Below are 121,896 nucleotides of genomic sequence, written 5' to 3' on the forward strand. Positions count from 1 at the left end.
TTAGTCTCACTAGCATTTGTTCCATCATGCCCAAATTGTCCAGGACGTCTTGAAATGTTTGACCTTAACCTCCTTACAACCCTTAAAGGAACCACCTGGGGATCCAATCAAGAAACCTTACTAGCTTTATATAAATCGTTAATTAGATCTAAACTAGATTACGGATGCCAAATTTACAACTCGGCACCGCAAAATAACCTCAAAAAACTAGATAGCATACAAAGAAAGGCCCTAATTATTTGCACTGGTGCACTACCATCCACATCACTAGTGGAACTTCAAATCTTAACTGGAGAACTGCCGCTCCACCTTAGAAGACAAGAACTCACCCTCAGATATGCAGCCAGGCTAACAACACACCCCGACACACACCCCACCCGGCTAGCTATAAATAAATGCAACATACCTTTTAGAACTAAATTATCACAAAACATACCAGCAGGGAAATTAGTCCATCAATTAGTTGAACAACTTCCTATAGACAAACTCCAAGCAGAAATTGCAAATCACTATGACAAAGAACCATGGATAAATATCAACCCCACAGTTAACACCCTCATTACGAAATATGGCAATAAAAACGAACAGGAACTCAAACTAAACACAATCTGTACAGAACAAATCAACTCAAAATATTGCAACTACATTAAGATTTACACTGATGGATCCAAAATTACAGAACCACCCAGAACAGCAGCAGCTTACGTAATCCCCGAACTTAACATTAAAGTAGGACGAAGACTACCTAACCTCTGCTCTATATACACAGCTGAATTCTGGGCCATACTTGAAGCACTCAGATGGATCAAAGAGAACAAAATACCCCAAGCGGTAATAATAAGTGACTCGCTAAGCGTCATAAACTCAATACTTAATAACAACACCAAATCAAGAGAAAACTATCTTAGGCAAACCAATTTATTGTTAAAAATACTGAACAATAATAACTTACAAGTAGAATTTATGTGGATACCATCCCATATTAACATACCAGGTAACGATATGGCAGATATAACAGCTAAACAAAAACTAAACGAAACCACTCACATCAACCTAGATTATAGCATATGCGAACTCAATAGCATATCTAAAACCCTCATTGATAATAAATGGCAGGAATTATGGAACACAAGCACTCAAGGCAGGAAACTAAAAACCATCATTAAAGAAGTATGTAGAAATAGGAAACCACCCAAAACAAAAGGCAGTGAACAAAAATTCATAAATAGAATACTCACGGGCAAAACCAAGCTGGCTAACAGTTTCGGACAGTACATAGGACCACAACCACATAACCCTAACTGCTACCACTGCAGGGTCCCAGAAGACATAGAGCATATTTTTAACAACTGCCATACACTTGAAAAAGAAAGGGCTAAGTTTAAAGTTAAACAGCATAAAATTGGATCCCCTACAACATACCCAGAATTCTTGATGAACACAAACCCCAATATTAATCTAACATTCAAAAATATCATAAGTTTTATACACGAATCCAATCTACTAAAAAAAATCTAAGAAAGTAAATCAAAGACCAGTTAAAAATATAACAAATCACTGTTTGGGAATTATGACGGCCGGCTCGGTCTCGTGGGTTCACAGACTGACACAGCCGTTCATAGACCGAATAATAAAAACCAGTTAAGGACGAACATTACAAAATCACTGTTTGGGAATTATGACGGCCTGCTAGGTCTCGTAGGTTCACAAACTGACACAGCCGTTCATACCCCGAATAATAAAAACCAATTAAGGCCACAAAAAATTAAAATAGGAAAATAGGAATTAATTAAAACAGGACTCCATAATAACATACAAACAACCATAAAAACAAGCTTTCATTCCAAACCAATAAGATAGGGAATCAAAATAAATAAGGAATTCATGAATAAAAAAAAAAAGAAAACGAAAAAAAAAAAAAAATAAATAAAAAAAAAAAATACTCCTAACCGTCTCCTTGTCTCTTAAACAACATCTGGCTGAACTTTTAAATCAAGCTTCCACAGATATTTCTACTAACATACTCAGCCAAATCCAGGCAATGTTGGCAGACGACACTGAAGAATTTGAAACTTCCACGCTGGCAGCGGCCCTGGAAGTATCATCATCCAGCGGCGATGAAGCTGATGAACCTGCACCACCTAAACAGAGTGGAAAAAAGGAAGGCTCTGTCTACCGGAATATCGGACTGGGAAAGGCAATTGATGATATCAAAAAAGCGGGCCACTTCGTCAATGCCACAAGACCGGGTGTCCTAATGTGACGTCATCGCTGCCGACCAATCGTGGCGGGAGTCACATACTGCTTGGTTTGACACCTGGGGCATTTCAATCCAACTAAGAAACACGAGTGTGTGGTGTGACTATTCCCACTCATGTCTATTAGCCTTTCAGTCAGGTTGTTAAGGACTAGTTAGTCCTACACCTGAGTGGCTAAATTATAAAGTACTCTTTGAGTACATAAAAGCCTGGGGGATGAGGCTCCTTTTCCTTCCCCCAGGAGTAATTAAAAATCACGCAGTGCGTGAATAAAAAAGTGGTACATGTTCAAAAGAACGAAAACCACTATAATCCAACTAACTAACTAACTAACCAAACAACACGCGGACGTGAAGGAAAACATCCTCTACTTTTCTCATTTCATATGATCTACTATCCACATACGTGAACCAGCAATAAACAAACCCCAAATCTACTATTTACACACGCAAATCATTAAAACGAAATCCATAATCTACTATCTACACAATCGTACGTGAGCGTTTACAAAACCCAAACTATACTCTCCACATACGCTAAGAAACAATAAACAAACCCATAATCTACTATTCACACAAACGTAAGTGAGCGCTTACAAACACAAACACACAAACACAGACCCTCACACAAAAAAAAGAGTCAGTGTTTGTATTCACACTACTCTACCTACACACATTGGCAAATTGATTATTTCTTTTCTAGAGTATTGGGTAGCCCTGAAAAGGGCTGGTTTTTTTTTTTTTTTTTTTGAACTCCAGATGCACCTATCTAATGCTGGCACCTTCCTGGCCTGGCGCCACACACGCATCTTCTTCCCCAGTCTCCTTTCACCTTTCTTCTTGGGAGTGCAGAGGCGGGATATGTGGCTTCAGAATCCCAATTTTCTGTCTCTGGGATTCTGAAATTTCCTCTCTCCTCTTCTTTGTTTCTTCTCTCCTCCTCTTCTTTTTTTCTTCTTTCCTCCTCCTCCTCTTTCATCCTTGCCTCTTCGACAATGGCCTCCGCGGCCAGTTCATTTAGTATGCTCCTGGCATATTACAGGTGCATCTGGAGTTCTAGCAGTTTCACAATTCTGGTATTCATTGTTTTGTCAACGAATGAACAGGGTAGCTAGACTGCCCAGCGAGTTTCAATTTATAATTAAAGCGCGGACGTGATGGAAAACATCCCCCTAAAAACATAAAATTGATCTTACCTAGATCATGACCAAACAACGCGCGGACCTAAAAGAAACACTCACTTTTTTATACTACCCATTCCTATTCTAAAAATTTTTTTTCATTAATCACTTCAATATACTATTCACATACGCAAAGCAATCAAACCCCAAATCTACTCTCCCCACACCTCAAACACCAAAAAAACATAATCTTAATCTACTATCCACACCAACGTATGTGAGCACTTACAAACACACAATCTTATACACAAACACATACCCTCACACTATAAAAAAAGAGTTAGTGTTTATATTCACACTACTCTACCTACACACATTGGCAAATCGATTGTTATTTCTTTTCTAGATTATTGGGGTAGCCCTGAAAAGGGCTGTTTTTTTTTTTCTTTTTTTTTTTTTTTTTTTTTTTTTTTTTTTGTTTGCTATGGCAATCTTTTAGTTTCTAAGAATGCGACGTCCTCTGAGGATAGACTTTCTGACGATAGGTCTGCTTCTTCGGAAAGAGAAAAAGAACTCTTTGGTGTCGATACGACAATCGACAAAGCCTCTGTCAGTTTCTGGTTCCTGCTGCTGCTGCTGTTGTTGTTGTTGTTGTTGCTGCTGCTGCTGTCTCTGAAGTCTGTACTTCTCTGTCCATTCTTCTTTCTCCCTGTTCACTTCTTCTCTGAAGAGCTCTTCTATCAGGTCTTCAGTGACTTTTAACATTCTCACATTCTCTATCTCTTCAGCTTTTGGTATCAGACTGTGTCTGGCCCTATGCAAATTCACGTAGCCTTCGTTTAGCTTAGCTAGTTTGGAGCACATCTTCGTAGGAGGATGAGTCGACAATGGATGGTTAGACTGGAAACTCCCCCGGTTCTTAAAGTCAAAGCGCGGACGTGAAGGAAAACATCCCTCCACGGTTTTCGAGCCGCAACGATCAATGAGTGTCATGAGAGGGATAGTAAGAAGTCAAAGAGCATCAATCAACATTCTTATAGCCAAACAAAAGACAAAGGCATTTGTTTTCAAAACACAACATTTTTTATTCAAAAATGACTTAACACGAACCAACAACTCTAACATTTTTTAACAATAATCCAACAATATAACATCAAACATTTTTTTTTCAAATGACAAACATTTTTTTCAATTCACACTCTACTTTAAACAGGGCTGACAACGTTGTGAATGAAATTGTGATTTCCACTGTTGGAAATCATTAGGCCATTGATGGACACTACGTTTTCTAGCTTGAGACAAAAGATAAGCATACTGGTCACAAAACCATCGATCTACTTTCACATCGTTTCTAGAAGAAGAACGAGGATCAAAATGAGTCACTAATTGTTCTAAGGAATAACCCAGGCTGCGATGATGCAGAAAATACACACAATATTGTCCACACACCAAGGAATCTGTGCCTTGTAATTTCACATTATTGAATCGGGTGGTCTGAGCATTTCTTCTCATAAAGTCGATGATATCGTCTTCCAAAGGGGGCAATCCGTACGAATCGAAATATTCCACACATCCTTCTTGAGGAAAGTAAACGGCTACCCAGTGGGTTCCTGGGAGATGACTGTCGTCCGTGTTGATGACATAAGCTAGATGGTCTTGAGGTTTGCAATGAGGGAGTTCATCTTTAGCACAGACGACAGGATTCCAAGAAGCCGTATACGAACTGTGGTTCAAAAGGTAATAAAATTCCCAGGTATCCATGTTTTGTGTGTTGTTTTTTTTTTTCTTCTTCTTCACAGGTAATAATAAGTCATCAATTCGATCCTGACTTTTTGCTTGAAAATGTCTGACAAATAACCGTTTCTTCGCTTCGTCTCCTCACTTTGATTCAGGAGAGCTTCGATACGATGGATCTCTTGAGTGGTTAATGGTGGACAAGAATGTTCACGCAAGTCTTTATACCACTGGTGCAACACGACTTCGTCCGAGATGAGACTCCAAGCTTCGTCCAGATACTCGTCCAATTTTTCTTCTTGACTCAGCATCAGGCATTTATCGTGTTGAATTTGACTGGGATGATCGTTTTGACATCCATAGCAATCTTTCTTGATCAATTCCGTCATTTTTTCCACCAATTGTTTGGCAAAACAGGAGACTAAATGCGCTTCTTGTTCTGGCCATCTTGACTTCATCATAACAACTTCTTCGTCTTTGTCTTGGGATTCTTTTTCCACGGTCTCCTCACATTCCATCTCCAAAGTTTCTCCACTAGGTAAAGAGGGATAACAGTCTTCCATAGCTTCTAATAGTCTAGAATGACTTCTCTCAAACTGTTGATTTCTATCGTATTATCGAATTCTGCATACAGGATGACGTTCACTGTCTCTGGCAGAGGATCTTTAAACTGAATTTCCACACGAATCCGGCCAGATTTTATAGGGTGAAAATGTCCCTCGTCGCTGCCTTGGTCTGGAGTGAAATCAAATGCCCACAAAGCATAGCCTCCTTCATAATCGTCGTACGTAATGCCGTGACTGGTGTTGGTTCCTAACTGTCCCGTGGCTTCGTACAGGGACAAGTACGATCTCAAGTAATTCTTCTTGTCAAAGTCCGGTTCGAAAGGTCGGGTACACAAGGTCTTGCCATCGCGACTGACTTCGATTTTCTTCATGTTGAAGTGATGAAAGTTGAAAGGATTTTTATCGAAGGCTCCGTTGAAGGCTTCATTGTTGACCATACCAAGGATTAAACGCTTGGGTAACTGCCCTTGAAACAGATGATCTTCGATCATGGAATGATGTCCAGTGGGAATGGTGAAGGTTTTCACTTCCACGCGTCGTATGGGATATTTGGCGGTCGTTCTGCTCAATGTCTGACTGATGTCGTTTCCCACTTTAAGTAACACTTCCACGCGTCGTACGTAGAGTTTGGCCTCCTCGAGTTTGCTTTTAGGATTGCCAGTCTTAGTAGCATCATCATCAAATGGAAAGCGGCACTGCTACGATTCAGTCTCAAGCGAACATTTACCGCGTTCAGCAAATATTTCTCTTGCAACCACATGTCCAAATGCAAACGATCAAATCAGTTCTAAACTGTGTCCATCTTTGATTTTGCTTCGTCTTTCCACAAAGCCGTCATTGCTTTTATTTTTTGTGTCAAACTCCTTCGCTTCGTCAGGTTCCCATAGCACACAGGCATTGAGATGAGTAGTCTTGGCATCTATTCCGTACGTCAAGAGATTTTCCAGGTAGGCACGGTAAGGGTAAGTATCCATGCTGCTGCTGACCAGTTTGTTATTCAAGTACAAGTCCACTGAGCTGAACAAGGAATGCATGAAATTGTTGACGGGAGCTATATTCTCAGTGTCTTCTACTGCACCATTATCCTTATCTAGAACTTTGACTTTCAAGTACAAGTAACTACTATTCAGATCGATGTAATCTTCGGGCTGTCGCTTGATTTCAAACTCGATGGGAGCGGAATCTGTCAAAGAGGAGACGGGATGAAATTCCACCCATTGGGATTCTTGCATGGTCATCATGGTGGGGGGTATGGCAAACAGATCCAGTTCCGACTTGGAACAGACGCAAGACTCTCGGTGCATCATTTTTTCTCTGTGTCTCAATAATCGAAAACGTCTAAGTCTCGAACGGTTCTTCTTTTCTTGGCCTTTCTCGCTTTAGACGTGTGAAGTCTGGTGAAAGGGTGTTTTCTTCGTCGTCTCTTTCTGCCTTGTCCTTGTTGAATGCCTGACTCGGTAGCGTGCAGGGAATTTATAGGTGTGTCGCGTCGGCCCAAAAGGTATTTGCCCGTTTGCAGCAAGACATTTTTGCCTGCCCTCATGAAGGCTTCTTTAGGGTTTTGTTTGTCGATGATGACATTTTGGAGAACTTCTTTGCCTTGCGTCAGTGCCGCATCTTTCAAGGCGTGCAATCCGCGTGTCACCATCGATTTCAACACCGGAGCCACCGAACGAAAGGCCGATTTCAGCATATCACCTAAACCGTGTCCTCGCTGTCGAGCAACCCCTCGGTACACTGGATGCATGACTTACGAGTCGTGAGAGAACCGTTTTCGAAAATGGAGTTTCACCGTGACTTTTCCTTTGGTGAATGAAATATTTTGTCCTAGATCTCCTTTTATTACAATGTTGACCGTGTCCAAATAAGACTTACTGACAGGCAAATAGTGAGGATGGACAAATTCGCGGTGGACGTGATACGTGTTTCCACCTTCCTCGTCAGCGGCCGTGGCAGAATCCACTTTGAAAGGAATGACACGCAGTAACGGTACGGAGGTGTGTCCCACCACGTTGTACTCCACCACATCGGAGTACACAAACATCAAATTCAGTCCTTGGTTCAGTTCTACCGGGATACGAAAATACTTGGCAAAAGTATCGTTGTCAGAAATGACTAGTAATTCGCCTTTTTCTTTTTCTACTTTCTTCCTCATCTCCATGTCCCCACCCAACATGACAAACAATTCAGGACAAAATAGGAAAGACATGATTTTACCCCCTCAGGAAATTTCATCAAGAAGCGACGAGCTGTTTTGTGGTATTCCAGGGTGACACTTTTTTTGACACTTTCCAAAGCTTTCAGAAACACGACATTAAACCTGGAGGCTATGGTGCTGACCAAATGTTGACCACTAAAATAATAGCCTGCGGGAATGAACAAGTGATAGTCGGTCCACTTTGGATTTTGTGTGTTACGGGTTTTCTTGTCATATTTGACATTGGTATCCAAGTACTGTTGCACTTGCTCGTCATGAACTTCCACCGTAAAAAAATTTTGATTGGGAAGGACATTGAGGACATGGGTCGGGTGAATGATTTTCACTAAAGCCACTTCCCAATGGGCTTCGTGATCTAAGGGGATGGCCTGAGGTAATTTGGCCGTGTAACAGCACAACGTGTTGTGGGGAAACACCTCCATGGAACTGTCACTGGGTAAGGTTAAGTAAAATTGGTTTTGGTGACTCATAATTCCAGAGTTCTGTGACTGTCCGAGGGGTTACTGGATGTCAGAGGCGTGTCTCCGCCCAAAATGGGGTTCTGGTTGTAGTTGTTGTTGGAGTGGTGACTGGCACTGGCACTGGACACAAGGTTCCCGTTCGAGGAGAATTTCAGGGAGGGATTGGGAAGCAGGTAACCGATGCAACTGCTCAATAAAATGGTCCACAATTGTTTGTCTCCTTGTTGCAAACTCAAATTGGCAATGGCTACCCCGATGACACAATACACCACGAAGATTTGGCAGAAAAAGACGATTTGCGTTTTAGGCACACGTTCTCCACACCACACCCACAAGGGTTGTTTTTGTAAATCTTGCACAGAAGAACTAGGTGAAGGAGTGGTCGACGTAGCTGCGTCTGTGTGAAAGGGCATGATGGTCACTTCTTTTTATAGTCGATGACTTGCGAAGCGTCGATCCAAGAATCAAAACTGGGTGGATATCCTTTCCAACGTACTTTGACTTCTTTGACACGTCGTTTGCCCACTTTACGGGTTCTGCGTTCGAGAATGCTTTCGATGTCGTACACGTCGTCTTCTTTTTTGGTGACACGTTGTAACTCGGGCAAATAAAACGTTCCTTTGAGCACTCCTGCGTTCATGTCTTCCAATTTATAGACGGCAGGATGACGACCATGCACTCGTCCAGTGACACGAAACAATTCGGTCGTCCAGTTAGGTAAGTAACCTACGGTCAACTCTCCACTTTTCTTGGGGACAGCCCTCGTCGGGGACGTACCAAACAGGCGCTCAAACACCAACACTTCGTTGTCGGGAGTCACGTCTTGCGGGGCACGTCCAATGCTTCGATGGTAAGATTGGTTGTACGCTTGCACCAGGTGCGGTAAGATGTCGATGTACTTCAGAGTGTGGTGATGCGTAAAATATTTCCACATGCGTTCTTTCAAAGTGCGTTGAAAACGTTCCACGATGCTGGCTTTGGTTTCGGGATTCTCGGTGGTAAAGAAAAATGAATGTCACGTTTCTTTAATTCTTTTTGGAAAGCTTGGTTCAGAAATTCGGTGCCTTTGTCCGTTTGCCATCGAAGAGGGTGACGACCACTTTGTTTCAACACCCGTTGCAGGGCTCGCACTAACTCGCTGCTCGATTTGGAAGTCAAGGGCACGACCCAGGCAAATTTGGAAAAGACGTCGATGACACAAAACAAATATTTGTGGCCACGACTGTAGCTGGCCAAATGAGAGACATCGGCTAAATCGGCTTGCCATTGATGATCGATGCCTTCCACTCGGGTGCGACGTCTGGCAAACTTGCGTCGAATGGGTTTGTGTAAAGTGTAGGTAGCTTGTTCTTGTAACCATCGTTGCACTTGAGGTAAACGGAGACTTTTCAATCGAGTTTTGGCAGCACGATACAATTTTTGAACTCCTGTGTAATCTGCAGGATGCGAGGGATCGTAGTAAATGCTGGCTAAGACTTTTTCCATTTTTTTTTTGTGTTGGTTGGTGTGTTAATAAGACACCCACTCTTGGAGGATGCTACTCTTTTTCTCTTGGAGTATTTTCTTGGATTGCAATGCTTTGCGTGTGCGACCGGCAATAGGTGTTGAAGAGGAGGATGTCTGAGCGGGGGATATTGGTTCTTGTTTCACTTCTGTCTTCACTTTCTTTTTCTCTTGTGATGAAGAAGGGGTGGCCATCATCTTTTTAATCCATCCAATTCTGGAGGTAGGTGGTGTTGTTAACTTGCGTACTTTTTCTGGTGAAGTTTGAAACCCTTCTTCTTCTTCTTCTCCTTTTTCTGTCTTGGTCACTGGTAGTGATGGTACTGGTACTGGTACTGGTGCTGGTGATGGTGCTGGACTTTTCATCAAGGTCTTAAAATCTTTCAGAGTGGGTAGAGCTGTTTCGTCTAAAGCTTTCTGGTGAAAGAGTTGCAGTCGTTGCAAGAGTTGACCGTACTTTTGCGATTTTTCTGTTTCGGACAAATCTTGGCGATCCATCAAGGACTGCAATTCGTGTTGTAATTGGGACATCTCGCTCAAATGGGGATTGGGTGGTAAATGCGGGGTGCATTGTTCTTGCCAACGATGGTATTCCATCCATCGTTTGTAAGGCACTAAAGCTAGTTTTCGTCCTTCCATGGGGTTGTCAGGGGTCGATTCTGTGATCTTGGGACTTCCGAAGGCCTTTTTATCTTGCTCCCACCAGTCCTCCCAACATGGTTCCCAAGACTCTTTTCAGCAAGGGACCTAACAAGAGGGGTAAAATACCTCCACGTTGGACCAACATCTTCTTCTTTTGACGAATCGGAATTTTCTTTTGAACCATTTGGCGAAGAACGTGACGACGTTTGCTTAAGCATTGTTTCTGGTGTTTGGACAAAGGGATCGTGCCTTTCAAGACGTTCAAACAACATTCGCACACTGTATCGATGACCTCTTTGGAGGCCGATTGAATGAGTTTTTCTCGTAGAGGTGGAGAAGCTTTGGACAGGACAGATAACATGTCCCCATGTTTGACTAAACGTGGTGGTAGTCCTTTCCTTTTCTTTCCTTGGGGTTTTCTGGAGGGTGACATCTTTGAGTCTTCAGGAGCACTAAAAACACTGATACCCCCGACTTGGTCACAGGCCTTTTTTATACTGGAACGCGTCGCCACTGGTTGTCTTTACGTTGTATCAGTTTGAGGACAGGCATGACACGTCGTGAAGGGGTACGCAACGGACTAAATCGAGCCAGTGCTTGCTTGGACAAATCCAGTAAACTTTGTAACATGCCCGATCTTTCTTGAACTTTGATTTTGGGAGAAGGTACTTTGTGAGCAGCAGCCACTGCCACTAAATTGGAGGGTCCTGCCACTGGGGAAGTTCTTTTTGGGGTCATCAACGGAGAAGTTCTTGGTGTGATCAACGTCTCCAAGTACTCTTCAGTTCTTGGTGTCATCAACGGAGAAGTGGATGAACGTGAGGCTGCCGGAGACGCAGTCACCGCCGTGGCAGGTCGTGGTTTGCGAGTGTAAGGTTGCGTCCTGGCCGAAGTGCCTCTCTTGCGACTAGTTTTCTTCTGTGGACTTTTCTTTTTCTGGGGGCTTCTTTTCTTTTTTCGGGGTGGTGTCTGGTAAGAGGAGGGTCCCGCCACTGGAGAAGTTCTTCTTCTTGGGGACCTGGTCTTTTTCTTCTTCTTGGAGCCTCGTTTGACTTTTTTCATGGGGAGAAGATTTGGGGGCATTAGGATCCCATCTTAAGAGAGAGCGAATGATGACCCCTCCTAGAGTACCGCTCCCTCCAGGTTTCAAAATGATTTGTTTTTTTGTTTGAGTGTCGATGCGGGGATCGGCCAGTTGGGTCAAAGCGACTTTGTTTCGATCGAAAAAGCGTTTGGTTTGATGAGGAATCTGAATGATTCCTTGGAGCATTTGACGTGCCGTCACCGTGAACCATCGTAAGACTTCTTTGAGATTAGCTTCTAAGACACGAGCTCGTGTTTGTGGATTTTGTTCTCGACTGATGCCATACAAGGCACGAATCAATTTGACGGGAAGATAAGACTGAAGGGACGTCATGTTCACACTGTGTGAGACAGACGAAAAGGGTCTGAGGTTTTTATAGATTTTTTTTGTGGAATGAAATTAAGTCGAGGACGGAGACGTGTACAGGACAGGCCCTCCGTCTTGACCCCAGTGGTGAAACAAGTGGGTACGAAATCGTAAATCATCGGGGGTCGTAGGTTTCAAATCGACGAGTAAATAGGCGTGTGGAGTTTGAGTGGCATCGTCGTACGCCTGAGTCAGCCAAGGCGTTCCTGACTGTTTGGCTAAGACTTGCACTTGCGATTTATCTCGAGGGCTTTTAAACAAGACCACGTAATGCGCATTGAGACTGATGGTGCAATGGGCTTTACTTTGTTGAAACAAATTTTGGGTGATGTAAACGACACTGGCATTACGGTGATGCCCTTTGCGCGTGAACCACAGTTTAATTTCTTCTTCGTCTTCTCCTAACATGTCGTCAAAAATGACCAAATGGGTTTGACGGGAGTCAGAGACGATGCCGTCGTCTTCTTTAGGAATGCCTTCCACAAACACGATGGAATCGCCTTGACTTTCTCGCAAGAGGTTGTACGCCGATTGCCACTCTTTGTAACACCACACGATCCGTTGAGGTGGCCGATCGATCAAATGATGTTTATGTTCGATCAAACGTTTGACGAATTCGGTTTTGCCTGAACCTCTAGGTCCAGCAATGAGCATGTTAAAGGGATGGCGAAGATACAAAGCCTCCCAACTGGCACGATCTAAGTGTTCGTCGATGACTTTGACAGTAGAGGAAGAGGGAGCAGAGACAGCAGAGGTAGCCATAGTGTGAGAAATGTCACTTGTGACACGAAAACAAACAAGACAAGAGTTTATATACTTTTTTCTGAACACGTTTAATGAATGTTTCAAACATGAATACGAAAGACAAAAATACATAAAAGCCAAAGGCTTAAGTACAAGGATAAAATGCACATGATAACCATTAACATGGAATAAACACAAGTGTCTGTACAACATGTTTTGGGTAAAGTTCTGACCAGTTCTATAGTAGGGGGTAAGGTCACACAAGTGTCCTCCCGAAAGGGTCTTTCAGGCCTGTCCACGACAGTCCCGTCCTGGGTGACGGGTTCTTCTGGCACCGTCAATAACACGGGTTGAAAAGTAACTTTTTTCCTTGAACAACTCTCGTGCATACTGGGCCACTTCTTGGGTCCAAGCCTCAAAATCCCATTCTTTCCAGGCACGGACATCTGTCCAATGGGGATGTAAGTCACAAGCTACACACACATCGTCATACACGTCTTGGGTAGCTAAAAGTTGACGAATCTTTTTTTCCTGTTGAGGTCGAGAAGTATCCAGATGAAAACGCAAGGCTTTGAGCAAAAGGAGTTTTTCGTGACCATTTAAGGCCATGGGGGATGTGGTAAGTACTGATCGTAAAGAGTCCACAAAGAATCGGCTGGTAAACGAAATCCCAGAAAACAAGTCACTAAGACACACACCACTTGTCGACCCAAATTGAATGGATACAGTTCTTGTAATAATCGATGGTAATGATCCACGGTTTGAATATGGTCATTGAGTTCCTTCCACGGAATCTGTTCAATCACTTGTGACATAAGCCGTGGCATGGATTCCTGTTTTTATGCTCTCTTTTTTTCGGCAGTAATACACGTACATTCTACCCAGACATTTTCGTTCTCCTGTAGGAAATCTAGAATACTGTAACCTACAGTTCAAACTTCGATTAGAAGTTTTCTCTTCTACTAAGCAGATTTCACGCAACATATGTTGGTAATCCTTTAACTCGTCTTCCTCAATGCGTTGCTCTAGGTGAATCTCGAAGTAACCAAAATGATGAACATTTCGTTCATTCACTACCTCACTAACAAGATCTGACCACTGAAACAATTTCTGACGAATCAGTTCTCTTATACCATTCAGGTACCAGTGGTTAAAGATCTGGTGACATAACGGATGCAATTGTTCTTTACGTTTCACTTGTATTTTGACCAGCTCTCGGTAAATGCGTTCTCTCAACTCCACAGGCAAAGCACGAATGTTCTCGTGTAAAGTATCCATGAACAGATTATGGTAAGTTACTTCAATGTCTCGGTCCCACTAAGGGTAAGTAATGACAATTCGGTGACCATCGAGCATGTTCTACGTAGGCCGAATCTTGCGGTTCCCAGTGGTGAAGTGACACACCGCAACTGAAGCACTTGACTTTATCTCCTTCGCCCAAGTAGAAAAATCCGGCTCTGGCTAATTCTTCAGGGGTCGGTCCTCCCAGATACTTAGGCCATTTTCCTTTGAACGATTGAAGACGATTTTCAAAGTCGCAGTATTCCGACAAACGCACAGGAAACGAATATTCGTCTTTCACAGGTTCGTTTCGATGAGGGTTGGGTGACATGAACAGGAGTTTGCTCAGGGCTGGATGACATCCGTAGGGGGGTTGACGTGAAGGTGAACATTCCCCTTTAAAACGAAACCCAGTAAAATGTCCAAGAGGACGAGCGGCATCACTTTCGCATCCCTCAGGTTTGACACGCACAGCATCACTTTCCATGATAGGGGTCGTGAGAACAAAGTTCCCATGATGCTTTACGACATCGCTAAGGTCACAGCGTACAGCATCGTTCCCATCGCAAGGCTCACAATCGCACTCGTCTGCAAACTCCGTTACACAATTACAATGGTAACCACATGGACAATCGCAGTTTCCCTCCGGACATTTTCCGTCGCAATGCATGGGTCTTATCCATCCAATATTAGTCACACTAGAGGAAGATACAACTTTTTTACAATCCCCAAACTGGAACGATGTCTCTTTCAAAGTATTCATCTTGTTCGCTCGGTCTTAGTAGTCACAATGAACTATCGATCTTGCCTAGGGTTCCTTTTTATATACAGACCAATACCGACGTGTCCATACGGTAAGGTGAAATCATTGGGAAGTCGAACTCGCTTCTGGTACAAGATTTGATAGACTTTTTCCAAGGGCGAATGACGATGTGGTGAGTGGGTAAACGTACAATTTTGTTCGGTTGATAGGTGGTCACTTTAAAGTTTGCATCCTCTCCCGATTGCAAGGCTTCTTTCAATACCCCAAAGTTGACCACACGACTGGTACGATAATTCAGAGTCAGTCCTTTCACTTTGCACGTCGTGTGCACTTCTCCTTGTGGGTCCCGGTATTCGTAGCCGTAATTTTTGGGACCGCCACTGACAATACTTACAATCTTGTCGTCGGGATGCTCGTCTGTCCAGGCTCCTAAACGGTCTCCTTCGATGTCAGGGTGCTGTTGACTCGGGTGATGGATGTAAATGCAACTGTCCGTGTCAAAGTACAGGACGCGTTCCCCTAACAGTTCTAAAGCTTCGTGCAATTTTAAGCGAGCATGAGCTGTCACGGAAGCCGCAATGATGACATTTCCAAAAGGGTCGTCTTGTACAAAGTCCAGATCTTCTTCGTAATTGACCAAGATCAAATCCTCGCGAACGACGTCCACGTGTTTCATGTATTTGGTTTTGTCGTGAATCATCTGGAAGTAGCGGGAAGGTTCGGTCAAATATTCCGTCTTGGGTAAACACGGTCGTTGTGCCATTTTACCCCACAAGCAATTTAACATCACTTTGGCAAACGATCGCCTGCCTTCGTTTCTCTCGATGTGGTCTAAAGAGATGCCTTCTTGTTCATAGTATTTCTCTTTGAATTGTATTTGGTCTTCGGGAGTGTGACACCAGGACGGATAGCCGCTGGCTTCTTGCTTGAGTTTTAAAAAGGCTTCCACGTAGTCGGCGAAAATACCTTTCTGACTGGGGTCACCCTTGTGGTATTGTTGTGTCTTGGGAAAGTGGCAAATTTCGTACACTTCTAACAGTTGGTATCCCATGTCCAGAGCTTTGAACAATTCTACGCTGACCCAGGTTCCCGTCAAGGCACGTTCTTCCTGGGTGTGCTGACAAGGTTGGTCTTGGTTGCACGTTTCGGCACAAGTACGGCACAAGGGAAACATCAGTTTGCCTTGACAATGGTGAGGTAAGACGGGATGGTATAGGTTCGTGGGAGGCAAAACTTTACACTTGATCAAGCCTTCGTATTGTCGAATGTTTTTCAGGTCGATGTGTTCCGTTAACAATTGCGGGTGCCCTACAGGAAAGCGACAATATTTGCACACGTAGGGATACAGCGAACACACGTCCAAGTATTTGATTTCTTCTCCTTTCTCTTCGTCGGCTTGGTACAGCAAACAGGTGGCATTGGTCCTTCCTCCGTACAAACTATCCCTCGGGTTCAGGGGGTCCATGAACTGGTAACTTTCCACGAGGCGTTTAAACTCAGGATCGGTTTTCATACGGTGATCGTACTCGTGTTCCCACATTTCCACCACTTGGTATCCTTCCTGTTCCAACTTTAGGCGTCGCTGACAAGTGTCCTGGTACAAGTCTTCCATGGTTCGTTGTAAAAACTGATTTTTAGTGCTACGATCAGGGTAACAGACGGGACATCCGTGAAATAAGCAACCGTTAAACTCGTACACGATCTTGGGGTTTTCTAAGTCCCAGCCATCGACCGAATACGTTCCGATGGTCTTTTCGCCCCCTCCCTTGCGGGCATGCTGAATCCATTTGTCTTCCTTGTCGCACAAGTAATGTAACCAGCGTAGGGCTTTGACCGAGTAATGACGTTTGACATAGTGGGTCGTTTGAGGACTGATGACAGCTACGGTGTTTTCAGGCATGAATCGTTGTCTGTACACTAAGGAACACGCTTTGGCAATGGTGCAAGCTTCTTTCAAAGGATCGACCCCTCCGTGTTCCTTGAACAGTTCTCGAAATTTTCCACAGCAACGTCGTAAAATGTCCACGTCAGAACGACAATACTTTAGCATTTCTTCCTGAAAGTCGAAAGGGTCCGAGGCGTGAGCCTGGTACCAAGCGTAGAAAGCTTCTCGTTGTTCGGTACGCATGTTGTCGGGGTCGTAATAGTGAGCCTCAGGTAAATGGGGTAGAACGGCGTGTTGATTGGCTTCCGTATTGAAAAAGTGTGGAAAGTACCCTTTAGCCATTTCTGTCATTCCAAACGTTTTAGGCATTCGGCTCAAAGGCATGGCCAAGTAACTCATTGAATCTTTAAACTGCACTTCTCCCACTTGCATGAAAATGATTTTGGCTCCGTTCAAAGTCACTTTAGGACGCTCGGTGCCATGTTCCGTATAATATCTCAAAAGAAACTGTCCATCGTATCCGGAGAAATTGTGAGCCATCACCGTGGCATGACGATGACAATCTCCGTAACGTTTGATGTCCTCTTGGCTCCACGTCTTGTCGATGGGGTCTAAAACCCTTTGGGCAAAATCGGCTAACGTGTTCGGTCCCCGAAAGATTTTTTTCACGCCCTCTGGGAATCTTGCTGCAGTGAGGACAATGACTGAAGATAGGTTCCTGAATGCACTTCTCTCACGCTCGATGAGCCACGCAGAAATTAGGAATGTGAATACCGGTCTCTTGCATGCATTCGAAATCAAAAAAGATGAAGTTGCCTTTCTTCTTTTGACCGTCCTCTTTCTCTGGTGGGGGTTGGTATTTTTGCACGTAGCATTGGTGTTCCAAGTCCACGATGTGGTGACAAATGTGACATTTTTTCTTTCCTGAACATACGTGTGCCTTGGTACTATTGGTACGTAGGCCTTGTCGACACGTAGGGCACAATCTCAGCAGTTGACAAGCACATTTCTGCTGTGAACCTTGCGTCTTCAGATGTTGTTGGTAACAGGTAGGGCTGACAAACGTGCGCAGACAAGTTGAACAAGGCACTGGTCCTTCGCTCAGACAGGGTGGAGAAGCCAAACATCCTGAGCATTTCAATCCACAATGTTTGTGTTGCTCTCGATTATTATAACCATAGTCACATTTCTCACAGTAATAACCGTATCCCAGGAATGCAGTGATACTGGTAATGGTATCGAAATGGTCATCGTGATAATAGACATGAATGTATTTTCCGTCCTTAAAATCTTGGCCTCGAAACAACAGAGGCCCACGCATTTCTTGAGGGTACACTTTCAAGGTGTATCGTGGAGCTAGGACATCTTGCAATTTTTGCATCTCAGGAATGCCACAGGGTTTGTCTTTGGGCAAGTCGGCTTGTTGCAACAGGCGTTCTGCTTCGTTTCGTTGTTTGGCTCGGTCCGATTGTCGAATAGTTTTCCAGGCTCTTTTCCATTCTGTCGTGTCGTTCTTGTTGACATAGGTTCGTCCCACCACGATGGCTCGGGCTAGACACATCTGGTCTTGAGAACTGTGAATTTGGACGAGGCTACGCTTATTGCTGCGAAGCTCGTTCACCAATAACATCTTTTTGCGTCCAGTCCCTTGAGGAGGAGAGACGTGGGTCATGTCCAGTGTGGCTTTACCATCGGTGATGTCAAACTGATCATTAGATTGTTGTACGTGTTGAATTTTGTCCATGACTTTGGAAGTGGTCAATTCTGCAGGGGTGCTAAACTCGATCCAAACAGGGGATTTCAAACCGTCGTGTTGTATGGAAAGTCTCAAGCGATCGTCTTCTTTGGGTTGACATTGTCGCTTGAGTGTGGTGAGCAAAGAATCCCACACTCCGGTGATGAACCCTTCTGCTTTCTCTAACGGTACTTCAGCCTTGAAATCTTTAAACTTCACCGTGTATTTGTAAGCCGTGGTTCTAAATTTTCTAGAGGAGCGCTTTTCCGTCTCTCGAATGGAATAGTATTTTTCAGGGTTGACTAAGAGTGGCGAACTTGGTTTAGAGGGTTCGGATTCTGGTTCACTCATGTCCTCTTCAAAATCACTGGCATGAATTTGCGCCAAGACTTCAGCTCTGGTACGAGGCGATAGATCACGTTTCTGCCTCTTACTTTCTTCTTTTTTCTTCTCGAATGAATAGGATCGTTTCATCTTGAGTGCAAAACGTCAAATGACTCATGTTTAAACACCATAGACTAATTTATAGTCATGGCAGACCCGCGTATATAAAAGGGTGTGTGTCTTGTCCTTTCACTATTCATTTCACTCTCAAACCGAGCACAACGATGGAAGAGACTACCCAGATGGAACGTTTCATCAGAGATTTGCGAGGGGTCATTAGAAAATTCTCTTCAGACCAGCCGAGGGACTATTCTCCTTCCTTTCGAGATAAAAGTCAAGATACTTGCTATATCTGTCAGAAGAAAGGGCATTGGTCTTCAGAGTGTCCAGACCGTCAAAAAAGAAAAAAAGGGGCTAGAAAAGACAAAAGTCAAGATACCTGTTATTATTGTCAAGAAAAAGGACATTGGTCTCCAGATTGCAGAAAAAAGAAACAAGAGGAGTCAGAAGAAAAGAGAGATTCTTCAGAAGAAGATTCTTCAGGAGAAGAGAGGGATTCTTAAGAGGAAGAAAGCAGACAGGTGAAGAAAAAGAAACAGGAGAAGAAAAGAAGGGAAGAAAGTGAGGAGGAAGAAGAGGAAAAGCCTGTGACGGTGAAGAAATTCAAAAAACAGAGAGACTAAACAAGGAGACAGAAGAAGTGAATGTAATTTATAAAGTGTTCTGTTGTGAATTGTGAATTGGATTGTAACTATGGAGTAAAGAATAAATACGGTATTAAAAGGTAAGTGTCTTTGAGTTTTGATTTTAAATAAGAAGCTACACTCACGCACTCATACACAGACACGTACTATAAGGGGAAAATGGTTTTTTTTTTTTGAGTTATTGGCAAATTGAAAGGCTATCTCTTTTCGAGAGAAGTGGGTGGCCCTGAAAAGGGCCTTTTTAGGTGTAGGGGTGAGTTTAAGCAATCAACTTTAACTGCCTTAAGCCTTTGCCACGGCCGAGGCCTACTTCTGATGATGATGATTGGGTTGAAATCACTAAGGGTGGTACGGTAGGCTTAGTCACAGGGTTGGCGTGTTTAGTTCGGGAAGGTCGTATTCTCTTTGGTCGTGATAAAGAAGTCTGATACATTTCTTTCAGACTTCTTAACTCCGCTAAAATGTCCAACAGTACCGTGGCCGTTTGATTTTCACCCTCTTGTTTCTTTGCTGCTACTTCTTCTTGTTGTTGTTTTTTTCTTACGTCTTTTTGTTGCTGTTGCTGTTGCTGTAGGAGAAAAGCTTGTTCCGCTTCCATTTGTCGTTGCATAAATTTCTCCAATTCTTCTTTCTGTCTCTGTCTAAAATTCTCCACTTGCGGTAATGAAGAATGAGACGAAGGTTCCGGAACAAATTCTTGCGAGGTAAGAAAATCCACAAAATCCCAATGTACCTCTTCTGAAAGTAAGTCCGGGTTCCCTTGGGTGGTCTCCACTGCTGGTGCACCCCAGTGAATCGTTTTCTGAGTTTCCGTCATGTTGAATCACTGTCGCATAGATTGACTGCACACAGGCGCTAGCGAATCTATATAGACCACGTGACGTCACAGACTGCTCTCTTCGGATTGGATGCGGGCTGACTGAATTTTGTCACGCGTGTTTGGATTGGTCAATGAACTCAATCTGTTTCAATCCTTCCTCTCCCTATAAATAAGCGCAGTTCAGCGCAATCACTCACCTGTTCTCGGAGCCTCAAGATGTGGACCGACGTTCAATCTTCCACCCTTGTGTCAACAATGATGTTCAGGACGGACATACCCATGTATGTCCGATCCAAGTGGACTGTTGTCGATAGGACAGATACTAGTCTATGGATGAGAAGAGTTTACATAGAAAGACAAGGATGCCTCAAGAGGGTACTTGTGTATGGACCTGCAGTTAGAAGGAGTTTAAGAAGAAGAAGAAGATGTGACAGATGCCATCTATGTTAATATTAACATAAACCCAAAGGCCCTTTTCAGGGCCACTCATAGGTCTCGAAAAGAGAATGACTTTCGATTGCCTACCCCTTTTTTTATTTTTTATTTTTTTTTAAAATTTTTTTTTAAAAAAAAATCCCATGTTCAATTTCCCTTGACGCTATACAGTCCCACCCTGTTTAAATTCCTTTGACGCTATACAGTCCCCTATTCCCATGTTCAATTCCTCTTGAAGCTATATCGTCCCACGATTTTTCTCCATGTTAAATTCCCTTGAGGCTATATGTTCCCACGATTTTTCTCCATGTTAAATTTCCATTGAGGCTATATGTTCCCAGGGGGGTCTGTAATGTTAATTCCCATTGAGGCTACGGTATCCCCATTCACTACTGTCCACGCGTGTCAGAACCGGGAATTAAACCATGAACCTCATAGGTGCACAGCATGAGCATTATTAATGCTCTGTTTCATGTAACCATACAAATAAATGCATAGTATTTGAAAGAGACTGTCATATTACATATTGTATATGGTACCACAAATTGGGACCAATAACAATACTGGTATATGTAGTAAACATGGTACAGAAAGAACATTTAAATCAAACACCAATATACGGCAATTGTTTTCCATCTCTTTCGAGGCAAACATTTGTAATTGAGTTTTGAAGACAGCCCCCCCCCCCCCCCGATAATAAATCATATGTAAAAAATGACAGGCTCCTGTACAACACTGTTATAAAGAGCACTTTGTTCTCCTTGAGTGAAACATTTGTCAGATGCCAAGGCTATAGTAGTTACCCCATCCACCCACCCCCAAAAATTGTAATACAATCTACTTTTGTTTAAAAGACAAAATATTACACAAAAGTTGAAGAAGAAAAAATAAAACAAATGACACAAACACGCCAAGGGAACTAGACCAACTTGCACAGGTTTCAATTCTGTCACTATGAATCAATATCGACTGGTCATTCCATTATGTCGATAGCAAACCATGCAAACTTCTTTGACTGAGATAGGTATAGGATAATACGCCGGCCAGTCAGGGCCTACGAACTTCGCCTAAAAGCATTGTATACGAAAACTTATACTTAAATCCTGATCTAGGGACTCTATAAGCAATAATCTGGGTCAATGACGTCCTTATTTGGTCGTAATACACATGCACACACAGAACTTATAAATCACATTATTACTGTCATAAAATTATTCTGAAATCTAATTGGATGAACAGGTCACACGCACCCAACCATATATAAATATATATTGGCATCAAGTTCAAGTTTGCCGATATCACATTTCACAACTCCGTATAACATGGTTATGAACACAACAAAATCTCATTATCGTTTAACATGAGCCAGTTTGGGTTTTGATATTATTTCTGAGCAACTCCTACTTATGAATTGAAGATGTTTGTCCTTTTATCTGTATGTCCGTATGTCTGAAAACAATAAAATTAACATTTAACAAGAACGTAATAATATATATTTCGTCAATCATGCACTTTTCCAGACTTACAGAGAAATACGAATGGAATTTTCCTTACACGAAAAACGTTTGATGAGACCATTTGATGAGAATATTTCATCGTTCTTATATATTAAAATATCTCTCTCTCTCTCTCTCTCTCTCTCAATCCCTGTACCCATGAACGGCGTTTAGGGATGGCAAGTGGGGCGACCGATCCAGGCCCCGCTCATGAGGGGCCCCACCTTCAGGCCTAAGGTCGTCCTTATGAGTTTGTCAAGGTATATTCTCCGGAAAATTGGAAACGCTGGCACAGGCCGCACGTAATGCACGCAAAAATATAAATTCGTACGCCAAATCGCGAAAGTTGATCTAGTCTAGACATAATCAGAGTTTGTAGTAGCATACCAATCGAGATACCGATACTCTGGCCCCGCGCGGTCATGGTCGTCCCTAGGCCCCGCGTACTCCTAACCCCGCCTCTGCGTGTACCTGTAAATAAAAAAACAACTGATGCGATTGTTAGGCATAGCTGGATACTATCGGAAATTTTGTTCCGATTTTTCTATAATTGCTGAACCCCTGACACACTTATTGAGTAAGAAACACAAGTTCCTTTGGATGTAAAAATGTCAGGAGGCTTTGGACAAATTAAAAACCATACTTAAAAGCGCGCCAGTTCTTACAACTCCAAATTTCAGCCAATCATTGAAACTGTTGATGCAAGTAATGTTGAGGCCCTAGTAGTGTTGATTTAAGAAGACGAAAATGGTATTGATCATGCAGTGTGCTAGTTTTCTAAGAAATTAAATAAGGACCAAACAAAATTATTCAACAATAGAGAAGGAATGTTTGTCTTTGATCTTGCATTACAACATTTTGAAGTTTACTTTAGTTCAGCTCCTTCTTCGATTATTGTGTTTAGTCACCACATCGGCAAGATGAAAAATAAAGATCAAAGACTATTAAGGTTCAGTTTGTTGTTACAGGAATATGCTATTGACATCAGGGACATGAAGGGAAAAGATAATTTAATAGCAGACGCACTTTCCCGTGTATAGCAATGTATTATTTCTTATACACTGTGTAATTTATAAGATTTTTTTTAAAAACCTCATGTATAATTAATCAATGAAAAAGAGGAAGCTTTATTATATAAATCTTTATTTTTATTTATGGGCGAAGTGTTACGTATATTTTTTTAATTTATATTTGATTCAGTTTAATTGTTTTAAAATCTTTTTATTTTCAATTTCATTATATGTCAAAATGATGTATTTTGTTTACTAGGAACTCGATATTTTTTCAGAAAATAGTTTGACCTTGACTCTTCAGTTGTAAACATCTAAAGCTGGCCTAGTTCCCGACCTTGATTTCAGAAATCACTGAGACAAGTAAACAACTTGTCATGTTTTTCCTATTCTTAGAGTACAATGAGTGGTTTTTGTCAAGGTCATACTGGGACTACGTGCTTTTATACGTAAATACTTCTCGACGGTTCTGGAAAGTTGACCCTCAACCTGGAATTTGTTTTGAGTTTCTGTTTAATCATTGTTTATATATATTTTTGCCAGTCGGGGCTTTTACTTTACTCTGGAAAGTATCTGTTGTGTCAGTTGGAGTTACAATTTGATGTTTATTCGAAGTATTTGGATTCTAAAGGATAATTCTTTTTCCTGGAAAAATTTGAGTGCTCATTCAGATTTCATGCACAAAGACATTTAATTAATTCAAACACCGGATTATTGTTTGTGAATAACACAGAACTGTAGACCTTACAACACTACAAAGGATACAGCATACGTCATCTCCTTCCATCTTGGATTCTCGGTCGGGACTTGAACTTGAATTCATTAGAACATTTCATTATTAGGACTTCTAAAATTTAATTTGTAGATTACTCTTGGATTATTTTTGGGATTTGATTCTAAAACCTTAAGTTCTTACTTTTTTATTTTTGTAGAGTTTTTCCAGGGAAATAAATTATTTGTTATTTTTTTCAAAGCTTGTCGTTTTCACTCTTTCTTTTGTTACTGTTTATTCGAGCCTAAGCACGTAACATAAGAATGGACAGTTACTCTTGAATTGTTGCTATCACGTGCGTGATAGCCCGGCGAGTAATGTTAGACCCAGTAAGGCCTCTTCTTTATTTTTCTTATCCGTATTTGAATCATGCATGTTACCCTAAAATATTCAGTTCCATGAAATAATTCTGTATCACCATACATCTAGACCAGGCAGGCTTGAAGTATGGCCCTGAACCCAACGTTAGTAATGCTCTGTCCCTCAAAAATTTTATATCTTAAGCTTATCGCAAACAAGTAGACCAGTCCCAACCAAATTCAGCTGAGAACGTTACGGCTTGAAAGATTTCAGTTTTATTGAAATTGGGTTGATGATCCCTCAATTATGGCCACCGTTACTTAAAAGAGAAAATGACCTATATAGAAGTCACCATCCCCAGCTACTGACCCCCAAAACTAACACAGAATTTGAAAGAAAGCACCCTGGCAAAAAATTTCATACAAATTATACCAATGCATGTTCAGTTAAGGTCGGTATCCGATTATATATATATATATATATATATATATATATATATATATATATATATATATATATATATATATATATATATAATGAATGAATAAATGGGGGGAACATCAAAGAAATCAAAGAATCTGACCAAGCCAGTTTCACAGAAATCATTTTGGCAAGAATTGTTTTCAGATTTGTACAAAAGACGCTGATCTGTTGCCGCTGCTAAAATAGGAAAATATTTAAGTAAACTTTTCTCAAAAACCGCTCAACATAATTTGACAAAAACTAACTGAAAGCTCACTGGTAGGAAGGATTTTAGTTTTCTCCAAATAACGTCATTACGAGATCAAATACGACTACCCTTATTATCCAATGAAAAACCTTAAAATACATCGTTACAAAATTATTTTAATTAATTGTACCACATTTGACAGAATGTATTCTGGCACGAATTGCATTTCGATTTTGACAAGTTGTGCCGACCCGCAATAAAATATGGCGAATGTTCTTATGTTAATATAATAAATACGCGTAATAATTACATTTTCTTGATGAGCGCTGAACCAAATTTCACAAAAAGCACTTTAGTGTGAAGGGCTTTATAGCTAGTACAGCTGATACTAATTCGAGATGAAATGTGACAACGCAGCTAAATACAGATAAACATTTTCAATATCTCAAAAGTTGCCCAAAATAATTTGAGATGATCTGAAAGAAAGTATAGAGGCAAATTTAAATATTGAACACGTGATGTTGATATGCCATCATATATGGATGACTATGCGGAAATATTGAAAAGACTTTAAAAATTTAGAACACTTCAACAATTGTTTTCATAAGATATGCAATCAAAATAATTAGACGAAATGTCTACAGAAACCATCGTACTGACCCATTTTTACTAAACAACTGCTCTTGCATTTGGTCATCATGGCCGTGTCAGTCAAGTCCATTTAGGCCTCTCTGTCCAACGGCTTTTTACTATCTCGATATTACAGATTACAATCAGATTACAATTATTTATTCCAGTTTTTGTTCCTGTTCAGTACCCACGAATGTAATCCCATTGTAAGATCATTTGTTTTCCTGTCCCCATTTGGTGGTGATACAAGAGCTAGATTTAGGCATTCTTGGTATCGATTTAAAGGCAACTGTTTATTCTTTGGAACGTGGCTTATGGTTTGCTTGCCTGTGTGTGTGTGTGTTTCGGCGACAGTGCACAGTAAGTAAAAAGGCCTTGGTGATGATCCGGATGTGAAATATGTGTTCAATTGCACACTGATTTGTTTACAGTCCTGCCTCTCAAAGAAACGCAGATGAACCTATGATAATAAGTTCACTGTGAGTTCATCTTTGAAGGTGCTTTAGAATGTGATATGAGTTGTTATCATTTGGACACAACGGAAAGTTCAGTACTGAGAAACAAATGTAGAGAATATATAGTAAGATTAAGTATGGTCTGATTTCTGTCAGTTTCATATTATTAAAAGTTTATTATTAATTATAGACACCTGGAATTGTAATATGTTGAGTATATTGACATAAAAGATATAAGAACAAAATTGAAGAAAAAAATATATTTTAAAAAACATCAAATGAATTTGTTTTTTTTTTAAAAAATCCCCAAAGATACACATATGTTTTATTTATTGTAAATAATATTAAATATTATCAGCATGTATGTATTCCTACACCATATGTAAGTTTGAATGATAGATATTGGTCAAATTTTGTCAGAGAAAATATACTTAAAAGTCAAAATGAGACCTTAATTTCAAAAACATGAAGGCAGATTTGTATTTGACATTGTGCATTTAGGTCACTGAAACTAAGTAGTATGGGTCCAAACTGTTAAGTTATGTGTTTATGATGGGGTGGGTTCCTTAGTCAGTAATTGTTTATAAACATAGTTTTGTAGTACGGTACTTAATGAAAGGAAAGAGATGAAAACTGTATAGTAAGCCTACTCAAGTTGTCTGCTAAATTATTTTAAACTGTCAGAGAATATATGATATAGGATATTTTGGTACCTGTAGCTTATATGTGAGGCCACATTTGGCTGTATTCACTTAGAATATCCCAAAATGTTATTTCCATCCTGAATTAGAGTACCTATAGTAGTATCTTTTAAATAAGTACATTGTCACTTAACTTTCCTGTATACCGGTATGTACTAATTTTTGCAACAATGATCAAACCTCACCGTCCCCACATTGCCTTCAACTGTATGATACCTAGTATATCTAATTAGTTTTTAGCACGTAAATGACTAAATATACTTCTACAAACCTCATACATTTTTGGGGTGAATTTATCACTTTAATATATGGCCATCGCTTCATATTTCTGAGTGTCACTATATCAAGTTTAATATTTGTTCCCGTGCTTGCACCCTTAATGTCATTTTGAAATCTCCCTATCTAACACATTTTAACTTCATTTAAGTACATCTTACTATTCTCAACGATTAAGTGAAACATGTTGTATCTTTTCAGGTCTAGCCTGGTATATGGAAAAAGGCGGAAGAGTTTATGTCCCCTTCTCTAAGTTCTGCTAATGTAGCAGTGTGTGGAGCCATAAAGAAAACAAAGCCTTTAATTTGAACTGTTTGAAGTCTTTTATCTTCAGTCAGTGGCTTTCAATCGACACCACTGGCTGTGCTTGTTCTTTCGAAACATAGGGGTATATTTTTTCTGTCATGGTTGGTTTAGCGTGCATCATGGGAACAGTGACGGAATAAACATGTTTCGTGTACAAACGAATAATATTTTAAAGTGTCCTTAGTGACCGAACGGAGTAATAATCGGCTGACTGTGACGCATCGTTTACCTCAAGGTTGTGACTCATTCAAACGTGCTTTTTTAAGAACCTAAATAGTTTAAAGCAATTCATAATTTAATTTAAAACTAAGTTTTCAATCAATGAATATATCGAAACGCTGTGGCTGAGTGGCTAGCATGTCGTGCGTGACCATCCTGGTCAACTCCTATGGCGTGTAAGTCACTTCACTCCAATTGCCTTGGCACTGAATAACCTACTTGTGTTGCTGTACCGGAAAACACCAAACCAAAATCAGTTTCATCTGGTATATAAAGCAAAAATATTTTAAAGCGGCCTTAGTGATCGGAGTAATTATCGACTACCTGTGACTATCATTTATCTCAAGGTTGTGTCTAATTCAATCAAGTTTTATTACGGACCGAATTAGTTTTGTAGCCATGCATGATGAATTTAAAACTAAGTATTTAATCAATAGATGTCTTGCAATTATAAATTTAGAATCTAATGGCACGATCGATGAGAGAGGAGAGATTTATGTGAGTAAAGGTGACTTACTTCTACAAATTTCCTTTTCTTGATATTACTTTTAATTTGTTTAATTGGCGAGATCTGACAGTGGTTTGAAGATTCGCCCTTTCTAATTTTATATTGTTGTATCTATTTCTTTTTAAAGATTATCTAACTGTATTTTGTTGTAGGCTTTTTTAAAAAGAATATCAAGCTATACATTTTGTTGTTTGCATTGTTTACAGATTCACTTGCGTTATATTTTGTTGCATGTCTTTTTTAAGATTGTAGCTATTTCATTATCTTTAAAATTTCACGATTTATGAATGCATGCTCAGTTTAGTTGGCGTGCATGTCTTTCAAAAGGCTAGGACTGTATTACACCCTTATCGTTGTTACAACCTAACCTTTAGTCATCAGTACATAGCAGTGGTTGTGTTGATGTGCCGGTAAATCCTGCACATACATGCGTGTAGGCAAGATTAATGTGTGATATTTCCTGTCAAGACTCATAGACTGGTTAACACTCAAGATTAATGTGTGATATTTCCTGTCAAGACTCATAGACTGGTTAACACTCAAGATTAATGTTTGATATTTCCTGTCAAGACTCACAGACTGGTTAACACTCAAGATTAATGTGTGATATTTCCTGTCAAGACTCATAGACTGGTTAACACTCAAGATTAATGTGTGATATTTCCTGTCAAGACTCACAGACTGGTTAACACTCAAGATTAATGTGTAATATTTCCTGTCGAGACTCACAGACTGGTTAACACTCAAGCATAGCAAGTTTGCACAGTGTAGTGTGTGTGTGAGTGTATATGCATGTATGTATTTATGTATATATATATATCTATATATATATATATATATATATATATATATATATATATATATATATATATATATATATATATATATATGCGCGTGTGTGTGTGTGTGTGTGTGTTTCAAACCATTTTGCGCCTGAAGAAGCTTACAGTAAACAAGATGCCCAGATTTATCGGCCTTTGTGCTGTATTGTAAAAATTTTATATATATATATATATATATATATATATATATATATATATATATATATATATATATATATATATATATATATATATAGTACCAGGAATAGCAGTTTTGACAAAGAAAAAGATCTCATCGAATGTATTCAGGTATAAATGATATTACTTAAGCATTGCCTAATGATGATATGCATGCTTTTGTTTATCTTCCTAAGCTAACACCAAATGAAAATCAGAATACAAATCAAATACGTTACTATGTGTGATCTAAAAGCAATTCGAAGGTTTCTTTCTGTGAGAGAGACAGAGACAGAGAGATCAATCTTTAAAAGTCTAACTGTAAGTCTCTAATCCAGTTCTTGTTTACGAATAATCAAGTGATGTAAATATACATGTCACGTGACTAGTTGTTCACAACACTCGGGGTTGTCATACAGGTAAATCACACATGCCGCAATCGTACCTCAGACGCCGATTAACAAGAACAAGTGGTATAATGAGTCTCAATGTACCTTAGAAAACCAACTCCCAGTATGAGGTGAGTATTTGTATGCATTGTGGAAGGTTGGGTGGTATGTGTATGTATCTCTGCTAGTCAGGAGAGAGACTAGTTCATCAATAGTTACCAACACTAATCATTTGTGACACACGTCCATTATAAACTGTCAAACGACGTTGTACAACAAACTACCTTTCAAGAGATGAAAGAGTTTTAGATCTTTGTCGCTGTATCAATAGTGAATTAACGAATACCCTCTAACTCTCGATGTATGATCGACCAATTTGTTTTGCACCTCCTTTACTTGCCTGACAAATGTGGGTATATTCTCACATCGTTCAAACCGTGTCATGGATCTTTACGTGTGTTGGAGGAAACCGTCTAGTCATCGACTGTCCCACATTTAGGTGACATAAATATTTTACCTGTGACTAACACACAGGGAAACTGCAAACCCCTTACGTAGCGCATCAAACTATCACCCGTTCCTTATAGGTATTTATTAATAGGGCACTGTAAGATCACGAGGTGAAAGAAGCTGAAAGGTCTAGAGAAGCCCATTGAGACAACGACATATTTTGCAAACCAGATTGTTTTAACACAGGAAACAAAAATATATCGTTTCATTGGCAGAGGATGTAAGCGTTCATTGGTGTAATTTATTTGAACATTAAGAACACTTTTCTGAAAAATTACAGGTAAACGTTGACGTTTTAGTTTTGCATAGATTTGCACCTGGAATTTGTTTTTTGTTTAACGCTTTAAGGACACACTGTACCAATTGTATGGAAAAATGGGAACCAGTCTGGAAAAAGGTGAACATAAAATAGAACATATATGGGTTTGGCTGGCTACGATTGGTTAATAATGTAAGTTATCTTTTAGGAAAAAGAATCCTTTGAGAGCTTATCCAAATTGGAAGTGAAAAAAAAATAGAGACATTGTTTTATTGATGGAATTTCCGTCTTCATTTTTGAACACCCATTACTGAAATTAGCACCGACTCTTTGGTGCGGAATTAAAAGCACATGTTTCCAGGTTTTATCTATACTGATAAATATAGGTTTGATCATGAGGACTCAGAAATTTAAAGTTACAGAATTTTTAATATCATGTTGTTTCCATATGTTTACTATGGGAACTGAATTAGTACCGTGATTCTTATAATGCAGCTGGCATTGCAACAACCAGTCTTGAACCGATTATCAGATACGACCTCCATCTTTACTGCAGAGATTATAGCAACACTAATGTCTGAGAACTTGCAAACATTTGAGATTTTACAATCTTTTAATATCCGAAACAAAAATCTCAGATTTGATAATCTTTTGATATCCATAATCCAACCTGAGTTTTGAAAATCATTTAATATCGAACATCTAACCTCAAAATTGGGGTCCCGGGTGGTCGAGTGGTATAAAGTGCTAGCCTGGACTGATCCCATCCATTTCACCCTTGTTCGCATGGGTTTGAGTCTCGGGCTCGGGCAATATGGGTATGTGAGAAAGCTTGCTGGTTGCTTCTCTTGGGTCGGAGGATCTTAGCGGGCTTTTCTTGTTTGTTGTTGTTTTTTTCTTCACCAGTTATATTGGCCACCATATATTACCTATCGTGTGCTGAAAACTAGCGTTAAACCCACAAGAACAACAACATTGAACTTCCGATTTGACAGACCTTTAACGTCCAAAACAAAAGTCTCAGATTTTTCAATCCTTAAACATATAAAACAAAAACCTCAGACTTGACAATCATTTAATATTCAAAATCTAAACTCAGATTTGACAATCATTTAATATCCCCCCCCCCCCATCAGATTTGACAATCCTTTAATATCCCCCTCAGATATGTCATTAATTTAATATCCATCATCTAACCACAGAGTTGGGTCCCGGGTGGCCGAGTGGTCCCCAAATGTAACCTCTGATTTCACAACCCTTTAAGATCCAAAACAAATGTTCTGGTTTTCCAATCATTTAATATCTAGCATCTAGCCTCATATTTGACCATCCTTTAATATTCAAAATCTAACCTCAGACTTGACGGTCATTCAATATGCAAAGCAAAAGCCTCAGATTTGATAATCGTTTTATATCCAAAATCACTGAGTGTATCGACCTCCACCCTGTGGCAAATAAGTATTTTGATATGAACTCAGAAGCGTATTAATGATGTACCACCAGATAAAAGCGAGAACTTGATTAAGAAACGTTGTTTCTATAAGAACTTTATATATAGTAGGCAAAGTTCGTGAAACAAAAATTCAACAAGAAGACCTCGGAGTCAGTTCCATCATTTGAGAAGAGAAAGGCATCCTTTATACAGAAGTAGTCGCAGAAATGACGTGACTCGCTTGTAAGACACAAATCAGACAAATGGGGGTGGTTGTGGGGAGCAAAACGCACCATTTAACAGCTTTTGTAATTTATGGCACGAGTTACATGATTGTGTTCGCAATTGTACAATTTATTTAAGGTATGCGTCACGTCTAACATAATGGAATGATGCTTGGTAACAAAGAAAAAACTATTTACGAGAAAAATGATAAAACTGTAAAAACGGGCATTTTGCCCCTATGGTGGAGCAACACGCCCTCGCCGGGGCATTTTGCCCCACAATGCATTCGACATCTGTAAAAATCTGTAAAACTACAGGGATACTATTGAACTGTAAAATCAAGTATTATTCCTATATGGACATGTAACATTTAGCAAAGATGCTAAAACTACATACTGTTGCATCATTCAAATCAGCACAACACTGTGAATAAGCAGGCAGCTACAACAATGCTCAAATCTAAATAGTCCCTAATTTCCACCGTTAATGAAGAAAAAGACAAAGCCCCAAAGTCGTGAATGTTCCTGGTAAATTCTTTATTACTCACACTTAGCACAGCAAAATTGCATATTGATGGTGGTGCCACAGGATTCATGGCACCAACTGGAACATTCCTTGGACTGCGACCAGGAATCTTCTATTAAGGGATCATCACTTCCTCCATATTCAAATTCGCAGTTTACGGGGCCCCGAGTGGCCGAGTGGTCTAAAGCGCTGTCCGTCACGGATCACTGCCATCTCACCTCTGTCTGCGTGGGTTCGAGTCTCGGGCTCGGCCAATGTGGATATGTGAGAAAGCTTGCCGGTAGCTTCTCGTGGGTCGGTGGTCCTTTCTGGGGTTTTCCCGGGTTCTTCCTCCACCATTAATACTGGCCGCCATGTATAGCCTATCTTGTGCTGAAAAATGGCGTTAGACCCCATAACAGCAACATCAACATCAAATTCTCAGTTTCCACAAATGTTGTCTTTATTATGTGTTGTGTCTGCTGACAAGGCAAGATCATGTATAGCACCTGACTTTGGACCCAAAGCCTATTTTCCCTTTTCATGGTTCTCTATACAAGTTGTCTTATAATCTTAGATGGTTTTCTTTTTGTCCTCTCTACATGTCTACTTCCTTTTCTTCTGTATTTCTTTCAGTTTTGAAACTTTGGTTTCATTCCGTTTGCTCCCACTTGCCTGTACAGTACTATAACATTTGCCTTTTGTATTTGTTATCTCGTCTTTCTTTGCTTTTCAGTAAGCATCTTTTTATACGGTGATGATGTCAAGTTCATTGTTGATTCTGCCTTTCGCTTTCTTGTGCGCTGACTGGATATTCTAGGCTTTGGCGAAAGTTAAAGCAATATGTTCATAAATGCTGAATCGTCTGCATTTTTGAATTCGTTATGAGATACCCCCAAGGTAGCACTTTCCGTTCTTTTAGCAAGAATAGCTTCGTACAGCATTTACCGATTGCCTGTCTCCTCGACGGTGATGGCAGAGTGATGTGTTGTTTGCTGATTATCAGGTGACTGAGTATAAATAGTTTTGTCTGTCTCTGATTATCCGACCCATCCACAGTGGCTGTAGAACTACCGGTTAGCAGAAATTCAACCGTTTTGCTTGGTTCAGTCAATGTTTCTGCATAGTCAGAAGTAATCATAACGTTACTAAGCAACTAATCATCAAGTGACCTATTTCGCTCATTCGATGTTTCTGTATCGCCTGCCCCATTTGCAATAACTATAGGAATACCAACTGATTGCTTGTCATCTGTCTTGTCCTCTTGAACAAATGTTTCTGCATCACCCGACCCTTCCAACATGTCTATGCAGCCAGTAACCGACAGGTGATCAGCTGTCTTATTTGATTCAATCAGTTCTGATGACATAGGTAGTGCTTGTTGACACGCATTAGGCCTATCTGATACTGGCTGAGGTTCATCAGTTTCCATAGAAGGAGCGAAATCGTCATCTGTGAACTTATTTGGATTAAAAGGCCAAAGTCAGCTTTCTGTAAACTGGCAGTTTGGTTATATGCTGTAGATTTTTTTAGCAACTTTAAACGCACTTTATCGTCATCTTAAATTGCTTGTCATCAAGTTTCCAGAGTCCAAATTGAAAGCACTTTTTAGTACCATGAAAACTGAGACATCAGGAGGCTGAAGCTGATGTGTGCAATGGGGAGGAAAGGTTATCAACACAATCCTTTTATCGCATGCACAGAGAACAGCTTCCAACGTTTTATGGCTATGGTGCCCATCAAGAAAAGGAATGTATGGAGAGTCCTTCATACTTTTCACAAAACAAGTGAAATGTTCCAGCCATTGCAAGAAAATATTACTGTCTGTTCACCCACTTAGGCTACACAAGCCCAGTGCACCGGCTGGTGCGCTATTCATCAGTGATGGATTCCATTCGTTTACGTGGGTTGATAAATGCTGGCGGTGCAAAGGTACCGGCCGCATTCATGGCACATATTACAGTAATAGTTTGCCCACGTTCACCGCTTGTAACTTTACCAACTGATCTAACACCGTTTGATGCAACGAGTTTACTGGCTTGTGGACAGTACTAATGCCTGTTTCATCCATGTTCCATATTCTGAGATCATCAGCAAGTGTTGCATCAAGAGATTTCTTATATACTTGGTAAAATGTGACAGCCTGTGGCTGGTTAAAGCCGACGACTCTGCTGACACTGGTTGCCTCTGGAGCTCTAATGGCTAGATTTGGATGCCTTTTCATAAAGCCTTTCAGCCAATCAATACCTGCTGCATTGCCTTGAAATTGATGGTTTTTAATATTCAGATGAACTGCTAAATCGTATGCCAAACGCCGTACGTCAATAGTGGTCAGGCCAAATAATGCCTTTTCCATGGACTGGATGTGCTAAACTAGAAGTAACTCATAATCAGGCTTGAAAACAGCAGTCTTACTTCCCAGTTTTAACACTCCAGGTTGTGAAACCTTTATATCTTTATGTCTGCGCAAAGTTTTAGCTTGAGTTCCATACTTCCTGGCAGCAGCTTTCAGTGAAGTTCCAGAATGAAATGTTTCAAGAGCCGCTTTTAGAGCTGGTGTCCCATAATTTCCTCTATCAGTTTTCCTTCTGTAAGTGTTCGCACCATCTGCAAAAAAGTATGAAATAATTTTAGGCATATAAACGGTTAGTTAAAAAGTGTACAACATTTAAAAAAAATATGGACCAACACGCCCCCTGTAGGGGGCCTTTTTGCCCCTGTCGTACAGCATTGACAATTTAACAATAGGCGGAATTAACAACTGCTGAGAATCATTAAATATTATACATAATGCATCTCTATACTATATTGTTTCAAAACATACGTACCCTGTTTTCATTAGGTAGTTCTAGTAAAAAATACTGGAAACAAATGGAGTTAACATTTTTACAGGAAGATGCCCAAAAAGTAATATTCTTGCGTAAAAATCATTCATGCAGCTGCGTGCAACAATGGCCGCCATTCACAAGGCCTGGGTAACCTGGGCATGCTTGCTGTATAAAGACCAGTCCATTTTCTAGCGCAGGTGCGTCAGGATGGCTTGGGTGCGTTTTGCCCCCACCCCCCCCCCCACCCCATCACTTGTAGGGTGAACTTTGACCCGAGTGTATACTTTGCCATTGTCCACTGACAGTTGTACACGTTCCTGACATTCGTCGTGTGAGACAGATGCTTTTTGATATCAACTCCATTACTAAGCTTATTGGTGATCCACCATTTTACCACCAGATAAATTATTGGACATTCCAAAATGTCACAGTCTAAATTAGAAACATTGATCTTATACTATAAGGCTAATTTATTTATTTTGTTATCTTTATCCTTTATTTTATACCATTATAGAATTTGAACATGTATACCTTTTGTATCTTCTGTCTTGCAAGACTACATGTATACCTTTTGTATCTTCTATCTTGCAAGACTACATGTATACCATGTTTCGATCGTGCAAGACTACGTCTATGCATATATTATTTTCGAAGTCCGTATCTGGCTAATTTTTTGGTGTTTGATAGTTTCTTTTCTTAATATATTTCGAGCTAATCGGCAATATATAGTTATGATTGTGCTGACATGTCGTTACGCCCCATTCATCAATACATTGATACGTTAGCTTTTTTTTGGGTGGGGGGGGGGGGATTTGCAAGTGTCGTTAGTTCATAAAGAATTTTGCCGTTTCGTATTTAGATGTTAATTTGTATTGGCACTAGGTGGCCAGGATTTTGCTAGTCCCAGTCCATGCATGCATGCATGTACACACACACACACACACATCTAAAGCAGGAAACGAAGAAAAAAAATTGATCTCGGACATAGTTGTAATTAACTTGAATCTGATTTATATGTAAGGAGAACTAGGTTTTTAGCCTAAAAACAACAAATTAACCTTTGGTGTTCTAGTGATAATTCGGTTCCTCATATGCACCTGAAAAAAGGAAACGGGTAATATCTGGCACCAATTTCTATGTTGCTGTTCCTTATGCTATACTTAAATGGTCTTAAAGTCACCAAAACAGGAATTGTACCCCACACTCCCAACCCAACCCAACCCCCAATCCCCAGCAGCGACTTGGCACGGACTTGGAGTTTTCATTGATATTCATGCATGAGGTGTGAGCTATGTTGGTGTCATAAACGGTCTTCACGTCTGCGATATCTGCGTGGGGGAGGGGACAGGACATGTTTTATTAGTTTAGCAAGACAACATTTTTATTTACTGTTGAGACTTCATTACGACAGCAGATTTAAATAATTTACAACTTTAAATAACAAAAATATTTCGTGTTCTCAAAATTAAGTGAAATTAACTGACAACTGTATGCGATCTTTACAATTATCATATTAACTGGACACAACTAATAGATAAATATATATGCTAGCACGTGCATAAGGGTTAAATGTGTACCTAATTATGTATTATTATGATATTTACATATACATCTTTTAATAGCTCATAGGTTTGCCTACTTTGATTCAAGAGTAAAGCCATTAGAAATAACAACAAATGGGTTGGTCGTGTTTGTTTATGTTATAGGTTTAACGACATTTTCAGCACATAATATGCGGTATATTTGGTGGAACAACAACACGGGGTAAACTCCGAATGAACCACCGCCGCACGGGAAGCTTCTGGCTGGCTTACTCTCATGTCCAAGTTAACCAATTCGGACAGAGGTGAGATGACAGTTGTCTACTGAAGGTGAGCGCCTCGGACCACTCTTTCACCTGGGAACCCTTGATATTGGGCTAACCATGGCTAAAACTAGACAATTTATCGACGAATATTACGTCCGTTCTTTATATGTCATACTTTTTCAGTTGTCACTTGCCAAGTTTGGAATATACCGTCTGTACTCGCTTATATAACGAGTCCATTTGCAAAGTGCACAGACCCCGGTCCGCCGTCGCCTGTTCCCCTGTCAGATCTGGGACTGTGCCTTTTGCTACGAGTAATCAATAGAACAGACAGCATATACCCTGGTCTGCAGGCGCATTATACTACGGCAGGACAGCACCTTTGTTGTTTGCAGTTTGACTAGTCTTAGGAGCGAATATAAGCGGTATTATGAGTTCTAAATATTATTCATTGCTTCACGTTGAATTATAGTAATGTCTGCTTTCTCTGTAAAGTGATGTTCGTGAGTTTAGCAACATACGTTTTATTTGCAACTGCATAGTTATTTTTTTTTTACAATCGTTGAACTGAACATTATTACCTTTTCCTGGTCTGATCATATGAATAATAAGGTTAACGTTGCTTATGTTTTAATAAAACTGACATCAGAGACTTATCATATTCTTATATTATAGTTGGATCTTGAAACTACCTTAGTGCGCATGTGTATGGTGGTCATACATTCGCTGGAAATCTTTTGACATTTTAGTTTTTATTTGACGTTGAATTATGGGTCTTTTCGTTCCCTGTCTTGTCGCCGCTAATACTGGAATTACCTCCACCCACTTTAAAGTGTTTGGTGACGGCACGCAGCCAGCCAGCACTGACGGAAGCTTAGAAAAATAGGAAGCTGTGAGTTTTCAGTTCAGTTTGTGTACGTGTGCTGTCGTGATAACATTAGTCACCCTTCGAACTATGCATGGAGTTGTACAGGTAATATTATACATGTATTGACCTTCTTAGGAGACGATATGAAGATTTGTTCACCAATTTCAAGTCACGTTCCATGACGGTGAAATCCTCGTGGAACTCGACTTGTCGCGGATCAACATATCTTTACAGATTCCCGCAAACAATCGCGCGCGCGTGTGCGTGTGTGTGATTTTGGATTTTTAACATAGCTTTAAAAAAATTCAGTCATATCGCTACGATAGCTGCAGTGTGACAATTTATAGTTATGCCTTGCACTGGGACATCATGACGCAGACATGTAGTATTATGTCCCACCCAGGCACATTATCCTGGCACCAATCCGAAAACTAACCTCTTAATGCTGAGCGCCAAGCGAGGTAGCTGATTGTACATTGTTTAATAAGTCTTTGATATGAATCGGCTGGAGTTCGAACCCGTGAGTTGCGAGGCAGCTGTAAAGGCAAATTTTATTGTATCAAATGAAACAAGATAGTGAAACACAATTGCTTGAGGGATGCACTGTGTTTTGTCCCCTGTCACATGACATTCGGTGAGCTTATCCCTGACACTGTTACCTTGATGAGGTGAAGTAATATCCATGTTTTGCCCTTTTTGGAGGGGGTGGGGTGAGAGAGATACGCACGCTGGGTCATCTGCGACAAGTTCTACTCCACTAAGAAGCATTAGGTGAATACATCTTCATATCTTCCCGTAAGAAGCACAGTAATTTATTATACTGAATTAAGCAAGACTTGGGGACAAAATCGCGAGAGGGAGACTCAATCGCGTGAGACACTTGCGTGAGAGAGGGACAAGGTTTTGTTCCTCTTACGAGTGACATTTTAAAATGGCGACTTTTATGTTAAAGTTAATGGGATGAAAAAACGAATTGGATACGGCGTAGGAATTTATCTAGGCCTTCGAGACATGTTTTTACGCCTTTTAAACCAAACTCTTTGCCCCGACTCGGAAAAACGCACATATTGTTGTTTTGTATTTATTATATTTCACCTACACTTCCACTAATTTGTTAAAATTTTTGTTGAATATGTACTTTAAAAATGAATTAGGTATTTGGCTATTCGTGAAATATATTGCAAAACACTCTCAAACAAATCCCCATGTGACATACGCAACCGGGACTTGTCATGTATGTATACTGTGCCGTTGCGTCATCTGTCGGACCGTATTTCTGATTTTTGATTTACTCATTACCTTTAAGTGTGTGTGTGTGTGTGTGTGTGATTTTGGATTTTTAACATAGGTTTAAAAAAATTCATATCGCTACGATGTCTGCAGTGTGGCGTATTATTGTGATGTCTAGCCACTGGGGCATCATGCCACAGACGTGTAGCACGATGTGCCACCCAGTCACATTATCTTGACACCAGGCTGACCAGTCTTAACACTGTTCTCTTAGTGCTGAGCGCCTAGCGAGGCAGCTGTTATTACCATTTTTATAAGTTTTTGATATGATTCTGCCTGTGTTCGAACCTGCGACCTCCGGTATCCGAGGTGGACGCTGTAACCACTAAGGTTGTTGTTGTTGTTGTTGTTGTAGGGTTCCATTTTTCAGCACACGATAGGCTATACATGGCGTCCACTATTAATGGTGGAGGAAGAATCCGGGAAAACCCCGGAAAGAACCACCGACCCACGAGAAGCTACTGGCAAGCTTTCTCACATACCACACATTGGGTGAATCCGAGATTCTAACCCAAGCAGACAGAGGTGAGATGGCAGTGATCCGTAACGGAGAGCGCTTTAGACCACTCGGCCACTCGGGACCCCCCTAACCGCTAAGGTACCGGAGCGATTCTTTGAATTCGTAAAAAAAAGGAAAAAGAATTCTGTCCAATCTGTTGTTGTCAACTTAGCAAGCTCTAATTTCTTGTCTGTATGTTCCTTGAAATGCCCATAAACTGCTCGTCGCTACTTATTGTACTCCCCCATTATCCCCCAAGTGTGGCCTCTCGTTGTCTGTATGTTCCTTGAAATGCCCATAAACTGCTTGTCGCTACTTATTGTACTCCCCCGTTATCCCCCAAGTGTGGCCTCTCGTTGTCTGTATGTTCCTTGAAATGCCCATAAACTGCTCGTCGCTACTTATTGTACTCCCCCATTATCCCCCAAGTGTGGCCTCTCGTTGTCTGTATGTTCCTTGAAATGCCCATAAACTGCTCGTCGCTACTTATTGTACTCCCCCATTATCCCCCAAGTGTGGCCTCTCGTTGTTTGCTGCCGTGAAATATACCATACTTCTCACAATATCTCATTTTATAGATCTGCTTACATCACCTACATGGAAAAGGTAGATTCGCAAAATTACACATACTCTGACTTTTTTTTGGTTGTCAGTCTGGTTATGTGTCTTACCACGATAGTGTTATAATTGCCGCTATAGAGGAAGAACTGTGGATCAGATGCGGTATGCTAGTTCAAAGGTTTTGACGTAACGTCAAGGAAGATTCTTTGCCTGAGGACGAAGTCCTAATATATGCTTCTTATTCTAACATAATTTATAAAATCGACGAAACTGTATACTAAGAACGTGCTGCATAAATTGGTACATTGTCGTTAAGTTTTTGAAGCAGGCGTGCCTGTCAAATACTTTTCAATAAGCCATGTTGCATGTAAAAGGATTTGCAAATTTATGTAAAATTTGGTTATAGTCAGAGGTATGAAGAGGGATTACCTCTTTGTTACTGTTATATCCGGTGTGTTTTCATTCTACCAATTCTGTCCACAGTATAATTGTATTTCCATAAAAATAACAAAAATATTTGACGAAATTTAAGTATTTTCACCGTCTTTAAGTTTATTGGACTTTTTAAATTTTCGTCGTTAGATTTACCTTGAACATTTAATTATGTACTCATCTGTTTTCACCAGCTTGCTTCCAGTACTGTAACATATTCAACATATATTTATTTTATTTATTCATATGTTCTATTTTACAGCCTAACTTTACGCCTATATTGAGTAGAATTCCAGAGTACACATGTGATGTCGCCAGCAGATGAATTGGTTCCGGCATGGATTAACATTGTGATACCTGTCCTTATGGTGGCGGTATTTGTGGCGGCCATTGTCACAACCTATTTCTGCAAATATGAAGTGCCCGTTGAGAAGCTACCCAAGATAGATCGCTGGGTAGGTTGAAGGTGATAGTTGCCCTGCTTGCATTAAGAGATCGTCTTAAAGTTTTCCCATTTATCATTCGGTTAAATATTTGGGGTCCCTGGGACTGAGTGGTCGAAGGCGCTTGCCTTTACATATCGATACCATGTTGCACCTATGTCTGCATGAGGTCGAGCCGTGGATCGACCAACGTGGGTATGTGAGTGGTACGAAACCATATGTGTTATTAACGAGATTTAACATGTCTTTAGATAATTCGAAGACAACTTGGGTTATTAAAGGGGGGGGGGGGGCATACTTATTTCCCGGTGGTGGAGGGGAGACAAACGTGTAGTGGCCGGCTAAACATGTTTAGTGGTGAATTCCGCCAAAAGAAAAAAGAAAGGGGGTGGGGGGCATGCCCTTTTCGCTGGCAACCATTGGTTACGGAGTAAGAAATGTCAACTTATAGATACGTATATCAACAATGGATTATAACAATAGCTATCTGCAACTCCAAACGAATGTACATGCTAACAACGTGTGTAATATTTTGCTTCCCAAACGGACATTAGCTCATGAAAACTCGTGTCATCAAAGATCGTGCAAAAATTCTTACTTCTCTGTACATTACTTATATGCAATACACTATGTCTTGAAAATGGAGAGTAAACAGTCGAAGGTCTTAACTGATTATTTTGTAGTTATCATAATTAGGCGTAAAATGTTACCTCCCTTACCTTGAATACTAAGTGACACGCACTCGCTCTAGGACCAGTATTTTTTTGATTTTTTTAACAAGACCTGCATATATTGGTCATTTTCATGTCTGTTGTGATTCATATTCACGGAAGATTTGTAATTAGGGGATTTATTAATGGATGAAGCTTACGTCTTGAACCATTACTGTCCTTAATCATACTACTAATACTACTATTACTACTACTACTACTAGTAATAATAATAATAATTATAAAATCAGAACCTCGTGAAAGTTACACAAAAGTCAACAGTTACCTGGTGATTCATATACTTTGCTTCAAGATAATAAAAAATCAAAGAGTAAAGTGGGGGTCAGTTCATAAATACTTAACATGACGTGATATACATGTGTGTAATTATCACAATCTACATGTGTATTCATGTCAAACCATAAAGAGCTTACATGTTTGTATTTAATTAAAGACTGTTGATAAAGTCGTCCAAAAATATTCTCCAAACTACAGAATGAAGATATACGCCAGTGTGATCATTCTTTAATAATGTCTTCATTTCATCAAAATCAATCTTCCTTACTGTCGAAACATTAAAATGCATCAATTAAAACGCGTAATCCGTTTTTCTTATTCTTCTCCTTTATATCCTCCTCCTCCTCCTCCTCCTCATCATCATCATCATCACTATCGGGTTGGTAATTTTACGTAGAACGGTATACATTTCAAATGTTACAGACCTTCTCGCTGTCATTGTTGGTAATATAATGAGACAAACTAGTTCATTGTCATTTACTTTGATTATATTTTATACCCGAGATCTTGCTTACAAGAAAGTGTCTTTTTATTTTCAGTTTCGTTGAGTTAACGACAGGAAAGTTATTGATTCTCATTAAAACTGTGTGCTAACCGTACAATGCATTTCTACGTCACAATTATAGAATAACTTCGGTAATATCTTACGGTAGATTTACTTGTTTTCGAAAACTGACCATTTACTATCTGCAAATATACGTTCTGAATTTCTTTTCGTCGAGGATGATAGGTATGTCATGGTATAGGAAAACATATGTCTCGTCAGAGACATTAAAGTGGCCGTAAAAATGTGTGTGTGTGTGTGTGTGTGTGTGAGAGAGAGAGAGAGAGAGATGTCGGCAAAAACCACACAGGCGTCATAACTAATGAACGTAATCAATCTATATGGTTTTGCAGTGCAAACAAGTTGAATGTATTATCATATTTTATAACTTTTTAAATGACATTAGCTTGAGAACTTAATATGGCATGCATATAAAAATGAGGTCTTAATATGGAATGCATATAAAAATGAGGTCTTAATATTGAATGCATATAAAAATGAGGTCTTAATATGGAATGCATATAAAAATGAGGTCTTAATATGGAATGCATATAAAAATGAGCTCTTAATATGGAATGGATATAAAAATGAGGTCTTAATATGGAATGCATATAGAAATGAGGTCAATATGGAATGTATATAAAAATGAGGTCTTGATATGGAATGTATATAAAGTATGTTTAGTTACTTAGAAATACAGTTTCGTAAAATATATAATGTTTGAATGATGGTGATAATATATATTGAAATCTATATAACTGACTAGTATCAAATGAAATCATTACATATGCGTCAAAAGAACTAGTTATACTTTTCAGATGCCTTGTTTGAAAACAGTGATAATCTCTAAAAAAGAGGCAAACGAGGGAAAATTCAAACCAAAACGAAATGAGCAGGCGTCTTCGGAATCTTCATTTTCAACACGGTCTGGAACTACACGGCAGACTGTCTTCAGTTTACTGGAAAGCAGGAGACCTATGGGACAACCGAATACCGATAACCAGGATGCAAACTCGATGCATAATTCTCGCAGCGTCAGCTCTTTGAACAGTAGCTGTACCAATAAAGATTATTTGAGAATTCTACACATGCAAGCTTACGAAAATCTTCGTTTTGACAGTTCAGTTTGATTAAAATTTAATGTAATGATCAAGCAAATCCGTTGCTTTTGATGGAAAATCTGTCGGTTAGTATAGCATATGCTCAATGCAGTATTTAAACCATGATGGATGATTTTTTTATACTTTTTATAACACTCACCCTGGGCCTTATTACCTCACCCCCTTTATGACAGACCTATGTCAGTTAGAACATATTCTGCGTTTTCCATCGTGTCGAAAAGTAATTTCACGACCTGACAGAAATGTCCGAGCGATGTTCTGATCGGACACTGTGTATGTATATATGCCTCTAATGTATGTTGCTGTAGTAATATGCAGAAAAAGTATACATTTTGTTTACCGTAAATATCTCCGTAAAAAGGAACTGCAGTCTATTTCGACCATCTCCTCTATTTCTACGACTGAATTAACCATCGGATTAACTGGAAATTCGAGAAGTGGATGAATTCGCAATTTCTCGGTCAAGTTTGTATCGTAAATACCTTAAGTTATCCGAATAGCGGCTGTCTGCATACAGTCGAGGTATGCTCCATAGGATTGTGCTCGAAGCTTCCCCCACCCACCCACCAACTCATAACAAAACACGAATCTTGTATTGTATTGACTACATACGCAGTTGTTTTTCCCTTTCCATTTCATTTGCAAATATAATTGGATTTCAAAATAAACTTCTCGAGTTCACCTCACTGCATCCGAGAATATCGACGTGCAGACGTAGCTGAAAACACTTAAATGGAGCAGTTTTTGATGGAAAATATTATAATTCGGATAGGTGAGAAAGCTTGCCAGTAGCTTCTCGTGGGTCGGTGGTTCTTTCCGGGGTTTTCCTGGGTTCTTCCTCCACCATTATTACTGGCCGCCATGTATAGCGTATCGTGTGCAGAAAAATGGCGTTAAACCCTACAACAACAACAACAACAACAATAATTCGGATAGAACATCCGCATCAAGTGCCATATCAATAATGTATAAATGTTTTTTGTTTATTTGTTAGTTGAAAGTTCGTATTTTATTATGTATTCACTTGAATGATAAGTAGCAATTGCTTTGAATACTTTTTTATTTTTATTTTATATACACTCATTGTTGACTTTATGCACAAAGACAATTGCGTGTTGTATTAATGAATTGATCCATGTTGTACGTTTGTTAAGGTAAGGAATAATTGCATTAATTAGACTGTCATTAATCGACAATGATATTTTTACATCCCTTTTTGTAATAACGATATTTTTTGTATCTGAAGTTACAATAATGTATTATGAATTAACTAAAAGGAGATATAACATGTTATGCCATACTATTTTATTCGTCAATTTTACGAATACATACATACATACATACATACATACACACACACACACCCACACCCACACCCACACCCATACATGCATACATACATACACGCACTTACATACATACATATATACATACGTACGTACATACATACATACATACATACATACATACATACATACATACATACACACACACACACACACACCCATACATGCATACATACATACACACACATACATACATATATACATACGTACGTACGTACATACATACAGACATACATACACACACGTACGTACGTACATACATACATACACACACACGTACGTACGTACGTACATACCTACCTACCTACCTACCTACCTACCTACATGCATGCATGCATGCATGCATACATACATACGTACAGACAGAGAAACGTAGATTCGTACGGACGTACACAGGCAGGGAGGCAGGCATACAGAAGACAATGTTACAAAGTGCAGTTTGATGTAGCAGAGTAGGCTTATAAGATATTTCCAATAAGGAAGATGGCATTACTTTAGAGGAGACATTATGCGCATTTATTATTATTATTATCATTATTATTATTATTATTATTGGTAGTAGTAGTAGTAGTTGTTGTTGTTATTGTTGTTGTTGTTGTTGTATTATGAATACAATTCGTTTATTCAAATGGATGAATTATGTTGACGTATTTTTATAACTAGGTTTACCGAAGTCTACATATATTGTATCTGATACGATCATGTCCTGCCCACGTCTTCCGAACTCTGAGAGAGAGAGGGAGAGGGAGAGCAAATACCAGAATTTTTGTATTATTGGCATTTATTCCAAATGTGTCGAAAATCAGTACATACAGTATCCCGTACTCCTAATGTTTTATAACCTCATTTGTTTCATGAAAATGCAAAAAAATAAAAATAAAAACAAACCTAAAGTTTTGAAATGTATTATTTATTGTGTTTGTAGTTTCTTTTTTCCCCCAGTGAAAATTCATAATTATATCTTGTTTTATGGCGATTACCGGTATTCTAAGGAGACAAAATATTTGTAATGAAATACCGGTATTCTAAGGAGTCAGAATATGTGTAATGAAATACCGGTATTCTAGGGAGACAGAATATTTGTAATGAAATACCGGTATTCTAGGGAGACAGAATATTTGTAATGGAATACCGGTATGCTAGGGAGACGGAATATTTGTAATGAAATACCGGTGTTCTACGGAGACATAATATTTGTAATGAAACACCGGTATTCTAGGGAGACAGAATATTTGTAATGAAATACGGTATTCTAGGGAGACAGAATATTTGTAATGAAATACCGGTATTCTACGGAGACAGAATATTTGTAATGAAATACCGGTATGCTAGGGAGACGGAATATTTGTAATGAAATACCGGTATTCTAGGGAGACATAATATTTGTAATGAAATACCGGTATGCTAGGGAGACGGAATATTTGTAATGAAATACCGGTATGCTAGGGAGACAGAATATTTGTAATGAAATACCGGTATTCTAGGGAGACAGAATATTTGTAATGAAATACCAGGTATGCTAGGGAGACAGAATATTTGTAATGAAATACTGGTATTCTAGGGAGACAGAATATTTGTAATGAAATACCGGTATTCTACGGAGACAGAATATTTGTAATGAAATACCGGTATGCTAGGGAGACGGAATATTTGTAATGAAATACCGGTATTCTAGGGAGACATAATATTTGTAATGAAATACCGGTATGCTAGGGAGACAGAATATTTGTAATGAAATACCGGTATGCTAGGGAGACAGAATATTTGTAATGAAATACCGGTATTCTAGGGAGACAGAATATTTGTAATGAAATACCAGGTATGCTAGGGAGACAGAATATTTGTAATGAAATACTGGTATTCTAGGGAGACAGAATATTTGTAATGAAATACAGGTATTCTAAGGAGACAGAATATTTGTAATGAAATACCGGTATGCTAGGGAGACGGATTATTTGTAATGAAATACCGGTATTCTAAGGAGACAGAATATTTGTAATGAAATACCGGTATGCTAGGGAGGCGGAATATTTGTAATGAAATACTGGTATTCTAGGGAGACAGAATATTTGTAATGAAATACGGTATTCTAGGGAGACAGAATATTTGTAATGAAATACCGGTATTCTAAGGAGACAGAATATTTGTAATGAAATACCGGTATGCTAGGGAGACGGAATATTTGTAATGAAATACCGGTATTCTAGGGAGACATAATATTTGTAATGAAATACCGGTATGCTAGGGAGACGGAATATTTGTAATGAAATACCGGTATGCTAGGGAGACAGAATATTTGTAATGAAATACCGGTATTCTAGGGAGACAGAATATTTGTAATGAAATACCAGGTATGCTAGGGAGACAGAATATTTGTAATGAAATACTGGTATTCTAGGGAGACAGAATATTTGTAATGAAATACAGGTATTCTAAGGAGACAGAATATTTGTAATGAAATACCGGTATGCTAGGGAGACGGAATATTTGTAATGAAATACCGGTATTCTACGGAGACAGAATATTTGTAATGAAATACCGGTATGCTAGGGAGACGGAATATTTGTAATGAAATACTGGTATTCTAGGGAGACAGAATATTTGTAATGAAATACCGGTATTCTACGGAGACAAAATATCTATAATGTCATAATATGATGAACAGATATGTTGAAATATATTATACACATCATTGCTGGAAACAAGTTCAAGGGACTTGCGAATCTTGTTGAAGGTATTCGTGTAAATTGTACTCGTGTTTCGAATAATGACTAATGGAACGGTTTTTGTGCATACATTTCCTAATTAATGACGTTACAAATACTGATTACAATTTATAGAAAAAAGTACTCGGTAATTATAAGAAAATTGCTGGCGATTGATTTGATTGATTGATCGATCGATTGATTGATTGATTAATTGTGCCCCACTTGTAACGAGTCCGGTACGCAAAGCACTGCTCAGCCATTGTTCAGTGGAAGGTACTGCAATCCTAATTAAGTTCATTTTCTACATTTTTAAAAACGAAATCCATTGCATTCGATACAAGTACGGATGCACCAAGACTATCTTACGTATGTTAAGCACTAACCTGAACCTCATCCTCCGCAAAAGCCAAGAGGCTAAAATCAATAAATATTTTTTTTTCTGTCTAGACTTTTAATGCTGATTTTTTATTGAATGCAATAAACCATCTTTACTGGTTCATGAAACCAAACAGGAACGATATTAACGATTTCTTAATATGACACAGTAACAAACTGATTGGCAAAATTAGTTTTGTGACACCTACAAGAATTGATTATATCAGAGCTTCGTTTACTCCGTTTAATTTCATACTCTTGATTGGCATTATTACATACTCTCGATTGGCAGTATTACATACTCTCGATTGGCATTAGTACATACTCTTGGTCGGCATTATTATATACTCTTGATCGGCATTATGTTCGAGTGATGATGTCTTTGAGGTTGAGAAAGTTATAAAATATGGATGAGCGACCTAGACATGTCAGATCTGGGGATAGGGTCAGGAGGTGCAAAATGTTTAAAGCATTCATTATTCGATACAAGCATACAAACCACATGCAGCATGTGGAGAAGATTGTTATACTAATAACATCTATAAATTTAATATTACTATAATGTGCAATATGTTGAAAATTTAAACCATACGCCATAATGTTACACACACACACACACACACACACACACACACACTAAATTATGATTTTGCAGTGATTTGGGATTATTAATGCATGATCCAGTAGTATAGTCATAAAACCATGCATAGTATTTAATAAACACTTTCATATTACTTACTATATTTAGCAGTAAGAATAAGTTCATAAAAAACGGTTCCAAATTCTGATCGGCTAAACAGATCACCTGTACACAACAATACTACAATATATTCATTTCTGCGCATATTGCGCTCTCGTGGGAATATATTTAGGTCACGGTATGAAAGTGGAAAAACAATACTAAGGGACGTTTGTTTCGTTCAGTGTATTATTTTACTGAGCAGTGAAATATAGATCTTAATATCCCTTTCAGCCCATTTAAAATAAACAAGAAGATTCCATATTTTTATAATATGAGTCACACTGGTTTATTGACAGATTGCAAAGCAATTCTGGCTTATGGATTGATGCTATCTGTCCGTTCGTCTGACATAAATACGGAGGTTAGGAATTTCGTTTTTTTTGTTGTTGTAATTTTCTTATACGTGTTGCTGTTGCTTGCAGAGTAGTGTGTATTTGGTACGCAATTGTCTTACAAGATGTAATATTGTCGTCAGTGAAAATATGTAACTGTAATCTATATTTCATTTTCCAGAGATCAGTGCAGTCCTCTGCCATAAGCTATTTTTTTGTTTTTATTTTGCTTAAGTTATATTCTCAGATATTGTTGCCCCCAAGTCCTTGGTTCATATGACCCCCTACCCCCGATAAATATATAAAAACGGGTTCAATGATTGCAAATGAATTTATATTATGAATTTAGAAGTACACTCTCCCCCGAGATAACAAAAGGTAAAACCAATCAGTGAATATCCCCTTATTGGCGGTGTCGGAACCTGTTTGAATTTGTTTAATACCGCTGTTGCACCTCATTTGTCTTATTTAAGAGCGTGCGCACGTATGTGTAATATTATTAACTTTTATTATGTTAATATATGTAACCAATAGCAGTGCATAGTTTCATCGATACCCCGTGCATGTGTTCCACGCCCAAAGTTACTACAAAAATGATTGACAAGTTATAACCTATGACTGAAATTTTAATGTACGCAAAATAATTGCTCTTGAATCCCCTTCAATCTAGTATACACAATAATCACACCGAATCAATAAAACATTTTTCTTGATATAGTCGGACTCTTTTACCACATATTAGTGCATTGCTACTTTTAAACATTCCGGTACGGTTTCATAACCAAAGGGAATAGAGGGAGATTACTCTAAAGAAAAACCAATAGGAAGAAAAAATGGCGGATAAAAGTAGAAGAAGGGTGACTGACGAAGAAAGTGGTGACGAAAAAGTAGAAGTAGCAGAAAATTCACCTATAAAAGAACGTTCATCTGAATGTGTAAGATGTCTATGACTCATTATGCAAACTTTCGAGGGATCTATATTCATTTGATATGGAAAATACTGGTTTTCTTTGGGCACATGGCCAAAACATTGATTACATGAAACCAAATTCCTAATTATAAAAAGAAAAAAAAAATGATCTAAGTACGCTCTGGGGCACTATGCATAGCGGGGTAAATAAACACACGTTTTTGCGGAATCACGTAGTCGTTATGTTAACAGTCAGTACTTGGTCAGCTACACGGGCTCGTGTCGCTGGTTACAATTTACCTACAAATCATAGATGTACTTATAGTCTGACTATACATCCCCGTTTGTTTGTACCCCCCCCTGCCGATTTCAATAACGAAAAGGTTTAATGTGATAAAAAGTGCACAGTACTAAGTCAACTAAATCATTGATTTATAATTTCTAACCTGACTGACCAGAATGGCACAAATACTGGCATCCCCTGCACCTTTCATGCTTAACGGACTTTCCATAATAGCACGGCGCCATATTGCGTACACTATGGGTAAGTTTATTTCCATCAGAGAGCATAATGACATAGTTCATCCTGTTAGGTAAGTGCCGGATAATTCCGTAAATTACATAACGTTAAGATTTTATAAATATATCCCTTTGCACACATGAACATAGAAATTAAAGGCTTGTTAAATCCACGTGAAAGGCAAATTTGTTGTTGTCATTCTATTCCTTTGCTTGATTCGACATTGTAAATATCGGAAGCAGACGACTTAGGTATGTACATCTGTAGTTGTACACACACCCCTTTGCTGAAAATGGACATGTCCAGGGACTGGAAATGGATCTCGAGCATGTCCATCTATTATATTGAAAACTTCTGTTAAGCATGAAACGCGCAGATGATGACAGTGTTAGGGCCATTCTACTCATGATAGAAATTATAAATCAATTAATTTACTAGGTTTCTTTCACTTTTTATCACATTAAAGGTTTCCATTATTGAACTCGGTAGGGGGGTACAAACAAACGGGTTCGTATAGTCAGACTTTAGTCCCACTTGTAAGACCTTGACGCTGGTATTTATGTTTTGGCGTCTGGGTCTTACTGCCTAACTAACAGTGCTGTGTAGTGTGTTTAGATGTCCACTAACATCGTAGTGAAAGTAAAATATTCAGGAATATCTCACTTCACTGGGAACCAATAAGGATGCTTTTCTAAAAGTAAAGTCATAATGTTTTAGTCAGACTTTACTTACACTGATGTCTTTTCTCTAATAAGTTCAAATTCTCACAGAAGAAATGAACCTGTTTTCTAGTTTTGTTGGCCTACATTTGAGTTGGCTGGAAAGCGATGAAAGCCGGGAATGCAGAAATCAGGTTAGGTTGAAATATTATTCTTTAACAAAACAAATAAAAATATATTATGTCTATTGGAACTGTAAGCAGCTTTTTGTTTCATTCAAGAAGCATATCCCGCACATGAACCTACTTGAACATGCTTTGGCATACCTTGAATATCATCGCAATTCAACAAATTAAAATATATGTCAACGGAACATGAAAATGTGTCCATTTGCTAGTGTCAGATTTTGATTTCACCAGGATAAAAACAGCACAATTAGTATATTAATTACATGTCAGTTTTTGGAAGAATATCGATATGGGCTGCCAAGTGTATGAGATATTCCTGAAACTTTGACTAGTCTTTCCGATGTCAGCCAATATCAGAACTATAAAAGGCCATTATTTGGGTAGTAACATGTAGCACTAAAGCATAAATATTATGTGATATCACCCTACAGTGCAACAGGCCTCCTCTGATATGTGTGTTTTTGGGAATGCTAAAATCAGTTAAAAGGATGATAGTTATCTAGAATGAAACCGGTCCAGTGGCCTAGTGGTTAGAGTGTCCACCTCGGATGCGGGAGGTCGTGGGTTTGATCCCCGGCCAAGTCATACCAAAGGCTTACAAAAATGGTACTAACAGCTGCCTTGCTTGGCGCTCAGCATTAAGAGGCTAGTGTTAGTACTAGTCGGCCTGGTGTCAAGATAATGTGACTAGGTGGGACATCATGCTACATGTCTGTGGCATGATGCCCAGTGCTAGACATCACTATAATCTGTCACACTGCAGACATCGTAGCGATATGACTGAAAAATTGTTAAAGCTATGTTAAAAAATAATCCAAATCTAGAATGAAAGGAAGCTATGTAAACACTTTCTGCAGTATATTAGTTTTTTGTTGTGCATTTTGTTAAAGAAACATACTGGTACAGTGTGACCCCGCTATAACATGGTAGTTCGGAGCCATAGAACCCGACCGTGTTATAGGCTGAACTGTGTTATCAGCAGCCAGGTCAGTTACCTTAAGAAATGGATGCATGTACCCCAAAAAACTGAAAAGTAAACATGCTTCATCATTCATGTAATGAATGATGAAGCATGTTTACTTTTCAGTATGTCTCAAGTTGGTAAAGGTTAGTTTGCATTTTAAGCCGCCATTGGTAGCATTCATTAGCATAAACTTTTTCCCTGCAAAAAGGAAACTTTCATGGCACAGTTAACATGTTCCAGTCACATTAGAAAATGCAGAAATCCATCAGATTCCATTACTTTTATTTAAGTTTGGTACTGACTTCCTTTGAAGAAGTTTTTTGTTTTTATTGAAGATTGAGGTCGGCTTTCTTCGATGAATGGTGCATGTGTTATTGAAGTCACCGCTAAAGGCCAGCTTTGGAGAACCAAACAAATGCCCATTTCTTATTGTGGTGGCAACATCAAATAATTGTATTGCATGATTGAGACTGGTTTTTTGTTTTCCATTAGCTGAGCACATTTTCATAACAATCGGTGCTTCAGAGGTAATCAGTTTCCTTTGAAATATCAGCAAACCATTTTATCTGGGTACATTTTTAAAAAGGATCTGGCTGTCATTTGGACTAGTCTAGTTATTGTTCCTCCCTGCATATTGAATAAGCCAATAAGATGATTTTTTTTAAATATAAAAAAATATATTTTTAAAATATTTTTTTTTTACATTTGTGGTAGCTTGATGCTGCCTTCCATGCATGTGTCAGAAATTTAGTGAAGGATCAATGGACGATAGAGACGCAGGTGTTCTGGTCTGATGACGGGTGATTATAGAGAATGTGAGTGTTCTGAATGGATTTAATTCTGAGTGAAAAGAAGAGGAATTTTACTTACCATCCACATACAAATCCAGTCTTTGTAAAAATATTAATTACTAGCAATCGGCCAAAAATCCGACGAAAGATAGAGTATGCAGATAATACCTCACCCGGTTGATATCCATTACCAGAAATGTCAACAACAAAAAAGTGGATATCTCACAACATACAGTGCTCATGCTGGATGTCAAGATAAGCTGATTATGATTAATGCAATTTAGATGGCTTTTCAATATGGACAAAGAATTTGTTTATGCAACAATAGATAAATTTCAGCGCATTTTATATCCAGTTTGCAGCTTCCTTTCATGGGGCCTCTGAATTTCTCCACTCCAATCCTTGGTTTTATATACAAGTTTAAACAGCCAACAATGTCGCCAATAAAAACATCACCGGATGGTATATTTTGCCGCCAATTAGAAGAAAAAAAGCCAGGTTTGCGACATTGGTGAAGCCCTACATGATCCCAGAAAAAACATTTTATATGCTATTTTTCATGTACGAGAAAAATACATTTAAAATTTCAGGAGCCATGCCACAATCATCTTGTTATATTCATAAGCGATTTTTCCCCCCAAATGATATATGTATATGAAATTTCAGGGGCCACACCATGACCATATTATATTGTGTTATAATGGGGTCACACTGTACTTCAATATAATCTGATTTTGGCATAACATAAATCATGCTGGGCTTCTCCAAGTTTCGCAAATTGTGATTTTTTTTCACCCTTTTTGGCAACAAAATATACCATCCAGGTGATAGTTTCGGTGACAAAAATTTTGGCTGATAAAAATTGATTATAGAACCATTGGTCTTGGCTTTGGAGTGGAGAAATTCAAAGGCACTATGACAGGAAGCCACAAACTTGGATATAAAATGCACTGGAATCTATTGTTACAAAAGCAAGCACTGTCCATAACAAAATTGACTGTATGCAGTGCTCTCAGGGACCCAAGCTTACGTATCAAATATGCATTAAATTTTCAAAGGTTGGGCTTTTTTTTCCTTTAACATTTCCCTGTCACCTCATTTACCCTCAGGTTGCTCTCCCTTTCTGGTCTGCCATGGTCAGTCTGCTGAGAAGATTAAGGCTAGACTTTAGTACACAGACATGAAGCCAGTGTGACCAGTTGGTAGTTAATCTTTATTGTTGTAATTATTTTGTAGAAAGGACTGCCCCTCAGACGACTAAATGACATACTTAAAGGGAGCCAGGTTCTATTGAGTGTGTGTGTAAGCAGCTGTGATTGATTGCAAAATAAATGATGCTTTATTTTGTTGTAACTAATGATGTCTAAATTAAATTGGCAAGAATATGAATATAAATCATGATTGTGATAAAATCTTTGAGATTGATTTGGACAGCATTGTCAAATCATCGATATGCAATATGAATAATGCCTGCTAGTTAAGGTCATGTGATTTCCATAGAGCACTACTGTAAACAATTTTTGAAAGAGTGTAGAAAAATACATTGACTCATAAAAATAAGTCCACAAAATCTGTTTTCCTATTTTGGGAAACAGACACAGACTTAGAGATGAAAAAAACACTAATGGCTTATATGAATTTATCTTGGCAACAGTTAAAAGCTACACCCTTGAGCTACATGTATTTATGTACCATACTTGTACAAAGATTAATTTTTTTTAACTAAAGAGCCCGCATTATATCCTACCTTTATTCCTTTGGGTCAGCTCTTAAGGCATTTAACATGGTTTACTAATTAACATAGTTATTTTTTAATTATACTTTTGTGTGGACATTGGTTATGAAATACGTTTCATTCTTTAATTTCATTTAATGATGGTAATTCACTTTTTTGAATATATAGTGTATTTGGTGGGAATGTAGGTGCTATTCTCCTTGCAGAACAAACTACACAGCATTCTTACTCATCATTTTGGGATTGAAACTAATTGGCTTATATTTTTAATATGTGGTTGATTTTTTTAGTGTTATTGTAGGGGTAAAGAAATATAAATTTATGTGTATGCTTACACTTAATATTCTATTTACTAAAATATATTTTCTTCCTTATAATAATAATAATAATAATAATGAGGACTTTGTATAGCACATAATCTTTAGAAGCTCTAAGCGCATAACAACAATAGACAACACCTATGAGATAAAGAACCATATATAATGATATTATTACAGAAAACAAAACACCATGAAATTAGAAAACATAAAGAAAAAATGCTGTAAATATTTTAGGTGGGAAACATTATTAGGTGTGATGGCTAAAAATTTAATTCTGATATATTTATAAAAAAATGTGTTTGTGGATATCATTTTCCTTTCGGACCTTTTGAAAGTGAGGGTCTCCTGAGCTTATGCCATGGACTCTAAGAAATAGGATAGGGACTCCAGTGTTTCATGAGTGAAGAGTCAAGGACTCATCATCCAGAAATTCTGTTGAGAGCCCTGGTATGCACTATGTCAGCCAATATTATCATAACTATGCAAAACCAACATGAACTGGGCAGAGCTAAGCCACTGATGTCACGCTTATGTGGGCATAACTTATCCTAGCTTAGATTGTTTTGAGATCATCTTTGATGTGTATGCTGGAGGAAGAGGGAACAGTCCTGACCTGATTGGATTAATCTTCGATTAAAATATTGGCATTCATTTGATTGCCTATCACACATGTTTCTACTGGCTTTAGAACAAAAGCGCCATTTTAATGGCTGTCTACCGCACTTACTGTTTTAAAGGTCATCAGCCGCAGATACCACTTTGTAGTTGAAATTTACCCTACCATTTTTGACAAATTAAAGATTGTTATCAATACTTTTATTACATTTAAATCAGAAAATAAGTCTATGCATTATGTATGCACATTATCACACAGTGGGGAACAAGTCTACTGTGCAAATCTTGTAGTGCTGTAATGATGTGTGGCTGAGACTCTTTACTTAAAACAAATTTATCTTTTGTGATGAATAAAAATACCCTTGTTGGAAAGAACAGTTAATTCCATAAATTAAATGGTCATTCCCTTACAGTACATGTACAGTCAGAACTAGTATATTAAACCTTGCAACTGTCTCATTATTACTTACGAACTAAACACGTTCACATTTCAGTGTAAATACTGTTTTTACATTTTATTTTTGTGTTTTTAAATGGAAGCGACTGTCATCTGGAATTTAATTTAATTGTCCATGCCACAGAGAATTACTTTTCATGTTTAAAAAGTAGGATAAATATACGCTGTTTGAGAGAAGCTTAACAAGGTGTGCCTCTTATTAAGTCAGTGGACAAGTTTGTTTAGATTTCTTTATATAACGTGAAAGCATTAATGTATTAGGAAAGAAGTCAATCAGCTTTTTCTAAAAGTATTGAATATACAAGACTTTGGAAATTAATTTTTATTGTCCATATGTATGATCAGAATTAAGAACATGGTTGAAATGATGGTATCTGATTTTAAATCACTCATAACATTTTGTTTTTCTTATGGGTGGTCTTCATTGGTTGTTTAGATTTCAGTCAGTATAAAGTCAACCAGCTCCTCCACTGTGGAGATGCTATTGGCATGCAAGCCAACATGTGGTGTTGATTTTTAAATGTTTATTGCAATGTTGTGTAGCATTATTGTGTAGCATTATCGTGTAGCATTATTGTGGAGCATTATCGTGGAGCATTATTGTGTAGCATTATCGTGGAGCAAAAGTGGAGGGGATTAAGTCCCCATCTGCGATACATGGAGTTTCATCCATAAAATTTTGTGAGCTGTACTTTAACTTAAAATTCCTGAATTGGCACTCACAGATTCCTCAATGACCTGAAGATTGGCACTCACAAATTCCTCAATGACCTGAAGATTGGCACTCACAGATTCCTCAGTGACCTGAAGATTGGCACTCACAGATTCCTCAATGACCTGAAGATTGGCACTCAGAGATTCGTCAGTGACCTGAAGATTGGCACTCACAGATTCCTCAATGACCTGAAGATTGGCACTCACAGATTCCTCAGTGACCTGAAGATTGGCACTCAGAGATTCCTCAGTGACCTGAAGATTGGCCCTCACAGATTCCTCAAGGATGTGAAGAAGTTTCACTATTATTTGCAATGAAATCACTGCATCATTGCATCACTAATAGAACCCCCACAAATCTAGTTTCAGCATTGATGGTTGTTTTAGGAGATCAATGTCCCTAGTTTTTGAAGAAAAAAAATCTTATATGGTTGTGAATTGACAGCATCAGAAAGCAGTGTTTTCACATACTTCTTGTTGTTGAAACCAGCTGGAATAATGTTAACAATCTTTCAGAGGTTGGGTATTTTGAAAATAAAGGTAATTGATACAGAAAAGCAAACAACTTCGTTTGAAAAGCTCATTATTAATAGTTATTCCCAACACAAAAAAAGAAAATATTCAACCGATAAACAGCCACATTACCCCCTCCCCCCTCCATTTTCTTCATGTCCACTTTGAATGGCATAACATATTTTGGGGCATTTTCAGGCTTATGGTGCATTGTATTGTTTTATACACCACGGTGCACATCTTAAGTGACAGAAGGAGAAATCTGGGCATGAAAACTATTGTGTGGAGCCTATTAATGACAATTCATGTAATCGGTGGTCACCAGTTAGTGATCTTGTGAAGAAAACTAAATATGGTTATGGAATTTTAAAAATAAGAAATATATCTGCAGTGAACTTACTTTTTTCATTAGATTGTCATACCCTGGATCATATTAAATAATTATTATGGCACACGGAAGTATATTTTCTTTTCTCTATCAGTGTGAGCCACAATTTGCTGTGATGATTATTCAGACATTCCTAAGTTACTAATAGTTCTGACGAGGAGAAGAATATAACTCCTAAAGTCGTAAGAAATCTTGGTGTTAGTTTGCTCCACAATTAAGGAACAATCCGGAGCTATGGGCTTGTCGCTTGTAAAACGTGACTCTTGAGATTTTGGTATCAAGGGTCAAATGACTCTTCATTTTTGAAATATTTTGAGAACCCTGAACTTTTTCTTTGAATATTGTCCATTTTTACAAATAGAAGGATAATAATTTGTTGATTCGAAACTTGGCATCAGTCTGATATGGAAGCAGACATGTAATAGACAGTCCAAACATTTTCCTAGATGAGTTACTACTTTTTCAGTAGGTCAAAGTTTATTTGAGGATGAATATATATTACACTAAATGGGAATTTGAGTTCGTTTAATACAATTATAGCTGCACATAATATACTAAGTTTGGTCTTAATGCACAGACATAAACTTGTAATTTCTTCCTACTGCTTTAAACCCCTTTCATAAATCAGCCAATTAAAGTGAACTGTGATTCAGAAAATAAATTTGCACCTAAATGTTTGAATTCTTTTATGTAATATTTGGTATGCAGACCAGTTACATGCAAGTCTTGCTTTAGATTTGAAATGAAATAGGGCTCAAAATTAATGTTACTCAGAACCTGCAATAGAGAGTCTTGTTGCTGAAATACAGTTGTTATTGTTTTGAGTTGATGATAATGAATTATAAATATTGAATATGTTGAATTAGAAAGTGAACTGGTCTCTGTTTGAATTTTGATCTGTAAAATGTAGTCAAGATCAGTAAAGAAATTTATACGGTGATTCTGGGTTATAAAACACAATTCCTAATTTCAAGCTTTGTATAGTGTAAAAATAAATTATTTTTCTTTTGGACAGAATTTGTTTTCAGTGAACTGAACTTCATAAATAGAGTTTGTATTAAATATTTTCTTTCAATTTTTTTCAGGAGAGTGAAGGAGAACATGTGGAAGCTGGTAAGTACTGTTCCTGATACATTGGGTAAAAATGTTCACTGGTTTTATTTGTGCTTTAATTAGCCTCAACATTTAATGGAATACACACACACACACACACACACACACACACAAATACACAGGTGTCTTTTTAATGTAATATCCCAGGTCTTTGCATTAAAATCAGTGATAAATCATTAGGTCCCTTATTAGAATACCAATTGATTTCTCTTTCATATTCTATAATTGAGAGTGAGTTGGTAACTTACATTGAATTGTTTTGATTGTCTAAATAACACCATTAAAACAACCTAGAAAATTACTGTTAATATTATAAATCTGTTGAAATGTTTAGAAACTAACAAGCTCTTTTGCTATTCAGTTAGTAATAAATGTATTTAATTCTGATTTCATACCAGGTTATATGCTTTCCACATCTTCAGTATTTTTATTTTATACCATATGTTGCTTACTGGTCAGGCTTGTTGCTTACCATGCAGAATTTAGCGCAAGCTTTGAATACATAATGCCAGAAGGCATTCACTCAATTCATATACATCTTGCCAGAAGGCATTATCTTCACTCATATACAACTTGCCATAAGGCATTAATTATATTCATATATTTCATTCTAGAAGGTACAGACACACTTAATATACTTTTTGAAATTCAGGATCACAGTCTTTTAAATTGCTGTACATGGGAGAAAAAAATAAAGAATGTTTTGCCAATTAGACCTGCATGTGTTTAGTCGTCTCATCCATGGAACTTTCCATGGAACTTTCAGTGCATCTGCAATGGACAAAATATCTAACATAAATAAACCATCAGCTTTACAATTTTATTTGCTGAGGTTATCTTTCTGATTTGATGAGTAAGACCTTTCCATACATGTTTTAAATATCAGGTTAAGTTAATGTAAAACTTTTTTGGGTTGGTTGATGGTGTAATGTTATAAAGAGAGGAGTTAATTTTGTTAAGGTCATACTTTTAAACAGTTATTCTACCAAGAGGCATACATATATACTTGCTTATAAGTCTATTCCAACTGCAAATAACGTATACCCTTATCTGCCATTACATTATGTGATGGCAGATCTGGACCTGTGCGGTTTGGTAACCTTCTAGATTTTTTTAAGTTGTCATTATAATCAGTGTATCCCCCAGGGGTATAAAATTGTGGGTAAAAAAAACCTCATTGGTGTCAAAACTGGGGGTCAAATAAAAAATGGGGCGGGGGGGGGGGTTAAAATGTACTGACAAATTTTCATACAAATCAGATTTCAGCTTGAAATAAGATATTGCAACTTGCACAACATACTCTCTCTCTCTTTCTCTCTCTAAACATACAAATAAACCAACATGCACAATTAACAAACAAATGTATTGTCCATTCAAAGAATAATTTTAACGGTCTCCTGAAGCAATGTTATTGCCCTACACATTACATACTATCCAATACAAAAAGCCAAATAAATCTTTTTAACCAAATGGGAGTTAATTTACTGCCTTTCGTAAAATGTGTACTATCATTGGTTTGTACTTCGTCCTAGAACACATTTATCCAAATATCAAGGAGGATAATGATTCATTTTTTTTCTAATAAGTTATCATCTTCTTTCTAATAAGTTACACTTGAACTTTAAGATCTTTCTTTTATTGCAGCAAAGTTAAAAACCAACAAAATCTGCAATGACCTGCTGACTTTGTAATCCAAATAACGCATTTGTCTCTGCATGTTTACTGATTTCTTTGTTGTGAAAGAATGTCTTGGGTTATAATGTGTTCTCCAGACATCTTGTGGCGAACGAGGACAGATTTTTAAAAATTCTAAAGCCCTGTCACGAAGGATTATTCACTTTCAGAGTCTTTGCAATCACGTGATCAGAAGTCATACCGGTAATCTTAATGAATGTGCCGTATTCCAGTCAAGGGAATTATTTTCTCCATTTTTCATTAAAAGTTATATCCACAGTTACTCTTTTGGGTTCTGCTTCCTTCACTATCTTCAGTAATGATTTTTAGTGCATGACATTTTAATCTGGAGATCACCTTCTAGTGCAACAAGCATTGATGTTCAACATATCAGACACACGGTACTAATTATACGGAAGAAATGTGAACCAGTCTAGAAATGGGTGAACAAATAATAGAGTATTTACGGGTTTGGTGGTCCATAACTGGTTAATGAAGAAAATTTAAATTTTAGTAAAAATATCTTTTGAGAGCTTATCCTATATGTATTTAAAAAAAATAAAGACAAAATTCTATTGATGCAGTTTTAGTATTTTTACAGGATTGCCTTAGGATTACTCAATAATGAAAGTAGCACCTGATTCATTTGGTGCAGAATCAATAACATGTGTTTCATGCACATGTAGACAAACAAAATGCCGTGGCTCATGTGGTGTTCTCCACACATAAGCTTGCACCAAGGTTAGTTGTGCATGGAGAATTATAGGTCTCAAAATCAGCACCCAGATATTTTAAGTTATTGAATTTTGAATATGATGGTGTTTCCATATGTTTACTATTGGAGTTGAATTAGTACAGTGAGTCCTCTAGATGACAGCTTGCAGAGCTCGATGGAAATCGCATGAGAGCTTGCGAGATTAGGAGAAGAAACTCTGTCATAACATTGCCTAGGATAGTCTGGTTCATTGTTTTGTATGTTCCCTGCATTGCACACTGCTGTACGAATAGTGGAGCGCAAGGCAGGGAGCAAACAAAGTGGGAACCAGTCAATGCCTATACTCGAAGTATATACAGTGCCATCCATTGTCCAATGCATTGGGTATTAAATAAATCCTGATCACATTATGAAAATCCTTTGCATCAAAAAAACGCATGGCAACAAAATGTGTGCATCAATTTTCTCCAGCATGCGTCCCTGATGCACAAATGTGCGATAAGGGAAACAGTTATAATTCACACTACTTATTTCAGAAAGATTTGCAGAAATGTTAAATCTCAATACTACAGTTCAATTTCCCAGAAAATATTATATTCTTGAGATAATTTGATTTGCCTCCCCTTCATACTTGCCGACAAAACTACAAAACTTTTCGTTGCTATCAAATAGACCAGAAAATGTATAGAAAGTTACAAGACAGAGAACCGTTTTATTTTTTTTTTCTTCTGAAGCTTCCAAAGTAAATGAAGTGTCTTCAGCATATTGTGAGATCAAATCTTTTTGTTATTTAGATTTTTAAACTAGCTTTAACAATTTTTTAGTCATATCGCTACAATGTTTGCAGTGTCACAGTTCATAGTAATGTCTAGCACTAGGGCATCTTGCCACAGACATTTAGCGTCATGTCCCACCCAGTCACATTATCCTGACATCAGGCCGACCAGTCCTAACACTAACCTCGTAATGCTGACGGCCAAGTGAACAGCTGCTAGTACCATTTATATAAGTCTTTGGTATGACTCGGCCTGTTTTCGAACCCGCGACCTTTTGCATTTGAGGCGGGTGCTCTAACCACTTAGGCCATCGGAGCAGTCTCCTCTTGTTTTGTCCTAGTGATATGTGCAGCAGTTATACCCGCAGACCAGAGATCAAATGTTGTTTCTTTTATGTCTTTTGCACCAGTGACCCAGATAAGCAACTTGTCTGTATAGTTCACTTGATTAAAACAGTTAAATACCCAGTTATTTATTCCATTGTGGGTACTAGATATGCAAGTATTTTTCTTTTATTCAAAGATTAATGTTTCTGCGCATATGTGTAAAAAAACAATTGATTTAAGTTATTTTTCCATCTGGTGGCACATGCTTAGTATGTAGCAAGATGGATAAACCAGTCAAATTTTTACAAGATGCTTGCCTGCTTGTTTCCTGCATTCAGTCAAGTGTTCAGATAGTATCAGATGCTAATAAATATCAGAGAAAACCTAAGAAGCCTGAAAATCTATTTAAAAATTCAACAATATTTAGCTTTTTTGAACCAAATGATAGTCTGTCATCAAAAGTTAGAAGGATTTCCTTAGATATAATTGATAAATTTGTTGACTCAGATTCCATTAAATCATCCAAAAGACATGACGGAAACAAGTTTCATTAGAAATGTGAGTTTTTGAGATAACAGTCATTGCCATGCTTTTAAGTAATTGACCTAAGTACTACAGTGAAAAGGTTTAGATGTATACATTGTACTAAATATGAAGTCAAATTTGTTTGGTTTGATGAGGGTACACTAAATGTACACATAGGTCCTTGGTAGAGAGGGTATCTCTAAGGAGAATATGAGTACAGAGAAATTGATTTTGCTTGAGAAAAATAGCAGAAATCACTGGGGGTTTAAATCCTTGCCCAGCTACCAGGGTGCAAGCTCAGATATGACAATAGCAAACTTAAGTTTGCATTGCACTTGCCACCCATGGGCATGTCCAACAAATTGAGAGAGTGAGAGAGAGATGCAATACATTTATTTGATTTCCGGGGTAAAATACATTAAACACTTGGTTTCCATTCTATTTTAACTACAAGGTGTGCAAGCTCAGACATGACAATGGCAAACTCAAGTTTGCATAGCACTTGCCCACCCATGGGCAAGCCCAACAAATTGGGAGAGGGAGATGCAAGAAATTTATTTGATTTCTGTGGTTTGGGTAAAATGCATGAAACACTCGGTCTCCATTCTATTTTCCTAAAAGGGAATGTGTTAAGTTTGTTATGCATTATGTTCTGTGAATTTTATACACTGTGATCTTGCCAAGTATGTACATCAGCACCATTATTGAGTGTTTTTGTTCCACATTCTTCTCCATAACTGGCCACAGTTTCATTCATGCATGATCTGTAGAATGTCATTTCCATATTCTAGCCAATGTGAAGGTCATTCTTGCATTTTCTTAAGCAGATATGATAATGTAAATATTTAACAAATAAGGAATAAATATTTATATTTTACCTTATCAGTTACATTTTAGACCCAAAATAACAAACAGTCAGTGGAATTTCATGTCATTAACAAAGTAATTTTCATTGGAAAGGTTTTTTTTGTTGTGTGTGTGAATCATGTATCAGTCAAGGAGTAACTTTCTTAACAACATTTTATGGTGTACGATAGGCTATACATGGCAGTCAGTATAGACCTTTTTCCGGAAGCTGAATTTGTGATTTTCCACCCCAATATTTAAGACATGCACAATCAATGTAGGGCATATTGTATGTTCTTGAAGAAAGTTTCAGACAAAATTGTAAAGGTTTGACATATGCACACCGTTTACAGATATGGAGTGTTTGCAAATCATGAGTGAATATTTCAATAACCGGCCTTAAACAGAAAATAGATATGAGCACAAACTGCATCAGATAGGACCAGGGTTGTGAACGGGAAAAATTCTCCAGGAGGCCCCTATGAATTACAAATTGAAACAGTGGCGAACCCCGTACCATCGTGGATCCCCGGAGTTGTCCTACCCTGTCATTGGTTCTGGATAGGACATACAAAGTTGGATGATCTATTTCTGAAAGGAGAAGGGTGGGTGGATGATTTGACTGTTGCCAGAATTACAATTTGGACAAATTTATGTATAATTTAGTTGACAGATCAGGATTATATACTTGCATATAATTAGTTTCATAGTGGATGGGCGCATATGTCAAAAACACAGGTGAACACAGCATCAAGGCCAAACGTAATCAGATCCCAAGCCCTGTCTGAGAAGCCACATGAGTTATACAGAGTTTATGGTACTGTAGTAACTGGCCATTGCACTTGTATGGCATGATGAGTTAACTCATCATTATTTTCCATGTTTATTCAAGGAGTTAGAAAAATAACATCAGAGAGAGAGAGAGAGTAGCGATAACAACATACCATCTTACTATTTTTGTACAGAGAGGTTGCCCCTTGTTATGTTCATTCAACTGTGAATAATTGCATGAATAGCTGGAAAACCTGTGCAAAGGAAAACATTTGGTTTTTGTTTAAAACTTTACATCGTTGGTAAGAATTTGAAACCGTTCAGTGAAAATGTGTGTATCGGGAAGTGTTTCAAGTGGGAGAGCTATTATTTATTTATCTAAATATGAAATGCGTCAAGAACTTTTTAGTGCTTCTCTTCATTTCATGGGAATAAAGCTGTAATATAACATACCCCCAGTCTTATCTTTAACAGAAATGTGTGTCAGTTCTCTCCCTTGAGGATCTGGTAGTGGTAGCAACTTCAGAGTCTGAAGTTTTATCTATAAAGTACAATGAAATCTGTGATAACACGAAATCACCTGATCTGTACAATAAATATGCATATAATTATAGTACATTGATTGTAATGTACTTGACTGATAATATGTCAGACTTCTTTTTGTAGCAACTATATACTCACTGAATATAAATATCTTTACTACTGCTACCAGTATCCAGCTCAGTACAGTATCAAACTTGCTTGATACATTTGAATATGAAATTAATGTATTAGTAAAAAAGATTAATACAAATTTTTACTTGTATCTTCTACCCATGAGATGCGACTGTTTCCTGTTAGAAGAATAAGACAAGCTCTGTAATGGAATATGACCCCCTCCCTCTGTTTTTGAAAAAAATAATTTTTACAGTTTTTAAGGCTGCTCACAGCTCAGGCTGTTGTTGCAACCATCCTCTTGCACAAACATCTTCATTTGTCTGTGATTTTATCATTACTTTACTGTGTTTAAAAAATGAGTTAATATAATTGTTAAGACAAAAATATCAGCATAATACAACTATGCAATAAAGCAAAAATATAAAAAGTTATACAGTACTGAATTCGATTTTTTTATAGGAAATAATAGAGAAAAATAAATATGTTATGTAAACCTGCATTCATAAAAACAATATTTTTTGACGAATTAGTCTTAAAATATTCTCATACAGGTAGGCATTTATAAGGAACAAATACCTTGTTACATTAGCCTTATAGATTTTTTTGAAGAGTTAGGAGGTGGATGTTACCAATTCCTGTTGTTTTTCACATTCACATGAATAGAACATGTATAAAAACACGCATTTCACATAATTTGGCTTTTAGATTGAACATACACTTTTAATTGCAAATTCTGAGTAATTAAACATGCAAATTCTGGATTGGCTGAGACACATATACCCAAAATGTGCATGACCGTACTGGATGGAGCTATGGGATAGGTTTGGCCAGCTAAAAATAGTATCAGGATATGATTTCAAACTGATGGAGGAAGAACTCGGTAAAACCCTGGTAAGAACCACTGAGCCACAGGATGCTATTGGCAAGCTTCCTGGCATACCCCCCGTGATAAAGTAAAGCTGTTAAAGCCCCAATTCCACCATTACCATAATTTTCACCATTCTGATAATGAAAGTAAAGTTTGGATGGAAGGAAATGATTTGTTGAAAAAGCTATCTGACATAAAACTTTCTTTGGAATAATCAAGATGTGAGTTCAAATGATGTTCAGATATTGAGTTTAGAATTAAGAAGTGACACTCCTGAATTCAGTGAATGAAGTTGCTCATAATTGTGATCTTTTTCTGGAGTGCACCAAAAGTAGCGATGTGAGACATTCAACAAGTTCCGTTGGTGACTAATCTAATAAGAACAACATTTGCATGTGGCACACCCACTTTGAAAAAAAAAGCGGATCTGAGAAGAAAAAGCATGCATTAAATTTAAAAAAGACTCAGGTGAATATTGGTGATCCAGGGTTGGCTTTGGCTATAAAACAAGTGTTGCCCAAAAAGACCACTAACCTCAATATTTTTTCACCAATTTAAATTTTTCTTCTTTGCCATTTTCATAATTCAGTACAGCCAGGTTATGTCAACATTTTAGGGACCAAGGTAATATTGTTGACATAAGTGAATATCTTGATAAGTGTTGGGTGGGTGGGGGTTGAAACAAAATGAAAGTTTTAAGAGGTGACCCTGTCAGCAGTGAGTAGAATTTACACAGAGAAAATAACCAATGGAAATTGTAATTAAATGAAGACAAAACTAATCTGAAATAGCCTTGTATATTGACAACTTTCATTTGTGTAATGCATTCAATAATATACATGTATAATTATGAAAATTCCATGAATTCGATTACTAGTTCATATGTTAGACAATTCATGTATCAGTCAGAAAATGTATCAGGTCCCCAGTAGCATATGGCAAAAATTGCCAGATGGTATATTTTCTCGCCAATAAGGGGAAAAATTGTGACATTGGCAAAGCCCAGCATAATCCCTGCAATCAATTGGGGCACTGGAATATACAATGAAGCACAAACTTGGGCTGGAGACATCCAACATAGCATGGTGTTTGCTTCTTAAGTTTACGATGGTGACATCAAATCTTATGTTGCAGCTTTCAGCTGAATTCGCTTCTCCCAATGGATGTCACCAATGAACATCAGATTTAACACATAAAAAAGGTTGGATTTCTTAATTTGAGGGATAAATTGCATGGCTGATAATGTGATGAAATGTTGGTATTATCTATTTTTAATGGAACCCAGTGATGTTTAGGACCAATAACTTTCAATATTCAGTATCATTCAGATGACTTGGCATGTACAATTTTTACATGTAATGGCAGCATTGGGGCTTTAATAGAATGTTCTGGTAGTCCATGATTATCCAACATATGGACTTGCCAAAGGTTTCTATCTAGATGCCTGCCTTTCATAACAATTGCTATCTGGTAGTGGAAAATATAGACCAAGTTTATAAATGGTCCTGTGAGTGAGAAAAAATTATTGTGGCCCATCATATGAAAAAGTTGAACGCTGCAGATGTAGACAATTTCTGCACATTTAAAATTTATCATACTCTTATAATCATTATACATTTCTTTGTGGACAAGTCTAAAGAAAAACACTTTCTATTATGGTTCTTAGTCTTGGACAAGTCTAAAGAATAACACTTTCTATTATGGTTCTTAGTCTGTGGACAAGTCTAAAGAATAACACTATCTATTATGGTTCTTAGTCTGTGGACATGTCAAAAGAATAACACTTCTATTAGGGTTCTTAGTCTGTGGACACGTCGAAAGAATAACACTTTCTATGATGGTTCTCTTATTCTTTTTGTTATTTGAATATATTTTGCTGTGTTATTCCTATTGAATAAATTTTGGAAAGAATTATCATGTCATTATGTCCCATGTATTTGATCAAACATGGTCCCTTTACTATTACAGTGGTTGTTCAGAATCCGTTATTAGTCTCTAAGTTTATTTTCATTCTCAAAACTTATTCTTGCTCCTTGTTTCTTTAAAAAGGCTGACATTTATTCAGATTAATAACCAATACATTTTATTTATGTTTGTGTGCTTCAAGTCCATGTAGTTAATCAATAACAATTTACATTGTAGCAATACAAGTTTTCTGATTTACTGGTAAACTCTATCATGGGATATGGGTAGGAGAGTTACTAAGATATTTAAAACTTTTTTTTCTGTTATGCACATTCATCTGTGTATACCTAGCTAGGTTATTGATACATTTACACCATAAAGAAAGTTGCAGCTGTAGCTGTGTACAGATAAAGATATGAAATAGATGGGGAGAATACCATCAGTTTATTAGATGTGTTGACTTGTGGTGTGAATACAGTCATATGAGTGATATGTGCAATAAAACCCACAATGTCTGCAATAAAATCCACTTGACTGAGTTGCTATTCATCAGATGTAGTTGACATTCACTGTTTGAAGTTGAGTCCTAGTCCCATGTCCAAAAGTCCACATCTGTAGTATTAAGAGGGCAATCCAAAATCCAAGATGAGTGTACTGTAAATGCCCAGATCTTTGCTGTAATGAAAATAATAATGTTCCCATATACTGTCTTCTTTTTTCACAGAGGTTGAAGGATCAGAATGTGAGAGTGCCAGTGAGAGCAAGGACTTAGAGGTAATTATGCTAATGCCACCATTTTCCTGTTTCAGAAGTCTCAATAGTCCTTCAGTATTGGTAGTCTTTTCTCCTCCAGTCTGATAATTTTCTGGTTAGTTACAGAATTTCAGAATTAAAAGTTCTGGTTCATACATTGAAGAAACCTGAGGACATATTTGCAAGAATTGCTTACATAGGGCATACATTTATACCGTGAATGACACTTTAAAGGCAGATTGATCCTCTAGATAAAATTGTCTGTCTGTTTGATACAAGCCAATTTTACTCTGATCTGCAACTGAAATTATTATTTGTTATCACTGCCAGGGATTAGCTGAGGCAGATCTTTACCTACATGCTTTGTCAGTTAGTGCATGGTGTTATAATTTAGTGTAGACATGGTGTTATAATTTAGTGTAGACATTGTATGCAGAATAAACACACATGTTGACCTCTGGCATAGTTTTGGCAATCTGTTTTAAGGTGTTGATGCAAACTAATGATGCATACATGGAATGTGGCTGTTATCACTTTTGTATCTATGTCTGCTAAAATTTGTATGTCACTAGTGTTCATGATGCATTGAATGATAACAATTTTATGCTGTTTTTTAGGCCATGAAAAATATAAAGACATAAATGATTTCTACATTAAATACACTGGCTAAATTGGCCAGCTGTATCTATTTAATTGACACTGTATGTGGAATGTTAAACTTTAGGCCAGTAGTATGTGCAGTACTTCAGGATCCTAATGGACAGTCTGATTAAAATTGGTTTTCAAAACTAAACATCAGCAAGGAGGCATTTATGTCAATTCTGCCTCTGCCTTCTTCATGGTGACACTGTTGACTGCCCTAAATAAATGTTCCATTAGGTGATGGAATAATGTATACAAAAGATAAAGATCTATAAATATGACTGGATAAGATTCTTTAAATTGCCAATGGGATTTATGGGTCCATGTGAGGTTTATTTGATATATATACTTGCTTGTAAGTAAGGTCCAATGGCACACAATTTAGGCAATGTGCTAGCAGCTCAAGGTCTTTATTTGCTTCTCCAACAAACTGCATGATCATGTGACAGCAGATCTAGGCCTGTGCAGTTTGTTGTTGAACTAAACTCATAAGCAAGTAATGACGATATCTTTTCTACCGCATGATGATGGACATGTACTGTGGACATGATCGTGTGCAGTCTTAATTAAGGTACAGTGCTGTTACTGTAATGTGATTAGTGATTGACCATTGAGGAAGAAGAAAATCGTATAGTCACATAATTAGCTTTTAATTCTGTGGCGTAACTAGGATCTCCTGATGCGTGACATAAGTAGTATGTAATTTGTTGTGTAGGGAGAGGAAGAAGCTGATGGTGAGGATGAAGATGATGATGATGATGAAGAAGAAGATGATGATGATGATGAAGAAGAAGAGACTGAAGAAGGAGAAGAAGATGATGAAGAGGAGGAAGAAACTGAAGAGGAGGAGGGAGAAGGAGAAGATGTTGTTGTTGAGGGATCTGAATACAGCTTTGTAGAAGAGGAGCGACAGAGTGGAGATGGAGAGGTATTGTTATTGGTAATGTTTGTTGTTTTCGATTTATATTTTGGAAAAAATTTCACAGGCAGTTTTTTTGTAAGCTGATGATGTAGCAAGTTATTTTTTTATGACATTGAAAACATCAGTTCTCTGCTACCAGTGTGGCTGAAATTTTTACCAAATTAGTAGCTCTTCCAGTCATCTACATGTTTCATACAAATTGCTGCAAAGTCCTATATTTTGTTTATTCCTATATTTTTGTGTTGCAGGTTTTCAATTTCTTCATGTTTGTAATTTTTTTGTAGATGACTGGATTCAGTCTTCACGCCAATATGGCAGTTTTCCCACTTTTTCAAAATTTAAGATTTTTGGCACTTCAGCTTCTATGTTCTATTTTGCAGACATACACAGTTTACAAATACAAGTTAAAAAAAATTCCCCACACAATGATTTGTATTAACAGATGATTAAGTATTGTTGAGGAACAAAAGCAAAATACTTGCATTTGTATTTATTATCATTACTCTTAAAATTCATTTTATAGAAGTTTTATCAGTACTTTAGCTCACCTTCATGTAAGACCAGGTGCTTTTAATCTAACAACCCTTATGATTTTGCCACAAGTCTTACAGAAATGACCCTTAAAATGCAGACTTATCGTAAGTAAATAAAAAATTACGGAAAAATGATTGTTGCGGTAGAATTTGCAGACTGTTGGAGTCAGATACGGATTTCATATTAGAATCAATGGAGTTGATCTGGGTATCAGACTAACTTTACAGGAATACCTCAGATGCTTTAAACTGCATATATTTCTTTATACAAAGCATTTGCATGATGAAGCTACTGCTTATTGAATTTTCTAAAAATGGTACCCAGAAAATGATACATGAAAGAGACAATAAATTGGTGCCCTACAGTTTAATATTTTGTAAAGGTTAGATTGTTCAAGAAAAATAATTTACTAGACTTTCCTTACTTGTTATCCAGGAATTTCAAACAGACCTTGGATATCTTAGTCATAGATAAAATAACTTGTCATTCCCTTTAATCTGGTGTACGATTGATGGGTGTAATTTGGGTTCTAGAGTTATTTCAGATGAGCACCAATAAAAAAAATGCTAGCTCTGCTCGATCATTTTCACCTTCTGGATTTAAGATGTAAATTGTAAAATAATAGCTGATAACTCCATCATTGCATTTTCAGAAACTGGTATTGTTTAGTCTGGAAAAATTTGTTTTCCCTATAATAATTGCAAAAGAGTGTACTTCAGACTAATTCACATTGACTTTTTTATCACATGGGATGAGTCATTATGGTTAGCTGTATGCTTTGATCATGTACAGTTTCTACCAGTTCAGTATCTAAAGAAATTTCAGCCACAATACATGAAAGTAACATAGCAGTATACCAACATTCTCGTCACTGTGCATCAAATGCAAACAACTTCACCTTGCTACTGTCACTCTCTCAATAGCATGTGATATATGAGAGCACTGCCTAAACCTCTCTAATAGTTTTAACAGGCTGCACCAAAGAATAATAAAGAATATTCAAAATTCTTGGTGGAAGAAAGCAAGAAGGGCACCAATTTATTTTAATGGACATGTGTTGAATTGAGTATGTCTCATGGTGGGAGAAAATATTTTCATCTTCAAAATTGAAATTGGAAAAGAAAAATAAAGAATTACATACGTTGTTGTTGTTGTGGGGTTTAACACCATTTTTCAGCACACGATAGGCTATACATGGTGGCCAATATTAATGGTGGAGGAAGAACCCGGGAAAACCCAGAGAAGAACACCAACCCATGAGAAGCTACTGGTAAACTTTCTCACAAACCCACATTGGCTGAATCCTTATTATTTAGGTAATGACAATCATATCTGATGCCAAATCAGCAACATTTGTATTAACCTGAAATGCCTTCAAACTAGGACATAATGCCAAATTTGAGCACATTTTCTGCTTAATTTTTCTTATAAAAGATATAAAGCTTTTTTTTTTACTTTTAGGCAAAGAAGCCATATTTGTTGGCAAATTGGCATTCTTTGAACAAAAATAAAAGCACATAATGCCTGGATGCCTACTGTCTGATTTGGTCTCATTTTGAACTGCAGTTTAAGTAGCTTTGTAGTTTTTTTTCTCTTCTGAAAAGTCAATATAAGAACTTCTTTTAAGCCTGCCATAAGGTCGAATGTGTAGTGATGTCTGAATTTCCTATTTTTTATGTGTACTGTAACTCAATGTATTCATCACCTCTCATGACAAAACTTTCTTAAACAGCTAAGGTTTTATTGGGATCAAGGGTCATGACCAAAGTTTGTATGTTGCATTTGGGACAAGGAAAATACCTATTGAATTTTAGCACAAAATGTCAAAATGACCACATGAACTGAAGAAGGTAAACTGTTTGGACACAATACCTTGACTTGTGTACCATATAACTGGACCAAACTTTGTACATGACCTGCATTTAAGATAAGAAAGACATGTTTTAAATTCTGGGGTCAACTGTTCAAAGGTCCATGTGACAGAAGGCATCTGCATGATATATAGAGTTCTCAGTCACCTTGGCCAATCATTATGGATGCTTTGCAGAGTTCTCTATCACCTTGGCCAATCATTATTGATGCTTTGCAGAGTTCTCTATCACCTTGACCAATCATTATGGATGCTTTGCATTTGAGACAAGGAGATTACTTAATTATTTTGGGGGAAAGGTCAGAGGTCAAGATCACGTAGACTGAAGGAAGAAAAAAACAATTTTGTCAATCTGCTCATGTTCCATACCACATACTGAGTTGTATTTGAGACAAGAAACATGCCTACACATTTTGGGGGTTTAAAATATCATAGGTAAACATCAGGAGAATTTCAAGAACAAAAACAATTTCTACAAAATAACTAAAGTACTTTCCCAAAACCCATGACCAGTCTTTGCAGAATGCTTGCATTAGAGTCATGACAGGCACATATTGGTCTTGAGATCTAAAGGTGGCGCTCACCAGATAATATGTACTTTTGAGAGAGTGACGTATGTAAGGTGAAGTAGTTCGCATTTAAAACATGCACAGTGGAGAGAATGTTGGCATACCTCTATGCTACATTAATGTAATGTGGATGATATTTCTTTTGGATATTGTACTTTTGGAAATTTTACATGATTTAAGCACACTGCTAACTAAAATGACTGCTCCCTTGTGTTAAAAAATCAGTCTGAATTAGTCTAAAGTACACTATACATAGCAGCTATTAAAATAGGGAAAATGAATTTTGCCAGACTAGACAATACCAGCTTCTGAAAGTGCAATGAATGAATTACCAAATATGTAAAATGTAAAAAAAAGTTATCGGCTCTTTTTTATACAGTTTACCTCTGAAGTTCAGAAAGTGAAAATGACCATGTAGAGCTAGCACAAAAAATGGTTTCTGCACAAAAAAATTCAGTTTAAAAACATGAACATTCAGTTAACTTTTGTGAATGACCTCCATAGATTAAGAAAAAAGCGAGATGGGTAATGTTCAGGATCATTGAGACTCAGAGAAAAATAACTCAGGTTCAAGACCACATGCCTTGACTAAAATGTAGGGCTTGCATTTAAGATAAGGAAGACAGCTATTAATTTTGAGGCCAAGTGATCAAAGGTCAGATTCATTGTGACTTAAAGAAAACGGGTTTTGCATAATAACTGTTTCATTACAGAATGCTACTTTACCAAATTGTATGGTTGGTTTACACTTAGGGTAAATAAGAGATACTGTTTACTTTCTTTGGTCTAATGATCAAATATTAAATGGTAAGTTTACAAATAGAGAAATTGTTTCTGCACAAAAAGTTTTGTTCAAGACAGCATACCTTGACTAAAGACTGAAGCCCTTTGGTCATTAACATCAACCATGCCAAACTAGTATCTATAGTGAGGACGACTAAACAGCGGGAGGTTCTTGAATCTGACATTAATAATACTCTTATTACCAGTGTTATGTGAGATTCTGATATTTAATAACATTATCCCTTTTTGTTGTTGAATAATTTGTCATTTCTGACTGATAGGAGCAGCCTGATAAAAATACAGAACTGGATGATGATGAGGACCGGAAGAACCCAGCATACATTCCCAGAAAGGGAATATTCTATGAACATGATATGAGGATTGTGGGGGAGAGTACAGAGCAAGACAAGAGGTTGTTGGTTCTCTTAAATATCATCCATTCTTTTAATTGTTTTAGCTAAAAACATTTGCTCCATTCCATTAGAATTACCTTTAATTTCAAACATTTTTTAATGAACTCTGTAAGGCATTAATTGTCATCCTTTTATCTGTCACCAGTTTTGTTTCCACATACTAATTCAATGTTATCTTCGGTTACCAAACAAAGAATTATTTTCATAATTTAGCTTTTCTTTCTGTTGGACTAAATGGGTTTATTCTCCTGCAGCTTTTTTCACTTTTTTATCCGGACATTTTGTAGAACATAATTTTTATGGGCTGTAGGTAGCCAGTATTGTGCAGATATTTTACCATATACAGTGCAACTCTGTTATAATATGCCCTGTGATAGTGCGAATTTGGATATTGTGGCATGGCTCCGGAAATTTCTTATATTCATTTTCACATGAAAATATTTTTTTCTTCTTCAAAGTATGTGAAATAGTGTACAAAAAGATGTATTATCATTTTGGGGAAGAGATTGTGTATGAATTCGATTATAATATGATAGTGGCCTGGTTCCTGAAATTTTAAATATATGTACTTGTGTTTTTCTCGTACCCAGATTATTATTTTTTAAAGTACGAGAAATAGTATGTAAAATGTTTGTTATTGTTTGGAGAAGAGTTCGCGTATGAATTCAAATATAATAAGATAGTGGTTTATGAAATTTAACAATTTCACCAGGTTCTTGAAGTGTTATGCCAAAATAAACATTATTGGAAATGTTACTTATTACTGATTTATGAGTAAAGCCAGTAAGTCGTCTCTGTGATTGTCTTCAAAAATTTCTGTATACAATCGTTGCTCAAACAATAGCCAATATGTGTTTCTTCTTTAACTGCATATACAACCAAGTAGCAGACAATGCGGTGGTTGATAAAAGATTCTCACAGTTTAATAAACATAAAAAAATGAAAGCCGCCAACATGTTTGCTTGGCTTGGTGGTTTTATTAGACGCAATCAGGCAATTAGTTGACCAGTAAATAATGTCCACTTTATTAGCTGGAAATTGAAAGGGTATGAAATTGTACATGCATTCAGCTTAAAAATCTTTTTAAAAGTATTTTTCACGTTTCTTTCGATATTCACAAAATCTGAAGTAAGAGTTATATGCACTCTGAAAGCATGTGTTGTTTGTTAATTATTCTTGCTGTAGTCGTTCAAATGAATTATTACAAGTGTTAATTATTGGAAATTTGCAATGGATAAATTGTACATGTAATAGCATATGAGAAAATTTATTGCAGTATGAAATTTATACAGATTCATAGACCATGGAACGTAATGAACCATACATGTGCTTCATCTTTCTTGACCTAATTTTGCTGTTAATTTTTCCCATTTAATTCAGGTACATAATGATCTGTGACAAAATTACTGAATAGGTTAAATATGTATGCAATGTTTGCAATGAAATTACTTGTATTATTATATGCTTATTTTTTCCCCCATTAACTTTACGTTGTCAGAATCGTTCAATATTCCCTGATACTGAACGCGCGCGACAAGACACATGTAGCATTCACATGAATAAAGGAACTACTTTCTTTTGTAAACAAACAGTGGACTCATACGCCAGCACTTTTGATTTGTAAACAAATCATGCACACTCGCATAAGAGGCTCTTTATGTTGTGGTTGTTTAAATTAGTTTCTGAATGAACTAAAACATGTTTCGTGGACTGCAAAAAAAACCCAGCTGTTTTGGCACATTCTGCATTGATACAATGTTTCTGATTTAGGCTAGCTACATTATATAAATGATGGAAAATTAGGTCCTTACAAATAACATACAAGTGACGAGGCTTATACTGTTTTCTTTAGCTGGTGATAAGAATGGCAAAAAAAATATACTTAAAGTTTTAAATCCTGAATTTCCTCAAATGTATTTTCTTAATTCTGCAAATCCGAATTACATGAGCCATGTCATTGGTTTTCAATCTGGATTACACATTTTGAAATTATGCTGTAATTTCGATGATAAGTGCAATTGCATCCTCCTTATTGCACTCAAAATGAAATAAGCATTAAATTCCATAGCGTCTTTTTGATAATTGCAATTGAAAGACTTCATACTTTTCCCACATTATGATTTCAAACATTCAATGACAGAAACAGACACATTTGCAGATGTAAACACGCTTCTCTCGCTCCACTTCAATCCGATGTATTTCATGTATAATTTGCACATGAATCCAGTCCAAAATCAAACTTTCGTCGAATCGAAACAAAATACCAAAATATATTCATTCCAGATCAAATGGAACAGTTGTTGCAATGCGCATTCATTCCCAATATGACTGCAAATTTCAATTTTAACTAGACATGCCATTTTCTTTCGAAAGCTATGTCGAGCGCGCGACTAAGTTCAAATTTATCTGGGCGGAGTTATGTGCGCATTAATGATGTCATTGTGTAATGACAAATCTGCGCTTGTGTATTTAGTTTGGAATATGGCATTCATTCATTTACGTTGTTTCTTGTAGTGTATTTTGATTATATAATTAAATCTTAGGTAGAATAAAAAAATGAGCAGATAATAAAAAGGTTACTGCATTTATATGGGAAAATATGAACTCGTTTTGTCGGAAGGATATACTGCGCTCACAAGTTCGTGCAGTATTCCATCCAAAAAAACTTGTTCATTTTTTCCCATACAAATGCATTAACCTATAATTATGGATTAACTGCATGCCACGACAGTACAATATCAGACAGTAAGTATATAGAGGATATTTGCTTGAAACGAGTGAATAATGGATATATTTCATCGAGTGGATGAAAAACTCAGTATTTTCACGAGATGAAATGTATTCGTTATTCACTCATTTCAAGCAAATATTCTTTTTATTTTATGCTCACATATGTTGGCTACCTAAAGTTTGTGACACAGTGAATTAGCAGATTTCTTAAAGTAATGTCAGCTGTTTACCATACATGTTCTGCTGTGCTATGTGTACCTGCGCACAAAATTAGTTCCACATCAGATTGATAAAAATTAACTGATATTTCCAGAATAATAAACTACAAGTTTCAAGGATAACAGAAAGGGATTATTAATAAGAGAACAACCACAAGTAATTCATTATAAGGAAATACATAAGGAAAAAGTAGTTCACTGACATTAAATCAAAAGGATCTAAGTATGTTCTGACCCAAAAAAGTAGTTCCTGTAGTGAAAAAATAGTTCTCTGAAAAAAGTAAAATCCTGTAAAACCCGCATTAATGTGACCCTGCTAATAACACGATTCAATTTTTTTACCCCAATTATCACATTATAGCAGGGTTCCACTGTACATGCTCACAATAAATGGTTGTAAGCATGTATGATAGTTGCCTTGTAGTGCTTCAAGAGCTAATTATAGGAATTGAATGGCGTGTATTTTCTTGGCTTTAAAACAAATGCATCCAGGCTGTTGTCATGTTGTTTAGTGACCAGCCACTTCTTTCTAGAAACAAACTCTTCAGATTGGAACAGAAAGCAAAGTATCTTTCCAGTTCTACCTGTTAGATCATCAGTTGGTAAGCGTTATGTATGTTACAAGAATGATCCTGTTGAGATTTGGAATTTATTATTATTTTGTGATGGTTGTTCCATGATGATACAAAATCATGCAAATAATATTTTTGTTTATGGTTGTGGTTTACTAAAATTTATGAACATTTGCATGGCGTACAGTGATTCTGTTTACCGTATATACCATACATGTTGTGACACCATATGTTAATTTTAAAAGTAATTTTTTATGCACTGTATGTTCTGGGACACATAATTTTTTTGAGTCATAAGTTGTGGGGCAACTTTTAAATAATTAAAACATTACATGTATGAAAATGCACTCCAACTGAAATTGTATTTTAAATAATATAAAACTACTCATCAACACAACACCGATCCTGCACATGTATTATGATCCATTCTTTTGGTGCATGAATATTGTTTTTTAGCTTTCTCATGCCGTGAAAATTGTTAGAGACAACATATCACCTGAAGCGGAAACTGCAAGGACTGAAGTCAGATTTTTTCAAATCTGCACCAGTTTTGCTAATTCTCACAGTTTTGACACCCCATCTTATCAACAATCTGTCCAGGAATGAGATCAAAGTAAACTAGAATTTCATCCATGTTAATAATCATACTGTTGGCAAAATCATCTCCTTGTCTTCTGGCTTTCGTGAATTCATCACGTGATTTTATTTTCTCCAAATATTCTGGACGACGCTGCCTCATTGATGCCAGTGCGTGAAGCACTATACTGTGTCACTTAAAAATCATTCCGTTATTTCAGTTTATTTTAAAAATTCCAGACCTGCCAACTCTTAAGATTTTGCCATAAGTCTTACGAAATTACCTGCAAAATACAGACTTATGGCATAAAAGCAAAAACTACCGAAAATTGGTCATTGCCAAAAAATCTGGATAATTGGTTGATCCATGTTTGATTTGGATCCGGGTTTCATATTAGAATTAGTGAAATTAGGGAACCAGACTAGCTTTAAAGCAGCACCTCAGACACTTTAAACTGCACCTGTTTGTTTATGCAAAACATTTGCATGTTCAAACTATTGATTATAGAATATTTTTAAAAATGGCATCCAGCAAGTGATGCATGTTTAAGATGAAAGGGAAAATAAGCCTCTTGAAAAGTGTTAATAATCAGCACAGAAGAATAAAAAGGAATATTCAGATTATTGTGAGTAAAAGCTGGAAGGGACACAATTATGTTTATTGGACATCATGTACCAATTTGAGTATGTCTCGTTACAGGAGATATGATTGCCATCATCGTGTGAAATGGAAAAAGAATTTCCAAGAATTAACATTGTGACGTTCTGTCGTATTGGGGTGGGGTTCTCCCAATATAATTTAATTAAATTGAAAGTTCCACCCTGGCTCGTTAGGTTAGAAAGTTAACTTAGTGATGATGTAGATTTACAGCTCTGAGTCCCGGTCAGCAATGCCGACGGTTAAATTATAGAGAACACGAAGATGAAATTCAATCAATAACAATTTAATAAATGTGATAATTTAAAAACGATAACTTCCAATCACTCGTCTTTCCCTCGACCAAGTGACAGCCTAATTCATCCCGTGATTTACAGTGTGAGTTCGATTTTCCCCCTGTCCTTGCATCTACTCATCTATTTCTTCCCGCTGATTCTTCCTTCTTTCCGTTCCTCTAACTCCTTCTTTGTCTCTGTTTCCTCTCTACTATCTCCTCCAGCTTCGCTCCAGACTTCAACTTCTCCTTTCTTCTCCTTTCCCTCTCTATTATCTCCTCCTCCAATGCCGCTCCCAGACTTCAACTCCACCCTCTTCTCCTTCCCTCCTTTCCTCCGTCTCTATATCCGAGACAACGGGACCAAACTTTAACTGGTCTGTCCCTCAAAGCTTCCTGTGAAAAACCACAAGGCGTTAACAGATGCTTTATCGAATCTCACCTCACACTATAGCGACAATCAACCTTCAGATAGCTGTCACTGTTTCAGCCACGCATGCATACACATCGAAATTCCCACACACTTCTTGCAGGGTAAACAATGGCGTAATAACACAGTATCAGCAAATTGTTATACAGACATCAATACATTGTGTCACGTCAGTATATACACATATATATTTAATCTCATCGTACTACAATCTGACAAAATCAGACGCATGTCTGTACATTACAAATATTCAACAATGGCAAAATCTATAATCATATGAACATATGTGTTAGTCTACTATAAAATACCCACATAGTAAATTACAATATTAACTCTTACGATGGCTGGCAAGCTATATAATTCTTTACAAATATCAACTCATTTCTTCAAAATATGCAAACATATTAACAAAACAAAGTAATTCTTCGTACTACGATTCTAGTACTAATAAAGTATACATACCACCTACAATTAAAATGCAGTCGCATTCCACAAAGACTGAACAAATATCTACTGACCTTTTGAAGCTTTCTGTACTTAGAATTTCCTGCTCTAAGATTTTCCCGCCAATAATGAATGGCTATTCGGAGTTACGCTAACCTCTTCTCTGGGTACTTTCTCTCAGCGAACTAACTTTTGCCGGAAAACGCAGGGATATCATTCTACCCAAATCAAGGTCTCCCCCCATCTCGATTCTGATTGGGTGGCGCTGTGCCCCTGTCCAATCGTCTTAGCGGCCAGTTCAACCTGTCTGTCTGTTTGCAGGGGAAAGAAGTTAGGACACTCCCACTTCTTCTTGCAATTTCTTTTGATCTTGGAAACATTTCGACACCTAGGTGATAACTGGCTATCGGGCGCCTCGCAACTCCGATGTCCGGTTTTTCGATTCTAGCCACAACAATCTTATGTAACGGATTAGTGCTAGCCTTCGGCAATGTTCGACATCAAACAATGACCCGTCAGAATTACCTTGATTATACATGTTTCAAACTGGGCTACTCTGGGTCGGGGTAAACATGACAAACATCAAGTTGAGATATAGCAACAAGCTGTTGAGCTGCATAGGGTTTGGAAATAAAGTTCATGTAATGTGTAATAGTGGTAAATAAAGTCTATACGTAGTTTACAAACTTTTAAGTTGAACATATGTTTATAGTTGCTGTGTGTTTCGAATACCAAACTTTTAATTACATTTTCCAGCTTTACAAAAGTAGTTTATGATATCTTGTTACTTCTTACTGAAAACTGGTCAGACTTATGGAAAAAAAATCAACTGCCTTACTGAGACGGACTTGTCAGAGTTGGCTGGTCTGAAATTTCCGTGAATACTGGTGGAAAGGAACCAAAATTAGCTTCTAAAGCTTGGCTGACTTTGTATATTTAAAAAATAAAAATAAAAAAAAATTGGCACATTTAAAAGAATCCAAAGTTGGCTTCCAAGGTCAGATTGCTTTGCAATAAAATAACCTTTGTATTGATATTCTTTAAAAAAAAAGAAAAACTGGCTTCCAAGTATCCAAAGTCGGCTTCCGAGGTTGGCTTGCTTTGTAATAAAAATAACCTATGTCTTTGATGTCCTGTCGGTAAGTTCAAAGAAGGAGTTTACTGCTCACTGCCAATTGTTGTTTCTTCACCATCTGGGCTTTTATGTGCTTGGCATCTTTAGTTATAATTAATTCAAAGGAGCATTGATGTCTGCGGGTAAATAATACACTGGCTTTAATGTAACCCATGCTGCTGAAAAGATTGTCACTTGCACTCAAGTGAATGTTTTCAAATAATGATTTTTATTTGTGAGATACTGTCATATGGTAGACCTGGATATAATTAAATCTTGATTATTTTGCACCTAGCACTGTGTCATGCATGAATGACAGTTGTCTTCAAGATATCAGTTGATTTATTTTTGATTAATTAGTTTTGTTGGTTCCAGTTTTCAGTCAGATAATATATTCAAACCTTTGAGCACAACCAAACATGATTTGTTTCTCAGTGTTCATGTCAATGAACAACATGTCCTGTGCTATAGGACATAAGTGTTAACACACTGCGTTACTGAAGCCTACACTACGTATATGGATTTCATGGATATATTTTATTCTTTAATGCTCATGTTGAAAAAAAAGAATAAATGATAACAATACAAGGTTAGTTTCTTTTTATTGTCCAATAAGCGTTTTGTTTATCTCTTTTATTGCAACATGCAGTGGGAGGGGGCACAAATGCAATACAAATTTGTTTTATTATTTAAGTCTTGGGACATATGACTTAGGTGAAAAAAGTTTCACCATAAGTTCTGGGACAGATTTTTTATTTTATTTTATTGTGTCCCAATATATATGGTAAATATGGCAATTGTAATGATTTTAAATGCAACCTTTCCCCTGATCTACACATGGTTGAACACTTGATCTTGTTCAATGCCATGCTTCAGCACATAGCTACACTTGGTGGCCAGTACATCTTGTTCAATGCCATGTTTCAGCACACTTGTACATCTGGAGGTGGAGTTATGTCACTCCTATTTTATTATAAAATTTTAAGCTTAAAAATTGTAATCTGAGAGATTCTTATAACCTTGCTCTTCCAGTCACATGATGTATAGTGCCATTTATAAATCAGCGAAGTTTTTCTAAGAGGTTATGTAATGACAGGTAACAGATTTCTTTATCCCAGTATCATGATAAAGTCATGAAAGCAATAACAGTTATTGCTGAAATGAGTATGTTTTAATAGTTTGGTAAATCAAGAAAAACCAAGATGAAAGCCAGACAAAAAGTGAAACTTCCGACAAAGAATTGGATTCCACAATGGCAGACAAAAGGGGAAGAATATTGTCACACCATCAAGAAACTCTTTCAGAGCTGAAATTTTTGTATAGAGTGATGACTCTAATGTTGGAGGGAGAGACTTCAGGCTGCAGACTTTGACATATCTTCTGCTTTTACAGTATGGTTGGGGGCTTCATAAAGGACAATTCAACAGTAAAGATGGTTATTTATTTAAGTTTTTATACAAATAGCATGTCAATTATACTGTGTAAAAGATATTAGATTTTATTTTTTTTGTTTTACCATTCTTATTACACTATTGGCCCACTTTATCAAATAAATGGTGTCATTTGGTCCCATATTTGTCAAAACCTGGCACAAACAGTGGCTAGGGATAGTGTACAGGACAATCAACTCTTTCTTTTAATTGTGATGTGAAATTCAATAATACTTAAAAAAGAATCAATAGAAAAACCTTGCTAAGTAAAGATGTGGAAATAATTATTCTAATGGACCATGTAGTACCTTCGTCACCGTCAGTCATGTGAATGTCCATTTGCATATGTAAATGTTGCAGCCTTTACTTTGTTCCAGTCTTATGCTTCTACTTGATTCAGTGTTATCAGTTGTCTATTGACAAGTATAAAGGACATTTATCCAAACATATTATAGAGGGCTGTATATTAACTATAATGAAATGATTTGTGCCTTAAAGGGACAAAAAATGCCCCAAAAAATTGAATGGCAAAGTGTTATCTTAATTTTAAACAAACACATTGTCATGTGAGGAACCCAGACATATTTCTGAATTGTTGGCATCTTTTACAGTCAGTTCAACCTATCAGTTTATTCAGAATTGCCTCCCTAACCACTGATACTTCTTTTCAGGCCCAAGAAAAAGCTATGGCAGGATGAAGGGCGCTGGCATCATGACCGTTATTCTGAGAAAGATCAGGCCCCAAAATCACGAGAAGAATTGATTGCGATGTATGGCTATGATATTAGGTCCCATGACAAACCTCCTGAAAACCTTCCAAATTTCAACAGGCGGCCTAGGTAAGGGTTGAGTCATCTTCATTCTTATTCCCAATTATTATATCTAAGGAATGTTTTGCATATCAAGCATGTACAGGCTAAACGTTTTGCAGTGAATAGAGGTGCAGAAATCTATTGTTCATATTGTCTGAGTCAGAAATTTGTTCTTACACTTTTGAAAGGTTACTTGTCTGTGGACAAGTAATTGTGGCCGGTAACTTGAAAGGGCAGTAGTTCCTGTTCTTTATGAACAATGTTTACAGAAGCACCATTCCTACTAATGCCAGCAAGTACCATACAGGTGCTTTGTATCTTAATGTATTGTATTCTGAAATTGATTGATTAGGACTGAAACCAAATGTAGCTTCTATGTACACAACAAATGGAAGCAGACAGTAACAACATGCACAGGCTGAACGTTTTGCAATGAACAGGGGTGCAGAAATCCATTTTCCATATTGTCTGAATCAAAAATTTGTTTTTACAGACAAGGAACTTTTGAAAGGTTACTTGTCTGTGGACAAGTAATTGTGGCCTGTAACTTGAAATGGCAGTAGTTCCCATTTTGTCTGAGCATTGTTTTACACAAGCACCAGTCATACTAATACCAGTGAGTACAATATGGGTGTATTTTATCTTTATGCAGTATATTCTGAAATTTGTTGATTATGACTGATACCAATGGAAGCAGACAATACCAGTTTAGACGATATCTTTTAATGGTTACACCAGAATGAATTTCATTGGTTGGAGGATGGGGCTTCCCCGAGGATCTGTCATTTTGAACCAGCCACTGGGCTGCTTTAAACCTTTACGTGTGACAGTGATGAATTTTTCCAGAAATGCATCTGAATGGATTGTTATAAAGCTTTGACTGAATCTGAGTGTCAAGTGAACAAAAACTAAACTTGACTATGATAGAGAATACGGTTAAAAAGGAAAACACAAGTTAAAAGATTCTTGGCTGCAGGAGTTTCTTTGGCTCTAGGCCAGTGAAGATTGAATAATATTGCATCTTGTAATAGATGTAAGAGCACCCGAGTCTGACGTTTAATGAATAAAATACAATAGAATTGGTGACAATGCAAAATAACCTTATCTGTACTTGAATACAAAAAATAACATTATCTGTATTTTAATAGTAAGTATAGTACAGATAAAGTTATTTCATGTTACAGATTTTGTCATTCTTTATTGATAGAACGTCAGACTCATGTCAAGAGATACCCCTCAAGTGCAGACAAAAGCATTGGATTGTTTGCAGGATAGGTTATCAGAAGGAAAGACACACTGTTAATGCTAGGGCTGTGCTGAATAGTGGTCTTAACGCGAACACAGAGCCAAAACTATTTGGTGGAATATGAATACAAATAATGGCTGAATGCTCCAAAGTAAAATCCATCTTTTCAGCAGGCCTAACGACATTCTAATTAATTATAAAGCAACTAATAGCAAACACATGAAGGTTCAAAGTAACTAAGGTATTAGAAAAATATTAGTGCTACAGTTAAAACATTTGATAATGCTTAATATGTTAACTAATGAACAGCAAGATTAAAATTTTCAAATGCAATCCATTGCTGCTGAAGGATACATTATGTTTCCCAAAACAAGCTGATTACAGTGAGTCTGCTATTGACGAAGGTTGACCTAATTGTACTATTCATATTCGGCAGCAGCATTCTATTGAACCAAATAAAAATACCTCATTTAATAAACAATTCAGGGCCCAAAATAAATACGAAGCGAATATTTGGTACAGTCCTAGTTAATACACCAAAATGAATACGAAGCGAATATTTGGTACAGTCCTAGTTAATACACCAAAATGAATATGAAGCAAATATTTGGTACAGGCCTAGTTAATACACCAAAATGAATACGAAGTGAATATTTGGTACAGGCCTGGTTAATACACCAAAATGAATACGAAGTGAATATTTGGTACAGGCCTGGTTAATACACCAAAATGAATACGAAGGGAATATTTGGTACAGGCCTGGTTAATACACCAGAATGAATACGAAGGGAATATTTGGTACAGGCCTAGTTAATACACCAAAATGAATACGAAGTGAATATTTGGTACAGGCCTAGTTAATACACCAAAATGAATACGACGCGAATATTTGGTACAGGCCTGGTTAATACACCAAAATGAATTCGAAGGGAATATTTGGTACAGGCCTGGTTAATACACCAAAATGAATATGAAGCGAATATTTGGTACAAGCCTAGTTAATACACCAAAATGAATACGAAGTGAATATTTGGTACAGGCCTAGTTAATACACCAAAATGAATACGAAGTGAATATTTGGTACAGGCCTAGTTAATACACCAAAATGAATACGAAGTGAATATTTGGTACAGGCCTGGTTAATACACCAAAATGAATACGAAGGGAATATTTGGTACAGGCCTGGTTAATATACCAAAATGAATATGAAGCGAATATTTGGTACAAGCCTAGTTAATACACCAAAATGAATACGATGCAAAAATATTTGGTACAGTCTTAGTTAATACACGAAAATAAATATGAAGCGAATATTTGGTACAGGCCTGGTTAATACACCAAAATGAATACGATGCAAAAATATTTGGTACAGTCTTAGTTAATACACGAAAATAAATATGAAGCGAATATTTGGTACAAGCCTGGTTAATACACCAAAATGAATACGAAGTGAATATTTGGTACAGGCCTGGTTAATACACCAAAATAAATATGAAGCGAATATTTGGTTCAAGCCTGGTTAATACATCAAAATGAATACGATGCGAATATTTGGTACAGGCCTGGTTAATACACCGAAATGAATACGAAGGGAATATTTGGTACAGGCCTGGTTAATACACCAAAATAAATATGAAGCGAATATTTGGTACAGGCCTAGTTAATACACCAAAATGAATACGATGCGAATATTTGGTACAGGCCTGGTTAATACACCAAAATGAATACGAAGTGAATATTTGGTACAAGCCTAGTTAATACACCAAAATGAATACGACGCGAATATTTGGTACAGGCCTAGTTAATACACCAAAATTATGGACATGTGGCTTTTTAATATGGACAAGTAAACAATTTAATTTACTAGTCTAAGGACAACTTGATTTTGACAAAATTTCTGCAACCCGGATGAATGCTTAAAAGATGAATGCCCACATCGGTAGGTGTCAGGTAGAGTGTTCTCCCCTGTAGACATAGGGATTGGCACAGATCTATGCCTTATTGGCCACTTCCACTCATGCTAGATTGTTCACTATTTAGAAACCTTGCTAAAAACTGATATCAAGAAGTACTTGTCACACCTGTATTGGAGTGTAGCAAGTTGGAGGCATTTCTCATTCAAGAGAAGCATACCATCATTCTATTTTTATTAGAATTGCGCTTTGTTGTACTTTGTAAGTGTGACCACCTTTTTTTTGGTACCTGACTTGTTTGCAAGTACATGCATTTAATAATGTGTACTTGATCTTTTGTATTCTTTGGTCTATGATTGTTTAAGTTACTGATTACTAGGTTGTACAAGTATTTTTTGCTATAGAAAACAAATAGATCATTCATTATTGTCACTTCAAGTAAGGTTGTATTCCACTGACTTCACCTGTATAAGCTATCCCTTGTGTTGTCAATGTTTACAGACTTGGTAAAAGCCCATTAGTGTTATAAAGAAATGCTTGACTGGATTTACCTGTATATGATATTAATTTTGCTCGCTCTGTTTGCAGGTAAGTTTCTGTGGACAGTGTTATAGTCAAGTGTGTGTGTATGTGATTTGGATTTTTAACATAGCTTTAAAAAAAATTCAGTCATATTGCTACGATGTCTGCAGTGTGGCAGTTTATAGTGATGACTAGCACTAGGGCATCATGCTACAGACATGTAGCATGATGTCCCACTTGGTCACATTATCCTGACACCAGGCTGACCAGGCTAATGCTGAGCGCCACACGAGGCAGCTGTTAGTACCATTTTTGTAAGTCTTTGGTTAGACTTGGCCAGGGATCGAACCCGCGACCTCTTGCATCTAAGGAGGATGCTTTAACCACTGAGCCACGGGAGCAGTCTGTAAAAGCCAAGTAGCATCTACTTTGTTTAGAAAGTGATGCTTGACTGGCTTCATCTGTATAGTTATCATTTGGCTCCCTATCATTACAGCTGTCTACACAGTTAACAGGATGATGCACAGTTCATGCAAATACCTGAAATTGGTGGACAATAATTATAATATATGTCTAGAATGCATGGTATTCCGATGTTGCCTGTAATATTTAATGATTATTTTGATCAAAATTTTGTATTCCATCCTGACACCAGAACTATTGTACTCATAGGAATCAGCCCAGCCATTGTAGTGCTACAATGCACGCAGGTTGCTCTACGATTATGTATCTGATATGATGGAGTCAACTCATCCAAGTTCCATGAACTATTCCATACCATTGGTGGGGTCAGGCAGGCCTGATACCTCGACAGTTCCATCTCATTCCCATGCCATCAATGATCAACATGCCTAGGACATCCCATCAAAACGAACTTTAATGGTTCTGGTTATGGAGGTGTTTAAGTTCTGTAATGCCCATAACCATACAAGGGCTATGGATGATCACCTTGTCATAGTCATTACTCTTCTGCAAGCTTCTCCAGCACAGTGTAAGCTTCACAGGAGACATCTGCATGACCTCAATCTTCAAAAGACAGTTAATCACATGAACCTTATCCATAGTCATCAATTGACCTAATGATGACAATAGAAGATTCTTCCTTCCAGGCACCGTTTAAATAGGTACTGTACTTGTTACCTTTGTAAGTTTGTCCAAGTCCTCCTGCTCCATCAATAGCTTTATTCAGAGTCTCAGCATTAGTTGATCTTTGTCAAGAAAACCAACCAGCAACAGTTATCACAGCCTCATCAAGTGGCTGACTTGCTGTTGTTTAGAAAGATCCAAGTGTCAGTAGATCTTTTCACATCACTGACTGCCATCCAGTTTTGTAAGGCATAAATGACAGTGTTTCACACAGAATTTCCAGCCATTAACAGAAAATTAGCAGGTCTGGGCATGTTGAAAACATTGTCAGTAAGGATGGACCAGAAACTCTTCACTGACACACAACAGTTGTTCGGTTGCTGTGATTTTGCAATATACGAGTTCAAGACACGCCATTCAGATCTCAACATTTTTCCCTTGGTCATGTCAGAAAACATGGACAGAGCAGTGTCTCGCTTCAGGTCCGTCTTCATCTTCCTTTACATCCATATGCCTTGACAACATGCTACAGAAACACCAAATGAACAATAGTTTAAATCAGGACCTGAATTCCCTTATTTAACTCTGACTCAGCCACGGATTTCATGTCAGCAAGGACTAACCTTATGGAGTTTAGAATGCATCCGATCAGATTCTGCCTCCAACAGGAATGTGCTTTGAAAATCACTTCAATGATGACTTTAATTCTTACACAGAATGGCATCTCAGACGAATAATGTCTTTGCTTGTTTTGTCTCCTCATTATGGTGTCAGGTTTTTCTGGGTTGCCTGTTCATGATACCATTACAAAGAATACTGTTGTTTCAATTATGACCATGTCTTTCCCATTTGAACAAACAGTTCAGCTATCCAGTTATCTTTGTGAATGGGAGAACATCATTTTACTTACAGTGGATGTTACCTTGCTAGATAATTTGTGTCACCATGGAAGGTGGGATACAGGAGAGAGAGCTCTCAGACCAGTGGTGAACTTTGATCTGTTATGATGGAAAGCTTTGACCCTGTGCCCAAAATAGAATCAACCATAATGTTCCATCTTTGGTTCTTCTCCTGTAAATGACCTGATCCTACTTGTCTAAATGGAAGCCTTGTTGGCTGACCCAAACTATCTGTAGTTTGATTTCACTCATGATTAAATATACTTGCGGGTATCTGGGTATGATGGTATCTGCCCATAGATAATAACCCAGGTAATGGAATGAGCAATACAAACTTGTACAAGTTTTCTGCCAGTGCTGAAGGCAGCACTCACTTTTTTTTTAAGTTGACAATCTTAAAATGTTGGAGCTCAGTCTCTAAATAAGCATCCACATATGACATTTAAACCAAGGAAAGGGAGTCAGATGATATTTATCATGACTAGACTACAATAATTTACTACACTCTAATGGAGATTCCCAGAACTTGATTAATGAGGATGAATTTTTGGACTTTTTACCAGATGATATTAGATAGTGATACCATGAATCACAAAAAAAATGTGGACCTAACTTCAGGTTTGTATACATGTAATACAACTTCCCTTTGATTGGGTACCCGGGTAACTGATTATTAGGATTGACAGGTACCTGGTAGAAGTTTTCTGACATGTTGACAGCTTTACTCATGATGTCCTGCCATCTTTACTAAGGACAGGCTTCTGCGTATGGGCAGCTAGTCTTTTATGGCAAAATCTCTTTCCATTTTATACCCTTCACTTCAGGAACGTATGTAGGCTTTGAAGTGGTACCTAAAGTAAACCGAGCAGAGAGGGAACTTTTGTCTGTTTTAAGTTTTGAAGGAGGGAAAGGTTGAAATCTTGACTATATCAGCCTGGGTGAGGTCTCATATTCACTCTGCATGCAGAGAATTTACCCAATATCAAATGAAGTTATGCAATTCAGTTCATGAGGTTAGAGCAGTTACCATCAGCATTGCCTTCAAGCACAGTTGATTCCTAGCCATTATTATACAACATGGGATGGCTCTTAGAGAGGACTTTCTCTAGCGTTTACTTCAAAGATCATTCATCCCTAAAGGCTCAGTAATTCTTGTGGGACATTTAGCTTCAGTGCAAAAAGTCTACCTTCCAATGTTATTTAGCTTCAGTGCAAAAAGTCTACCTTCCAATGTCATTTAGCTTCAGTGCAAAAAGTCTACCTTCCAATGTCATTTAGCTTCAGTGCAAAAAATCTACCTTCCAATGTCATTTAGCTGCTTCTTAGTGGGATCTTATTGCAACTTCTACTGTGAGAAGAAACCTTTTTCCTAATACCTGCATCAAGGCATTTAGAGTCACAACTCTAGCAGGGTTATTTTAAACAGAAGCTGGCTTAGGGAATCAGAGGTGGCCACTGGGGTAAGGGGATGTTGTGCCCTCCACCTCTTAATTCTTCTACTTTACTATGAAGAAAAAAAACCGAGCTTTGAAGTAAACAGGCTTCTTCATTAATACATACTCAATCAAAATACATGTTCCCTCTCAACCTCCCTACAGTCACATCCTACTGACTGAGTGTACAGTCTGCTCCAGTAATAACTGAAGTATAGATGGGATTTGGTGCTAGTCCCTGTATTTTAGTGGAGTCACTCTGTCATAGCTTACATTTTAGCTTGGGAGGACTGGATTTGTGAGGTGAGGTTTTGGTTACAAGGTAATCTGATTTGGTAAATATTCTTGCAGAAACATATTTTACTAAAAAAATTGGTTTCTTTGACGTGGCATTTGTTTTGTTCAGTAATATGAAAACCTTGTTTCCTTGAAACCAAAGATTAAAGTTCAAAATTGCCTTTATTATTAACCAGAATAAATCTGGTTCCATTTTAGTCAAAACAGACTGAAACACTGTTATGTACAAAAGGAGTATTATTTTGGGCTTTATCCCATGGGGGCACTAGGAGAGAGGGTCAAATGTTTGGAAGTTGAAATTAGTGACATGTTCAATTTGTTTTAATCTCCCATGATGTCAGTGGTATGGTATATCATGATACCATCACTATCCATCATATCTGATTGAGTTTGATTGTTCCATCAGTTTTTATGTACTGTGGTAGGCATCCATGTTCCAATATGACATTTCTAGTTTCACACATGTTATGGTTGTAGATGTTTTTATGACCCGCAGGTCATTGTGCATTGGGTAGAAAGATTTTTTTGGAGGGTGTCAAGAGGCGGTTTATTATAAGTTGGATGATTTGCATTTAGAGTAACTGTGGTTTGTTTCCATTGAAAAATATATTGCCTGATAAATGAGTCGAGTTATTAATGATTTTGAAATGTATGATGCATTTTGATGGTATTTATTACAAGCTCAAGTTAAGTACATATATTTTCAAATCCAGTGATAAAAAATGATCTATGTATGATGAGTGTAATGCTGGTCAGTTTTATTGTTTGCATTCACCTGTTTTTGCAGATATCCCCCATCACAACGAAGGGCAAAGTTTGGAGAATTTATTCAGGATGAGGATCGACCTCCAAGGAGGGACGATAATAATGAGCGCCGTAATCGTTACCGTTCTGGGCCATTTAAGGATGTGGAAAGGCCGTTTATTAAAACTGAATACCAGTCAGAGGAGGCAGGTAAATCAAGACAATCAGATTATGCACAGAAAAATGAATTTGATGATAATTATAGACAAAGTGATCAGAATCAAGAGGAATACAATTTTCCAAGCAGTAATGGTGATAATAAACAAAGTCATAGTAATGGAAGTAATAATCGAACCTATGCCAATAACCAAGACTATGCCAATAATAAAGGTGATATTCAAGATCATCTTAGTGAGGAGTATAATCAAAAGGGCAATCGTCGTGACTACTCTGGGCTGCAGCGGCACACACAAGGTGGTAGTCGGCAACGAAATAATGAATATCAGGGAAGAAAACAGAATCGTTATAGTGAAATGTCCAATTCTGGTCACCAGTATGCAAATTCAGACAATAGAAGTGGTTCTTTGGAGTCAAAATTTAGACCAAATGATAGATTTGAAAGGACATCTCCGTCACCCAGATTCAAAAACTCGTTGCCCCCCAAAAATGTTGAAAATGTTACAACAGCAAAAGTAGAAAAAAAAGCATACCAGAAAAAGACACCAGAGAGAGAGGTCATGGTTGTTTCTAGAAGCCTTGATGACAATAAAACAATGTCAGGAAATTCGCAAAAGGTGAATGCTCCTGTCACGAGTGACAAAAAGTCTTATTCAAAAGATAGAAGACGTTTTGTGGGACAAACTCGAGCTATGGAGGAAGTTAAAAATGCTGTGGTTGAGGGATTTTCTCATCTAAACATTGAGGACGACATGCCAACCAAAGAAGCTAAACAGTCACATGGTAAGTCTTATGCTATGTTTCAGCATCCTTAAAGCCGTGTGAATACAGTAAGTCGGTAAGTTTGCTTGTTTTGTTATTTTTGTAGTCTGCTTATAGGTAATATGCATATTCGTGATTTTGCTAATGATTTTGGCTCCCTCTGGCCAAGTGAGATTTGAGTTGGCTTAGCTGTTCATGGCCATTCCAACAGATGCTATGGGATAAATTTGAAAGAGATTAAATAAGTTCATAGATGAATTGTGTTGTGTTTTCATCTATCATTTTTGTTTTCACAAAAGTCTACCATATTCTCCAGCTTCCAGTGTAAGAAAAGCCAATAGATGGACAGCTTGGAAAGACTATCACTAATATGTAGATCAAGGTATATAACGTTTATTCAGCAAATTCAAACTAAAATCATTAACCTTTATTTAATCAAGAATTACTGCAGATACAATTATACACTGTTTGTTTCAGATCTATTTTAATTTTTTTTGCCATTGATACCATTTTCAGTCAGATGCTGAATGTATCTTGGAGCTACGTAGTTTGAGTTTCCTCTGACCCTTGCCACCCCTTTTTTGATGTTTGGACATTTATGTTGGGGTGTAGGATCAGAGTCCATTCTCTGTCAGAAAGTTGGAATTTGCTGACACCATTTGGTATGGACATGGGGTAGCCGCTTACTAGAAGGCCCAGCAAACTTGAACGACCTTTCATCGAGATATACCTGCATGAAATCAGTAGGAATATGATTTATTTTCTCAGAAGTTGCGATCATAGCATTCATTATGTATTTAATTCACTGACAAACGAGACGAAAGTACATGGTTGCTGAAATTTGATCTGGATCTGGCCATTTGCATTCCTAGTCACGTGACTACACAACTCGGATTAGGAACAATGCAAGGCATACAATTGAACGAAAGGAAATTGTGTGACAAGGGTGCAGATAAAATAATAGTTTCTTGTTTATTATTTTACTCTTTCTTCGGTGTGGTATTATATGGTTCTAACATCCTGTTTCTACAAATGATCTGGCAGTTACAGGTCACATAAGGTCAACTCCAGGCTCTACACTCTGTTATAACCCTGTGTCTTATGATAACATTAACGTTAGACACCGGTGTGCATGTTTTCTGTTTGGGACATCTTTGACCTAGCCATTATAGTAATTAGACCGAACCTTTGTTTTGTAATATCGGAGAAACAACATTGAGTTGCATCAATTTACATACCGGCGACAATTTTTGTGCAGTAAGTCGGAAAGGCTTGCGTATTTGACACATGATGCATGGGTAGATAAAAACACTGGATCATATGCACTTTGACAGATTCAAATGTTTCTGTATTTCGTATGAAAGAAATGACATGAGGTTGAATCTGCAGTCAGGTAATGTCTTGATCAGCTGAGAGTTGTGAAGTTAATTCTCCTTTTACTTTGTTTCCAAGTTGTCTTTTATAATGTAATTGAATTTTCTTTTATCTTGCATTCATCACTCTTTAGAACAATGAGCTTGGCTCTAAGTTTTGCAAGAGGAGACAACACCAGTTCAGTGGAGGGGCATGTTTGTTGACATCCAGCAACTGATTCTGTTGAAATCTTTCAGGATGTCAAGAATCTGCTGTCCATCCTTGCTATGTCTCCTTCAGATATGTTCCTGCATGATGTTAAAATTAGGATATAAACCTGTTACCTCCTGAATCCAGCCCTACTAAAAAGACAAGAAGTCATCTTTTATGGCTCATGTAGATAAAGGGCAATAACTCTCGTTCATTATCTCCCCTTTCCTTCACCAGTTTTTAAGGTTCACTTTCTTACTTTCAACTTCTTATGTGATACCATCCAAGCTTCCATGCCATCATCAGTGTAAAAATTTGGATTTATTAATCATTCCTCTACAAGTTGAATACATCTTTTTACATTTGTTTTCAACTTTTGGTGAATTTGTCATATTCTCAGACTTAATCCTTTTTGACGTGTACAGTGCGCTGTCATTGAATGTATGTTTTCATTCACAGCTTAATGCAATACTGCCTAACTTTTGCTTACTCCATAACAAATGTTGTATTAGCAACTTCTTAAAGTTCAGAATTGTTAATTTATGCTGTTTTTTTCCCTCTTTTCCTCTTATGTCATTTCAGTTAAACATATTGACTAAGTGCATTAAATACAAGAACTTTAAGGCACATATAAGTCTTGTTTACCAAATGGGCTTCATCTGTTCCCTGTAATATGTGTGCTATATGGTCAGAAGAAGTCTGGACAGCAGTTTTACAGAAAGCAGCCAAAGGAAAAGACAGAAGAAAGCAATCTTGCAAAGATAACAAATATTTTATGAATCCATCCTAAGTCAACATCTCTTATTGATCTTGTGGGGGACATTGCAGGAGTCCGCCCTTCATCTAAAGTATGACATTTATACTGTCATCTACAGTTACTAAAGAAGAAATGGGAGAGCAGAATTTTGATATTTTGGGATCTACTGCCTTTGAACAGATACATCATCATGATCTGGTGATGACACAATTATTAAATTCAGGCCAAATTTTACCCATGTTTCCATTACTTGCGTCTACACGTTAATCAGACTCATTCGGGAAGTGGAAGCACAGTAGGTGGAAGTCTTCCCACATGACCCTTCATGGCTTTAGAACCTGTAAGTTAGCACAATCTATTAGCTTTGTTGGTTTCACCTGTAAAATTTGATTGGTAAGAAGATTTCAGTAAGTATCATTACTAGTTATATAGGTCATGACACTTAACTTGTGTTGGTTATCAGATTACAGACCAGCCAACTCTTACAATTTTGCTTTAAGTCTTACAGAAATTACCCTTAAAATACGGACTTACTGCATAAAAGCAAAAACTATGGAAAAATAATCATTGCCGAAAAATCTGGAAAATTTGTTCATCCATGTTTGATTTGGATCCAGGTTTCATATTAGAAGTAGTGAAATTGGTCAGGGAACCAGACTAACTTTACAGCAGCACATCAGATGTTTTAAACTGCACCTATTTATTCATGCGAAGCATCTGCATGATCAAACTGCTGATCATAGAATTTTTTTTTAAATGGCGTCCAGCAAGTGATGCATGTTTAAGATGAAAGGGAAAATAAGCCTCTTGAAAAGTGTTAATAATCAACACAGGAAAAATAAAAGAAATATTCCGATTCTTCTGAATAAAATCTGGAAGGGACACAATTATGTTTATTGGATATCACATGCCAATTTTGAGTATGACTCATGGTGGGAAATAGACTCACAACAGTGGGCTTTCAAAATCTCTGTTAATGAAATAAGTGTGAAGCAGGCAAATAAATCTCATTGTCTTCTCCACTGAGAGTACTTCTGAGCTGTTTTTGTTTATGTTCTTGACATGTCTGTGGAGGATGTATATGTATATAATGTTTCCCATGTCCATTAACCCTTTCAGATCATGTCTCATTATGTCACAAATGCTTCATTTTGACTGGGTTATGTAGAAAGGATTCCAGACCACATTTAGTGAGAGACTTGACATTGAGAAGGTCCAGTATAAATCAAGTTTTTCACTAAAGCACACAAGAAAACAAAGATTTTAAAAATCGAGTTTATCGATTGGATACTGATGTTTTTGTTTTATCACAGACTTCCTTAAATTTGACAAAATATCTTTAATGGCTTCTTTTTAAGAATCATTGAACATGATCTGACAAAGTTTGACAAGAAAGCAATGGCATTAAGGACTTCCAGATTCCTGCCAAAGCAATGGCATTAAGGACTTCCAGATTCCTACCAAAGATGCTGATCAGCAGTCAAATATAGCAACTATTACTAATAATAGAAAAACTTGCTAATTATTTCTTCTCAAAAAGTGTTGTACAGAATTTAAGAGAAAGCATTCAGGTTTGCATAAATGATGCCAATCTGCTATCCATTTTGGCTGTTAATGAGAACAGTGTTTGGTTGCTTGTAAAAATAATACTAGATGGGCAAACTGGACACATTAAAGAGGCAATCTGTGCATTCAGAATCCTAACATGAAGAATGACTTCACCCTCAGAAATACAAAATGATGTAGAACATTTTGCTAACACTGTCCAGGTTTACTTAGAAATACTTAATATGTAGAATCCAGCAAAGCTCCAAATGTTTAGATCAGTGACTTTCTTGGTCTTTAGATTTCAGAATTAGAGAAGGAAGATTCAAAATAGATTTTATTACTCAGTGGGCCATTATGTGGAGTAAGGTCCCAACAAAAATCAAAGAATCAACAAGTATAATGGTTCTCGATGTTTTTGCACCAGCAACCCACTTCTGTGTGTTCTATTTATGGCTAATATATCACCTGTAGCAAGCCCACTGACCACTTGCAGAATGTAACATAGAGAATGTATGATCTAGTATTTCATCATTTCACAGTAGATGTATTAATTAGAAGAAGTCTTAATTGTATATTGCTTATCCATCTCATGCTGCTTTTTCTTAACATTAATATATATTGATATGTGTTATGCATGAGTTTATCCTTCATTAATGATCATTGACAGCAGTTATTTCATTGGTAAGCATGTATACAATTTACATGTATAACTAACTAGTCTCGATCTGTAACTTGTATGCAGATAAATGTGTGTGTGAGATATGTAATAATTGATTGAACTCTTTGCACCTAGGTTTCCAGGGGCAGCAACACCGTGTCCCCGACCCTTTACATTTTTTTAGGGGGACACAACATTTTAAAGGGACAAATGAAAATAGTAGCACCTAATGCTCTGGTAAACAAAAACAGTTATATGCAATATACCCTTGATAGCTCATTTGCATTTTTTCTTATCAGTCCCGATTAAACATCAGCCTACACTCCCACCACGGCTTCAACAGCAGTCTGAACGCAGAAAACTACAACAGCAACAACAACAGCAGCAGCAGCAGCAACAACAGCAGCAGCAACAACAGCAGCAGCAACAGCAACAAAAACAACAAGGCCCAGTGAATGTGAAATTAGAGAAGCAAGATGTGCTGCAGCAGGGGCGATCAAAACGTTACTCATCTCAACGACAGCGGCCAGGTCCAGAAGTTGGCTACCAGGAACAGCAGCAACAGATGCCCATGATCCCAGATGGTGGAGCCTCACCTTTCTTCAATCCAGGTATAGTAGGCTGGCAAAAATGAATACAGCTGTGTGATCTATCATGATGAATACAATATGTGATCTATCATGATGAATACAATGTGTGATGTATCATGATGAATACAATGTATGATGTATCATGATGAATACAATGTGTGATGTATCATGATGAATGCAATATGTGATGTATCATGATGAATACAGTGTGTGATGTATCATGATGAATACAGTGTGATGTATCATGATGAATGCAATATGTGATGTATCATGATGAATACAGTGTGTGATGTATCATGATGAATACAATGTGTGATGTGTCATGATGAATACATTGTGTGATGGGTTGTGCTTTATCATTTAAAACACAGTACAGGGTTGCATTAAATTGTGATCTTATCTTTAGCACAAAGTTATATTTGTGAAATTGTTTTGATCAGGTTATGGTATTTACACTCTTATATCAGTAAAATTAGCAAAGAATCATTCTCAAAGGGCTGGAAAAATTCCAAATTTTGTCTGCTTTTCATGGAATTAAGATTTAAAAAGCTCCCACAAAAGTGGTGCTTTTTCAATATTCTATATAAAATTCTGAGAGTGATCTAAAGTATCACTGTAGTTATTTATATTAGCAAAAAATATATAGATTGTATTGGAGCATAAATCTGTTTCCATTCCACTGCAGTAGCGAGCACTCATACAGAGTATCATGTTTACAGAGGTCAGTTGTGTCCTCAGCATTAGAACATTTTAGTTGATGCACATTTGTCTGACATAAATAGGTAGTAGCCAGTAAGCCCATCGTACAGTGCTGGCATATTTTCTCTGAATTTTGGCAGTATTTCGGGTTGCTTTGGATTCATTGTTAACTTTAATATCAACTTATGAGTGGACAACAGTCATTGGTTGCAGCTATACTGCACCTTAATCAATGAGTTTTGTGCTGTGTGTGATATTTTTTCTTTGCATCTGTAGCATCCACAATGTAGAAGTAAAATAAAATGGACCTATTTGATCCTTGCTGTTACAAAAGGTCCTTGACGAATCTTAGTTTTTTGGAGTAAATTCAGTTAAAAGCCTCTTATCATGTTACTGTATAAAGGTATGTTTGAAATAGGCAGACCATATTGCAGTTTGCAACACCCGAGAAGATAATTGGATGACTAGGCAAAATTTAAGAAATGAAGGAAGTGAAGCCAGGTTAATACATATCAGATAATCTGTTAGTAAAGTGGTCAATATGGGATGAATGAAAATTAACACAATGACTGAAGTACATGTGATGGCAGAATGCAAGACACCAGTAATAATAGATATAATGTAAAATGTTATTAGTGCTTTGCATATTCATTCATAGCCTTCTGCATCAAGGTCACAACAGGGAATAATGCATGCCATCTTCCAGTTTGTCACCTTGCTATCTCCATGACAACAAGGAATAATGCATGTCATCATCCAGTTTGTCACCTTGCAATCTCCATGACAACAAGGAATAATGCATGTCATCATCCAGATTGTCACCTTGCAATCTCCATGACAACAAGGAATAATGCATGCCATCATTCAGATTGTCACCTTGCAATCTCCATAAGTAGTATGATGAAACTTTGCCAAGGTTCACACCTTGTCATACAGTTGTCAAGGCCCAGTGCCATAGCTCTAAGGTCAAGGTCATTAGAAGTGGAAAAGTTAATCAGACAGGTGTGTCATGTACAGTTTGTGGTACTCTTGTCCATTCCAGCATTTCCTCAAGGAGCTTTCCAAGTAGAGAAGCAGGGACCTGAGGGAACTTTCCAAACTCCAATCCTGCCAGCCCATCTTCCCTTCCCTAGGATTCCAGGTTAGATGTTTTGTGCACATACAACAATTTGTTCATGTGCTGTAGGACCATAATTTTCTCACCTACCAAATGGAAATTTTTCCTAGACCTGTGTATGATCATAGTGAACAGAAATGGAGAGAATATCACCGTCATCATGATGCAAAGTATGGTTTGATTTGTAATTTGCCATTCTCTTGTTTGTCTGATGTTATCTTGTACATGACAGTGGGATTAACTACTATTTTTCTGTTGCATTAATGTATGTGTTCATTAGCATCTTGACCATATTTCCAAGGGTGCAAGAAATGCTTTTTTGAAATATGAACAAATTTCTAACTGTATATTTTATCATTTTTATATCTGTAACAGTGAGATTCCATTTTTATTTGTAACCTATGCTTTGTTGCCAGATATAAAAATCCATTAGTTTGCAATGGTGCTTCATAGGAGAATTCTACAATTTTAGCTCAGGCACTGGGCAATGAGTCAGATGGAGACTTTTAGCCTTTGGGTGGAATTTTTCTATCTTACACTTATTATGACTATGGTCTTAAAGTAACAGAAAGAAGCAAAACTTAAAAACAATAGTTCTCTAAGTCATTGCTGTCCAACCCACGGCCCACGGGCTGATTTTAAATGGTCCAATAGAGCTCGAGCAGCTATGTAGTCATTGCTTTTCAGTTTTCTGCTGTGGCCCTTGGCTTTAAGAAAAACATTTTTCAGTGGCCCATGGTGTCAAAAAGGTTGGACAGCACTGCTCTAAGTTATTAAATAAAAATTTAAGAGGAACTTACAGTCTTGTGAATTTAATCCTCAACAATTCTAAATGGTTCATTCACAAGTTCAAAAGAATAGTGTTATGAATGAATTCCAGGTCTTGAGTGTGCTGATGTACTGATATCCTTGAATATGCCAAAGTGTCAATAGTCCTGATGTTTCATAATGGCATTGTCCAAAGCTCCTGTGAATGAATACACAATAATTCCATAATAATATTTTATCACAAAGCCAATGAGCACTTTGTAATTCAGATGAATAATCCAAACAAATTATTGCTTTCAAATTACATCTTAACAACACTAGATACATCTGCCCTGATTTTAAAACAGGAACAGTAAAAATATGAATGATTTGCATTTATATACCCCTGCAGCTCCGTCACTATATTTTCCTACTTGACCTGTTGCAATACCTCACGTGACATATTTTAATATACATCCCTCTGTGACATATGTTGCCATACTCATTCATCCAAACAGAATATTATCTCAAATCGTAAACATGTTCTTTTTTGTAATAGAACCCTTGAGGTCATAATCTAGAACTCAAACCCACATAAACAACCATTTGCAATCTATAGTCATCGCTCAAACATTAAAGACAATACATACTTATCCCATATGATGTAGTGACTTACACTAAAAATAGCATCATTGTGCTTATGGTGGAATGAATATAGAATTGTAATTTTGAACATTTTCTTGAAACATTTTTTTGTTGAAAATTAATATTTCTTGCTCTCTGTAGCAACAAAGGTTTTGTTGTTGTAGGCAATCTTGTATACTCATTTCTTTCAAAACTCTATCCTCATTAGAAAGGAAAACAATAATCCATACAATTCATTGTTTTGGGATGGGAAAATGGGCAAAGCCCAATTCTTGCCTAAAAATTTGTCTCTCAGAAGGGATTTCTCTATCCCAAAACAATGCATGTATTGGATTATTTAATCTTAAATTTTATTCAACTCTAGATAGTTCCATATTGCCCTGAGGGTAGATAAAGTTGTGTGCACATTGATATCTGTTACAACCCCAAACCCAGATAGTTATTTGAAGAGCTACGATAGTGTAATAAATAATGTCAACAGCCACTTCTAACCCAGATAGCTTTTGTAAAGATTTTTGGTTTGGGGTTTTACAGCATATTAACACAAGTTATTTAGTGCTAAGGCAATTGGAGTAAAGTGCCTTGCCCAAGGACACATCACAGTAACTGACCCTGTCTGGTCCTATGGCCTTTGAAGAGATAAACTGCTGTAAGAAATGATGTCAGTTACAGTACATAACACTGATGTTGCATTCACTTAACATTAAGTTGGAATTTTTGTCCTTCATGATTGACCTTTTTCCTTGTATGAGAAATTGGTTATTGAAAACATCGATTGTGGTTGGTTAGAAAGCTTACAGTTCCAGATAGACCTGGAAAATCCAGTACTCTGAATCTTTGATTTGTTCCAGGAACTCAGTCATTGCCCCAGGCAAAAATCTTATGCCTTCAGGTTGGATTTGCCTATCTGCCCATACACTTACAAAGATCAGAAAATCCAATGCTCTGAATCTTTGAATTGTTCCAGTCATCGTCCCAGGCAAAAATCTTATCCCCTCAGCTTGGATTTGCCTATCTTGCCCATACACTTACTTACAAAGTTTTTCTTCATCTAGATTACCAATGGGAAACGGGGCACCGAGTGGCTGAGTGGTCTAAAGTGCTCTCCATTACGGATCACTGCCATCTCACCTCTGTCTGCGTGGGTTCAAGTCTCGGATTCAGCCAGTGTGGGTATGTGAGAAAGCTTGCCAGTAGCTTCTCGTGGGTTGGTGGTTCTTTCCGGGGGTTTACCCGGGTTCTTCCTCCACCATTAATACTGGCCGCCAAGTATAGCCTATCATGTGCTGAAAAATGGCGTTAAACCCTACAGCAACAACAACCAATGGGAAACATACTAGGTTGAGATGTATAGGAGTTTGGACGAGTGGATTTGGATTACACCAAATTTGTGTCTATGGGAGGTAAATTTACAGTACAGTTACCATTGAACTGTAACAGCACATAACCCATAGTGTCATTTTTAATTCAAAATATATTACTAGGGTTTTAAAAATATTGAAGATTGTATGTTTTTAGTTCTACTGGTCATACACCAAAGTGCCAAGTTAAAGAATAAAGTTGTAAACCAGTAAGAAATAAAGCCATTGACACATGTTTAGCTTCTTTTAAAATGGCAGTTAGAAAATAAATGTAATTTTCAAAATCTTTATGGTATTGGACAGTTACTTTGGTAAAGATATGAATTGGATATATTTTGTTTCAATGAAAGAACAGTTTTTCTTCTTGTACATTTAGCATTTACTTGTTCACAAAAACATAGTCATTGTTGCTGAAATAACATACCACTCTCATGTGTGTATTGACTAATAATTAGACTATAATAGTACAGTAACTTATAAGATCATGTTTTCCAGCCAGTTCTATACATTTGTAAATTATTATTTAGACAAAAGAATAAAATCTGCTTTTGTTCCCCTTTGTATCTGGTTTGAGAAGTTATCATTTCTTAAAGTGCTTAATTTCTAACAGAGATATTTTGTAATTAATTGGTTCTGCTTGGCTTGTGGAAATGTGACACAATCACCTGTTAGATAACTTTAATTGATATTTGTTTTATTAGCAGTATCATATTTGAGAAGATTTGACACTGTTTTTTCATATATAAACCAACTCGGGGACCCCGAGTGGCAGAGTGGTCTAAAGCGCTCTCTGTTATGGATCACTGCCATCTCACCTCTGTCTGCATGGGTTTGAGTCTAGGATTCTGCCAATGTGGGTATGTGAGTAAGCTTGCCAGTAGCTTCTTGTGGGTCGGTAGTTTTTCCCGGGGTTTTCCCGGGTTCTTCCTCCACCATTAATAATGGCCGCCATGCATAGCCTATCGCTGAAAAGTGGCGTTAAACCCCACAACAACATCAGTAAACCAACTCAGAAGTCACACTCTTATGGTTCTGAATTTGGCATTGCTTGTGTACTTCGGAGAGATTTACCTAGAAAACGTTGATCTCTGGGTGATAGGGTACATAAGGTTGTAGGAATATTCATCTCCTTCCTGACTACCTGATGGCCCAAGAGCATCAGCAGACAGAAGAAGACATCAGCAGAACATCAGACAGTATGAAAACACGATCCGGAAGACTTTTCATGCAGTTTCAGTCGGTATATGTTAAGAGTTTGAATGGATGTGGTAATAATCATCATCTAACAATAGTATTCGTTGTCAGTCAGTAGGTATTAGCATATGGTAGGAACTTGACAGGTAGTGGTTGATTAATTCATAAAAGTGGGGTTTGTTTAAAAGAGATTGTGTTACACCTGGTTTAGTGACAGAGTGCCTTTTTGTTTGTTACATTGCTTGGATCACTTTCTATGAGTTACAATGTATCCTTTATTTTGAGTATCACAGAGAAATGGAGATTTATCTGTTTCATTTCATGATTCAGATCTTTTATTTCTTAACAGTATCAACAGTGGCAATACCTAACCCCCCTCCTCCTCCTCCCATATCCATGTTAGGGCCTCCACCAAGGGTTACCATGTCAGCAGCGGTTCCCATAATGACACAGCCATCACAATTCATTGGATCAGGGATGATCTATGCTGCGCCTCCTACAGCAGCTTTCCCCATTTCCTCAACGCATCTGATCCAGGCAGGCCCAATGCCTGTACCTCAGTTTCCATCACCGCCAACAGTACCGCCCCCACCTACCCAAGCGATACCTTCACCAATGGTGAGTATTTGAAGCTAAAAAAGAGCTAGAGAGATAAAGCAGGCATCAGTATTATGGATAATGTTTGTACAGTATATAATCACATATAATAAATAAAATACACCCTGATCTGCCATCCCATAATGCATCAGCAAATTATTTATTCAACTTATTACTTCTAACAAACTGCATGTGCATTATGCAATGGCAGATCTGGGTCTGTGCAGTTTGCAGTTGGACTTGTACAGAGTTATATACAGTAACTTTATCATTGTTTATTTGCACATTTTCTTATTTTTGATAGTTATACTTATTTTTATTTTATTCAAAACCATATGCCTTATCAAGAAATCTAGAAAAAGTATCTAATAAACTCCTTAAACTGTACATAAAATATTTTAATAAAATGCATAACACCATCAACTATTGCTGTTTTTTAGCAAATAGATGAAAGGAGTAAATAATATCTATCACAAGTTTTTCAGAGACATTTAACTTTCCTGTTGAACGATTAAAAGAACTCCTGTATCATTTAGGCATTGTAACCATACCTGTCACAACTTTCCTGTTGAACGATTAAAAGAACTCCTGTATCATTTAGGCATTGTAACCATACCTGTCACAACTTTCCTGTTGAATGATTAAAAGAACTGTATCATTTAGGCATTGTAACCCTACCTGTCACAACTTTCCTGTTGAATGATTAAAAGAACTCCTGTATCATTTAGGCATTGTAACCATACCTGTCACAAATTTCCTGTTGAATGATTAAAAGAACTCCTGTATCATTTAGGCATTGTAACCATACCTGTCACAACTTTCCTGTTGAATGATTAAAAGAACTCCTGTATCATTTAGGCATTGTAACCATACCTGTCACAACTTTCCTGTTGAATGATTAAAAGAACTCCTGTATCATTTAGGTATTGTAACCATACCTGTCACAACTTTCCTGTTGAATGATTAAAAGAACTCCTGTATCATTTAGGCATTGTTACCATACCTGTCACAACTTTCCTGTTGAATGATTAAAAGAACTCCTGTATCATTTAGGCATTGTAACCATACCTGTCACAACTTTCCTGTTGAATGATTAAAAGAACTCCTGTATCATTTAGGCATTGTAACCATACCTGTCACAACTTTCCTGTTGAATGATTAAAAGAACTCCTGTATCATTTAGGCATTGTAACCATACCTGTCACAACTTTCCTGTTGAATGATTAAAAGAACTCCTGTATCATTTAGGCATTGTAACCATACCTGTCACAACTTTCCTGTTGAATGATTAAAAGAACTCCTGTATCATTTAGGCATTGTAACCATACCTGTCACAACTTTCCTGTTGAATGATTAAAAGAACTCCTGTATCATTTAGGCATTGTAACCATACCTGTCACAAATTTCCTGTTGAATGATTAAAAGAACTCCTGTATCATTTAGGCATTGTAACCATACCTGTCACAACTTTCCTAGGTTTTTGCATGAGCACATGATATTTTCATCAAAATAATACTCTAGTGACATCCTGTTTTTATTTTTTCGTAGTCACAGCCCCAGGAGGTGTTCCGATCCCGTGGAGGAATCACTTACTACTCACCAGAACTACAATTTCACCTGCAGACACACCACAAGTCTCCATTGAAAAGACCAAATGCTGCAATACCCATTATAAATCCACAGGTAACAACATATAAATTAGTCAATATTTAACCAGGGTCTGTAGCGAACCTTGAAAACCTTTAAAAGTCTTGAAAAATGAATTTGTCCCTCAAGGCCTTGAAAACACCTTGAATATTCAAAATATTGTCTTGATACCTTGAAAATTCTTGATTTTCTTGAAACTGAAAGGAATTAATAAATTGTTTTCGTTTTACAAATTTAAATATAAAGGAAAAGGAAATTTAAAAAAAAAAAAAAAAAAACTATCTCTTGCTATGTTTGTGCTGGAATGGAAATTTCAACATCTGGCCACTGCACAGAAAGTAATTGCAATGAACACAATAAATCTAAAAATATAGAATACAGCTAAGCTGAGAGAAATATTAACATAATATGAAATAGTTTAAAATGTTTTTATATAAGTGATAAATAAAACAAATATCTTTGTTACTTTTTATTTGTTTTATGGGGGTGGGTGAAGAAGAAAGCAGGTATGAAAAAAGACATTGAGACAATGACAGCTGTTGCTGATGTCTGTGCATTGAAATCAGAGATTCATTGGAAAACGTTCTTTAGCATGACATCAGTTAGTTTGAGGAAAAGTGTTAAGGACAAAATTGCTGAACTTGAGGCTCCTGAAAAACAGATTGATGGCAAGCTACAAGAACTGAAACATTCACTCTAAAATATTTTGGACTTTGTAACTAGTGTAGCATAGACAGAGTAAAGTGAGCATTGTTCAGTGACTGTACATTATTCTAATGACCAGATGTAGGATGTTTAGTAATGGGAATGATATCAATGATCATACTCTTGACTTCATGTTGATTTTTATTATAAATTTGCAAGAAATGTTCCTCGTAAGAAGTAATAGTAAGTATTAAGTTGTGTTTACATAAAGTTTCATTGATGTATCCTTTAAAATTAATGTAAGAATGCACCTTGAAAAGCATGATTCTAAACCTTAGAAAACCTTGAAAAACCCTGAATATTTTGAAAGAAATATGCTACTAACCCTGTTTAATTTATTAATTTATATTTGGTTACCTGGATGTTAAATATAATTTTATCAACATGTAATTTGTTTGTCTTAATGAAGTATGCTACTCTAAACATATTCTTTCACAGAGTTAGAGAACACCCTTAGAAAATTGCTTAAAAATGTCAGTATTTTAAGCAGCTAATTTAATTTTAGCTCTCTATCTACCTAAGTGACAAGTAATCATTACTTAACATATTTGCCAACCTATAAGTCAGTATTTTATTTACCGGAAAATCTTGGCTTCATCTTATACCCAGATTGGCTTATGTATGGATTATGTCATTCAAATCACTTTATTGTGCGTCAGGTGTAAACATTATGATTATTTTGGGGAGGAGATTTTATAATAAAAAATGTAAAACCTGATATGGAGAAAGGTTAAAAATATTTATGCAGTCAAAAGTATTAAATTCATGTACAACAGATGTAACTGCACTAAATGCAGCATTCACTAGTAATATAGTTGTTTAAATTTTGATTACATGTATGTGTATTAAAATTGGCAGGTTAGAAAATGAATATCGATGACAAAAACATATTCTATCATATTTGTCTTCTTGGATGTCCTATTATTACTTATACCGATTCTGTTATTACTTATACCGATTCTGTTATTACTTATACTGATCCTAATATTACTTATACCATTTCTATTATTATTTATACCAATTGTATTATTGCTTATACCTCTGTCAGCATGGTTTTGAGTCTCGGCCAATTTGGGTATGTGAGAAATCTTGCCAGTAGCTTCTTGTGGGTTAGTGGTTCTTTCCGGGGTGTTCCTGGGTTCTTCCTCCACCATTTGTACTGGCCGCCATGTATAGCTTATCTTGTGCTGAAAAAATGGCTTTAAACCCTACAACAACAACATTACTTATACCAATCCTATTATTACTTATACCAAAACTATTATTACTTATGCCCATCCTATTATTACTTATACCAATCCTATTATTACTTATACCCATCCTATTATTACTTATACCAATCCTATTATTACTTACGCCCATCCTATTATTACTTATGCCCATCCTATTATTACTTGTACCCATCTTATTATTACTTACGCCCATCCTATTATTACTTATGCCCATCCTATTATTACTTATACCCATCCTATTATTACTTAATGCCCATCCTATTATTACTTATGCCAATCCTATTATTACTTATACCAATCCTATTATTACTTATGCCCATCCTATTATTACTTATGCCCATCCTATTATTACTTATGCCAATCCTATTATTACTTATGCCCATCCTATTATTACTTATGCCCATCCTATTATTACTTATCCCAATCCTGTTATTACTTATGCCCATCCTATTATTACTTATACCCATCCTATTATTACTTATGCCCATCCTATTATTACTTATGCCAATCCTATTATTACTTATGCCCATCCTATTATTACTTATGCCCATCCTATTATTACTTATACCAATCCTGTTATTACTTATGCCCATCCTATTATTACTTATACCCATCCTATTATTACTTACACCAATCCTATTATTACTTACACCAATCCTATTATTACTTAATGCCAATCCTATTATTACTTATGCCCATCCTATTATTACTTATACCAGTCCTATTATTACTTATACCCATCATATTATTACTTATGCCCATCCTATTATTACTTATGCCCATCCTATTATTACTTAATGCCCATCCTATTATTACTTATACCAATCCTATTATTACTTATACCCATCCTATTATTACTTATACCCATCCTATTATTACTTATGCCCATCCTATTATTACTTACACCAATCCTATTATTACTTAATGCCAATCCTATTATTACTTATGCCCATCCTATTATTACTTATACCAATCCTATTATTACTTATACTCATCATATTATTACTTATGCCCATCCTATTATTACTTATGCCCATCCTATTATTACTTAATGCCAATCCTATTATTACTTATGTCCATCCTATTATTACTTATGCCCATCCTATTATTACTTAATGCCAATCCTATTATTACTTATACCAGTCCTATTATTACTTATGCCCATCCTATTATTACTTATGCCCATCCTATTATTACTTAATGCCAATCCTATTATTACTTATACCAATCCTGTTATTACTTATGCCCATCCTATTATTACTTATGCCCATCCTATTATTACTTAATGCCAATCCTATTATTACTTATACCAGTCCTATTATTACTTATGCCCATCCTATTGTTACTTATGCCCATCCTATTATTACTTAATGCCAATCATATTATTACTTACACCATTTATATTATTACCAATTATTAATTCTAGGATGTGCAAAAAGATAAAACAGAGAAGTCAGGAAAAATGGAACCCACATTTATGACAGTTCAAGAGTTGGAGGCAAAGATAGATGCACACATCAATGAAGAAGAGCCAGATTTACCTTATTTACAAGAAAATTACCAGGACACACTAAAATCATCATCAGTACAAGATGTTTCCCTGGATAAATCAAAGTTGCTTTCAGCACAAGAGATCTACAAAGAAAGGGATGTAACTCTCAGATACTCTGCATCTGAGAATGGTGAAAAACCTTTTAATAATATTGACAAAAATCTAATGGCAGGTAGTGCCGAGTCAGACCCTTCATTAGATAAGACTGGTGATAAACAAATAACATCACAAGAAATTGTAGAAGTGGCTACTTGATAGATGTGTACATTGTTATTGTCTGTATTGAATAACTTGTACAGTGTACTTTGAAAAGTACATGTGTACTTGTGTATCATGATTTTTACATATTTGATGTCCACACAAAGAAATGTTAAAATTGCTTTTGTCTTTTGTCAGGTCATATATATATATATATACATACTCTCATGAAATTAGCAGATCTTACTATGCAATAAATTAATTGCACTTACCTTAATTCATTATGTCTGATGCATAGACTTTCTCAAGCTTACCTTAATTCTTAATGTCTGTGTAGTACACTGTTTCTGACTTGCCTTAATTCTTCAAATCTGATATAATATACTTTCTGGCTTACCTTAATTCTTAATATATGATGTATAGACTTTTTCTATGTACCTTATGCCATGTGTCTGATACACAAACTTTCTTGTTTGGATTGGCTTCAGTGTTGAAATTTACATTATACAAATGAAACATTAATGTATTGGGGACATCTGAATAAGATAATTCATGCTGGTTTTTGTTTATGTGCTTAATTGTTGTTTATTTTGCTTTTATTATGTAAAAATGCCAATATATACTTCTAACACTTACTCTTAATAAGAATTCTTGTCCCTATTTTTTGCTAGGTGTATTAATCATCCATTTTCAGTACTCTCAAAATCCTTTGAGCACAAAATTCCAATTTAAGTGCAAAGTCTGAAAACTTGCATGTTTTCTAACTTCTATTACACTCAACTTAAACCATGGAACTTTAAGGATATTTTTTTACCTTGGTTCCTATATTACTTAGGTAATTTTCGTTTATTTGGGCATACTCTAGTATCATGTATGATTTCGGGGATTTAAACTTGAGCTTCTGTTTCATGCTTAAAAAGTTTTTAGAATACAAAGTCTTCATAACTAAAAATGTTAATTTGATTTAATCTGTTCATTAGCTGAAGTCGCATCCTGTTGTAGCTCCAAAGAATTCATTACTCTTTTTCTCTACGACTTTTCATCAAGACCTGGAGACCAGTGAAAAATGGCACATGTATTCAGTAGAAAGCAGTATTAATACCTAAACAAAAAGTATTATTCAGTTTTGTCTGTTTGCTTGGTTTTGCGAAAACAGACAGGTGTGATTAAGCTGGTTTCTGGAAGGCCATTTTCCTTAAAATTCTGCTCATTCTTTTCAAAAATATCCCACAGCTATTCCGAATTTGTTATGTGTCCCAGATACAGCTTAACAAAAGTACAGTTGACTTTTTGATAAATTGCAAATGAAAATTGGACCTCGTTAAAGAGGTAGGAAAGGAAAGGAAATTGTATCATTTAGTAACATCTTAAAGGAACCTGAACATTCAATCCACATGCAGTATGACTTATAGTATCAATTTTTGAATGTGTTATATTACCGTGTTATGAATTTAAGAATGCAGTTTGTGGGTGTAACTTCTGGTTGTAAAAAGCTTGAATATTTGCCCTAAGAAAATACAGTGTTACCTCTAATGACTCCAGTTGTGTGAATTGTATCAAGACTTAGCATTGAAAACTGAATGTTTGGATTTTAACAGTACTTTGCTTGGCTGCATCATATCAAGGACACTGCCTTTCTGATGGACACATTAATTTGAGTCAGCCAACCCCTGGCTGGCTGGGCAGGTGCCAAATCCATGACCTTTGGGCAATAAACTAAACTTTTTTTGTGCACAAAAATATTTGCTCTCCAACTATGAATTCATATAGTAATAGCAGCTTAACCTGAATCTTGCTTAAATTGTGAAAAGTTCAGGATTGCCTTATGAATTTTTTTCATGGATCAGATGTAAATCATGACTTTAAGTATATTTAAGAAAGATTAGAAACGTAAGTGCGTTGTAGAATGCTACATGATATATATTATGAGGAGAAGTTTTGTTTAAAGGAATCAATTAAAACCAGGTTTATCACAAGACATGATTCATGTTCTAAAAGTTTGAAGTAACCTGGAAGACTGAATAGTATAGTTCACTTATCTTCTTTTGAAGTTATTTTTTCTTTCGCTATCAGCAAGTATTGTACATTTTTTATTTCTTGACATATATGTCATCGGTTTATTTCTGTTGGTATAAATTGTATAGTTTACACACATGTGATTGTACTGTAGGAGCTATACTCCTTTGAATAGAGAAGTTAAAGTATTGTTATTTGGCCAGAAAATACCCGTATAGGAGCCTGATACAAGAAATACTGTCATCATTCTTTATTCTACAAGTGTGAGAGTATAAAGAATTTGAGAAGTTAATTTGTCGTATCTAACATGGAAGTAAAGGTGAATTTACATGCCATTGTAGTCACTGCAACATTACTATTTTTGCAAGGTAACAAAAAGATATTTTGCAGTTCAGGTCTGTGAAAATGTTTTTCAGAGATCATTAAATCTTTTTAAATTTTGTCCTTTACTGGCTGGGAAAACTATGCGAATGTAAACAGTGCTACAGTTAAAATTTGTTTATTGTATGTACAAGCTTTATAAGTCTAGTCAAAATGCAAACTGCACAAACCCAGATCTATCAGGATTAAGCGACTGCAAATCAGGGTCTATGCTTTTGTAGTTGGATTCTTCCTACAGGTGAGTATATATGGTAATTGGAACCCTGTGTATGTCCCAGAAGGTACATTTAAATATAATACAGGCCCATATATATGAACCTTGGATATATTTTCTACCCCACCAAATTAAGATTAATACTGTCATGTTTATTGGTGCTGGATAACACAATGAGTTGAGTCATAACTTCTCAGCAGGATTGACACTTTCTTGAGTTTCTCTGCACAAGTGATGAACCCAAGGGTGGACATTTATGAGATATATATATATATATATATATATATATATATATATATATATATATATATATATATATATATATATATATATATTAAATGTTTTACTGCTATTCTTGGATAAGTTATTATTTCTTAAATGGTTCATTTAAACAATAAAAGGACAAAGTATCCACGGAAAAGATTTTGATCTTAATTGAGAGTGAGGTTTCCACTAAAGAATTTAAAATAAGCTTGGGTAATTTGGTTCTTACACAGATAGATACTAAAAATAATGCAGCAGGCTCATGCCATCATGTACATGTAGATGCTATAAAAGTAAGTCAGGATAGTGATGCATTTATAAAAATTATATTTTGAGGTTATCCCAAGAAAGTCTCAATAATACTCTTTAAAACCCTAAATATACAGTTAGGGGATGTGAGAGAAATGAGATGCTGCTTTTGTTTGTAGGTTAACAGCCATTCCAAAAATTGTAGGCATGAATGAAGGTTAGAAGGAACTTAAATTAAAATTTGGTGGTGGGTGTAAATGAGAGAGTTCTATGTATTTTGTTTAAAAGTCACGTTGCAATTTGATGGATAGTGGTGTTTGAGAAAAATCTGCATCCCAGCCCAATGTTTGTTTCTCAAACAGGCCTTTACCGATTCATGATTATATTTTCCACATAAAATCATATATGTACTTTTATACCGTGATGAAATCGGAAAGCTCCACATTTTAAGCTTGTTTGAAGTGGGTTTTAGTTATGTCTGCACAAAAGTGGTTTGAAAATAGTGATATGTTTTCCTCAATTTTGATTTTATTAAATTTTTACAGTAGCAGTTTGAAAATGATGTTATAAACTTAAACATTAAAAGAAAATAAAGATGTTATACCCAGTTGTTATTTTGAGTTTAACTATAAATGGGATCAAAAGCAAATACACTCTTTTTAAAGTTGGTGAGGGTCATAGTCTTGCTTATAAGTCAAGTCCAACTTCAAACAGCATAGACCCAGATCTATCATCAAATGATACACCAGCATATCAGGATCAGTGTTGTTTGTTCTGCTGAGACCCACATCTGCTGGCACATTATGTAGTGGCAGGTCTGGGTCTGTGGCATTTGTAGTTGGACAACGATAATGATGCTTGTGCATTTATTTTTACATTTGACTGTGTAATGTCTCACAGTACAATAGTAAAGTGTAGATATTTATGCTGATCCAGCTGATTATGCAGCATACAAAATACCATGATCTCCAAAAAGAAATGGCTCAAAGATAAATAGTTGGGCTCATCACTTAAACAACAGCCGATTGATTGTCATCATTGCAAATTTTTCATCATATATTCTTGTACATTTGTATTTCTTACAAATACTAAAATATGTAATTGAGGAAGTTTTTGGTATATATACTTATAATCCAGATGTTGTAATATTGTTTTTCACTAAAAAGGACATTTGCCTTTCACAAACATGATTATTTCTGTTTGATGTATAATAGATTGGGAAACCAATGAATGCATGCCATCCAGTGGCATGAAAAGGGACAAAAAATACAGTGGCACTCAAGAAGATCCTAATATTTTAGTGTTGAAAAGTGGCACCCAATGTGAAAACATTTCTGACCTTTAAATATTCTACTGTCAAGTTACCATAAAATATTTTTGCATGCAATGTATCATATGTTTTCCAGTATTTATTAAACACACATGAGAAGCTTTGTTTCAATAAATATCTCTTAGACACCTTAACATCTGCAAGTACATGGTTATAATTTTCATTTCTTCAAGATTATTCATCAGTATTTAGTTTGACTCATTAGGGCCCCACATTGAGAGGTAATAGTAGTTAACTTTTCTGTCCATGTGTCTATCCATCCATTGACACGTCTTGTAACCAACATAACATTGCATCTCTTACACATGGATGAGATTTGAACTGCCTGTTACATATAGATATGCCGCTGAGAGTGTTTTGTCGTTTCAGTTTCCATTTTGACAAAGCTATTGTCCTTTATCCATCAGTATTTTATATCCACTGCACCATACTCTTGTATATCTTTGGAACTGTTGAATATATTCTGATCCATATTGGCGTATGTTGTCTTTTTGCCATGGTGTGCTTGTTGTGGGTTTTGTCTTGTGAATTCCATTGTGGGTATAGTTATGGCATTTGACAGCTAACTTTATATCTGCATATGTAATATTGCTTGTAACCAGATTAGCTGGGTGCCAAGTAAATTTCCAGTATCATGGCATGTTGATTTTGACTGGCATAGCACAAGAACCATTCAGTATATTTAGATCTGATTTGTTATTAACATTGTCTCTTGGACGTACATATGCTTTGTGTGGGTTTAATCTTGTTAATAAAAGATATGGGTCCCCTGATTTCTCATCATCCAGACCTGATTTCCCATCCTTCTAACTTTGCTTTCCATGCCATAAATGTACTAAAGGATTAGCTACAAAGTTGGGGCAAGATATTGTATTACACCTAACACTGGTGTCGACATCTACAGATAAAATCAAATACATATACCATCACTAAATGGCAACTATTCTTTCATCATATGATGTGGGCAAGAGTTTGGAGTGGGTTTCATAGCACCTGCTCCTAGGGATAAAGTCTGATAGCATACATACACATACATGAGTATTACATTCTTGGTTCAGATTTTTATGCACACAGGATGACTACTCTTATACCTGGAATCATGAAATTGGGAGAGGGTATGCAAATTGATTAGAGCCACACCAATATCACAAAGTAGGCCAGTGTGACATATTTCATGCGTAACTATCTTTAGTTACATTTTGTGCTCTAAGTTTATTTCTTAAGTGAAAGAGCTAGATGATTATACGCATCTCTGCTATTATCATACACTTACACAAAAGACAGCCACTGTGACCTACATTTCACATTTTACTGGCTTAGGTGAAGGTTTTGCATTTTTGCACCGTGTGTATGTATATATCTATATATATATATATATATATATATATATATATATATATATATATATAATTACTGAACTAGATGATTGAATACATCTCCCTTGCAGAATACACATACCAAAATTAGGTCACTGTGTCTTTCGTATTTTACTGGCATAGGTTTTAGCATGCTATGTACATACTGTTCTATACAGAATCCAGAAACTTGGGGATATGTTGGTCCCCCTTTTATATAGCCACCCCTTCTGCAGTAAGTATGTGGCCTTAAAGGAGGGACGACATTGTGAGTGGAGTCACATATGAATTGAAATTACATATGAAGTCAGAGTGTCACAACTGTTTTGGAAGCATTGTATATTTCATTAAAAAAAATATGTGTTGTAGAATTGATATGATACAAAATGTTACTAATGTAATTTCAAAAAGAATAGTGGGTATGTGAGAAAGCTTGCCAGTAGCTTCTCGTGGGACAGTGGTTCTTCCTGGGATTTTCCTGGGTTCTTCTTCCACCATTAATACTGGCCGCCATGCTTAGCCTATCGTTTGCTGAAAAATGGTGTTAAACCCCACAACAACAACAAAAATCAAAAAGAATATTATGAATGATCATCAGTATATAATTCTGATTGTCTTAAAAAAAATACCTTTTCTAAGTCACTTGACCAGAAAGTGGAATGTTCTTGGCATACACAGTTCAAAACCATTCAAAGGCATTATTGTTTAAATCGGGGTATAAACATCACCTGATTAACAATCTTTCTATCTTCATCCATACTATTTCTCCATTTCTACAGAATATTTTCCTTGTTTTTCATGATATTTTTTTTTGAGTCTTTATGACATCAAGTTTTCGTCAAGGAAACTCAAAATCTCCCTCTTTCTATACAGTTGAATTACATTAACTTTTTCTTTTCAAGTCATAAGATTTCTTTTCCTGGTTATGTTGAACTTTTTACAGTACCTTGTTCCATGTTGCCAATTTTATCACTGTTAAAACAGTTTTTAGCATTTAAATGATATGCTCTGAGTTTATAAAGGAAGTGATCTTAAGATGTGTTTAATTTCACTGAGCATAGTATTTGATGCTGTTGAGCTTACATCTTTTTTTTTATGAGGTAGAAAAGTAAAATATTTACGTTATGCAGATTTATGCTGAATAAAATGGCACATCATGGTTGTTAGCTTTTGTAATCTTGATTGTTCTTTTCTGTAATAGTAGCCATTAATTATTCAGATGAAAAACTTGACTGCTCAAAATGAGAAACGCAATCACACCATTTTAATGCCAACTTACGGTAATCAGTAAGCTGCATCTTGGATGTTATCACACAGCATTAATAATAGCTAGTAATTATCAGTGACAAAAGCTGATATCTGATGATCACACAGCAGTAATAATAGCTAGTAATTATCAGTGACAAAAGCTGATATCTGAGGATCACACAGCAGTAATAATAGCTAGTAATTATCAGTGACAAAAGCTGAGGATCACACAGCAGCAAGGATGATGTTACTTTCCTCATGGTATGGATGAAAGTTTTGCTCTTTATCAGCATGTTGGAAAAATGTGGCCACTCATGAGAGTTAAGTTTGACATTTTTTGCAGCAATATCCTGGCTGATGGTCACCGTAGTCATCTTATAGAGGTGGCTGTCATTGAGTGGTACCTTTGAACACAAAATCTTCAGTGTTAGGGCCTTCTGGCTGTAAACAGCAGGTAGCCACTGGTCAGGGTTGCTGTTTAAGATGTTTTTACCACTGTACGTCTTGATGAGTTATGCACCCACATTTTAGTAGTCGGACATTATGGTCCATACTTGACACTTCAATTTGGTTAAATTTTGTGTTTGATCTTCATTTTCAGCCACTGTGCATGCTAGAATAAGGACATTGTAGATGATGCTTATATAACTACAACACTCTTACAACAAAAGGGACTCATCTTGACATGTATTTCATCTTCAACTGGCTTTAGATAAGTTTGGATTTTGTTCATGACCACAAACGTTTTTGGCATATTGATAAGTTCTACAGCCTTGAAAATTACAAAATTGAGAAAAGTGAATGGTAAATGGAAAGAAAAGCTTTTTGCTTCAAGTTGAATCCATTCAGACGACTAGAAAATCAGTGCAGAGTTTGTAATATAAATTTTTTTATTGCCAGAATCAAGCTGAACTTACTGATAGAATCAGGATGATAAACATGTACAATAATTCTTGTGCCAATAGTATTATGCATATTTTTATATGCATCGATTCATAGTGAAAATGTAAAGATAAATAATTTTTAATAGTCAGTTGGAAGATTAAGAAAGCCTTCCAATAGGAATGTAAATATGTAGTACAAAATAAAAAGTAAACATGAATTTTCTTTGCCAAGTTGGAATAATATAAACTGATGAATGCACCAATTACTTCATAACTTTATCGAACAATCCTCATTATTCACATGTGCCATGTTTGTGTGTCTTGAGGTAGTACCCTAGTTCTAGCTCTATCAACTACGTTCATAATCCTTCACATATATTTCTACAGTCATACCTGATGTAGACTTGCTACTCGTGTTAAAAAATACAGCGGAAAAAAGACTATAAAACCAGATTTTGTCAAGCTGGATATTACCTGTTTCAGACTCGGATTCTATCCAGGTTTTTGACTTTTTGCCCTTAGATCAAAAGCAGACCAGTTCAGACTGCACATAGACTGATGAACCTTTGCAAATGGTAGGATAAGTTTGAGATTTGTAATCAGTAGCGGCCAGGACATGAAAATCATGGATCAATAAAAGAAAAAGAAAACTAAAACAGACAAGTTCAGTTTTCATCATTATGCACATATTGTGGTAAAATTGGCAATCAAAAACATCTATAGTTATCCTAAACATGTCAAAAAGAAAATCTATCAGAAACAGAGTTATTTGGATGCAATCAGATGTAACCTCCAAAACACATTCCTACCCCTATTTCAGTTTGAAAATGAAAATAATATCCTAGCAAGAATGAGTTTATGATAAAATTTTGTCATTTTATACACAATGTATTGACGTTTATGGTTTCAAAACATACTGAAATCCTGTGTACATGTATTTTTGGTAAACATTTTTTTCTTGTACATGTTTATTATTCAGACTTTGTCATATGTTTCTTTAGAATTGGTACTAGATCTGTATTGTGATGTTTATTGTGATTGAGACATGAATATAATGAACAGTTTTGTATTGCGACATCATGATACATATATAGAATTAGTACTAGATCTGTATTGTGATGCTTATTGTAATTGAGGCATATGATCAGTATTGTATGGTGACATCATGATGCACAGCTCTTGTTTTCATGAAATTTCTTAAAGTATTTCATCCTTAGATATAGCATTAACTTTTGTTAAATCAACTATCCTTAAAGTTTCCTTTGAAGTAAAATGAGAATTGTTGTTGGTGAACATGAGGTAAAATGACTGAACTTTGTATGCAAGGTAATATGACTGAATTTTGAATACAAGTACTATTTGAGAAGAGATATCATGAGAATTTATGTGCTTCTAATAGATAATGGAATTTAGTATTTTAATACTAAACATGTTAAAATAAACAGTAATCATTGCTATCTTCATATAATGTGAATTGTTATACTCTCCTTAAAAGGGCCTCAAGGGAGAGTAGTCATTGACTAATGAGTCACCCTCTATAAATAAAGCATTATTATTATTATTATTATTATTACTGATTTTTGAATACAAGGTAATATGACTGAAATTTGAATACAAGGTAACATGACTGAATTTTGAATACAAGGTAACATGACTGAATTTTTTTAATAAATGGTAATATGACTGAAATTTGAATACAAGGTGATATGGCTGAATTTTGAATATGAGGTAATATGACTGAATTTTGAATACAAGGTAACATGACTGAATTTTGAATACAAGGTAACATGACTGAATTTTTTTAATAAATGGCAATATGACTGAAATTTGAATACAAGGTGATATGGCTGAATTTTGAATATGAGGTAACATGACTGAATTTTGAATACAAGGTAACATGACTGAATTTTGAATACAAGGTAACATGACTGAATTTTGAATAGAAGGTAACATGACTGAATTTTGAATACAAGGTAACATGACTGAATTTTGAATACAAGGTAATATGACTGAATTTTGAATACAAGGTAATATGACTGAATTTTGAATACAAGGTAACATGACTGAATTTTTGAATACAAGGTAACATGACTGAATTTTAAATACAAGGTAACATGACTGAATTTTGAATACAAGGTAACATGACTGAATTTTGAATAGAAGGTAACATGACTGAATTTTGAATAGAAGGTAACATGACTGAATTTTGAATACAAGGTAATATGACTGAATTTTGAATACAAGGTAATATGACTGAATTTTGAATACAAGGTAACATGACTGAAGTTTTGAATACAAGGTAACATGACTGAATTTTGAATAGAAGGTAATATGACTGAATTTTTTTAATAAATGGTAATATGACTGAAATTTGATTACAAGGTAATATGGCTGAATTTTGAATATGAGGTAATATGACTGGATTTTGAATACAAGGTAATATAACTAAATTTTGAATACAATGTAACATGACTGAATTTTGAATACAATGTAACACGACTGAATTTTAAATACAAGGTAACATGACTGAATTTTTGAATACAAGGTAACATGACTGAATTTTGAATATGAGGTAATATGACTGAATTTTTTTAATAAATGGTAATATGACTGAAATTTGAATACAAGGTGATATGGCTGAATTTTTGAATATGAGGTAATATGACTGAATTTTGAATACAAGGTAACATGACAGAATTTTTGAATACAAGGTAACATGACTGAATTTTGAATACAAGGTAGTATAACTAAATTTTGAATACAAGGTAATATGACTGAATTTTGAATATGAGGTAATATGACTGAGTTTTTTATTCCTTGGAGCTGTTTTATGTTTGAGAAAAAAGTTCATTGTTACCAGAAGGGTATTAAGAAAAAAAATCACAGTTTGAAGAGGAAAAATTAATTGGTTTTGTAAAACGAGGGCCATACATTTATATCTGGTAACGATGGTGAGCTGACTCAACAGTTGAGATGGCAGTTTTAAATAAATATTCATTACATGTATCCTTCAATAACAGGTCCAAAAGTTGCATGCAGTCAGCCTTAAATTAATTGAATTATTCATGGAATGTATTGGATATTAAAAGTCAAAGCAACAGATGCCTGGTCCAATCATACCTACACAGTAGCAGATTAGAGTAGTTTGGGTATGGTTTGACTGAACAAAAAATTTTGCATTTTTTAATTGAAGAACCAAGAAATTTTGATTGTTTAAGGACAGTTAATTTAACCCACATATCCAAATCAAAATCAGCACACAACTATGATCAGTTTGCTGTAGGGCTTGCATACTTTCAAAGGGAGACAACTGTTGATAATTTACAGCAAAATCCAGGCTGTAGTAATAAAATTTTCAAAATAAGGAAGCTTCGAGTAGAAAGGGAAAATAATAAAAATTTATATATATATATATATATATATATATATATATATATATATATATATATATATATATATATTGGTTTTTTAAGCTACATGTTTTATTGGATTTTTTTCTAGTATTATTTTGATAATGTACATATGTATAGGTGTCGGTTTGTATTCATTTAAGGTATGTTAATTGTAGAAAAACTACATTTTTGTTCCTGTCTTCTCTAGAATTGTGTTAGAGAATCATGCAGAAAATTTTAAAAAAAGCCGAACCTGTCACTCTTGTTAATTTTTATTTTCCTATTCCACTGCTAAATTAATATTATGGTGTTAAAAAGGAACAGTAATAAACGTGAAAGATTTCTACTGAAATATTTTGTCTTGCCTTTGACATTTCTGGTAAAATTTAACCAATAGTAGTCCCTACATATGAGTATATTTGATAAAAAAATATTAACAAATAAAATCTTAGCACTAAGTTGACATAGCTTGCGTTGAATTGTTGCCAGAATATTATATGTGAATCGGGCTTTCTTCAGATTCTTGTCAAACAAAATACTGGATTATGTTTTTACACTCTTGCATGTTATATCTTAGCATATTTGATCTCCTTCTGCAGTACAATTTCAATGTCATTCAAATTGAAGGTTTAATTTAATTCAGAGAGCTAACTTAATAATTTATTATCTTCTCCATCACCACCACCACCAAAAATCCAAAACTAAGTTGGTAGT

The 121,896-nt window shown here is 36.6% G+C and overlaps 2 protein-coding genes across 4 annotated transcripts; both read left to right on the forward strand.

The window, feature by feature from the left end:
- The first annotated feature begins 29,445 nt into the window (after window positions 1-29,445).
- Window positions 29,446-46,018, forward strand: LOC149791013 (uncharacterized). 2 transcript variants are annotated; one of them, XM_089972884.1, is made up of 3 exons: window positions 29,446-29,564; window positions 40,911-41,103; window positions 43,461-46,018. In XM_089972884.1, the coding sequence occupies exons 2-3, from the start codon at window positions 40,957-40,959 to the stop codon at window positions 43,770-43,772; spliced, it is 459 nt and encodes a 152-aa protein (XP_089829010.1). In that variant the 5' UTR covers window positions 29,446-29,564; window positions 40,911-40,956; the 3' UTR covers window positions 43,773-46,018. The 2 variants fall into 2 exon arrangements, with proteins under 2 accessions (XP_089829010.1, XP_089829011.1); XM_089972885.1 differs by lacking the exon at window positions 29,446-29,564 and adding an exon at window positions 37,635-37,971.
- A 4,065-nt stretch (window positions 46,019-50,083) lies between these two features.
- Window positions 50,084-121,525, forward strand: LOC149791014 (uncharacterized). Of its 2 annotated transcripts, none has more exons than XM_089972886.1 (12): window positions 50,084-50,201; window positions 59,126-59,153; window positions 68,941-68,990; window positions 70,327-70,551; window positions 74,571-74,701; window positions 83,820-83,987; window positions 92,144-93,060; window positions 97,865-98,176; window positions 99,897-99,995; window positions 104,268-104,536; window positions 106,064-106,198; window positions 109,526-121,525. In XM_089972886.1, exons 1-12 carry the CDS (start codon window positions 50,100-50,102, stop codon window positions 109,904-109,906), a joined length of 2,817 nt encoding a protein of 938 aa, XP_089829012.1. In that variant the 5' UTR covers window positions 50,084-50,099; the 3' UTR covers window positions 109,907-121,525. The 2 variants fall into 2 exon arrangements, with proteins under 2 accessions (XP_089829012.1, XP_089829014.1); XM_089972888.1 differs by having other exon boundaries at window positions 70,327-70,539; window positions 109,526-119,351.
- The last annotated feature ends 371 nt before the right edge of the window (window positions 121,526-121,896 follow it).

This window comes from Sinohyriopsis cumingii, chromosome 10 (genome assembly GCF_028554795.1).
Source record: "Sinohyriopsis cumingii isolate HCF-2022 chromosome 10, ASM2855479v2, whole genome shotgun sequence".
Taxonomy (NCBI): domain Eukaryota; kingdom Metazoa; phylum Mollusca; class Bivalvia; order Unionida; family Unionidae; genus Sinohyriopsis; species Sinohyriopsis cumingii.

What these genes read in the sequence shown, in the direction of transcription:
- LOC149791013 (XM_089972884.1), top strand. Translation starts at nt 40,957, where the DNA reads ATGTCGCCAGCAGATGAATTGGTTCCGGCATGGATTAACATTGTGATA. An exon ending in TACCCAAGATAGATCGCTGG is followed by an intron (nt 41,104 to 43,460) that starts GTAGGTTGAAGG and finishes TATACTTTTCAG; the next exon opens with ATGCCTTGTTTGAAAACAGT.
- LOC149791014 (XM_089972886.1), top strand. Translation starts at nt 50,100, where the DNA reads ATGGCGGATAAAAGTAGAAGAAGGGTGACTGACGAAGAAAGTGGTGAC. An exon ending in AATTTCAACAGGCGGCCTAG is followed by an intron (nt 83,988 to 92,143) that starts GTAAGGGTTGAG and finishes CTGTTTTTGCAG; the next exon opens with ATATCCCCCATCACAACGAA. An exon ending in AGAAGCTAAACAGTCACATG is followed by an intron (nt 93,061 to 97,864) that starts GTAAGTCTTATG and finishes TTTTCTTATCAG; the next exon opens with TCCCGATTAAACATCAGCCT.